A 118,391-nucleotide genomic window follows, 5' to 3' on the forward strand; every position below is an offset into this window, starting at 1 on the left:
CCCATAATGTCCCACAATTGTGCAAATATAAATCAATAAAAATGGGGGAAAATCCATATTAGCCCTCAAAATTATCACAGATAAAAATCAAATTCTGCCAGGCCTGCACATCCATAATAAATAATAACAACAATAATTTAGAACTGAATAGGATTTAGCTCTGCCACAGACTCACTGGGCAAGTGACTTTGCATCTCAGTTCTCCATCTGTCTGAGGGGGGAAGCATGGTCCAGGAGCTACTGCATGGGGCTGGGAGCTAGGACACTTGGGTTCCATTTCTGACTCGCTGTGTGCCACTGGGCAAATCACTTTCCCCACTCTGTGCCTCAGTTTCCCCATAAGGATAATGGCACTGACTCACTTTTGTAAAGTGCTTAGAGATCTCTGGATGAAAGATGCCTATACAATTGATAAATACAACTATTTTATTTACTAGTAAAAGGGTGATGATAATCCCGGTCTGACGAGCCTGCTCTGTTGCTTTGTCTTTGCCAAGTGTGTGGATAGCACAAGGTGAAAGGTTCAGTGTAACAAACTGCTAGTCTCACTGCCCAGGCGAGTGAGCCAACTGCTGGAAAACAGAACAGAAAGTGCCCTCCGTATTGAACAAACTATTCCAAAGCATGTTGACATCCCACATGTGGTGGAACATTGGAAGATACCGTTCAATACCAGCCCTGAAAAACTAAGATAAATGGTGAGCCTGGGAAAGAATTAGGGCTGATAACAAAGGGCTTAATGTGGAAAGCAAACGCTTTCAAAGCTGAGGTCTACGGACTGGATGTAAAGCTGACAATCAGTTCTGAATCAGCACATTACTGCACAATGCCTGGGATTCAGGGCTTCCTTTGGGGCTTTGTACAGAACCACTATCTCAGATTTCTATAGTGACTTTCAATCCAAAGGATCCCAAAGCATTTTTCACACTATAGGGGAATCACTTCACATGCTCCCAAAATGCAGCCAGCCTGGGGTGGAGCACCAATTCAGGACAGCAAAGAGGAACACTGCTTCAGATTTCATCTGCAAGAGGACCGTAGGGAGGCAGAACTCGAATTCAGTCAGGATGCTGGGACTAGTACCCAAGCTTCTGTACCCGAGAGATAAAGTCCCTATAAACATGGTCACATGCTATGTTTCTGGGATATTCCTGCCATTTACATATCCTCCAGGAGCACCTCTGAGATCCCCTGTCTGAGACAAACCCTGTAATCAGATCAGAGGAGACAGCTCTGCTGGGGTCTGTGGACCTTGAAGGCCAGCCCTGTCTGTACTTACTTGCCTAGGATCACAGAGACATTTATTAACACCTGAAGCCAGAGCTTGGGCAGGAAGGGCCATTCAGGACAGCAGTTCCTATGACCTTCTCAGGGACCTAGGCTGAGTCAGCAGAGCTTGTCCTGTTCCTTGGAGTGCCCGCTGCCTCCTATCCCCACATACTCAGTCACTGACCAGGGGGCTTGTGGCGAGGCTGGAATTTGCAGCAAACGCAGCAGGCTAGAGCAGTGAAATTGCATAGGAGGTGGGCAGCAGAGAAGTCCCTATCCTGATGGGGGGCCCCAGTGCAGGAAGGGGAGCCTAGAGCGTCCCTCACCCCAGTGGGGCCCCAGTTGCCCTGCTCACCACAGTCTGCCTTGGCTGTCGCTTAGCTTCCAGCTGCAGCTGGAGGAGTGGCGTCTGAGCTGTGTTGCTGTGGATGATCTAGGAGCTGCCTACCTCAAAGAGGGGAGACTGCTGCAACTGCAGTCAATGGAGGCGCTGGATCCACCAGCCCTTCCCTTTGAAAAAAGGGAGCTAGTGGCAAGCGGTTTCCCACAGGGGGTTCCTGGGTTACGGTTAGGGCTCGGTCCAACAGAGGCTAGATTTGTCACCCTATAAGGCATGCTGCAGAGTCATTGATTTACTCAGGTTTTAGATAAGGGGGTGGGGGAGTGCATGGCCTGAGGAATGTGAGGTGGACAGCTGTCAAGGATTCTGTCATTCTGGGCATTATTTCTAGAGCCCTGCAAATCTGAGCTATCCACAGACCATGTCTGCCGATTGCGGATCGGATGCAGATACAAATTTTGTATCCACAGGGATACTGGTCTAGTTTCTTTGCCAGTTCATTGGGCATCATCTGGATGTTGTACTCCTCTTTTTTTGTATACATGTTAAAGGCCATGAAAGCAGCTGGAACTGCTGTATAGACCCTGAAGTAAATTAAACTGCACTCAGAGGGTAGCCCCCCAATAAATAACACCTAACTCTTACAGAGCACTGTTCACCTGCAGGTTGCAAAGTCGCTTTACAAAGTGGTTCGTGTTGCTGGCCCTTTTTAGACAAGCGCACACAAGGGAAGTGACTTGCCCAAGGTCACTCAGTGGACGAGGGATGATCCATGTCTCCTGAGTTCTGGTCCCGTGTTCTACCCCCTAGGCATCACTGCTGCAAACAGCTGGTGGCTCATGCAGCTCTTGTTTGTTTGCATTCTGGAAGGTGCTTTCCAATAAATCCAGCAGTCTGCAAACTCTGACCTGAGGGGGATGTACTTTGGCCAGATTGTCAAGGAATCTGTCTCTAGTAAAACTAGAGCAGGAGGATGAACAGTGCAGCCAGGAAACAGAGATTCCCCATTTGCTTCAGGAGTTTGTATAATTGCTTTCCTCATTTCTGAGCACAACTATTTGCATTTTTGCTGTCAGGGTTACGGGGCTCCTGTCACACCAACCCCAAATCATGAGATTGGTTTAAAACTTATGAGATAATACATTTTGGATTCGGTGGTACCAGAGCCTGGAGAGGGCACCATTTCAAGCTTTTTTTTGCCACCAAGGGGGCTAGAAACTTACTGAAATAAACTGAAAGCTGAGATTCTCTTGTAATCCAATGACTCTGGGAGCTGGGGCTTTAAGGACAAGACCAAAGATCATGAGACTTGCAATAAAATCACGACAACTGGCGAGCTTGGGGCTCTAAAAGGAAGAACTGAAAGTGCAGAGGACAAAGAGACACAGCAGGTGGAGATGGGGGCCGTGCCCCCTGGAGAGGCCATTTCAATGGCCAAGTTGCTTTGTTGATGATTCCACATTGCATTTCAGCAGGACTTCTCACCAGAGGATCTCAAAGCACCCTTAGACCTCCCTGTTATGAAGTAAGGAAGCAGTATTATCCCTGTGTTACAGATGGGGAACCAGAGACACTGAGCGACTCTCACAAAATCACACAGCAAGTTAGAAGCAGAGGTAGGAATGGCACCCAGGGGTCTTAGCTCCCAGACCCCTGCTTTTGATCACAAGATAGAGTTCCACTTGATTTGTTCCTAGCCTTATAAATTGTGCCTCGTTCCCTTTAGCCAATAACCTGACAGATCGATCATCTCTTACCCTGAAGATCCTTTTGTTATCTGGCATAAGGCAGGAGCCAGTCTCAGACACAGGCCCCTTTCCTGTCTCTGTCTGTACCTCTAGTCGAATTGATTTCTCAGGTGACAAATTTAACTTTTCACATTCCCAAGGTCTGAAAGCTGCTTCTATTTCCTTCCTCCCAGCTGGGGAATATGAGATTGTTGCTCTTCCCTTGTTGTGAGAAGAGCTTCCATGCAAAATAAACTCCCCATCGCCTAGCCAGGGAAGGGGTGAAAGCCCTTAGGTAGAATAAAGGCTTTTTTATGTGTCCCGGGCGCCCCATGGTCAGAGATGAGATGGAATTCCTGCAGGAGTGCCCCAGAACGCAGGGATGGGTCCAGCTGGGCTAAAGGTCGTGTGGCTGCAATGTCAGATCTAGTTCCATCCCCACATTAGTCCAATTCTTCTTCACTGGATCGTGGCCAGGACTCACTTTAAAATTCATTTCGTGGCTGGGGAAGGGTACTGGCTTGGCAGATTTGGAGCCTGATGTCCTCTGTTTATCCACAGAGCAGGGGCAGCAGCAGGGCAGGCTCCTCCCAAATTTATCCCCATCTGTGGTTAGGCAAGGTGATGGTAATAACATCCCACCCCATCTACAGCTTCCACCACCATTCAAGGGAGAAGGGGGTGAGCAAAGGGAACTTACCTGTCTGGAATTCCTCAGGGTAGATTGCACCCTGAGGGGAACAGGCGTTCAATCTGTGGCCTCTTTGCACAGCCTGCCAGCGCTGCTGGGGATTTTAGTGTGTGATGTGGGTTTCAGTCCCCTAGGAAATAGACTGAGAGGCACTAGCTCAGTTCATACAGGAGCCACTGAGCAGCCAGCAGAGGGAAATGACCAGGGGCCTCTCACAGCCCAGGTGGGAAGTGAAATGGCAACCTGGAAAATAACACTGCAGATTCCTTTCTTGATCCCCTGAGCCAGTCAGTCCCCTCTGACCCTGAGGGGGAGGGAGTTACACTGGGTCTCCGCCCCGGTTCATGGCCTTGTGCTATTTAACATTTTTATCAATGACCTGGAAGAAAACATAAAATTATCACTGATCAAGTTTGCAGGTGACACAAAAGTGGAGGAATGGAGAAATAACGATGGGGACGGTCACTGATACTGAGCTATTGGTAAACTGAGCGCAAGCAAACCGTGTGTGTTTTAATACGGCTACATGTAACTGTGTACATCTAGGAACAAAGACTGTAGGCCACATTTGCAGGATGGGGAGCTCTGTCCCGGGAGGCAGGGAGTGGGAAAAAGGTTTGTGGGCTGTAGTGGAAAGACATCTGAACATGAGCTGCCATTGCAACCCTGTGGCCAAAAAAGCTACTGCGATCTGGGATGTATAAAGAGGCAAATCTCTCAGTAGAGAGGGGTTTTATTACCTCAGTATTTGGCACTGGTGGGACTGCTGCTGGAATACTCTAAAAGAACAGGGGGACTTGTGGCACCTTAGAGACTAACCAATTTATTTGAGCATAAGCTTTCGTGAGCTAGAGCTCACTTCATCGGATGCATCACGAAAGCTTATGCTCAAATAAATTAGTTAGTCTCTAAGGTGCCACAAGTCCTCCTTTTCTTTTTGTGGATACAGACTAACACGGCTGCTACTCTGAAACCTGCTGGAATACTGTGTCCAGCTGTAATGCCCTCAATTCAAGAAGGATGTTGATAAATCGGAGACAGTTCAGAGAAGAGACACAAGAATGATTAAAGAGTTAGAAAACCTGCCTTAGGGTGATACACTCAAAGACCTCAATCTAATTAGCTTAATGAAGAGAAGGTAAAGGAGCAACTAGATTATAGTCTGTAAGCATCTACATGGGAAGAAATATTTAATAGTGGGCTCTTCAATCTAGCAGAGAAAGATATAACATGATCCAGTGTCTGGAAGTTGAAGCAAGACAAATTCAGACCGGAGAGAAGATGTAAATTTATAACAGTGAGAGTAATTAACCACTGGAACAACTTACCCAAAGGTCATGGGGGATTCTCCATCACTGGCAATTTGTAAATCAAGATTGGATGTTTTTCTGAAAGATCGGCTCTAGGAATTATTTTGGGAAAGTTTATGGCCTGTGTTATCCGCGGTGGGGGGAGAGGGTTAAACTAGATGATCAAAATGGTCCCCTTCTGGCCTTGGAGGATAGGGCCATCAATGGCTATTAGCCAGGATGGTCAGGGATGCAATCCCATGCTCTGAGTGTCCCTAGCCTCTGTTTGCCAGAAGCTGGGAATGAGCAACAGGGGATGGATCACTTGATGATTCCCTGTTCTGTTCATTCCCTGTGAAGCACCTGGCATTGGCCATTGACAGAAGTCAAGATACTGGGCTAGATGGACCCTTGGTCTGACCCAGTGTGGACATTCTTATGTTCTTAATCTATTGCTCTATTTCCCTGCTAATGGATTTCCAGTGAACTTTTGACAAGTACATTGAGTTATGGTTCTCGGAAGCTGTTGTTTGTATTGTACTGTTGCATAACTATATTGGTTGCACATTTCAGCAGAGGCACAAGGACTCAATCAGCAGCGTCCCTGAATAGTTGCCTAGAAACTCTGTGATTCCTTGGTGAGAAGGGCCAGACAATGTGGCTACTCCCTGAAGGTCCATCTCTGAAAACCCATTGATGGAACCACTGATCCCATTTGCATGTATAAATCTAACAATAAACCACGTGGCTGGACCACTCTTGGGTTGGAATGAGTTGGGTTTATTCATGATTTGATTTCTAGAGATGGCCACAAACATAAGCCCCCCATCCAAATGCTTCTGTGCTTTGGATCCAAACCTGGATCCAGATCTGAATTTTGCAAGTGGCCCCTTTACCTCAAATACAGGCTCAGCCAAAACCCCAGATCTGGAGCATCCCTGACCTTTAGGCTTTTTGAAATCTGTCCCAAGACCTACATTTGGGGGTGTGAGCCTGCCTTTTGCAGGTTTCCATAGGAACACCTTGCCTGACATCTGCTTATTGTGTCATCCACCGGGGATGCGGTCAGAACCTTTATGATGTCATGTTGGAATGTTCGCTTAGTAGTCCCCTCTGCAGGCTGGACAGAGCCTGGAGGGGAACTCAGCCGGGGGGGCTAAGAGATGTTGACTTCTGTTTTGTAGGCGAAATTCAAGGGTGGGCTGCTTCAAGGAGTGAGCAAGAAACAAGCCCCACAAGAACATTCCTTACAGTTAGACCATTTTAAGACCAAGTCCCTCAGTTCCCTCAGAGGCATGGCAGGAAAGCTGGTAAGTACATTGTCTATTACATTCAACCTAAAACAGATACAGAGACTATTAACCAAAAAAACAGCAACCTTTATGGATGTTTGGCTAGAAAATTCTGCATTTTAAACACTGTGGGTCAAATTCCTCCCTAAAGTCAGTGGAGTTACTCCAGATATGAATATGGCTCTTTGTTTTTAAGAGGCAGGTGGAAAGCCAGAATAGTTATTCCCCACAGGGTGCCTGGGATCAAGCAAAGGACAGTCCCATCATCCTTTATTTGCCCATCTTACCAATGTAATATTTAGAGCAAGCTGCACTTTTACAAACACAATTGGAAATGATCCCCGAGCGGACTGGGATGGACACGTTCTCCACTCTGTCCCCAACAGGACTTTAAAGGATGATAAACAGAGATGGGGGAACCTCAAAAAATTGCAAGCTTCTGTATGGAGAAGCAGCCAACCCTAATTTGTCACAAGCTCCTTCCCATAGAAATAAGGTCATTGGCTCCCAAGAACATGGCTTTGTCCTTAAGCTTCCAGTTCTGTCTTGGGACTACCTAGTGACTAGCCTCTCTGACAATATTTCCATCCTTCTGTTTCTGGTCTTGCCTCAGCCCAGGAGATGTAGCCAGAGGTGAAAATGAAAGGTTAACCAAACTGTCTTGGCTCTGGGGAATACTATGGTTTGAGTTTTGGATGAAAGTTCAGGTCAGTTCTTTATTCTAATTGACATGGTTCCCTGTGTCCTTAGCCATAATGGAGCAAATTTAGCCCTTGACTAAGTGGATGCAACCCTGCCAAAGTCAATGGAAATTGCAGCCACTTACATAAGAACATAAGAATGGCCATACTTTACATTGGATCTGAGATGTTTTGTGAAACCCCAAATCTTCCTGGTTGGGATGCAATCCAGCAGTGTCCTCTTTCATTCTGTCTCACACGTCTGGGAAGCATACGGAAAAGTCTTCTCCCAAAGTATCTCCTCCAGGCCTACGTAGCTGATGCTCCTAATTCCTCTCCCTACAGTTCCCTGAAATATTAATAGGTGACTCTGAGGACACTTTCAAGAAACCACCAACTGGAAAAAACACCTTTGGTACCAGAAGAGATGTGAGGTTGACCAGCCCATTAAGTGCAGATGAAGAATCCCATCAGAGTAACAGTCTAACAGACTCTGCAGAGAGAAGAGAGGTACTGGTCCTTTCATAGGAGCCCATAAACATCTCTCCTCCTTTTCATTTAGTCTGGGATCTCTGGGTTGGAATTACTTTACATTGGTGGCCAAAACTCCTTCACTCAATTCAGCTGCAAGGTCCCATGAGATGACTCTGCCCATGGTGCTGGTATCTCACTGGGCCTTGCTGCTCCTTTGCTGAATAGCTTACCTGGAAAAGACATCCTGCAGAATCACTCCCCTGGAGCTGCTGGACCATTCGTGGTATTGGTTCTCTCTGTGTAGAAGGGAAAGTGAGGCAGGGAAAACCCTGGATGACAGGACGGGAGGAGGCAGCTCCAGATTTAAAGCAGGGCGACTCTTACACTGTGTCCTTTGTATGTCAGGAATTTGCTGCTGAATACAAATGGCACAAGGATGGAGATGGTTATGGCCGTAAAGAGAAGCCTGGGATAGAGAACAAATGCAAGCTCCATGAGGAAAGCAGAGCATGCAAGGAGGGTGAAGGAAGCCAGCCACAGCAGATGCCAGTGTATATATCTTTGCTTGATTTTGGATGGGTAGGTGAAGCTGTATCTCTTTATAATGCAGTGTTGGGGAGGGAGAGCTAGGCGGGTGCACGCTCAGATACCTCAGCCAGGGAACAAGGAAAAAAGAATAGCCAACCCATCCCCTGGGGAAGGATTCTCTGGGGAGGTCACCAAAGTGAAGTAGACAGTGGTTGGGGCTACACAGCGGTTCATAGAAATTCTGTTCCCCAGCTCCACTCCCCCTCACCTTGACAACAGGATGGGGAGGAGTAAGAAATATTTCAGAGACACATTTGCTCTTTGCTCCTGTACCGTAGCCCCAGTGCAAGAATCCTCTCTATTCATGGTGGGGTTTGTGTAGCTAATGCAGAGAAAGTCCAGTCATACCACAGATGGGAGGAGCTCTGCCTTGGTGGAGAAGACTAGATGACCTCCTGAGGTCCCTTCCAACCCTGTTATTCTATGGAGAGGGAGTAGCAGGTACACTCCTTTGGGCATTGCTCATGTCAGGGTATTTAGGATAATAAATGTACATATATATAGATTACAAGCGAAGAGCTGAGCATCCACATGGGTTTGGAATTTTCCTCACTGTGACAGGGAGGCCCCACCTTGCCAAACAAAGCTTCCATGGCCAAATTTAAATCAGGGTGGGGGAAGAGAAGGGGTATGTATCTCAGTGAGCCTGAGCTTAGATCTGATTTCAGGGGGAGGCCAAGTGAAACTGGGGACTTAGACTGAGCTTTGTTTTGAGGTTTCTGGTTCCAAAACTCATGGTGAAACTTAAGGGTTGGAAACCACTGAAAGCAAATAAAAGAATGTCAGGTCAATTCCCTACAAACGGGGGTCTCAACCTTTTGCACAGTCCTGCAAGGAAGCTGTTTTGCTGTTATTTGGCAGAACCACGCACCCAGAGACTAATCCCAGCAAGAAGCCCGGACGTCGTCTTATGCTGTTTGTGTCAGGACGCGGTGTGGTGGAGATAGGACATATTTGCAGACTGCTGGGAAGTCAGGGTGCAAATGTTGCACTGCAAAGTCGGAGTGGGATCACTCGGTCTCGGTCTCTGTCGTTATCTACCACCTGGCTGCTGGGCAGGGGATTGTTGGGGCCCCTTTGATCATCTCCATCAGGAAAGACCCCAAGTTGCTTCCACAGCACTGGTTAGTTTGCTCAGTGCTTCATATGCGGCTTACCCTTTGTGCGTACACACACACACACACACACACACACACACACACACACACACACACCCCGATTCACTGACCAGACCAGCAGGAGCTGCCTATCAGGCCCTGGAATTGAGAGCCATGGGCTAGGAGTCATTGCTCTACACATTCTCCTTTCCTTGGATGGTCATGGCAGTTCTCAAATGTGCGGGAATGCAAAATGGGGAAAGGATTGGTCTGCGATTCTTATCCTTCTGCATGTTTCTGTTCCATAGTTGCATGAGATGGGCGAGGAAGAAGAGGAGGAGGAAGGGGAACCACAGCAAGATGTCCCAGGCAACATCACTGCAAACGGATGTTCAGGGCTGGCAACGAAGGAGATTTCTGGTGATGGTGCACACCAGGAGCTTTGGACACCATTCACGAGCAATACAGAGGAGCAGCTGGAGTCCAGAAGGAGTGAGGTACCCTGTTTCTTTTGTGGAGATGCTCAGAGACTCCAGTGAGGAAAGGCAGAGCAACTAGGTAGGGAGGAAGGAAGATGTTGGTTGAAGGCTTCAATACAATCATGTCTGGCAAAAAATCCATCTGAAAAAACAGGCAAGAAAAAAATAGTGTCTATAGGGTTATGCCCCTCCCATGGAGTATATATGGATAAACTAAAGAGAAGGCAAAGGTGATCATAGGGTTAAAGACCTGCCCCCCATGGGGACAGCACTTCCTTAACTCACAGGGGAGTTGCAAGGATAAAATGCATTAATGTTTCTAAGGCACTGCCCTGATCAGATAGATATGAAGGAAGTTCACCTAGTCTACAGGAACTTAACTCTTAATTAGTGAAGGGAGATTATGGTTATAACAATAAACCCCTAACATTTAAATAGCACCTTTTGTCTCAAATGATCCCAAACAGCTCTACAAGCTAATATGCAAGTTACAAACAAGAATCGTTTTGCTTACCACCCCCAGTGCAACCACCTCTGGGCTAAACCAGTTTCACCATCACCTTCCCCATCAGTTTAGGGCAGAAAACAAAGACTGGAGTTACCACTGGTCACAGCAATGGTGAATTTGACCCATGGGCTTTCATGTGGTGGTGTGTGTAGTGGGGGAGAAAATTGGCATGATTGGGCCTAATGAAAAGGAGAAATAAGTGGGGTGCTTAGCCAGTATCTTGTCAAAGGCAGGTGGGGTTTGAGAAGGATGATTATATTGTCTGAGCTGGCTTGTTTCTGCCTTCCAGCTGGGCTCGATTGCACACAGTTTCAAGATACAGGGTAAAACCACCCCTCCATTCTCCAGGCCAGAACACCCTGAGAACAGCCCTGGGGACTCAGAGAGCTACTGCCTCTTAGACGAGGATTCCAACCTGAGCGACTCTGCTGTCTCCACCGGCTACTTCCCCTGCTACAGAACGTATGTCGAGCTCCCACGCTACAAGCCGCCCCGCAGTGCCAGTTCTCAACCGGGCAATGCAGAAGGGAGGGCAGGAAGCAGCTGTGATGCCGGCGTCCAATGCAGCGGGTGCTCCGAGGAGGACCCGAAGGTCTCAGATACAAGAGCCAGTGACGCCACTCAGGGCCCCAGGGATCGAGGTGAAGCATTGACCTGTGAGACCATCCCCAGCAATCCCAATGCACCAAGCAGGGGACCACTGGCTGAAGGCAACAGACACAGAACATCTGGGAAGGAATTAGAAGGTCGAAAGGACGGTGATTCTAGTCAGCAGCATCTAGCATTGGAGAAACGACGGGGATTTGGTCCAGAGGTGAGTGAAAACCTGAAGAAGCCTGAAGAGACCCTCACAAAGGAGGCTGCCTCTGAGCTACTCGTGCAGGGGTGCACACCCTCAGTGTCTGCGGGGAAAGACTCGGGACAGGTGCCAGGGGCAGAGCCTCAGAGCAGATTGTTGCCCAGCAAAGGCAAAGCGCCCACATCATTACACTCTGCAGCCACCACCAAAAAATCCCCCACGAAGAAACAGCAAAAGCAATGCAGAAAGGAGGAGGAGGGCCGGTGTGTAGAGCTCGCCCCACTGCTGGGCCCAGGGGATGCAGTGCCCGGGTGGAAAAGAGGCTCTCAGTTTCCATGTGGGCGCAGCCCAGAGACAGGGCACTGTGAGGTACGTGTGAGGTTGAGAAGCAATGCCAGCTGGCCCTGGACACCGGTTTTGCTCCCAGCTTATGGGACTTAACTTGGTTACGTTTTCAAACACGCACCTTTGTGCTGTCTCCCCTGCCACCCATCCCACAGGGGAGACGCTCCCTGTAAACGTCCACAAAACCACCTCATCATCCTCCTTCAAACTCCTCTGTGCTGTGATGCTTGTGCAAAGCTCGACAACAGCCCAGCAGCTGGTGTGCTGCGACTGCCGGTTATCATGCAGCAGCATCTCCTGATACTCCCCCTTTCTGCCTGGCGTCAGCCACTTATCTCATACTAACCGTGTGAGCTCTCTGGGGCAGGCAGCGTCTTTGTTCCAGTGGTACAGTACCTAACACAATGGGGCTCCAAACCACTGCTGGGACCCGGAAGCGTCCACAATAGAAATAACTACTAATGGTCCCTAGGCCCAGACACCATTTTTGCTTCCAACTTACGATACTCAATCATTCGAGTGCTGGAACATCTGTGCTGTCAGGGGCCAGCCTGCTCTCAAACTGGCCTTAATCTGAACAGGATGGGAGGGTAATGCCCCATGGTTGCACATTCTCCATCCAGAGAGCATGGAAAGAGAGCGCTCTCATGGTTGGAGCAGAGGAAGAGGAGACAGAATTCCTGGGTTCCATCCCAGCTCTGGCAATGACTCCGTGAGTGATTTTAAGGAAAGTACAATCTCTCTGTGCCAATAATACTTCCTGAGTGGTTCTGCAAGGAGTCATTTGTTAAGATATAAGTAATTTAAGATCCTTGGATGGAAGAGGCAATGGAAATGTAAGGTATTATTAACAAATATTAAGCACATCAAGGAATAACACCACTTCGCATTTCTATAGCACTGTTCATGCACAGATTTTGAGTGCTTTAAAAAACACGGAATGAGCCTCCCAGACCATTCTGCAAGGTAGATAAAAGATAGAGGGGTCACACTGCACTTCACTGCCATGTCCCCTGTGGAGCACAGCAGCTGTTGAGCAGTGCTGAACAGTTCTTCTGGGGCAGGAAGTGAAGAAAATAGCACTTCAAACTGAAAAACTACCAGAAGAATTGTGGGAGGCCCAGTTTAGTGACCTGAGTCGGAATGTGGACCAGCATTCTAAGGGATAATACCTTGACTCTTTTTAGAATTGCCATGATCTCATTCATAACCATATGGAATCAAGAGTACAGCTGGGAGGGAAATGGTTTTCCCATCCCCTAAGAATTTTTGTGTTTTCAAAAAAAAAATCTTCCCAGGTTGAACCAAAATCATAATATCAAAATTTTACACAAACAGACCATCCCAAAACACGTCTCACAGGTCAATTAAAATATTTCATTTCAATTTGAACTTTTAAAAGTGTAAATTAAGTAAACTTCCAAAACAAAAAATCATTTTGAAAACTTTTTTTGTTGGATTAGGACTAGGGTGACCAGATAGCAAGTATGAAAAATCAGGACGGGGGGGAGGTAATAGGAGCCTGTATAAGAAAAAGACCCCCAAATTGGGACTGTCCATAGAAAATCGGGACATCTGGTCACCCTAATTAGGACAGGGGTTCTCAAACTTCATTGCAATATGTCCCCCTTCTGACAAAAAACATTACTACACAATCCCTGGAGCGGGGACCCAAGCCAAATCCCAAAGGCTTCAGCCCCACCATCCAGGGCTGAAGCCCTCAGGCTTCGGCTTCATCCCCAGAAAGTCTAATGCCAGCCCTGGTGACCCCATTAAAATGGGGTTGCGACCCACACTTTGAGAACCGCTGGATTGGGAGGTTTTTGTCAAAACCACCCCTTCTCCATAGACAGTTTCAGGCCTTCTAACCTAGTGTTGGGGTACTGTTGCCGAGGGAAGACTCCCTCTTCTCCAAGTACTGACCCAGCCCAAGGCTCCGTAGCTGGTGACATCTGACTCCCTACTAGAAGTGCAAAATCCCTGCCATGCAGCAGGATATTAACATTCTGTAGCCCTAGCCCCCGATAGGTGACATGGACCAGGAAATAAAGATCCCTTCCTTCACTGTACTTCTCTGCTTTCGCACCTTTATTACAGAGGGTCAGAAGAAAACTGATTTTGTGGTAAATAAAATAAAATAAAGCCCCCCAAGAACTCCTCAGTCTGGAAGGGCCCTTGGCAGTGAAATAAGGGGACTATAGTGCTTCTCAATTTCCCAAGAAGCAAGAAAGATTGCAGAGAAACGCAGGAGCATGAAACCTCCCCTGCTGGTGCCTGTGTCCAGCCCAAATCCATTGGAGGCACTAGGCTCCTTTCCAACAGGCACTGCTAGACCATGGCTCCAGCTACGGAATATTGTAATGGTCCCACAAAATCCTGCTGTCAAGACTGACAGCCCTGCCCATGTGCAGGAGACTCCTCCCACCAACTCCTCCCTGTCATTGGTATTTGTAGATTGAAGCATCAGGAAGTGGACAGGAAGGAGGGCATGGGAAGCTATCACCACGCTCTCATCCCACGACCTCTGGCAACAGGGCTGGTGAACAACGATCCACCCCCTCCCGGCTCAGCCTGCGCTCCTTGGTAAGCTGGGTACGAAAGATCTTCAGGAGGTCATCTACGGTGAAGCCACAGGCTGGCAGCAGCCGGGGGACAGAGGAGGCCAGGGGACAAGCAGGCAGTAGGCTGAGATGGTGGATCTCCCGCAGACGGAACCGCATTCACCCCCAATAAAGCACCTCACATCCGTCTTCCAACCAGTAACCAGTCTCTGTGAACTTCAGGAAGAGGAATGCATACTGCCACACACCCAGGGCTGGGTATTTTTAAAAATATATTATTTCTGTAACAGCTTCGGGTTCTCTCTGCTTTGCTTCTTTTTGGGAGGGGCCTGGGTATTCTCTCTCAAAAGCCACCCTGGATCCAGGGCCCTCATGCTCTGCTACATACACTTATTCCCCAGGGAAGCATAATGCCTCATGTTTGGAATCCCCCTACAGCTAACGCAGGGCAGCACAGACCCTGCCTCGCCCTCCTCACCTGGATAGGACCCAGGGACTCAGACCCAAGAAGGAGTAAGGGGAGAAAGATTGTGGCTACACTGCAGAAGAGAGTCATCATACCAACACTTGTCTAAGGCAGGAGGAGAATTCGTATCCATCCCCATCCTTCAGGGCCAATCCATCCTCCCTAATTCCGTGCTGTACTCAGATGCAACTCTGGCCCTTCCAGCCCATCCCAGACCCATTGCTGAAGCAGTATCAAAAGGGCAGGCCAGCATCAGAGAAATACCCCCTCCAGAATGCTCCCAGGCCCCCTTTCATATGCAGAATGTCCAGGTCACCATTGAATTCTGGCCTCTTTGTTAAGCCCAGTCACTGCCTGCCCTATGGAGAGATGATCAAGTGCAGCCTGGCAGGGTTTATTGAACTGAGATTGCAGAGAGAGACAGACAGATGGATGCAGCTTTTGCCAGAAAAGCAACTGAGAAAGAAATGTAGGCAGCTTATTGCAAACACACACTGCACATGGAATTAGTGCCTTTGGGGTTTTCAAAGCTGTCAAGACTTTTGCTGCCTTACAGGCAGACATCACACAGCTACAACAGCGTTTACTTACACATTTGGCATAATCAGTTTAAAATGCCCAAAAGCATTAGTCATCTTCTCCACCCTTTCCCCTTTACAAATTGGCTTGTCTGGGGCTAAGCACCCTTTACGTTTTTCATAATATGAATTTAATCACTCAACAATGAAGCAAATGGCAATAGAACAGAGCGTGGAAGCTAACAGCTGGAGCGGAACCGGCAACCACTGAGACACTAAGAGGATTGAGGATTCACAAAAATGCTTCCTCTTGGCTGGGGAGGGAGGGGGCTATTTAGCATATGTGTAAGAGAGAGGTCAAGAGATTTCAGACTGCCATATTCTTCCACCTCTTTTTCCTCCTAATTCTAGTGTCTTCCCTCTACTGAGAGAGCCATGGCCCGTTGGTCAGAGCAGGTAACTAGAATACAAGAGTCTTGGCTCTGGGAGAGTATGTCGGGTGATCCCAGCAAAGGGCTCAAAATGTGGCTGGCTCTCTGGTGGCACAACACTGGGGCACACCAAGCTATTTTTTCCCGGCCGCCAAAGCTCTCTCACACCTATCATTTGATTGTACACATTTAGAACAGTCCTATCATCTTACATTTATTTCTGGAAACTCAGCGATTATAAACGTGACACACTGGGCCATGACATTTCCAGCCAATACCTTGCATTTGTTTAAAATATTGTATCGGATGGAAATGGATCTAGCCAACACAGTGAGACAATGCACAGCATGCTAGTAACAGCATTGGGATAGGACGGGACATTCACTATGTTGGTGTCATCTCCCCCAAATAGTATTTGGGACGGCTAGCCACCGGGGCACAGAGCAGGGGTCAGGAGGTTGGATAAGGCTGGTTAAAATGGTAGATGCCAAACTACTGCAGGAAGAGATCGACTTTGGATCACAACATGGACACACACATGGGAACAGCCCATACTATAAATAAGTAACACCACAGCAATGGGGGGTGGGGTGGGGTGGGGGTAGGAGAGAAGTAGGTCTTTCCCACGCATCAAGTTGTAGTGAGAGTAGATCATCACAAGTTCTGTGTATCTATAGCCTGTATACACAGACAATGCCATCTCAGCAACAGCTTCGATGCCCCTGTGCAGTACAGCCCACACCACATGCCAGGAATTCTCTTCAGCTGCTCGGGGCCAGTTTTAAGTGCAGATTAATTGATGCCATGTTTGCCTGTAGATGCTGCATAGTGAGATGTTCCAAGCTTCCAGGGCTCTCAGGGGCAGTGGTTTAGGGAGCCAGGCTTCCCTTTTGGCCTGTCCACAGCTCTCGGAGCTCCACTTTACAGCCAAGGTCTCTCAAGGCAGCTTTGGCTATGTCGTCACAATCCTGGTGCACCGTACGAGCCTCCACAATCAAGTTCTCAGCTCCCATCTCCAGGATAGCCTGAGAGAAGTCCCGGTTCCGGGAGACCAGGTTCCGAATCAGCATGCAGGCTTGTTTCTGAGGTGAGAGGGACAGGAGAACGGTTAATGCCTCATGGAGGGAGCATGGGGAGGAACATAATGCCACCCAGAAGGGAATCACGTACAGTAAGGCTGGGCTTAGTCTAGTGCCCCCTTCCTATTTGGGGGATTCCAACGTGCTTTGCACGAGTTGGCTCCTAGTTGGGTAGCAGCCACAAATACAGAAGTGGCAGCCATTTTGCATTCAGGTCACGGATTAAAACCTGCTTCAGTGGGAAAACTGGCCAACTACCCAAGGGTCATCCCTGACTGCTTCCTTCACCACCCCTAGGACCTTTCACTTCCTCTTTGGCAGACTCAAGAGATAGGCACAGGGGTCTGACCACATGGTTAAATCCAGTTTGAACAAATCCTTCCCTTAACACACAGAACCCAAAACATCCCCAAGTGACTTCCTAACTCTAGATCAGCCACCCTCAAACAAGGAACACAGGGCATGAGATGGGGAGCTAGGCCCAGGAGCACCTTTCCACCACAGATGTTAGCCCATTGATTGCCACATGGGCAAGGACATCAGACAAGGAGGGAAACAATCAGCCTTCCACTCTGGTCCCTGAATTCACTGAGTGCTGGGAATACTTTTGGAACGCGAGAACTCATTGCCTGGGGATGTTGTGAAGGACAAAAATATAACTAGGTTTGCTCTAGGTGTCCCCAAACCTCTGACTGCCAGAACTGGGGAGGGGAAGGCAGGTGGATCTCTCCAAATTGTCCTGTTCTGTACACTCCCCCTGAGGCTCTGGGACTGGCCACTGTCAGAGACAGGATACTGGACTGGATGGACCATTGGTGTGACCATTTTTATGAGGGTTTAACAAGCTCTAGAGCAAAAAGGGTTTAAATAAAACATTTTTAAGTGATGTAAAATATTTAGAAAAGCTGCAGAGCAGGTACAGGATTCTACAGGGCTTACGGAATGAAACGGGGGCTGATTTTTCCCTGTGAAAGGGTCTCACTTAGTCTTGGGGGACAGGCAGCCTGCCTTTCCTATGACCAATTTGAGCAGGACTGGCAGACTGGAAGGAATGTAACCCCATCCTCTCCACCCAGCTATTTTTTCCTTAAAAGGTCACAAAGATTCAATAAAGTAGGATATGAAGCGGGAAATGCAAGAGGCCTCCTGATGGGCACAGAACCACCATCCACGGGGCTGGGCGCAGGGCTATATTTATGCAGGCAGGAAGAGGTGTTAGTGACAGGTACGGCTTGAAGAATGCAAACTGCAGAGCAAGATCTTTGGGACTGAACACAATCAAAGGACAATTTCCAGTCCGAATCTGGCATCAAGCAGCTCAGACAGAGAGACGCCTCTGAAAGAACGATAGAACGCTGCTCCACCTGCAACTTCTTCGTTATCTTCACCACACAGCTGCAAACTCCGTACAGATGTTTGCGAAACACAAAGAAACCCAGGGAGGCAGGGAACCCCACGGTACCGAATTAGTGATAATGAGCTCCTGCACAGATACCTGCACAGCCCCTTCTCTTGGATGCACCTTCATGGCCTGAAGAGCCACCAGGGCCCCTCCGCCTTCCACGATGACTTTACAGTTCTCTGGCTTGCGCAAGGCCAGCATGCACAAGGCTGCACAGCCCTGCTCACAGATCTGCAGGACCAAGAGGAAGAAACAACTGCAACCAGAAAAGAGGCAGCACCCCCGCGAAGCCTCCCAACCCCCAATTCATTCCCCCGAGGAGAAAGGAGGCTAGTCTCCCACGGAGCCAGCACACCAACTCCCAGGGCATTTACACAGGGAGTCTGGTGCTGGTGTGAGACGTCAGTTTGATGGGCCTAGAGAACGACAGCCTCTGTTCATCACAGAACAGGTACAGTGTGGCCAGCAGCCAGGCAAACACCCCCTTCTGAAGCCACCTCATGCCAACAGGCGGCCACCTCTGTTGTCCACAGAGACCTCAGCTTTGCCAATACAAGAGGCAACTGGAGAAAGACATGGGAGGGGTTGATGGTAACATTTGCTGGCTGGTAACTAGTCCGGTGTATTCCTTTGACATAGAGGCCACCACACAGACATCAGAAGAATGATTTTCAGTGATGGCTGGATCTGAACTATTGACTAGATGTGTAAAGCTCAGGATCCAGTTTCCAATCCCCTGAGCCATCTGGTCCAGCACAATAAACGTACTAGTACGGTAGAAAGTGGTTAACTGTTTGGATGTCATACAAACACTTGTAATGTACACATTTAACCTGTCTAGAAAACAGGAGCGTTCAAGGGGTTAACGCATGCCTTGCTACACTGTCCATGCTGGGAGCAGAATTCTACTCACTACGACTGCAGCTAGCAGTTCTGCTCCCAGCATCAGCAGGGCATTGTTCCAAGTCAGAAGTAGTTACATGGGTTGCAAGTAACGCTGCCTGGGGTGGAAACACAGGTGAGGGCACCGTTAATGCTGTTATCAGAATGAAATAATGGGCCAAAAATCAGACCTCCAAACCCAGACAGACACAGAACTCCAAAGCACAGTGAGTCCCCAGCACACATACTGGTGTATACCTGAGGGCTGGTAAGATGATGGCTCATAGCCAGCACAATGAGATCTGTTCCTCCAGTGTTGACTATGGCGTCTTTCACGTCATCGTTCCCTGCGATGGCCCACATGACGCTCAGCACCTGCTTCACCAGCTCCTGCACTCAACGACGAAAAGAACAGAGAGAAACAAAACCCACCAGATCCCATGTAAGCCAGGCAAAATGGATCACAGCCTCTCAGTCTGAAAGGCAGCACCCTCCACCTCACTCCCAGCCCTGAGACTCGAACTCAGAACCTCAGGCAGGATCAATGAGGGGTCAAAGACTCTACCTGAATAGCAACATTTTCCTCAGGACTCCCAGCCCCTCACATCCCAGATGGCACTTTCCACTGGCCCCAGGCAGAATGGCCAAGTTGCCCTGTTCAGAGTATCTGGGATTTTCAAAGAAGCCTAAGAGAATTAAATATCCAAACCCATAGAAATTCAGTGGGATTTGGGCACCTAACTCTCTAGAAAAATCAGAGACACTATGTAGAGGATAGCCAACGTTCCAGCTTTCCTGAGAACTAAAAAGGCTCTATTCCTAGATCGGGGAGGCTTTATAGAACAGAGGCGAGAGCAGGGGTGCTGGGTTCTGTTCTTGGCTCTCCCTCCAACTCAGCACATGGAACCTTGGGTTGCATGCCAGAATGTAGAAGGTGGTAAGTGGGCATCAGCAGTGCCATTTGTGTGGTAAGAGCCCACGGACAGAGGTTACCAAAGCCTGATGCTCATTCATGTTTGGAATGTGCACTGAAGATGAAAAGCATCATGTTACGTGCTAGGCAACGTTATCCCCAACCCCCACCCATAAATACCTTCGCTTCCAGGAAAGCATCCCACTCACTGAAGAGGGACAGTACCTGATGGTCAATGCAGTCAGCCAGCAGGGCCACCATGAAATTCAGGCCTCCAAGGTCCACAATCTCTTGACAGAACTCGTTCCGGACGGACAGGCGAGCCAAGGTGGCACAAAGCTCACGGAGAACGCTGGAGTCGTCTGTGAACGCTGCAGGAGGAGGAAGACAAGGGAGAAAAATAAATAGGAGCTGGGAAGGAGGAGTTGGCAGAATCAGTTTCACATGGGTTTTAGAAGAAGGATCAAGCATGAACTGGTAGGTTTCAGTCCAGTTCTTAGTGGGGGAGGAGTCCCTGTTCCAAAACTCACCATCATAACTAACACTGACTGAGACTCAAAAGACGTAGACTATGAATTGAATGAGCCATGGAGCTTGACCTCCCTTTTGACTCACAGGCCTTTTCAGGCCCAGGGAGAGGCACACTGGCAGGATGTCATGTGTGTAATAAATTTACACAGCTATTGCCCAAGTTGTTAACTGCTCTCTAGCCAGGTGACTATTAGCTCTGAAAACTGAAATCCTGACCCTTCAGCTGCCTTTGGAGCAATTATACTCTGCCCTTCTGCAGTACCTTTCAGAGGATTTGAAAGCATTTTAGCAGCAGCAAACTTCAAAACCCTCCTTGGGAGGCGAGCAAGTTATTACCATCATTTTATAAAGGGGTAAACTGAGGCCCAGAGAGATTAAGTAATTTGCTTAAGGTCACACACAGCGAGCTGGCGGTAGATCTGGGAAGAGAATGCAGAGTCCTGGCTCCCAGTCCTCTGTTCTGACCACTAAGCAACCACAAAGAACTAAAAATTAAACCTGCAGTTAAGCAGCATGATTTTGGGGTAGGAGAGCACAGACGGAGTGAGATAAGAACCAGAAGTCGAAGGGTTAATACTACCTTTGGCAGCCTCTATGAGGATCTTTAAACCGTTGTTTTCTGATACAATCATCTTGGCATGATCATGGGCATGGCCAAAGGGCACACGGATGTCATCATCAAATGTCATGATCCTGAGCGCTGACGAGGCCTCCCGGACCACCCCAGCACAGTCGCCATGCCGGACAATGGCACCCGTCAGCAATGGCAGGACGCCACCTTTCACCAGTTCCTGGCGGTTCTGCTCATGTTTCAGACAGGCGTGTCGGATGCACCGGATCCCAGCTAGAGTCATTTCGGCGTCATCTGCGTTCTCCTTCAGCGTTTGCAGCAACAGCTCTTGGCCAGCAGAGTCGAGCAGGTCTGGCTGCCCATCCGTGAGGGCAGACAAAGCATGCAGGGCCTTGAGCATGGCACTTCTGTCTCCTGAGGCCAGCTTGCAGGCAGACAGCACCACAGGACAGGCACCTTTCTGCCCAGCCAAGTAGCGGGCAGCCAGCCGTTCTCTGCATTGCTCACTGAAGTGCACTAGATGCTCACCGACCTCACTGAGTGCAGAGTCAGCGATGGATTTCCTGAGTGAGTCTAATGTCTAAGGAAGGAAAATGGGGGTTAATGTTCTCCCCACCAACTGATTTCCTAGGACGGGGGGGAAAATCTACTGGATCATCACATCTGCATATTAATAATCATTTCTCCCCTTAAATTTAAGCAAATTTGGCATGATGAGAAACACTAGACAGCCTAAGAGATAGGCATTAGTCTTTCAGCACACAATGGGGTAGGGATGTAAAATACTAAATGGTTAACCGGTAAGCATTAGATTTACCAGTTAACCAACCAACCCTAATCGTTAACCCCCAGCCCAGTCCGCTGACCCCAGACCCGGCCCGACCCACCCCAACCCCTCTCCCTTTAATCGTTTAACAGACTAAATGACAATTTTAGTCATTTAAACAGTTAACATTTTTTAACAGATATTTACATCCCTACAAGAGGTCAGAGGTAGCCTAGCACTGTTCTTCCCTCGCAGCATGCCTCACTCCTGAGCTGCAGGGACCAACTCTAGGGACGAAAGGGGAATTTAGTCCCATGGCCCTTTCAGCTCTTGGCCTCTCTGCAGCGTCTGCCTGGAAAGTGCCTCTTCTATTGGTGATTTTTGTAAAGTGGACGAACTTCCCACTAACTCATTTCACACAGGCCAATAAACAGGCACCAGTAAATAAGAACATAAGAGCTGCCATACTGAGTCTGAATATGGTCCATTTTGCCCAGTATCCCGTCTGACAGTGCCCAGTACCAGAGCTTCAAGGGGAGTGTTTAGAACAGGGCAATTATGGAGCAATCCACCGGTTATCCTCTTCTGGCAGTCAGATGCGTAGGATCTCCCCGAGCACGGGGTTGCATCCCTGGCTATTTGGCTAATAGCCATTAATGGACCTATCCTCCATGAATGTAACCAGTTTCTTTTTTGAACCCCATTTATACTTTGGCCACCACAACATCCATGGCAAGGAGTTATATTCACAACAAATTGTGTGTTGTGTGAAAAAGTATTTCCTCTTGTTTGTTTTAAACCTGCCGCCTACTGATTTCGTGGGTGAGCCCTGGTTTTTGTATTGTGAGAAAGGGCAAACAACACTTCTCTGCTCACTTTATTTTTCACACCATTCATGAATTTATAGAGCTCTATCCTCCCCCCAGTCATTTCTTTTCTAAGATAAGTAACCCTAATCTTTTTAGTCTCTCCTCTCTCTCATGGAAACCATTCCCCACCCTTGATCATCTTTGTTGCAATTCTCTGAACCTTTTCCAGTTCCACTATATATTTTTGAGATGGGGAGACAAGAACTAGACACAATATTCAAGATATGGGTGCACCATGGATTTATACGGGGCATGATGATACTTTGTCTTATTTTCTACCCTCTCCTAAGGGTTGCTAACATAATGGTAGCTTTTTTTTTTTTTTTTTTAAACACTGCTGCTGCGCACTGAGTGGAAGTTTTCAGAGAACTATCCATGATGACTCCAAGATCTCTTTCTTGGAAAGCCACAGCTAGTTTAGAACCCATCATTGTATATGTGTAGTTGGGATTATTTTTTCCAAAGTGCATTACTTTGTATTTATCAACATTGAATTTCATCTGCCATTTTGTTGCCCAGTTTTGCAAGATCCCTCGGTAACCCCTCACAATCTGCTTTGGATTGAACTATCTTGAAAAGTCTGCAAACTTTGCCACTTCACAGTTCACTCCTTTTCCGGATCGTTTATGAATATGTTGAACACCACAGACCCCGGAGAGACCCCACTGTTCACCTCCTGGCAAAGTTATACTCACTGCTGACCTAGGGCTAGACTGGAACCAAAGACGAGAGGGGAAAGGCTCCACATCATATTACCAATCCTCAGACTGGCCAGGTATCCCATTGGTGTTACTCATGCCCTTTTCAGAACATCTGTAGAGGGTTCATGTCAGGCTGACCCTTCCTTCAAGAGGGGGCGGCCTGAAAGCTACCCAAGGCACTCCTTGCTCCTGCCAGCCAGGAAATATTATTTTGCGCTTACATAGCACCTTCCACCTGAGGTGCTTCAATAGCTAACCCGACATGTGTAGCCCCATTTGACAAGTGAGAAAGCATGAAGGCACAGTGAGGTCAGCCCTTCCTCGGAGCTCACAGGGAGTCAGTGGCAGAATTGGAAGTGGAAGCCAGAGCTCACGATTCCCAACCCCTTACTCGAACCACTAGATCACACAGCTTGTTGCAAAACTACAATTAATATTTCCTACCTGCAAAATTTCATGTTTTTGCTCTTGGCCATTTTCAGAGGTGGGTTTCCGTGAAGCTTTTACAATAGTACTCAGATCAACACCTAAAAGGCAAGAGAGAAGTAAGGAGGCAGGGGGTACAGGAACCCTGGTGAAAACTGAAGAAGCTTAGGCTGATGTCTTTTTACTAAGAGTTAACTTAAACACAGGCATGGATTATTAGGATGTTTATTACATCCTTTGGAAGGGATACAAAACCAAAGTCTTGGCCATTTTTGATCAGAAAATACCTTTTCTTTTTTAAAAGCAAAGGGCAACTCAGGTTAATTCCAGCTTGGAAAAAGTTCATTCTGCCTCTCTAAATTCCCTCCTGCTGTTTCAGCTCAAGCAGTTTTTCCTACTATGACCACTCCTTAAAAATGGGGTGTTGTAAACAACTTCGCATCCCACCTCAGAAGAGGTTCCATTTTAGAGGCAGGCAACTGACCCTTACATGAAGATTCTCTGAAGAGCTTTGGGATCTTTCAGATTGAAGTGCCATAGGAAAAAGAACAAAATAGTTTAGAGAAGTGCTTCCCTTTATCAGCAGTCAGTTTCCAGAAAGAACTGAGCACATATTTTGGGATTCTTTAACACCTATAACTGGCTTATATGAAAACTAAGTTGGCATTTCTAACACACACCCAAAAGCTCAGCAGACCCTTGATTTTTAATATGTTGAAAGCATTTTAATTACATATCTGTCATATCCTATTGCTTCAGAGTGAGAAGGATTTGCAATACCTTGAGATTCAAATTGCTGGACAGCTTCTTTCACAGCCTCATCTGGATCCATTTCAAATTCTGTGATGTTTTCTTGCACCACATCATCAAATGTTTCCTGTGTGATCCATTTGGATGCCATTTTATTTGGTTATTAAACAGGGACTGAAAGGCTTCTTGACCTGTCATCAGGAAAGCACAGAATTAGAGTTGCTCCAAAACATTATGAAGTTTTTGACGGCGAGAAACAAAAATATTACCCTACTATCTGTCAAAAGGAAAGCATAGAACACAGAATCAGAGAAGTGTAGGACTGGAAGGGATCTCAAAAAGTTATCTAGTTCAGTCCCTGTACTTAAGGCAGGACTAAATAATAACTAGACCATTCCTGACAGGTGTTTGTCTAACCTGTTCTTAAAAACATCCAACAACAGAGATTCCACAACCTCCCTAGGCAATACGTCCCAGTGTTTAACTAACTTGACAATTAGGAAGTTTTTCCTAATGTCCAGCTTAAACCTCCTGTGCTGTGATGAAGATGGCTAAGGGGACTGGGAATAGGATGTAGAGCCCATCACCTATATAGGTCTTCAATTCAAATCTGGCCCAAGTTGGTAATGACCAGAAGGTATTACTATCTGACACCAATTCAGTGGCCGTGGTTGAAGGGAGTTTGAGATTTTCATTCCAGTTCCCAATGGAGTGGCCACAAGGCAAACCATCATATTTGGTGCTAACTGAGGCCCCTTTGTTGGCAGTCTCAACGGAGGCCAAGTTTATTAATTGACCATGGAGACTGAACTCCCATCTCTCTGTTAGAGGGAGCTCTTCATGCTCAAGAGCAAGGCATACTGTCAGAGAGGAGATGGAGAAGCTTAATTTGCTGCTACCTATTCTGCATCTATTGCGGAGAGACACAAAGGACTTCAGTCACCAGTGGTTCTCAATCTGGAGCCTGCCCTAATCTTCCTTCACCAGCCTACCAAACCTGGTATCAACCCAACAATTCATGATTTGTTCTGTGGTTTTTTTTGTTTGTTTGTTTAAAAAGGCCACCATCAACTTGAAAGCTAATTAATTAAAAAATAAAGTACAATTCAGGACTGGGAGCCAGGACTCCCTGCGCTCTATTTCTCACTCAGGTCCTGAAGCCTCACAGCAATCTGTGCGGTTTTACAATCATATAATCCCCATTTTTTCAGACATATTTTCCTTCCTGTTGCTGTGTGAAAGCCTCACAGAAACAACTGGGGAAACTGACTATAACCAAAGAGACTGCGCAGAAAGCACCATTAAAAAGTTCAAGACAGAGAGAAAAGATCTCTCTCTTTTCCTTTATCTCTTTTAGTTACACTGAACTTGGACGTAACACTGATGGATCAGATTCACATGAGTCAATTTTTTTTAAGTTGACACTGTCCATTTTTAAGCATTAAAAAAAAAAAAAAAAAAAGAGGCAAAGAAGATAAGTGACTTGATCAAAGCCAGAAAGGTTCTGTATGCAATACCTCTGATTCAGAACCCAAGAGTGTTTTTTTTTTCTTTTTTTTAAGTAAAGTATTGTGGCAACATTTGTGTAGTTTACCATTCCATAAAATATTTTAATTTGATTCAGACACAGAGTCAGAAACAGAACTTGAGGGGCCCTGGTACTCAGTCCTGTATTTTAGCCATTTCACCATGGCACCAGATCCCAGCAGTTACAACGTTATATATTTTAAACATTTGCAGTGAAACATGTCTGTCCTGTTGATTGTAAGCTCTTTGGAGCAGGCACCAGGTTTTCCTCTATGTTTTGTATAGTTTCCATTACACCGTGGCACTCAGTAGATAAGTTTCAGAGTAACAGCCGTGTTAGTCTGTATTCGCAAAAAGAAAAGGAGTACTTGTGGCACCTTAGAGACTAACCAATTTATTTGAGCATGAGCTTTCGTGAGCTACAGCTCACTTCATCAGATGCATACCATGGAAACTGCAGCAGACTTTATATATACACAGAGAATATGAAACAATACCTCCTCCCACCCCACTGTCCTGCTGGTAATAGCTTATCTAAAGTAATCTTCAGGTTAGGCCATTTCCAGCACAAATCCAGGTTTTCTCACCCTCCACCCCTTATCAGTAGATAAGAGTAATCTCCAAGGAGAAGCTGTGCTTTTATAATTTATTATTTAAAATTCAATTAAAGAAAAAAAAAAAGAGAGAGAGAGAGAGAGAAATTAAAAGCCACAAGCCTTGGAACAAGGGGTCTTTGCTCCTGACTACAGATGCGAAGGTTCCTATGGACTGACGTCACTGCAGCCCTACCTGAACAGAAACTGCTGAGTTTGGGCAGCAGCGATTTTGCCAGGGTGCGCTGGTGAGGCAGCCATGGGAGAAAGAGCGGACCGCACGATGACATGACACAGCACTCCGAGTACCCGCCTGGGCAGATATTGATATCACCAAAAAGCCATAAGGCAGGTGCATCCACCAGGATGCAAAGGATGGTCGTGGAGAACTGGGATAAAGCAGTACTTGCCATTCACCAGGGTGTGTCCCAGGACTGGTATTTTAGGCACTGACAGCAGGAACGCTCCCCTCTTACCCTTAGCTTAAAGATAAGCCTCTGTGCTAGGCTGCAGCTTCCCGACCCGGGTCGCCACCATCCAGCCGGCCCTGGAGCTTGGGGTGGATGGGAAGGGGGTGTTGGCTAAAATGCCACTCGGCTGGTCGGTAACGACGGGCAGCTCGCAGCCTTGCACAGGAGAGGATGCCCCGGGGGGGGGGAGCTTGCACGGAAGCTGGAGAAGCAGGAGGAGAGGAGCCAGGCCCATGGGGAGAGACGAGAAAGAACGGGAGCCAGCCGAGGGGCGCACGGGGGGGCTGGCCAGGGCTGTGCGCAAGGCAAAGGGCGCTGGGCCGGGGCTTGTGTGACACCCCCTGGGGGAGGGGGGGTCCCCCATGGAGGGGGGGGACCACTGGCCTGGGTCCCCTGGTGAAGCCCATCTCAGTCCCTTCCCCCCTCACCTCTGGGCCTCGCTGCTCGCCGTAGCTGGTTCCACCCCAGTCAGCAAAGGAGAGACGCTCTGAGACCGCGGCTACCGGACTGACCCAGCTCGGCCGCCATACGCCGCCCGGCAGCGCCGAGAACCTCACCACGCTCGGCTCGGCTCGGCGCCACGAACCTCAGAGTACGCATGCGCACCACTTCCGCAGGCAGCCAGCTCGCCCCATCCCACGCTGCACAAAAAGAGCACGGAGGATGCGGACCGTGCAGGCGTCCGAAAGGGATATCAGTGCGCCTGCGCCACAAACTCACGCGCGTTCTTTCCACCGTCACAACGGATGGGTATTGCGCACGCGCAGAGCCGTCGGGCGCGTGCCTATTCTCTTCCGTGCTCAGCGGGCGCCTCGCCCTCTCCAGCGCATGCGCGGTGCGCGGCCGTTCCGCCCGGCCCAGCGCCCTGTGGAGAAAAGTCGGAACTTGGCCGAGCGGATCGGAGCGGGTGGATACCTCGCTGCTGCCGGGCTTCGGCGAGCCGCCGTCCGCACCGCCCCGGGGGTGAGAGGCTGCGCGAGCTCTTAGTCCGTCCCGTCACCTCAGCTACCCGTGTTGGGGGGCGTTTCCTGGGGTTTCAAATTTTAAAATTTTAAATAAAAAATAAAATTACCCGCAACCTCCGAAATTCGTGTCAGGGGAGGGGGAGTGACTGCGCATGCGTAGGGAAAGGGTGGCCGGGGGGGGGTGTGAGCAGGGCGCATGCGCGACGGGGGCCTGCGTCAGGTGACTCGCAGAGGCTGCTGGGAGTTGACTGTACCGCACCGAGCGCGAGCGGGAGGCTGGGTGCACCCTGCCTGCCAAAGCGGGGCGAGGTGAGGGTGGGGCTCGCGGTGGAGAGACCTGGGGCTGGGGGAGGGGGGCAGTCCGAGGCGGGATTTAGGAAATCCCCCTTTAGAGATGCGTGACCAGCGCTCCTCCCTCTGCCCCGCGAGAGTGGTGGCTGGAGGCCTCAGCCTGGCCGGCGGCGCTTGGCGGGGACCGGGGCAGCCTCAAGGAGTCGTGGAGTGATCGGTGGGAAGCCACCCAGGGCAGCTTTGGAGGCACTTATCACTTTCCTCCAGGCTAGCAGTTTAGTCTGTATTTAATTCCCTTCCTGTGTTGGGGCCTCACGCTCTGATAGGCCAGTGGGGATATTTTTGTGCCCAAGGGGAAGAGAAACACACACTGTTCTTATGAAAATGCTGCCCAGCCACTCCCACAATGGAACATGCCACTCTTCTGTGGCACTGTAAATGCATCTGGCTTAACCCTGCCTTTACAAGAGGCAGCTCGCTCTCCCTTGTACAAAGAAAGTCCATTTGCAAGCTGTGAATGTATTTCCGTCAGAGATTGAGCATTTTTCTTGCTACAGAGTAAAAATGGCCTCAAGACGAATTACGCGGGAGACTTTTGATGCTGTGGTGCAAGATAAAGTTAAAAGGTATCGGATGGACCGAAATGATGCTATAGAAGAGACAATCCATCATTTTAAAGGTAAGGCCCAAATCAACTCGCAGTTTGCCTCACCTGTGGATTATGACACTTGCTGTACAGATCATAATTTTTTTATATCTTTAAATTTTCTACTATAAATTTGCATTAATATAGCTTTTCCCTGTGTTTTTTTGTGTAAGGGCAAAGAGGCGTGGCTGACATGCTTTATAGTGATAGACCCAAGGAGCTCAGTCTGTTGACCTTAACAAAGAAAGATAAGGGGTGACTTGATTACAGTTTGAGTATCTACACAGGGAACAAATATTTAGTAATGTGATCCTCAGTGTAACAGAGAGAGGTCTAACATGGTCTAATGGCTGGAAGTTGAAATGAGATCAATTCAGACTAGAAATAAATACATTTTTAACAGTGCGAATAATTAACCATTGGAACAACTTACCCGCATCGTGGTGGATTCTCCATCACTGACATGTTTTTAAATCAAGATTGGATGTTTTTCTAAAAGATATGGTCTAGGAATTATTTTGGGGAATGTCTTAGGCCCTGTGTTATATAGGAGATCAGATTAGATGATCACAGTAGTCTGTCCTGTCCTTGAAATTTATGAATCTATGAATCAGACATTTTAAGTAATTATTTCTCATGCGAAAACCCAGACTTTTTTTCAACGTTTATTGCTTTTCTGTTACAAGGTGGAAAGTACAAGAAAGGAGAGAAATATTTCAGAGAATTGGACTTGGGCTCTAATTCGAGGGGATGTTTAGGAGTGCTGGTTGCTCAGATTTCTAAATGTGCTTGACCTCCTAGTACATTAACACATTTTATGTTGTACTCATTTCTTCTTTTAAACTATTCCTTGCAGCTCATTCAAGATCGGTTTCAAGACCCAGGTATGAAGACAGTTTTCATGATGATGGAAGATATTCACATGATGGTCCCTCCTCTCATGACGATTGGAGAGGAGATGCTAGAGAGGACTATCCAGGGCCTTCTTATAGATCTAGTAGCCCTCTCATAAGGAAAGATAACTACTACCATGATCACTATGGCCGCCCTGGCTCTCGGGACCGGGACTATGGCCGCCCTGGCTCTCGGGACCGGGACTATGGCCGCCCTGGCTCTCGGGACCGGGACTATGGCCGCCCTGGCTCTCGGGACCGGGACTATGGCCGCCCTGGCTCTCGGGACCGGGACTATGGCCGCCCTCACCCTCGGGAATCCTCTAGATTGCATGACACTGACTTTGGCTCTTCTGAGCTCTTGGGTGATTTTAGGTCACCAGGACTTGTGGAAGAGGAGTATGGGAACATAGAGAGTCAGGATTATGACCTGGAATACGGACTTCAATCTGAGAGCGAGTTCAGACCGCCAGTACGCAGAGGCAACATGAGTAGAGGAAGGATTCTGCGAGGAAAACATATTACAAGAGGCCTGATTAAAAATAAAGTATTTAAAGGAGATATCAAAACTCCTCTAAAGAAATGGAACACCAAAAAAACACTACCAGTGACTAATCAGAAGTCAACTCTGCAACCTGATCAGATGTCAGAAACTACAGAACAAGCTAACCAGAGGTCTGCAATTGCCCAGCGCCTTAATCAGAAGCTAATCCTACGACCTAATCAGAGATCAACTTTGACAACGCAAAGGCCTGTCATCCGAATTCGTAAGTCTGAGCATGTTCTCAGACATCTTAATTTTGATCTTGTGGACAAGTCTGACATATTCTCAACCTTTGGAATAGAAATAATAAAATGGGCTGGATTTCACACAATAAAAAATGATGCAGAATTTCAACAACTGTTTGGGGCTCTCTTCGAGCTGGAGACAGAAACATGTGCAAAAATGCTTGCTTCATTCAAATGCTCACTAAAGCCAGAACACAGAGATTATTGTTTCTTTACCATCAAAAATTTACAACATGCTGCTTTGAAGACTCCCAAAGTAGACAATGAGTTCTTAAATATGTTGTTGGACAAGGGTGCCATGAAGACTAAGAACTGCTTCTTTGAAATAATAAAGCCTTTTGATAAGTACATGATGAGACTCCAAGATCGTCTTCTAAAGAGTGTCACACCTCTTCTTATGGCCTGTAATGCCTATGAATTAAGCATCAAGACAAGTGGTTTCAGTAATTCTGGAGAAATGGCAGGTGCTTTTGAGACCACCATTTCTCTGTGTCGTAAGTCCTTGGCACTTCTGGGCCAAACCTTTGCATTAGCTTCTGCTTTCAGGCAAGAGAAAATACTTGAAGCTGTTGGTCTTCAGGAAATGGCTCCAGCACCAACATCATTCCCAAATTTTGATGATTCAACATTATTTGGAAGAGAGTACATAGAGAACTTGAAAGCTTGGCTTGAGAAAAGTGGTTATCCAATTCAGATGAAAAAAATAGAACCTGAGTCCACAATACAGCTTAAAAAAACTGCTCCTGATACAAGACCTAAAATGAAGAGTAAGTAAAATGCCATAAAATATCTTTCTAATACATATTTGAGATTTTTTCCATATAATCATAGAATTTAGAGATGAAAAGGCCTACTAGACCATGTAGTCAATCCCTCTCCAGTGCAAGACTATTCTCTATAATACACTCATTGGTGCCTTGAGTGACAAATAACTTGCATTTCACATTTTCATAGTAGTATTCAAATATAACTAGTCTTCACAACACCCTTTTGATGAAGTAATTTTCACTTTGTATATGAGTTAATTTGCCCAGACTATGTAGGTGGTCAGCGACAGATCCGTGATTAGATTTTGCAGGGTCATGGCTCCAGCCTCATCTCAGTCCCTTAATCCACACTGCTTCTCATAATGACACTGTTTCAGACCTAAGAGATACATCCTCAAAGTTTTTCCTCATTTGTTTTTAGCCTTAATTTTCCCTTAATGTATTCTCATTAATTCTACTTGCATCTTTTTTGCTAATATTTTAAAAGACAGGAAAATGTAACTAAAACGACAGATATTGAGAGGCAGACAGAGGTAAATATAGTAGCTGAAGCTACTTTTGCCTTTTTTTTTTTTTTGACTTAAGTTTCAAGTTGGACCAGATACCTCTAAATAAAATGAGACCTCACACCAATCCCTGCAGTATCCCAGTAGACGCTTCTCACCAATTTATTACACTGCTGTTTGTCATGACCCTTTGTTTATGGTTATTCAGAGAGCCCTGCCCGGATACAAAATTTGTATCTGCATCCAATCCGCAATATGCAAAAATGGTTCATGGATATAAAGCAGATAGACGCAGATTTGCAGGGCTCTAGTTATTCAGCCAAATATCAGTTCATGTGACACTTCCTATCCAAGCAAACTTGAAATAATTTTGAGTGAGATTCTGAGATGTTTTCTATCAAATGATGTTCTAAAATTTGATTATATTGCAAACAATAGCTTTCCTGTTAAGATAATTTTATCTTATTAGTTCTGAAAGATTTGTTCTTTACAATGCCAGTTGCTGTTGATTCCATCATCATGGATGTGTGATGACTCTTTCCTCAGTATTTCCTCCATTATTTGACTGAGAATTGACACTAGACTTAACACTAGTAATTGTCATGCTATAAAACTAGTATAATTAATATGATCCCAGCATGTATCTCCCAACCCTACATTTTTTAATTATTACATGATCACTTCCCCCTTTTATTATGCTGATTACACCTAAAATGTCAGTCTACTGAGAATGGGCCTGTAGTATGTTAAGAATACCTGGCTTACTCCTGGAATATTGCTGTAAACCTGGTTGGACATCTTTACATGCTATTGACAAGAATAATACAATGACCATGCTTCTTTGTTGTTACAGTTCCACAGCGAGCTGATCGGAGAGTTGTAGAGACGATTGAAAAGCTAGTGAACAGTATTGTTACAGGTACTTTGTCAGCAAAAGAGAGAACTGCTCAGAAGAGCTGCCCTGAATATTGGTAGGTATTTTGGTGAAATTAGTTCTAAATATACAGTAGAACCTCAGAGGATGGAGGTTGCTTGTAACTCTGAAATGTTCAGAGCACCTCAGGAATGGAGGTTGCTTGTAACTCTGAAATGTTCACAATTCTGAACAAAACATTGTGGTGGTTTTTTCAAAAGTTTACAACTCAACATTGACTTAATACAGCTTTGAAACTTTACTATGCAGAAGAAAACTTTACTATGCTTTCTCCCCCCGCCATTTTTTTTAGTAGTTTACATTTAACACGGTATTGTGCTGTATTTGGTGGTTGTTTTTTCTTTGTCCCTGTTGCTTCCTGATTGTGTACTTCCAGTTCCAAATGAGGTGTGTGGTTGACTGGTCAGTTTGTAACTCTGGTGTTCTTAACTCTGAGGTTCTACTGTAGCATAATACTACTTTGCCCTGTTTAGTGTCTGATCCTACTCCATTGAAGTCAGTGGCAACTTTGCCATTGATTTCAATGGATTTAAAATCAAGCCCATAGTGGATATTTCATCTGAATAGCTAAAAACACTTTATAAGTGCTAATTAAGCTTTTTAACATACTTGGAAAGTAAGTGATATCTGCCCAGAAGTCCTAATTCTTAGTCACCTGCCTTGTCTAGTAGACTAGACTCCTTTTGACCTGTCAGTCCACATGCAGGAGGGCAAAAACAATTTGACTAGAAAGCCATAAGACATTTAGGTATAATTAATGCATGTTTGTATGAATTATGTATTTAGTCCCATACTCAGTGTTTGAAAACAGAACTTGAGACACATAATTGCATAAGCATGGTATAGTCTTAATTTTTTTCAGTGATTTGGGTGTGAAATTTAAGTTGCAACTTGCATTAAACTGAAATTGAAAAGTTTTGTAATGCTCTGTTAAAGCTTGTTGGTCCAGGTTAAAATGCTATTATATGAAGTTGATTTAATTTCAGTAATTTAACATGAATATTCTTTTTATAGATGAAGAGGGCTGAGGACCTGATCCAGCATTGACCTCAATGTGAGCAGATCCTTGTGCCCCCATGACTCCAGACAGGCATAGGGATGTGCTTGCAGGGAGCTCGCTGCAGGGTTAGGGTCTAAATTACAGAAGGTTAGAAAAGACCTGAATTTAAATCCTGGTTTATGTTTCATATGAGCAAAAATGAGCTTGAATCACTTCAATCCAGTCAGTTTGTCCAGATCTTTACCAATACCATTTTATTTTAAAGCAACACTGTCTAGTTGAAGGTTGTTTGAGAATTGGCTTCTGTAGTCACAAATTACAGCTAGAGAAAATTTGTCTATACTTTTCCAGTTTGTTCACTTTGCAGTTTGGACAGCACTTTGGTGCTGAGTCTAGAAGTTTCTTAAAACACGTGACTTTAACTTTAAGCATGTGAATAGCCCTAATGTCAATGGGACTACTCATGCGTAAGTACTTTCCTAAATCCAGGAAGTATAGTTTGTGTATAGTTAATTAACTGTTGCTTCTGTACAGGCACTCAGTTTCTTTTCTTGCTGAAAATACCTTTTATAAACATTGAGTGAAGTAGAAGAAAACTTTTTTTTTAATCCAATATGTACTCCTTAAAGAGCATTCTTTCTGAAAATGGAATTATTTTAAATTATTCAACTTCAAAATAATTAATAAATCAAGTTGATAGCGTCACTTTGAATGAGCCCTACAGTATAGCTGTTTCATTACAGGCAACTTGAGCTCTATCTTAAAGCAATCTGTGATTTTGGAGCTTGACACAACTTATCTTTGCTTACTGCTTAGGAATGGAACTACTGCTTATCTGAGGAAAACCCATACCTGCATGTTGTTTTTACCGGGATAGGGCATCCTATATACTATCAACTACCATGACGTTCTTGAAATATTGAAGGTTGCTTTCAGTATATGTTTTCCTTACACATGCTGCATTTATTTTTTGTTTCTAATGTAGGTTCTTGTCTGAGGAGGATAGTCTAGAATACAAATATTACAGACTGAAGTTATCAGAGATGCAAAGATTAACATCATCTACAAAGGAGGGAGGCAGAGAGGGGAAAACACCAGAAGAATCTGCAACAGAATCAGTGAGGGCGATGTTGTATGCGAGGAAAGTAGCAAGTATCAAGAAAAGGCTCTTTAAAAGAAAAAGACTTGGAATTTTTACACAACATGGAGTTAGAGGCAGGAAAGTGAGAAAATCAACCATAGGAACACAGACTGTGCTTTCAGCTGGTACGATGCTGAAACGTCAAGACAAGCTCACCCAAGGTTCAGTTCAGTCAAAACCTTCCATATCAGAAATCAGCATGTCTGAGAAGAACTCTTCATTGGACACAGCTGGATCCTCACAGCATGCCACCAGTCCAGAAGTTTCTCTGTCGCTGGAAGAAGTGGCAGACACTGAGGATTTATCGGCATCAACTGGACATTCCCAGTCACTGTTGTCTCAATTTCCTGATGGTAGGTGAAGATCTGAAATTAGATCATTAATGCTCAGTAGTATGAGCAAGGCATTAGTTCAGATGTCAGTAAAATGTTCTACTTAGTATCATTATTTACCATGTCATAGTGTCTTGAGATTTCAGTTACTTTAGATCCCATTGTTCTAGGCACTATACAAACATACTGTTTTCTCACTTGCAGTGGATGCTAAAACAATGGAAACTGCTGAGAAGCTGGCCAAGTTTGTTGCTCAGGTTGGACCAGAAATTGAGCAGTTCAGCATAGATAACAGTGCAGATAACCCAGATCTTTGGTGAGTAACCTATATATCCATTTGTGTAAATGGTCTAATAAGAGAAATTACAACACCAAGCTATTAATGTAGAATTACTATTTAACATATAGATCTGTCTTTTGGCAGCATTAAATTACATAGATCTTTGTTTAATATCACTGTCTTTTGGTCCTTAAAGAAGTTATCAATTGTAATGTTTAAATATTTTTAGGAATGTAGGATTTGGATTTGTTTTACCAAGTCAAATTATTTGTCCATCTTGTTGAACTCAGTGGTTCTCAAACGAAGGTACTCCAGGGGGTCCGCGGGTCATGTCCAGGGCTGCCAGCCCCGCTGATCAACTCCTCTTCTTCCCTCCCAGCGCCTCCTGCACATGGCTGAATAGCTGTTCCGTGGCATGCAGGAGGCACTAGGAGGGCGGGGGAGGAGCCGGCACAGAGTGCGCTTTTGGGGTGGGGGCGGAAAGAGGTGGGGAAGATGAGGGGGAGGGGTGGATTGGGGGCTAGGGCTGAGCAGGAGTCCAGCAGCCCCGGGGAAAATTAGAAGCCAGCTTGGGGGGTCCATGAAAAATTTTAAATCAAAATGGGGGTCCTCGGGTTGCTAAAGTTTGAGAACTGCTGGTTTAACTTATTGACCACTAATGGAGACAATATCTGAAGCTTGAGAGGAGGCCAATATCTCTCCAGAATGCACAGTTGTTGTGATATATGGGAGATGTAATTTTTTTTACATCCACAGCCAGTCATTTTGCACCCCAAAGCAATTCTTTGAGGGTGTCAGCAAATGTGGACAAGTGATCTAGTGGGTACAGTGTACTTGGACTTTCAGAAAGCGTTTGACAAGGACCCTCATCAAAGGCTCTTAAGCAAAGTAGTCAGTCAACGGATAAGAGGGAAGTTCCTCTCATGGATCAGTAACTGTCTAAAGGGTAGGAAACAAAGGGTAGGAATAAATGGTCGGCTTTCCCAGTGGAGAAAGGTAAATAGTGGGGTCCCCCAAAGATCTGTACTTGGGCTTGTGCTGTTCAACATATTCATAAATGTTCTGGAAAAAGGAGTAAACTGTGAGGTGACAGTGTTTGCAGATGATACAAAATTAATTAAGATAGTTAAGTCCAAAGCTGACTGTGAAGAGTTACAAAGGGATCTCACAAAACTGGGTGACTGGGCAACAAAATGGCAGATGAAATTCAATGTTGATAAATGCAAAGTAATACACATTGGAAAACATTATCCCAACTATACAGACAAAGTGATTGGGTCTAAATTCGCTATTAGCACTCAAAAAGTGATACTGGAGTACTTGTGGATGGTTATCTGAAAACATCTGCTCAATGTGCAGTGGCAGTCCAAAAAGCTAACAGAATGGTAGGAACCATTAGGAAAGGGATTGATGATAAGATAATAAATATCATAATGCCACCATAGAAATCCATGGCACGCCCACACCTTGAATACTGTTTGCAGCTGTGGTCAACCCATCTCAAAAAAGATAACATTAGAATTGGAAAAGACACAAAGAAGGACAACAAAAATGATTAGGATATGGAAAAGCTTCCATAGGAGGAGAGATTAGAAAGAGTGGGACTGTTCAGCTTGGAAAAGAGATGACCAAGGGGGGATAGAACAGAGGTCTATAAGATCATGAATGATGTGAAGAAAGTGAATAAGGAAGTGTTTACCCTTTCACGTAACACAAGAACCGGTGGGGGTCACCCAATGAAATTAATAGCCAATACGTTTAAAACAAACATAAGGAAGTACTTCTTCATACAATGCACAGTCAACCTGTGGAACTCATTACTGTGGGGGGGAAAAAAAAAAAGTTCATGAGGTTAGGTCCATCAATGGCTATTAGCCAAGATGGTTAGAGACGCAGCTCCATGCTTTGGGTCCCTAAACCTCAGACTGCCAGAAGCTGAGACTAAAGAAAAGGGGATGGATTGCTTGATAAATTGCCCTGTTCTGTTCATTTCCTCTGAAGCATCTGGCACGGGAAGACAGGATACTGGGCTAGATGGACCATTGGTCTGACCAACAATGACCATTCTTATGTTCTGAACTCTTTTTAGGACTTTAAACACAATGGGATAAATCTTCTGATGGTGTAAGTTGGCACGGCTCTACTGCTTTCTGTGGGGTTGTGCCACTTTGGGCCAAATCTTTTGTTGGTGTAACGTCATTTGTGTTTGTCTAGTTGGACCAAGAGACATTTTTTTACATGTGATTGGGAGTTCCTATAGCATTTCATAAAAGTACAAAAGTACCAGTGTAATGACTACATCTAATCTTTTTTACTAAATCAATTTTTAATGTCTAATTTTATGGTAACTCATAGGAATTTTCTTTGTTGTTGAATTTAAGTGCTTTTCAATGCAATTTGTTTTCCAGGTTTCTACAAGACCAAAACAGTTCTGCTTTCAAATTTTATCGAATGAAAGTCTACGAATTGTGCCCATCCATCAACTTTAGTGCTGTTTCGGAAATAGCTGCACCTGGGGAAAGTGATAAACCTGAAGAAAGAAATTTGGATAATTTAGAAGAGGAGGAGGAGGAAGAGGAGGAGGAAGACAATGAGGAGGAAGAGGAAGAAACTGAACTTGAAGAGAATATCTCCCAAACCTTGGAAGAAGTGGAAATGGAGCATGCAGAGGAGGGGGAAGCAGGTGGCTCTGAGGAGATCGCATCCAAAGAGATGCGGTCCAAAACAGGAGATGAAACTTCAACAGGCGAAATGCAGCCAAGCTCAGCTTCCGATAGTACTACACCAAATTTGTCAGCACAGGTGCCAGCTTCTGCTCCTGGTATCCCTTTTCCTCGCAAAAGAATCAGCAGCAAATCTCTGAAAGTTGGCATGATTCCTGCATCTAAGAGGGTCTGCCTCATAGAGGAACCAAAAGGTAAGTATCATTTCAGGGATGTTTTCTGGCCCTCGGCAAGAGTCCCTGAATTCCTATATATTTGTGGTTCTTGGTTTAATAAATTGAACTAAAAAAATACGGACTTCAGATGTCTATTCACTAGTAGCCATTGGCACATCCCAGTGGACAGTCATTGCATTCTGGTGCAATAGTAAAACTTGCTTCTAACTTGTGTGTGTTGTAAGGTTGACTCAACAATGCTTGTATACAGTGAGCATATGTGGATATTGCATACCCACACTCCTTTCTGCTGTTGATTAAACAAAGTGAGAAAAAGGTGGGTTGGTGGGGGATTTCCATCACTTGTTTCTAGTTTTGAGCAATGTCTCAAATCTGGCAATGAACATATTTAGAAAGTCAGACTAATACTTTCATGTTGTAAAAAGTTCATAACAGTAAATCGGGAAGTATTTTGGTTTGATATTTGTATCTCAAAAGTTAAGTGGAATTTGTGAAGTAATTTGACAGTGTGGCCATGTTATCTCTTTTGTGTTCTAAAAGAATAAATTCTAACAGTTGAGTGATACTTATGCTGAAAACTGACTGCTGTACATGTTCACTAACTACTTTCATGAGTGTCTTTACCACACATAAATAAAAATGGTCGATGAATAGATGACTCCATATGTGCTGTGGGAACAAGACACAATGAACTGATTTATGTGCCAGTCTTGACTTGGCTTTCCACCAAAACATTTTCAAAGTCAGTGGAGCTGAACAGATATGAAGTCCTTGCAGAATTTGATCCTTGGACTATAGTACTTTTTGGGGAGATTGTCAAAGGTACAAAGAGCAGTTAGGTGCCTGATTCCCTTTGACAGTGAATGGGAGTTTAGTGCCTAGGTCCCACTTGTGCCTTTGAAAATCTTTGTTTTTTGTGCACTCTAACCTTAATATCCTTGGTAATAGTATTAGATTAAGACATTAAATGGGAGTCATGTATATGAATATGTATTTTGCTATTTCCATATTAAAATTGGTCATCTTTGTGATTGACTTTTGTCTTTGCTTTAATTCCCAGTTCATGAACCTGTCAGAATTGCTTATGACAGACCCCGAGGCCGCCCAGTTACAAAGAAGAAGAAGGTGAGGAAACTGAGAGTGAAATTACACACTGTCTTGTGAAAATAGTTCTTTTGCAGTTTCTGTAAATGTCTGCCATTGATTTCATGGCAATCCGAACCTTAGGCCTGGATCCTGCAAGGAACAGGGCACTGTTTGAGAGTAGCGAACTTCCCCCCACTCCCAGGGCAGACAGTGGAAGGTGACAAAGCTCAACACCCCCACAGGTTAGGGCCCTTATTGAAGAATTAAATCATTTGTTAATCTGGTAGCTTTCTCTTACCTCTTCAGAATAATTTTGTAAGGCTGATATAAATGTGTTCCAATGGAGTTTTTGTAATAGTGACTGGGTTAATGTTTCAAATTTTTCATCCTGCTTTTGTTATCAGAAAACATGGCTATTAAAAAAGAAAATAGTATGCTCTAACGCTTTCCTATTTTTGATAGTGTAATTAAACAAACCCATGACACACAATAAAAGTAGCTTGTCAGGTACAATTTACTCTGTAAATTGGCTACACAAACGATTACTCTTCAGCAGACATTTTCCATCCCAATGGAGAAACCTGTCAATTAAACATATACTTTTTAAATCTGTTTCTGTACATTCAGGAACTTGGACACACTCAATTTGCAGAAGGTTTCTGGTGAAGAGATCAAATCGGTGGCTGCTTTTTTGTATCAAAAACTCTCCCCCTGCTTTCTCTCTCTGCAGAAACCAAAAGACTTAGACTTTTTACACAAGAAATTAACAGTTAAGAATGTGGGTTTCCAGATGCTTCAGAAGATGGGCTGGCAAGAAGGACGTGGTCTTGGTTCACAAGGAAAAGGAATCAAAGAGCCTGTGAAAGTGTATGTAATGGGAACAAACTGCAAAAATATTAGACATATTTGGAAAATACTATGCTTCTAGTAGCAATTGTGGGTCCCTGTCCTGTCCTGAGGGGATCGGTCCTGTGTATTATTCCCACTCTTGGTCTGCTCCTTAGGCTGATCAGAGTTGAGACTGGAGGCCTCATGTCTCTACTAATCAGATTGGGTGGAAGTTGGTGTTCTAAGGGGAGGCTGTTTCCTGCCATCTGAATGGACATTGCTGAAGGCTGGGAGGAAATGCTTCCTGAGGCGCTGTATTTACACCACCTAAACTCTGGAGAGCACCCTGCTGTGTGTGGAAGCCTTGTAATAACATAGGGGTGCCCTGCTCCGTTAGAAGGAAAACAAATAGGTTTTACCTTGCAAGCTGTCTGCATGCAGAATTCCAGTTGGTGCCTGGATATTGCAGTGATGTGTCCATTGTAACATATAAGTAGAGTTCACAGGAGTTCCACACACAGTGCTTATGTGTTAAGGTAATACACCGTCTCCACTGTAAACATAAGATTCTTTCCACTGCATCCTGCAAAGAGGTAAGTGCATCTCCTAGAAGGTAAGCATACTTTTCTCTTAAAATAATAATGTATGCATTTCACAATCTTTTCTAAGTTTTAAGGATGTCTTCTCCAATGTCCTCTTCCAACCCAGATAGTAGGTTATAGTTCTTCCAAGCTGCAGATAGAAACAAAGAGCACAAAAGAACTTGTGATTTCACTCCACCAACTATATGGGAAAAACTCTGGCTGGCTGAATATTTTGTTGGTTTACTCTTTATTTTCTTAGGTAAATTTTTTCCCATCTTTCTCTTCAACATAATTAGTTAATGTAGTTGGGTGTCTTTTAGCCAAGTGTGTGTTTCTTTGTACTTCTGGGACACCCTGTGGTTAGGTGGCCTACCACCTTAGTCTCCCACCTCCTTCCTTCAGAAGGGAATGCCCTATGGGAAAGTACCCCATCTGGTCTATAGCTTTCTACTCTCTACCAAGATATTGGATCCTTAGCTCCCAGAACTTCTCATCCCAACAGACTTGGAGAAGCCAAGAGCACATGCAGCCCCTTGGTTTCCTCAGCACGCAATTAATAGTTGAGTGTTAAAGCCTGTTTGGTCAATCCAGCTGTGAACCTACCAGGTTCTGAAGAAGGTTTAGATCCTCTCTAAAGGGAAGTGTTTTAGGTATGAAAATATGCTGTTGGTTTTTGTTTTTTCAACTAAAGTTAGCTGCTCTGTCACTTATGGAAAGGCACTTGCCCATAGCAGACAAGTGAGAACTGTTTGTGTACGTACTCCTTGTACACAGCTCTCAGGAAAATTGTGTTGTCGTTTTTGGTCTAATGTACAGAGGGAGTTGCAGCTATGTCTTTAGATAACTCCAAAGCACTGCATTCTTTAATGGTCTCCAGTGCTCTTTCCTTTCTCTCCGGAGGCATGTCTCAGGCCCAAATCTGAGATTATCTTAATGTGAGTGAGGCTGTCCTGTGCAATTTACCTTTTTGTGTATCACTGTAGTGACCTTAATTGCTGTCTGGTGCAGCTTTTCATCTGTTCAAGGTGATCCATGGCCCTCTCTTTGGAAATGCTGCATGCTTTAGAAACCATCAACTCTTCTGTGGACAAGTACTAGTTGAGATGTGGTTAGAAGGCCCACAGTTTGGGTAATTTTGTCTCATCAAAGAGAAATGGACAGAAGTAATATGGGTGAGGGTTTAGAGACAGTCCAATGTAACGTTAGCGTAGCCTTTGATCGCTGTGTTACAGCAACAAGAGCATTTGCCTCCAGGATTGATGCACACAGACATGTCAATCTTCTTGTATGTGGAGATGGAACAGAACCTTGAGGCCTGCCTGTGATAGGGAAAAGATAATGGCTAGTCTTTGAAATGTTGAGAATAACATCCCCTTTCTCCTCTTGGGTTTCTCTTCCTTCTTCCATAGCAGAGATAAGAGATGGGGAACATGATGCCCCCTGCTGGAGCCAGTAGTTACAGAAAGTTCAGTTTTGGGAAGCCCCTAGTGGACTTGTGTTCCTATCTCCATTTCAGAGAAGTGATTTGTCACAGCTGTGGAACTGGCCAATCCTGAGATTGAACTAAGGGAAGGAAAATCTGAAGGTAGTATGGCTTCAGATGATCACTCTTATAACCAGTCTAATCTTGAACTTCTCTGATCAGTCACTTTCCCGGAAAGTTATCCCAGAAGGGGGACTCTACTTCTTATCATATCTACAATAAAGTCTTCCTGGTTCACAAATCCATTATTACCTAAGCACCAATGGTTGGCACTGTACAAGACAGAAAATGAAGACAGTCCCTGCCCTGAAGTACTGACAACCTAAAAGATGAAACCGAAGGAATGCATTGGGAGGTCCAGAGGAATGATTAAGCTATGACATGTTACCGACACATTGATTTGTTCCCTATTTTGGGTATCACAGAAATATCTTTGGGAAGATTTTTAATGCAGTGGGAGTGGTGACTTGGTGAACTAGGATGGGAATGGCATATTTCTGTGGGGCATGTGGAGAAAGGCACATTTTGGACAGTGGCCTATCCTACCAGGAAGCCACAGAATTGTTAGGTGGTTTTATGCTCTTCCTACAGAGTTTTTAACTTGATCTTGCAGCTCCCAAGGCAGATTCTAATACTGAGGAATTGCAAGGAAAAAACATTTTCCTGGGACTTGGTTGCAGCCACAGAAATCCCTGCGGACTGCAAAGGCTCAATCTTCTGTTAAGATTGTGCAAATATTCCAAGGCTATATGATCATCTACTTGGCTTATGTGGCCACGGCTATATAGTTACAAAAATCAGATAATGAGGATGGTTTCTTTCTTGATGCCACTTATGGTGTCTGAGTTTCCACTTAGGGCACAGCAAGCCCAGTTATAGCTCACCAGACCCTGTGGTTGTGTTCACGGCTGATAACTTGCCCTCTAATTGTTTTTTCTCCAACATAAAGGCAGGGGGCTTTGTTCCCAAGAGATCTGTGGTTTCTGTGCCATTTTGAACTTCAAAAACAATGATACTTTGGGGTGCCATCATTTTGAATAGGGACCATGTGTGTCACGAACCAGGTGATCAACCCAGAGGAGTTTATGTGAAATTGATCTAGATAACTACCTATATTTCCATTTACTCAGCAATATCACATGGCCTTGGCTTTTTTCTGTTTCTGTCTGCGGGGAGGAAAAGCTATACATAGTTGGCCTGGCATATTAAGGGACACAGAGGAAACTGAATTGGATCCTTACTCTGTAACTGTCTCCCTTTGAAACTATTGTTATTTTACATCTTTTCTGCACTTTGTCAAATAATGTGTTTGAATCAAATTGTGCTAATTATCCATTTTACTCCCTAGGGGTACTACCTCTGCAGGGGAGGGCTTGGGTGCTGCAGGGGAAGAAAATAAAGAAGATACATTTGATGTTTTCCGTCAAAGAATGATACAAATGTACAGGCAGAAAAGAGCAAGTAAATAGGTATGTGCAATGGACAAGTCTGGTTTTTGAATTCCTGCAAACATTAAAATACTGCAGTTAAAAAGCCTTCCTTTGAACAGAAGTGAAAATGTTACTGTGTTTCCACAAATGCATCTGGGTTTTTATTATTTCATGAAAATCCAGAACTACTTTGGACTGCTGAATTACCCAACATCTTACTTTCTAGGTTTGACGCAAGAGACTCGTTTGCTAGAAAACGTGGACATGCAAAAGCTGCTGTGTGAAAGGTTTTCGGCATGCTGCCAGTATGAAGAACACTTTGTGCTGTGGCAGTGAACTTGAATACTAATGTACCAAAAACATTTTCCAAGATTAAAGTTAGCCTTGTACTTAGATGTGCAAGCTGACAACTTGGATGTCATCTTCTGAGGAAGAAACAACTGATTTGCTCTCAGACGTGCCTGTTTACCTTTCTCTTTGGCCAAGAATGCCTACTATGTGACAAGATGGTTTGCTCCAAACAATGTAAGCAGCACAAAAAATATAAGCTGGAAAACCAATCTGCTCCTTTCTCAGGCTGAGAAGATTTTCAAATTCAGATCTCTTTGAGAGACGGTTTTCCTCAGTACCAGATGTTGCTTTATTTTACTAAGCTTTTTTTGAATGGCTGCATCTTTTGAACTGCTGGTATGATCTGGACAAAGCAGTTCTTGATATTTTTTTCCATTCATAGAACAATTTAAGAACAAAACCTTTTAAAATAAGCATGCAGGCATGTAGGAATCCATGCCTACCTTTGTAGGACTAACATAATGAATCCATATAAGAACACCCAACTGTACTGCCTAACAAAAATTTCAGCTGCTCATATTTTCACTGTAACAAGCAAGCAGTACCAATTTCAAGTGTACTTGTTTTTATGTGAATTTGCAGGTCTTGCTCAATAAAATCTTGTATAGTTTCTTCCTCTCAAAGAAATAAATCTGCGAACAAGGTGTAACTTGGGTTCTGCAGAAGATTGGAACTATGTTTTAAAATAGTATTGGAAGTCAAATATAGAAGATCTGGAAGCCGAAGATCTGTTTTGTAATCAGAGCATCACTTTAGGGAGTCAGCTTATTTCTAATTCTATTGAATATTGCTCTTCAGAAGTTCTTTGACTGCAAGACTCCAGGAAAATGAAACAAAACCTGAAATTGTTAAAGAACTTTGTATTCCATTGTTCTCTCTTTAATTAAATCAAAGATGAGTCTCCAGTAGTATACTCTGTGCTTCAATAACAAAAAAAATGCATTCTTGGTGAAGCAGTTCCGAAGAAATGATGGCAAACTTAGCAGTAGTATTGGAGACAAATGTTCAAGGTCTAGTTGATCATTTCGTCTTTCACCAGGTTTGCATGTCAGTAAAGAATCCATGATTGGATTGCTTGAAGTGACAATTTAATAATATCAGTTGCACTTTTTAGCCTGCTTCTTTTTCTCCATCGTTACACTTCTAAAAATAGTTGAGCCTTCACTTTTTTTATGTGACAATGGCAGATTACTTCCTCTTGAAAGAGAATTTGTCTTGATCTGATGTATGTTTGGCTTACTCAGAGCGTGCAGGCTTGTTAATGATTTCATCTGGCACCATGCTGCTTGTAATGCAGACAGCTTACGGTACAGTCAATACAAGTACGTTACAGTAAAGCAGCAGTGTCTGGCATTCCTAAAGGATGAATATGCAAGAAAACTTGATCTCTAGTTATCAACTCACATGTGCCTATTGGGCAGAGAACAGTCATCTCCTCCTTATAAAAATAAATAAACTTGCCAATTGAAATGGAGGGAGTATCTTAATTTTCATTCTTTAGCACCAAAACCTTTCCATTCCTGTAAAATCAGTTTACTTAGTTTATGAAAGCAAGATTTCTCTTTCCTGTGTGTGTGTGTGTGTGTGTGTGTGTGTGTGTGTAAGCAATAAGCTACGATATCATGCCACAGTGTAACTTTTCGGGTCACTCAATTTTAATAGCTTGAAAGCACATGGCTGCTAAAAACAGTAAATAGCAGATATAGAAATGATTTTCATGTTGGTACAGTTAAATTTTTCCATGAACGTCATGCTTCTCCACCTCTACATTACAAGAAGTTAGAGCATTCAGGACCATAAATACAAATGTATTTTCTCAAAGCTTGCCTGATTCATCATACTTTATTCAAGATATTTGGTGATACTACAAAGATTTATCCCATAGGCTTTGCTTGGAAATGTTTAGAAGCATAAACAGCACAATCATGTTGGAGAAAGGCTGCCTTTAAGTTCAGCTGGTACAATATTTGGCAGTATTACACTTACCTGATAGGTCCCTATTTGGAGATGTTTTCCACTGCACTTTTTCCCTTTCCCATGCTTAATTGGACATTGTTTTGAATGCAAAAACGGAGTCTTTTTTTTCGTCTTTTTTTTTTTTTAAAGAGGAGTTCCACCATTCATGGTCTGTTGTAGAATGATGCTCTGGAACCAATAGTGTTGGACCCAGAATTATTTCTCATACCCACTAATATGGGTTTAACTTTCCTTTTAGTTTCATTGATGAAGCTGCCATTGTTGCTGTTTTACAATTATTTTATTTTGTTTTATTTTCCCACATGCTTCCAGTTCACCTCTTCTTTCACATTTACATTTTGGAAGAAAATCTCTTGACTACATGCTGTGCTATTTGCAGAAAAAGACACAAATCAGTGTGTGGCTTCACACTATGTTGGGATGGATTTTCTCAGCCCCCTCGACCCTGATCACCATTCTGAGCTGTTCTGGTTTAAACAGATTGGGCACAGTACCTTTTGGGGTACATTTGCTGAACACCTACTTATCCAGTCTGGAAAAATTCAGTATCCAGATTGGAAAATGGTACATTTTCTGCTGATTTCAACTCAATTTAGAGCAATTTCCTTGAGTATTATGCACTCTTGAAAATGAATGTGAACAGTAGTTCCTAAGGGAATCTCAATCTGCTGCCCTGGATAACTGTAGTATGGTCAGTCTTTCTTGTGCCAAACTTTAATTTTGGACAAGATATCAGCAGAGCAGCGCTGGTGCTAAGATTCCAGTGTTGCTCTCAAGTGGGTTTCTGTGAACCACTTTTATCTTGTTTTACCAAGAGATGACCTTACTCTCCTTTTGCAGAAGGAATTCCCCTCCCCCCTTTATTTTAACCTGCTTTTGCAGGCAGCTCTGATTTGAAAATTTAAATACAGGTACATATGTGAAACATTGTGCAGATACATTGCCTTGTTTACTAGTTTCTTTTCTGTTATTTTAGTTTCCAGGCTCTCTTCCATGAAGACTACAAGCATCAGTGAACATTTTAACTAACTTCAGTGGTGTGTCTGCTGTCTTTTGGTTGTTTTTACTGTTTGATGATCTTGTAGAGCAATTTGCTAGTTTTTGTTCTGTGCAAATTGGCAGTAGTGCTAAGCTAGTAATAAATGCTTATATTATTGGATAACTGAAGTTTCTTTTTAGTACAAATAAATATGTTAGCATTGTTAATCTTTTTAAAATCTGCAATAAATGTAGAGGTAAACAGTTTCCTTCTGGTTTCAATGATGTTTTGCTTGTGGTGTAGGAAATATGACCACTTCTTTGGCACTGATACATGAAATTGGGATTATATAGTGTTATATAACTACGAAATCATCCATTTACAGGGTTGCTTTTTGGATTATTTCAGAGCTACTTGATTTTCCTAGGGTTCCAGTGCATTAAACAAGGCACCATGGTGTTACCTCTGTCTTGAATGCCAATACCAGTTTGTACCAGCCAGAATGTGAGAGTTACGTTCCAGGCTCCTACATCCCAGGAGCCAAACCTTATCTCTATGATTATCACTGGTACATTGAGCTGTTTCAAACAACAAGCAAAAATAGCTTTATATATAAAAAAAAAATAAAATCTGACCATTGGGAGGGAAGGGGGGAGCCACAGCAAAGTGAAACATTTTATCAGTAACAGTTGCTGTACACGAGTCATTAGAGAAGTAAAGCCTATTCAGTGTTTGTTAATTTGGGAAAGAAATATAAACCCAGTATAAGAGCTGTCCCTTGCTTCTGTACTGACAGCACCTGGTAGCTGCATGGAGGTGAGGAGTACTAAGTGTAGATTCAGGGAAGGGGAGATTCCTCATTTGTTTGCTTGAAAAGTGCCCTGATGGAGCAGACGAATCTCCTGTGCAAATAATGCACTGTTATTTGAAACAGATGTGTTGGACTAATACAACTGTTCTTATTCTGTTGCTTGCATATCTTAAGTGGTATGTAATACCAATAATATTTTTTCTTCCTGTTTATAAAATTTACAAAAATCTATAGCTTCTTTAATATATAAACATTTAAAAATGCAGAAATATTAAGCTTCTTAAATACAGCACACTGTTTTTATTTGTATTGATGTTCTGTTCTGCTCTGGCTAAAGTTAGTTGTAGTTCATTTTGCCCAAAATAAGTCTGGACCCTTTCTAAATATAATAAACTTTGATGCATAAAAATACATTCTTAGATATAAGATGAAAATTATTTTAAAATGCATGCATGAAGATTCTGTACTATCCTCCTCATTCACCATATCTCGTGGCTGTGGCTGGTGAGTCACAGCCAGATTGCAGGGTTAAGCAATAGTCCACTTTAAATGAGAATACATTTAAGGACAACATAAAGAGATTACTTTTGAAATAAATAGCTTTTGTGAACCTTGTTTGGGTAAACTGCCAAATGAGGGCAGGTGTGGAAAATGTTTGCATTCGCTTTGGGCAGTAAAGTCGTTGCTGTTTAAAAAGCATTGACATCTAATGTGTTCTGTTAAGCTTTGTGCCAGAAGAATGTATTTAAAAGATTGCAGTTTTGCCCTTGAACTACTGCATGAGCAGAAGCCTTAACTCTGAAGGGCTGATAGCTAAGGGAAGCATTATCCAGCTACTATCTCTTCGAGTATTAATAAAAAGATGCATGCAAATCATTTGTCACTTTGCCTACATGTCCTAGTTTTAAAAACACCAGCACAGACAAAAGTGGCAAAGAGTCCTGTGGTACCTTATAGACTAACAGATGTATTGAAGCATAAGCTTTCATGGGTGAGTACCTACCTCGTCGGATGCATGAAGTGGAAATTTCCAGAGGCAGGTTTAAACATGCAAGCAGACAGAAGCTTAGGGTGGAAACATCTTAGACAGTTGGAATCATCTAGCATTCCCCATTTAAAGGAATTGTAGGACCTGTTATTTCAGCAAATAAAATCATTTTTCAATATATAGCATTAGGAACATAATCTATGTTAAAAATGTTCTGACTTTTATCAAGGCTACATAGTCAAATCACAGTATAATCAGTGGAAAACAGGAGCCACCTGCTATGATGTTAAGTCTGATCAAAAGCTAGGTTATTTACATAGCTTTTTCCTCCTTACTGGTAATGCATGGTCAACTCAAACTTGCAAAATCCCCTCCCCCCCCCCATATCAAATACAGATTGCACCTGTGTTCTGTCCCGTTCTGCCACATATTAGGTCTGGCTGACCAGGAGTATCTAAATGCATAACCTATGCACAAACCATTTATATGTATTTCTGTAATCTACAAAAATGTGAATGGGGTAAATATCAAGGAAGAGAAACTATTTCAGGTGTATAACCTGAGATGGGATAAAACTGAAAAGGAAATGTGCTAAATACTAGGGAAAACTTTTTCCACTTGGTCTACTTTACTTGAATAATATCTTGCAAGAAGTGAGTGGGAAAATACCATCCCCTAAAGCACTTAACTGGAAGAGCCAAAACACTAGAAAATGTAGTGCAGGGGAGAAAAAAGCCTACATTATTAAGTCAGTGGAGTGGATGACTAATAGGTCTCTTATCTGTAATTGATTTTCCTAGGGTTCTAATACAGCACATTTTTAGGGAAACTTTGGTAAATACAGGTTTCAGAGTAGCAGCCGTGTTAGTCTGTATCTGCAAAAAGAAAAGGAGGACTTGTGGCACCTTAGAGACCAACAAATTTATTTGGGCATAAGCTTTCGTGAGCTACAGCTCACATAAGTGCAATGGTGTTAGTTTCTCCTGAGGGACTCCTGAGTTACTCTGTTATATTTCAAGTGGGAGAAAATGTACACTTTTAGTTGACTGAACCTTTGAAGGTATTTGGATTTATCACTGGAAGAGGAGCGCTGTGTAGCTCAAAAGCTTGTCTCTCTCAGAAGTTGGTCCAAATACAAGATACTACCTCATCTACCTTGTCTCTCTTGTAGCCGGGGGCCAGCATAGGTACAACCACACTGCAAACAGCTATTAAAGTAGGTTTTCCATCCAGTGGTTCTTCTGAGATGAAGTTGGAATGGATAAAAGTTTATTTCATCACATTTGTATTTTAGTTGCTTTCCATGAGTACTAAAAAATATTGTACAAAGCATGTTGACAGTCTAATTTGCTGTCCCATTTTTGTTTGTTTGTTTCTTAGTATAATTCCCCTGTGCTTTTCTAGTTTTCTTTCCTACAGAATGGGTACAGCAACTGGGCATGAAGGAGGAAAAAAGGGTATTTTAAAGAATTATGAAAAAAAATTCACACTCCCTCAAGCAAAGCTCCACTTAGTTAAATGTAAAAAGAAAAGGAGGACTTGTGGCACCTTAGAGACTAACCAATTTATTTGAGCATAAGCTTTTGTGAGCTACAGCTCACTTCATCGGATGCATTCAGTGGAAAACACAGTGGGGAGATTTATATACATAGAGAACATGAAACAGTGGGTGTAGCATGTTACCTACTTCCCCTCCCTACGGTGCTTTAGCACTGATCAATTTGATAGTGTCACCAATTTAAAAGTGCTGACTAAAAGCAAAAATTGTAGCTGAAACACTTTTGAAACCCGCAGGTGCCCTAAATGTGGGAGTTGCAGCCAGCAAGCCCAAAAAAAAAAAAAAAGTGAATCTGAAATGTTAACCTCATTTTTGATGCTCCTTGGGGTTAATTTTGCAAATATTCCTCCTTGCCCTTAGGGCAACTTGTTTGCTGGGACGCTGTAACTCATGAAGTGATTCAAGTTCTTGGAAAGAAAAGGAGTATTTGTGGGACCTTAGAGACTAACCAATTTAGCTGTACTCCGCCGCCGGGGGGGTTTGTTAGGGTTAAGGACAATGGTAGGAGGCGGGTCGGAGCGAGACGGAGGAACCTTCAGGCTTCTCCCCCGGCACGTGTTGGGAACTAGTACTGCCGCGGGTGCCTTGATCTTGCTTTTGACGGAGGCGACCGATTCGGCTGCCGGGGAAATGGCTTCCCCGCTGCCGGCGGAGCTTGCCCCGGCCGGAGCGCGGTGGGCGAGCCCGGAGAGCCCGCAGCTGCCGGTTCGGGCAAGGCGGGAGGGGGCTGGTGCGGAGGTCCTGCGGGGAGGGGGGTGCAATCAGGGGGCTGGGCTAGGGCGACCGGGGCGGGGCGGGGGCCGGTGTCGAGGGGGGGAAGGGCGGCGCGGGAATCTGGGGCGCGTGGGGCCAACCGTCTCCTGGCGGGTAATGCGGCAGTTGGGGGGGGGGGGGCGCGAGGTGTTGCTCCAGCGCTGGAGTGAGGTGAAGTGGGGGGGGGGCTAGATGGGGGGGGCTCCCTGAGGGCTGGAAGGGGATGGGGGGAGGCCCTGAGGCAGAGGAGCTGATGGGGGGGGGTCCTGGGGTTTCCTGTAGGGAGGGGAGGGGTGGGGTGGGGTGGGGTGTGGAGGCTCTGGGAGGTTTGAGGCGGGGGTATTGGGGTCCTGGGGAGGGGGTCTAGCGGGCTCCATTGGGTCCAGCTTTGCTGTGTATTTGCTAGTCACTGAGGCGCTGTTACCATCTACCAGCCGCCCCCGCCCCCCCCCCCCCCCCCCAGAGCCATAGAAGGGGGTTGGATTCGGGGAGCTGGTCGATGGGGAAGGCCCCCCACACACACCGGGCAGTGTCCTGGTTGCCAGAAGGCAAGGCCAGAGCTGAGCTCCCCCGGCGTGCCCTGGCCTTTGTTGGAGGTGCCCCCATCCTGGTGTCATTCCCACAGCCCAGAGACCCGTTCGGGGGCAGCATGGTGCCTGGTGAAGGAGTAAATGGGTGGGAGAAGGAACTGGAGGCTGGGATCATTTGTTATAACTTCAACTGAGTAACTGAGACCTTGTGGGCTTCACACAACACAGGTTTTTGAGCTCTGTCCAGTGATGCCCTCCTACCAGGGATGGCGTTAGGGGGTAGAAAGTGGGGAAATTGCCTGGGGCCCCATGCTGCTAAGGGCCCTGTGAAGCTAAGTTAGATGAACAGGCTTTGGTTTGAGCCCTGGGCGGCGGGGCTTGGGCTTGGACTCCTTTGTTTCTGGCCTGGGCGCCAGCAATCTAATGTCGGCCCTGCTTCCCAGCTACCCACACACCTTTCCCTTCACTTTGGTACAACTGCAAAAAGAACATATTTCAGATCCTTTCTCTCCCAAAAGGAGACCATGGATTCAGATAGTCTACCACTGTGGAACAAAGACCTGAAACACAGCCGAGGCAGAAACACACAAAAGCAAAAATCATCTAATGAAAGCTGCACACAGCATTATTACATTAGCTCTGTTGTGCCTACTTATTGCAGGATGCAGTAGATCTGATCAAAACAGTCATACCTACAGACAAAGGTTGACTAGTGTCAGGTAGGAATGGCTACTGATATACAAGGTAGCTGTAAAATACAAACAAAAAGACTTGTAAGAGTGCAGAATACATTTTTGTTATGAAAGCTAAGGTAATCAGTTGATCTTTGCTTAATCAGTTGAAGGTAATCAATCAAGGTAATCAGTTGAATTGATCTTAAACTGCTTTTAATTTTAGGGTATGTCTATTGGATGTTAGTGGAAAAGTTTATTTCCAAATAAAACAATTTAAAGGGCTATTTTGATTTGCACAAGCTTCATAAAATGTTAAAAGCTATAGATATCTACATCTGAGACCTCCTAACAAGACATTTTCAAGCACCATGCAGAAAATGCTGACTGTAAATATTCAAATTTCAAGGAATTAAAACTGGATAGATTATATTCTAACTGGATTTCTGAAAATGAGTGGTACCACTGCTGTCCTCTGTCTCTATCTTGTTTATGGATTAATGCAACAGATGGAAGCCTCTATCCTGAGCTGCATTCCCAGAAAAACAGTAACATACCAAAGTAAGTGTGATAAAACTCTTGTGTTAAAGATACATGCTGCAGAGTAGTAGGGTTCCCTCTGTGTGGTAGGTGTGTAAGAATTGCCAGCTAGACTGACTGAAACAATTACTTTATTTTCAGTTAGCTTTTGACCAGGATACTAGTATTATGAACTCCAATCTCTTGAATGTTATGATTTCCTATCTTTAATCCCCACAAGAGGTTTTCACATTTTAGGCTTCATGTGTCATCTGAAAGATGGTACTTTCAGGTTTCAGTGTAGCAGCCATGTTAGTCTGTATTCGCACAAATACATGGTACTTTCAATAACACAGTTTCACCTAACACCAAGTTGAGGCATTGATTTTCAGCAAAGGCTCAGAGAAAAGAATGCCATCAACTGCATAACCAACACATCTTTTGTCATCCCTTAGTATTTCCCCATCCAAGTACTGACACATCCCAAATCTACTTAACTTGTGAGATCTAATAAGTAGAAGAGTTTTGCTTTTCATGCAAAGAACCCTTTGTGATAATTTTGAAGACAACACAGTTTTCAACACCATTGGTCACTCTTTCTCCCAGATTCTTGTATGCATGTTCTGCTGTGATTTACCCTAACATTGAATCTAGTGGCTGGAGACTTTGGTGTCCAGTTAATAATGATTTTGTGTTGGTTATTTTTCTGTATAACAGTGGGAATAAAATATCCGTATATAACTGAAAATTATTTAAAACACGATCCTGGAAAATGTGAATAAAATATAAGCCTTTGTCCCACTGCTATCCCTTTTTCAGTCTGATATTTTTGTTTCATGGCAATGGTATTTTAGTCGCAAATAATTTTTAAAATTACTTTATAACTTGTATGTTTTTAGATGGAAATATAAAAACTTTTATGAAACCAGGATTATCCAATTTTTCCACACTCTTGGTGAGTGAAGAAACTGATACCTTATTTGTCGGAGCTAGAGATGCTATATTTGCACTTGACTTGAATGACATCTCAAGAGAAATAGCCAGTGTAAGCTGAACAACTATTTATCCCTTCTTTTTAAAAAACCTGTCTCGCTTAAGGTTATATTTTTTCTGAAATAATTTAATTTTCAGATCTTTAAAGACAACAAAGCAATGTCTTGCAACTGCTAGTATGAGATAGATGTTCAGTCCTATGATCTGGAGAATTACAACTCTCTGTGAAGTTTTTCCGGTAGGAATATTGGTCACTGTACTAATGAGGTTACAAATTCAGTGTAGTGCTTGGTGATGATAATGGACCTTTCAGATCTGGGAAAATGTAGACCAAAGGCCAAATCCTTACTCCTGTGACTGGCCCTTCTGCGAGTAGAGAGTTGAAAGCAGTAGGACTACTTAGGATTATTCACTTGAGTAAGAGTTTGCCGGATTGGGATCAATGTGTTTAATGCATATGAGCCCATGTTGTAATGACAATAAAAGTAAGGCCCGTTTTGTTTGTTTAGCTTCTCAGTGCTGCAAAGTGGTGAGCATCACTGAGTTGATTCAGAAATGAGATTGATCAGAACCTCAGTTGATTTACTCTCGTCCTTGCAGGATCAGGACCCAAGTCATTTTAGTTAGTGATAAAGCTATGGGTTATAAAACCTCAGGGGTGCTGTTAGCAACACAGTAACTACCACTTAAAATCTCTTGGCTCTCTGACTGTAGTTTGCATCTCAATCCACCAATGCCCTCATGTGGAACAATGACCTAAATGACATGATACGGTTATTATTTTTGTTGAAATATTTTCATAAATCCAAGGCAAATAGATACCTCTTTTCAAGGTGGTAATATGCATCAGTCATTGCCTGCATATCTCTTTGTAATTCCTGTTTTTGAAACTGAAGACACAACTGTGCCATGAAGCATTCAAATCTATAAAGTCTGCAGCCACTCAGAGTTAGCTCTACTGGATAGCATTGTATTATTTTTTTCTGTTGTACAGCTCTGTATCATACTGATTTGTGCCTTTAGACTGTAATAGTTTAATTTTTAAGATGCTGCATACCCACAACTCTCACTGACTTCAAATGAAGTGGGTTTAATGATTCTTTTAGGTTCCTCTCTCATGAAACCTGTTTTGTGATATGGCATTTTTTTATGTAAATAATTTACAAGAATAGACGTGAAAGAACACCAAGATATTATGAGACATATATATTTAATCCGATGTGAAAGACATGCCTTCTGAGGAGGAAGTTGCATATTCTGTGGGGTTTCTGTACAAACTGGGGCCCTCATCTTGTAAGCTGTTCCACGTGGGTGAATTCTACATGCCTCTGCAAAACCCCAATGAAAGTGAGGCATTTGCTCAAGCACAGCAATTTACAGGATTTGGGTGTGGCTGAGCATGTTGCAGAGTCTATAGGGGAAACTGCCTGTGCTTTGTGACATTCGCTACAATATTCTAATGATGTAATTGGATGTAATTCGTTTATAAAGTGTGCTTTTAACATCTTGTGTCCCATGTGACAACCCAAAGACCTTCAGTAAAGACCAAATCCAGGAACTCCTTGCCCAATCAGAAAGCCCCTGCTTACATGGGGTCTGTGTTCTCCTGAGGGCACTTACCCCTGGGGTAACCCCTAAATCTAGCCCCATCTCCTCATTCAGTGGCACCATACCAGCCCCACTGCTAGGGGAACCTCCATGGAGGTGGCAGCTGGACTTGCTCCTTAAAGCAAAACCAAAATGTAGATTTATTTTGGTTTTGATTTTACATTAAGAATTTTTGACCAAAAATCACAGTGTGCTAAATATGGGATATATTTTGGGTTCCAGGAGGACTGGTTCGCAACAAGGGATAGACAATTGGAATGCGTTCGCAGAGGAAAGGACAAAGTAGGTAAAGTGTTTGTTTTCACTACCTACTTATTAAATAAGTTACCCTGTTGAGTAGCTTTTTAAAAACAAGAAGCAAGTATATAGGAATCTGGTTCTGAAACTTCTATTCTTTTACAGTGACTGCACTTCTGATACACCCGACTCTGCATGCACTCTGTCTTGCATTTATTTTCAGACTGTTGTCTCTTTGGCAATACCCTCTATCTGTATAGTGCTATGCATATTTAAGCCCTGATTCTGGAAAGCACTTTTACATGTGGACAGTAACACTGAAATCAGTTGGGACAATGAAATCAAGTGGGATGTTCTTAACGTGCTTTTCTGGGTCTGGGCTTTGCACAACTATATACATGATTAGTAATTTCTGTAAATTTCTGTAAACCTACTTTTAAGATCTGATATTGAAAATTATTGAGTATTAAAATTTGTGTTACTCTTTAATTTATCTGTTGAGCTTGAGTCCAGTGTATTTGGACACATTCTATGTGTTTTAAGGTCTTGTTTGCTTTTTGTGAAGGCACCTGGAAGCCTTCATGCAGTCGCTGCTATGGTATGAAAATTTACTATTATTTTTTCTGTTTCAGGTAGATTGCCGAAACTACATCCTCCTCCTTCATAAGATAAATGACACTAACTTATATGTTTGTGGAACCAATGCATTTTACCCAGCTTGTGATTACATGGTAAGCATTTTATATACTTAAATACACCCTTACTGCATGTGCATATAATTGTTTGAATAGTATGGTAGATCTTTAAGCACCTTTCCAAGTAATGTTCCTATGGAAAATTAGTATTCATTATTTTATTGTAATTATTTTCAATTTAAAAAATTAATTATTTTTAATGTATGATTGGTCATACTGAAACAAATTTAGCAGCAACATTAAGTGCTTGCGTTATGACTTCTGTATTTTTCATCTTTTGCTAGAAAGTTTTATTTCTGGAAACAGTAATTGTCGTTTCTTATTTTGTTGCCTTATCTCTGTGCATGTATTTCTGAATGCTTTTCATGTTTACTTACTGTATGTATATTTCACTATTCTTAGTTCTTTCCTTTGTTCATCTAATCTAGTTTTTCTTTGAACAAATTTTGTTTAAAAATAAAAGTTAAAACAGGATTACATTTCAGTTGAGTGCCAGGAACACCAATCAGGCTATATAAATAATAATTAATAAATGCTGACAGTAGGCTGCAAATCAGATGAATGCTATATTTTCACCAAATGCACATATAAGAGCCTAGCTTTATATTTGAAGTTACTTTCTCACATAGCAGGCAACTTATAAAGACTGAGAGCTTCGCTGAGGTGGCACTTGTACCAGATTTTAGAGAATTTGCAGTGTTACTCCCAGTAGAAGAGCATGCATTGTAAAAAGAAATACATTTTCCAAACCAAAATGTATTTACTTGGTTTCTTATCCTCCACATAATCTCAGCAGATTTAAACTCCGACTCTGGGCAGGGTGTTTCAACAGTGGCCAATTAATTGAAAGAGGAGTTTTCATAGTAGTTAATTAAAAACAAAGAAGCCCAGAAAAAATAGACTGGATACATTTCTATTTGTACAAATACTCAAATTTCCATATTCGCTCCATGATTATTCTCTTTTAAAATAAATTGTTAATCATTTTATTTTATCAGATGTGATTCTTGCTTTCAGCTTGATAGAATGATTGTTTACAACAGGTCATCAACAGCACAGATATTCATCTGCAAGGGAAAGCCGAAGAAAGCAGAGGAAGATGTCCTTTTGAACCTACTCTGAAGTATGCTTCTCTGTTAGTTGGTATGTTTTGGGAATTCCGTGTAAGACTAAATCATTTTTCACAGCTAATCACAACTGTCAACTACTATGATCCTAATTTGATGTCTGTGCATGTTCATGAAGTGTTAACCTCTGATCTGTTGTTTAAAAGTTGGAAGAGAACACAGATTAAACTATTATATGAAAAACTAAATGGAGCTGTTTTTAGTGCATTGCTATATGTATCTCCTTTTTGGCCTCTGCTGGCTCATTGATAGGGACTTTTTCAGAAAGATTAATTGCTAATGATTTTCTTAGTATGACTCTTGCATCCATATCTGATATCCTTGAATCTAGCTGCTTACTCTTGAATTTCTTAGGTTTCAGATGTTTGAAGGTCATACAGGCACTGGGCAATCTTTCAGAAAGCCACATGGAAAAGATTTTCTTCCTTGTGCAAAAACTACCCTTGAATGAATGAATGAATGAATGAATTCAATGTCTCTTAGCAACATTTGAGATTACCAGAGTGGTCGTCTGGGTCACTTCTCTGAGAGTCCACCTAGCAATTGTTGACTTTCAAACATTCATTGTCTGTTTTGTCCTTTGCCTATTAAACCATGTTCTTAAAGTATTCATATATTTATCCTTTGATCTTACTGGAACTTTAAATTCATGTTGCATCCTCTCCATGTCACCCATTTTGGACCTATGCACAAATTCAGAGTGAAATCTGTTTTTAACAGACTGCTCAAGGGACTGACATAAAGTTGCTTAAAAAGAGGTGACCTTCAAATAATGATAAAACAGATTTATACTTGATAGGTTTTGGGGATATTTGGCTGTTTCTTAAGAAAACAAGCTGCCTAACAGGACTGATGTCTGGTGTACATAGTTGTCTATGATTCATTCTAAATGGTGATGAGGATAAATATAGAGCTCACACAGCAATGTTCTTCACATTTTCCTGTTAACTCTTCTTAAGGTCCACTCTAGGGGCCTACAGATACTCTGAACAATATCAATGTATAAAAGTTTCACATTTAGAGATTTTCAGTTACAAGCCACATGTAACTTCCAGCTAGTTGAGCCTTGATTCATTTTAGACAAATGTCTACAAAGCCATCAAAATACCTTTCTGCCCCAACATCTTACGCTCTTACAGACCTAATTCTGCATGGTGCTGCTTGGACTCAACTCCTAATCAATTCTGTAGGAACTGAGGGTGTTCAGCACCTTGCAAGACCAGCAGCCTAGACTTTTCAGCAGGTAAAATCATAGCTATACCTGCTCCTCAGGTTACTTTTGCTATAAACATTTGCATGTGATAAATACATATAACTTATGACCATTCCTTTGCATTGTAAAAAAAAGTATTTTTTGTACCTTTATTTCTTTAAACTCTTCACAGATAGTGCATTTTATTCAGCCACTTCAAACAACTTCTTGGGCACTGAACCTATTATACTTCGCAGTTTGAGAAACCATCTAAGGACAGAGTTTAAAGCATCTTGGCTAAATGGTAAGATGTTTTTATACCTATTTTAGCCCCTGCAGGGAAAATATTCCATCTTGCTTGATTTTTTTAACTCAAAATTAAGAACTGCACCCATGTTTCTTCCCAGTGCAGAGTTCTGAAAGTCTAATGTGGGATACTCCCCCTCGCCATATATAAACAGTGACATGTAATTTAAATCTTTGTTTTTAAATGCAGCTGCCATTTTTAAGATGCCTGCTGAAAAGTGACATAGTTTATGACTCTGGAAGCATGGGAGCCAAATGTTAGATCATAATTATTTTCAGTCTTTCTCAATACTGGTATAAAATTCAGTTGAATTTTATTTTATTATGAAACTTTTTAATATGTTAACACCTGTAACATTTGTTGGTTACTGAATAAGTATCACAATAAAGCAGAGGCTGGTTTAGGATCTCATCCCAGTTCTGTCAGTATTGTAACTAACAACCCTCTTTGATAAGCACAGGCAGCAGTAGATTTAGCAAAACAGATTGTGTGTGTGTGTGTGTATTTCAGATAAAATTTATATCTTATACACAGTAACAAGTGCTTCACACTGTGAACAGTGTGCCAAGCAAAAACTGGTTGGTGCAGCTTTTTTCTAACCACCTTCCATGGCATGCTAGACTCCACTAATTAATATAGGAGAGGCAAACAAAATGCAAATAGACAAGCATCAGTAATGGATTTCAATATTTCTCTAGTCCTGTTATTAGTAAACACCATAGATCTTAAGGCATCTTTGTAGGAATTGCTACAGTTTATTATATCAACTTTTATTCAGGTCCTAAACTTAAAGACAAATAAATTGCTAAAAAAGTCAGATGTTGACTTTGAATTTCATAGTTTCTTCAGTATTAAGTCTGTCACTCCCATCTTTAACTCACTTCATCTTGCATGTCTGTATTGCAGGGTCTGTAAACACAAAACCTATTCTAGGCATGCTCGCTTTTGTGGAGTGTTGCTTTTTTACTTCTTTAGGCCCCTTTATTGTCCATAAAATGGTTCCTCTCTCCATGCAAACCTTATTCTGCATAAAATTGGAAGGGAGATAGATGAGCATTAAACTTGTCCATAAATCTTTACTTTATGAAATGTAAAAGGTTCTCATTTAGCATTGGTGGTAGTAAATTTCATCTCCTGCAAAAGGTTTATCTAGGCATCTGTGTACTTCTGTCTGTCTGAAATTAATATTTATTGATTTTGCTATGTCCAGAAAAAGCAAGCTCCTAAATTGAGGACTAAAGATAAAAGTGATCTTATAATTAAGGACTATGGTGAAGAGGCAATTAGTAGTCCATTTTCATTTATGTAAACATATTTTTTAACCCTTTCATAGATTTTTTTTTTAAAATTGTGTACTAACTCATAAGCTCTTTCCAGTCCTTTCCTTTCCCACTGTTCTAAGAAAACATTATTTTACTACAGTTTTTTAAAAAAAAATAACTTTTGATATGTATGGTATTTCATTGCCTTTTGTTCTCTACATTAGAAAAAAACTGTTGCATTATGTGTGTTTATTTATTCCAGAGCCCAGCTTTGTCTATATGGATATGGTGCAGGAAAGTGAATCTAATCCAGATGGAGATGATGATAAAATTTATGTGTTCTTCACTGAAACAGCTGTTGAATTTGAATTCTATGACAAACTCCTGGTGTCAAGAATTGCTCGTGTCTGCAAAGTTAGTATTTGTATTATAGTAATTTTGTTTAAAGTATGTAAGTAGTTTAGATAGAGCTTCATGGCAGAATGAGCAAACATGGTTCCATCTGCATTGTCCATCTTTCCAATTAAAATTCTACTGCCAGGCTTCTAAAATTGAACTTACTTCTTCCTCCTTCCAGACTCTTCAAACCTCCCTATAACATTCAAATCTTTTGGCTTTGAAAATTCAGATTTGCATAGGAAGTCAGAACAAGCCCTTGTGTGACAGTGCTACCAAGTCTGTTTATGTGAGTGAAATCAGCCTGCTCTATAAACTCTAAAGTGATGACACTTTTTCCCTTCATACAGGGTGATCTTGGTGGAAAACGCATATTGCAGAAAAGATGGACATCATTTTTAAAATCCAGACTTACCTGTTCCGTTCCAGAATCAAATTTCCAGTTTAATATTGTTCAGGATGTCTTTTTACTTAAGAGAGCAGACTGGCGGGAAAGCATGTTTTATGGGATTTTTACTCAACAATGGTAAGATACAAGAAATGCATCTATTACTAACATTTTGAAGTAGTTTTTCAAAGCAGAGGTTGGGTTTGTGTATCTGAATTGTTTTCAGATATTTTGTAAACCTAAATGTAAAAGCTTTCTGGTACATGAATTGCTGCTGCATTAGATTCAGCCCCTAAGCAAAGCTTTTCTATTGTGGTTCATTCTATAAGAAAGTTCTTCTTGGAGTGCTTGTCTATATATATATTCCACTCTTAGTGCCCCCATGCACTCCAGGTCAGTGTCTTTTGGCCAGCAGTGTCTGTTGGAGTTGTGCATGGGCTATGCCTGTCTTCATACTCACATAGTGAGAGCATAAAGGTCAGAGCAGGCCAACCGCCATTCAGTTCCTTCTCATTACCCATGGCGGGGAAAGAGAGCTCCCCAGTGTCCATGTCTTGATGCATTGCTTTTTCCTAATCTTTACTTAATTGTCTATATAGTTGCCTGTTGGAAAACTTTGGGTAGTTTAGGGAGTTTTTATCTGCCTTATTTGCTGTTTCATTTCCTCATTTTCTTGGTACTGTGGCTTGGAGATGTCCCATTCTGAGTCATTCGATTTTAAGTATTGCCTCTCATAAAAGGCAGCAATTCCAACATGGAGGAAGCATCAAGATCTGATGCTTCTTTTGGTAGAGCTGTACTGCAATCTTTGTCCAAGTAGACTTCAAGCATCTGCCTCTTTATATCAGGTCACTGTTCCAGAGTCACCAAGAGTGGAATATATATGGACAAGCACTCAGAGAAGATAGAAAAGTTACTTACCTTTACAGTAACTGGAGTTTTTAAAGATGTGGTGTCCCCATATATACTCTACAATCTGCCCTCCTTCCCTGCTATTGGGGAGTGCTATAACACCTGGATTCTGCTATGGCGATGGAAATGAATGGCAGTTGGGTCCGTTCCACTCTTTATGTCTTCCCCATGTATGGCTCCAACAGACACTTGTGGCCAAAAGGCTCCGGTCTTGAGCACATGGGGCATGTGCACACCGAGAGTGGAATATACATGGACAACACATCTCAAAGAACTCCAGTTACGGTAAAGGTAAATAACATTTTTGCCTGTCGCTTTGAGGTGCATTGTTTAGTTATTTGCATCATAGAAGCTAAAACTGTTTGTTTATGTTTTTCATCTCCATCCCCTATCAAGTCAAACTGCATTTGGAAATTGATTTAATTGAAGATATAATCTTCTCTCTTTCTTTTTGTTTTTATTATATGAGGAAATTATATTATAATAATTAATATAATAATAAACAGATTATGAAAGTACCTGAAGGTTACTATTATCACCAGAATCAACAATAAATTCAAATCCATCCTCTGTTGTAGAGCTTCTAAACTTTTTGTCTCTTGTTACAACCAAGTTTATGTGAATTTGGATTAGTTGTGAACCCTTCATATAGACTGTGAACTCTTTGGGGTAGGCGTTGTCTTTCACTGTGTGTTTGTACAGTGCATAGCACAGTGTGACCCTGATTTTGGTTGAGCCTTCTAGAGTAGACAATACTGTAATACTAATACTAAAGTAAATAATTACAAATAATGTAGCTATTTAGCCAGTCCTAGTTATTTATATCCTAGGTTTATATCTATCGCTTCCAGCTGGTGAAGTAGCCATTCCAGGGTCTATATGTTCACTGCCTTCCTTCCAATGGTAACTTGTCTCTAATGAATGCAGATTAATCTCAGAATTCAGAATTGAGCTCTCACTTTAGTGTTAATGGCCTGATTGCAGCCATTTGTCAGGGACTCAGAGTAAGAATTAATCATTTATTGCACATATTTAAATGGAACAGACTTGTTTAGTTTGATCTGACTGAGCCAACACTGCCATTTGCTGAAGCTAGGTGTTTTCAACCTCTGGGCTAAAGCTTTTAGTTGAAGACTAGCCAAGAGCTTTGCCAGTCCAGACACTTGAGTTATGCTTTTTCCGTCAGGCTGGTGGAAAAATTAAAACTAACTAAACTTAAATTGACATTGCTTATCACTTAGGTAGAGCAAAACCCTGACTTCTTCCTTTGTTGTTTCATCTACCAAATGAAACAGCTGTCCTTCCAAGATTCAGGATAAGCAGTACCCTCATGAGAGGAAACCACTGCAAGTTGAAGTACTCTTCTTCCAAATGCAGCATCTGTCAAAGCCCACTTGTCTAATCTAGTACTTTCTGAAAATAAAAACAGGACTCCAAGCTATGCTTTTACTGCTGATGAATTTGATCTTACTCTGTGTGTGTGTGTGTTCTATAATATAATATAATTAATTAATTAATAAAGGGACGCAGACAAAATGTACCAGCAGCAGAACTATGCATATCAGAGGGTACCACTGGCAAAATAATCATGAAAAGGTAGCTTTGGTGGTTTGTAAAGGCATCAAAACCCTGAGATTTATATCCAGATCAGTGGAAGTTGCATTACTTTGCCGCTGTATCAGTTTATGCCTACTGTATAATTTACACCACCATTCACATCACCACAGATTTTGGCCCATAATGTGCATAAGTGGGATTCTGCAAGGGCTCATATTAAATTTCATACTCTGATTGTGGAAACAGTCACTTCTCACTTGAAATCCATGATGCTGAAGACTCTCTCTATTTACCTAGTCTGTTTTCTCAAGGGTTAGTATAGCTATGAGCATCTTCTGCATAGGTTAGAGAGGGGGCCACATTCTGCTTTCAGTTACATCCGTGTAAATCCAGAGTAACTCAAGTAACTGGAGTCTCTCTGGATTTACACCAGTATTACTGAGTCAAGAACCTGACCCAAAGCCCCCAATTCACTTGTAATCCATTTAACCTTTCAGACTTAATTTCAGATTTAAGACTGGATGCAAAGGGGAAAGACATACTTTCTAACAGGACGAAATAATGGGGTTTGGGAAGGAGAGAATTATATATAAAAAGTGGAGAGCAGAAAGTGAGAAACTGACTAACCACGATGCTTAGACCTGTCTGCTTGCTGTCACCTGATTTATCTTTGAAGTGTAAAGAACTAGTCTTAAGATGTACATCCCCTAGGCTGTTTTTATTTATTTGGAGAATATTACTTGATTTTTAACAAAATACATATTTTTAATATAATCCCTTACACAGTGTCTTTTTTTCCTAAGCCTTTCTCAGTAAATCACAAGAACAGTGATTGACACTATTTATGGATATATATTCACTAACCCTAAAGAGCAAATAGCAACATGCACTATGAAAAGCAAGTTGTTTTTACAGCCTTCCCTTCTGTAAGGGCAAAATAACTCACTCACATTTTCTCTTCCTTCTTTTTCACCTTCAAGGGGAAGGTTGGATATTTCTGCAGTTTGTGCATTCAGTATGAAAACTGTTCAAGAAGTCTTCGCCAAAGGAAACTATAAAGGACCAGTGACTGTGGAACATTCCCATGTTAAATGGATGGTGTTCAGGGGAGAAGTGCCACTCCCACGTCCCGGTGCTGTAAATACTCATTTATTCTCTTCTAAAGAAAACGTTCTCTTTATTTTCTTTTTTGCTAGAGAATTACTAGTCCAAATTTTGCCAGTGTAGATGCAGTTCTATGGCCAGCACAGAGACATCTTTCCCCCATCCCAGGTCAGGTCTGTGTGTGTGTGTGGAGGCCCCCTGAGAAGGCACTCCTCCTACTCAACTCCACCACAAGGTTTAGGTGGTGCGACTATCCTTATACAGGTCTTCAGCACCCAGGTGAATTCCATTCATAGTGAATGATGGATTCCCATTGTGGAAGTTGTGTAGAAATAGCTAAAAGTTTAGTACACAGTAACAGTTGTCTGTAAATTGGTGGAATATAAAAATGGTTGTAATCATGTTTGTTGTACATTGTTTCTAGTGCATTGATAATTTTGCCCGGAGTATTGGATACAACACTTCTCTTGATTTGCCTGATAAAATTCTGCAGTTTGTTAGAGACCACCCTTTAATGGATAATGCTGTAAATCCAGTTGGTGATAGGCCAGTGCTACTGAAAAGAGGTTCAAATTATACCAGGATTGTAGTAGACAGACTCACTGGCCTAGATAAAAAAACATATGATGTTCTGTTTATAGGAACAGGTAAGTGGTTTTATTTTAGAGGGGGGGAAAGATTTATTACGGAGGCATTTGTTTTAGAATTTTTTTCTGAGCCTTCAAAAAGTAAAACGATCTACTGACTCCTAATAAGAAAAGGAGTACTTGTGGCACCTCAGAGACTAACCAATTTATTTGAGCATGAGCTTTCGTGAGCTACAGCTCACTTCATCAGATGCATACCGTGGAAGTTTCCACGGTATGCATCTGATGAAGTGAGCTGTAGCTCACGAAAGCTCATGCTCAAATAAATTGGTTAGTCTCTAAGGTGCCACAAGTACTCCTTTTCTTTTTGCGAATACAGACTAACACGGCTGTTACTCTGAAACCTGACTCCTAATAATGCACCAAAAATCCTTCGTCTTAATTTACCACTTTGTAATGTATCAGACAGCAACCAGGCAGGGGGTTTTATATAATGGACCTGCAGTTTCCTTTTTCCTCCAAGTTATGTTTCTAGCTGAACTGCTTTATTTCCCTAGTGTAAGATACTGTGTATTGTATGAGGACAAATTTAATCCTATGGGCCCTCTTTCAGCAAACCTCTTAATGCTTGAATCAGTGGCATTTGAGTGGAGCTTTGCTGAATTGAAGCCATTGTGTTTGCAGTTAGATAAATGTAAATTTTGAGTGTAGACCAGGCCTTAGTGTAATGTTCAATGAATGGTGTTTTATTGCCTGTTTCTTTCCTTTTTAAAGCTTGTGTAGATATAGTTCATAACCTATCTTATCATTAGCTTTATTCAGAATAATAATTTTCTTTGTAACCTCACTGTTCGTTTTGTTTTGGTCAGGAAGTCTGCAATGATAGCTATTTTCTACTTAAACACTTTTCAATTGTAATATAGAATAAAGTAGCACTTAAAAATATATCAAGGCTTTCAAAAAAATTGTCATGGAAATGTCCCATGCAGGCTTTCCCAAGCAAAATGGGCCTTACCTGGGACACAAGTGGTACACAGAACTTGCTAGCTCTCTGCACATGGGTGAATCTCTCATAGAGTGAAGGGACTTCTGGTCAAGGCTATTACCAAAAGCCATGAATACCTTGAAGGAAAGGTTAAGATTTTTGTATAAGTGGTTGGGGTGCAGAAGCTGACTTTCCAGTTTGGAATTTCCAGCCCAGTTCCTAGGTAAAGTGTGTGTTTGTTTTGTTGGACATTGAGGATCTGTTTGGAAATCTTCCATATCAGAAGAGCCTCAATGTGGGGAAATCTTCCAAAATCAGGAACTGCTCCGTTTCTTAAAAAATTATTACTTACTTACTTACCAGAAAGCGAATGGGGAAAATATTGCTGTTGAACATTAAGGAAATTTCCTGTCCTCAAGATTTGTTTTCTAAATCTCTAGAAAAGGCTGATGAATTTTAAAACTGAAGTGAAAATGCTGTTATGCTATGTTTGAACATGTTTCTCTTTAAAAATACATTTCATTTTATGCAGATAATGGATATTTGCATAAGGCTCTCAACTGTGACGGGGAAATGTTCATTATGGAAGAGATACAGCTGTTTCAATCCCCAGAGCCTGTACAATCTCTCAAACTGTCTTCCAGAAAGGTAGATCCTCTGTCTCTGCATATGCAAAGGGATTGGTGTAATGGTATGCTTCAGGCCTTCCTCTTTTTACACTGTACATCTGGATTTTCAATGTTATGTGTATACTACATACTCTTCTCTAGCATCACACTGATTAATAATAAAAGCATATGTGAGATTTTGTCTGTGGAAGTAGATTCTTTTGCATTCTAATATAACTGAAACAAACTTTCAAACACACATTTGGCAATTTATATCACTTTTAGTCAAAAGCAATTCCCAAAGTTTTCATAAAGACTGTAATCTCTTCAGGCCAGGAATCTTGTCTTTTCGTTTGTTCTGCAAAGCACTATGTATATTCACATGCTCTTTTATTAGTAATCTATTATTTCAAAGTATATAGTTGATTTATTGTCAAATCACAGAAGTTGCTGTCCGCATGCCATAAAGTTTAAAAACTCTCACAGTACTATAAAATAACAGCTCAATACTGCATTTCTAGGGCCTGCTGTATGTAGGGTCTCCATCCCAAGTGGTACAACTCCCTGTTTCAGTATGCAGCCGATATAAACACTGCTTGGATTGTGTTTTGGCAAGGGATCCTTACTGTGCATGGTCTGAGTCTTTTGAGAAGTGTGTTCTCGTGGCTAATCAAACAGGAGCCTTGAAGTAAGTCCAAAGATATTGCTTGAGGTCCATACCGGAGATGATATTTATCTTGCTTTTTAAATTCAGTTCTACAAGTCAGTAAAATGTAACAAAACCAGGATGCATTCTATAGCTAATGTCCTGAAAGTTTGAACATTTTTTACATGCCTTCATGGTGTATTTCTTTTATTCATCTCTCTCTTCCTCCAGGGATTTAATTCAGAGTGTTAAAAATGGTGATGCTTCCAGATGTCCTAAAGTAGGTAAGTGAACGTTTATCTTTAACAAAATATTGTTGAAATATAGTACAAAATTAAAATAATTCTAGCATGTGGGTCATATATCTGTGGTCATTGAAATGCCTGAATTTTAGCTAAATTAAAATACAACAGGGGTAAAAACTATATTGATTTTTGACAAGAAAATGCTGAGCTGATTTGGCTTGTTCTTAAAGGTTTTGAACTTGGGGTCAGGATATTCTAGTTCAGACTGAAACCACTAATCTCATGAGAAGCAGAAAATGTGAGCCATGACTTTTGAGGCTGTTGGTATGTTTCTTCCCATACTACAGAAGTCACGTGGAACATAAGAAGTCCTGTTAACTCTGTCACTGTGACTGACATTTGGTATTTCTCTGCAGAAATACAACTCAAATAGTCAACTATTTAAAAAAAACCTGCTGGTTCAGAGAGAGACATTTTAAAATATGAATTTGTGATTAATTTTTAAAACATTTTTAATTTTTAAATGTTTGCAGGATTAGGGACTTTAATCTTAAACTGCACTGAAAACTAAGAGTCAGCTATTGCAGATTATAGGTCATGAGTGTAATGTGGTAAAGTCGAAAGCATTTGTATCCTCAAAGCCGTGTCCAAGCAATATCTAATCCTCACAACTGCTCTGTGACGATAGAATAGCAAGTGTGCAAATTGGGTGTAGAAATTGAGGCACAGAAAGGTGAAGAGATTTACTCAAAGCTACATACTGTGTTAGTCTGTGGCAAAGTGAGAATTTAAACTCAAGTTCCTGAATTCCAGCCCATATTCAGACTGTTAGATATCACTGGGAATAAGGCCAGCCAGAATCAATCTGTGCTATCATGCCCTTTTAGCAGATGGGAGGAGACAGTTAAATCTGTCGATTTCTCTAGTTTATTAACACACCTTAAAACACTCACGGTCCTTTGAGTCATGTTCCTTAATTAATCGTGATGTTTCTTTGAACATATATTTGGCCAGGCAGGTTAAACTAAGGCTTCATTGTTTTTAATTAAACCACCCTTCACAATTTCAGGAAATAATGTCAGAAATTGTCCCGTTATTATTGGCAACAGTGTTCATCTTAAATGTGCACCCATGTCCAACCTGGCTAGGATGGTGTGGAAGTTCAATGGGAGCAGTCTTCAGGCAGAAGATTCTAAATACCTGCTTTATGATGGAGGAATAGTCATATTTAATGTGACCGTGGCTGATGCTGGATTTTATGACTGCCATTCTGTAGAGAGAGCTAATGGGAAAGAATTCCCTATTACTGTGGCTAGCTACGTTCTGTATACCCAAAAGGACAGCGTTTTCATTATTACTAAGAATTACACCACAAATCAACCAAATGCAGACACAACTCTGAAGGTTAAATCTTTGGTATCATCTTCCTTGCTGACTGACCCAGCAAAACAAAAATCCCTGGAAGACCAAAAAGAGAAGCTTATTTTAAAACTCTTCGGAGCTGGATTTGCACTCCTTTTTTCTTCCTTGCTGGTTTGGAACTTTTGCAAAGGCCATCTGTCTGTGCCTTGGAAGAGCAGAGAAAGAAGCTCAAAAACAGCAAATGCAGATTGTTTGCCAGGTCCAACATTGGCTACAGAGGGGTCGGGTGCTGTGAGGAAAAGTTCAGCCACGCGAACGAACACCTCCACTGTTAATGAATCAGTACCGCTTGTGAGCTCTCCCTCAGAAGAGGAATGCAGCGCTAATGTACAACACAACACAAGTCTCACAAAGAGGTCTGGGACTTGCAGCTCACAAAGCTGTTTGGTTGAGGATGAGACAATGTTTCCTATTGAGGAATGTGGAATGTAAAGTTTTAGTAGGAATCACAAGCCCAAATCTAGTGAGCCAAGCAGTCTAAACATAAATTCATTTCCAGTTGCTGCTTTTCAAAAAGATAGTTACATCAGTTTTTGTTATTTTTTTTAATATGTGTTGCAAGAATAAACATTTGTTAAAAGTTGGTATTGAGCTCCTTTTTTGTAACACTGTGTGTTGCTGCACCATTATAGACATTAAAACTTCAAAAAGAAAAGGAGGACTTGTGGCACCTTAGAGACTAACAAATTTATTTGAGCATAAGCTTTCGTAAACTACAGCTCCCTTCATCGGAGCTGTTAATAATCTTTAGCATTTAAATAGTGCTTTTCACCTTCAGAGGGTGTCTATTTACTCTACGAATACCACCTTATTAAGTCTTCCAGTGTCCCTGTGAAGTAGGTATTATCCCCATTGTACGAATGAGATTAAAGGACATGCTCATGGACACAGATGGAATCAGTGTCAGATCTGTGGATTAGAGATTATAAATTCCTAGCTAATCCTGTGCTCACACCACTGACCACAAAGCCTCCGTCTCTCTCTTCTTAGGTCTTTAAATCTTCAAGGCATTGTACACACATTAACTTAAGTTCCTAATGTATTTTAATTACCTTCTTTCAAGATATCTCTCCCTGTCATAAACAGCCTCATGCCCCAGTTCATGTACTGCATAGCTGATGCAAATATATTACCTCAGAGCATGGCCAAAATCCAGGTTACCATAACCCTGTTTGTTAAATATCTTTGAATACCCTATATATTCGCCTGAAATAGTCTCCATCTCCTTCTTTGGAGAGCAGCCTAGGTTCTCCAGTATTAAAATCCCCAAACAAAGAGCTGTTCTGCCTCTCTCCATGTGTAGTGCCAGAGGCATGCAGAGAATGAGTGGATTCCACTGCTTCCTTCTCTCCTCTCCCAAACACGTACAGTTTGCTTTCTCCAGTTCCCAAGTAGCCTTAGAAGCAGAAGTTTCCAGGCCTGCTTTGAACCTGACTCTCCTGGGCAGGAGCACTTTCCTGCCACCCCACCACGCTTGCTTTAAAAAGATAATTGAAAAAGATGCTCAGAAACCAGGATGATTGCAGTATAATGACCAATAGAGAAAAGACCAAATCAGTTGTTGTTTAATGGTTTCTTCACACTGTTGGTTAAAGTGTTTTTACACTAAAATAGAGTGCCAATCTCTCCTTTTGAATGCATCTTTTATTCCTTAAAAACGTTTGTTTTACAACAAGAGCCTCTTGTATACTGTTATATGCAAATGTCAGACAAATTGTGGCCTGCTGTTGAAACATACTAAACACCCAGCAATGCTCATGTTCCCAGATCTCTATATTTGGCAGTTTTGCAGATGCTAATTAATAACCATTTGCACTTTTCATGGAAAGAGCTAAAGGTGGGAATAGCCATCAGCCTTTCTAGCAGGATCAAGTAATGGGGTTGGAGAGTGAGGAGAAGAAGATTTTACATTAAAAATGTACAGCTGAAAATGAAAAGGCTGAAGAGCTGCTGCGAAACCATAATGCTAAGGCCTCTCTGACTGCAATCACCTGTTGTATCAATGAAATGCAAAGAGATAGTTCTAAGGTGTGTATCTTGGCCAGTGAATGTGATTTGAAAGGGATTATACTGCCATTAAGAATATTCTTTAGGCAATGATCTGTTGTGTGCTCTAGTCTGTGTTCTGAACCACTGTTCAAAGAGCTGTAGGAAGATTAATGGTGCAAACGTGACAATAGCTGTGTAACTAATGACATGGGGGGGATCACAATATCTCATTTCTTTTCTCTTCTGGAGGGCAGGAGACAATAACTGTCCTCCCTCAGAGGGAGAAGGGACAAATGGAACAAAAACCCTGTTAAAGGACATCCTCATAAGGTTACTAACACCTGATTTTAGTGCAATTCCTGCTGATCTAATTACCCTAATTTTAACATGTAAAATAATTAGCTTCTAAGAATATTCTAGCCATAGATAACCCACTGTTAGCAGGTCAATATGAAAGATATTGTGTGTCCTACTTTCAGCAGAGTCTTCAGTGTGGTTTATTTTAGTCCCTTTGTCATTGGTGGCCAGGTTGTGCGTATGAAGGACAGAGAAAATGGAGCAGAAGGAGTAAGGACCTAATTCATCTCTGTCCTAGCATTGAACTTGGCTCTGGGCCTGGGAGAGGAGGCAGTCCTGGAGCTGCAGGTTTGTCTGCCAGCTCAAGTTAGAGAAGCATCAGAGGCTGTTTTCACCTGTTGCCGTGGCCTTTCTGACTATGTCCCAGTGTCCACTTGAGAAATTTCAAAATGTTCCCATCATTTCTAACACTTGTTTAGCTCCACCGGTGTCAATGCTAGGACCTCTGGAATAGATGGGTCATTGGCTGCCGCTGCTGCATCATCTCACCTTTCTCAGTAAAGGTCTAGCCGGAGCTGCCATGATGGTTAAAACACTGGCATTAGGGGTTCCCAGCACTGTTAACGCTGCTGACACAGGATGAGGATTTTAGATCTATTTCCCTTCTGTGTATACTGTGAAACACATGTGGAGGGGATACCCCAATAGACAGAGGATGGGGAGGAGCAGCAGGACTGTTGCAGCATCTAAAGGTCTGAGTCAGGCACCAGGCCCTGTAACGCTAGGCACTCTACACTAATATAACAAGAAGTCAAGTGCCCCAAAGAGCTTACAGTCTTAGCTAGGGGAAACCTCATGTTTGTCATTTTTATAGAAGCTCCATCTGAAAACTGCTAAAAGAATGGATGCTACCTCTGCAATTCCTTGAACATGGGCATACCTTAACTTTGTAGTGCAAGCCTGTAGTGCCCAGAAGTTAATAGGGCATGGAAAAGTTAATGTGCAGAACTGGCTGGAATTAATGCCAAACTCTCTTGGGGAAATTCCTTATTAATGCAGGTGACCTAATAAATCAGAGGCAAAAAATGAGACTGGACTCCTCCAGTAGCCACACAATTGAACACCACTGGCAGTCCGTTCAGGCGAGGCCGGGCATTAGACTAGTGGGGGTTGAGGCAGAGGGGCAGTGCTGTTTGTGGCAGGCCTGTGACTAGTACCGCTATAAATCAAGACGGAAGCACATTGGCAGAGCTGTGTTCGTGGGGATGGGGAGAAGCCCTGGCATATGGTCCTGTTGCAGGCCCAAGTGCATTGCTAGGAATGTGAACGTGAGCACTTGCACAACTGTTGCCTGCTCTAGTGAGTGCATGTGCTCACACTCTCAGACCCAGGTGCAAATGTAGCTGCCAGCATTTAATGTGCAAAAGTATCTGAAACAGACCATTGATTTCCCCCCCCCCCCCACCTCAAATGTAGCTGATACTGTTCAAGGCGAGATGTGATTTATTTATTTATTTTTGGTCCCTATGACAGAAAGACGGTGCGGTTTGCAGCAGGGGCCTGTTTGTACTGCAGGCCGAATGCTTCCTATGAGTGCCCTCCAGTCTCTACACGTACAGCATTGCAGCGGCGCACCCCGGGTGGTGAAGACACTCTGTGGGGACGGGAGAGAGCTCTGCCATCGGCATCAAATAACCAGCTCCGCGAGCGGCAGGAGCGATGGTGGTGGAGCGCTGTGCACGCTAGCGCTTACGTTGGTGTAATTTATGTCACTCGGGGCGGGGGAGGGGTTGGAATGCTCACACCCCTGAGCGACGCACGTTTTGCTGACATAAGTGGGAGTGAAGACTTAGCTACGTGTTCTTTATCAATAACTTGGAGACAAATATTTAGGGCCTGATCTTGTGTTGCTCCGCTCTGTGTCTCATCATTTGCAGCTGAGCAAAGGGAATGTAAAATGCTGCTCTTCTAATCTGGTAGCACTTTGCATTCTGCACTGGCACAAATGATTGCACAAGGTGCAGGTCATCCAACTATGTAGGGCTAAGTTCATCCCTGGTGTAATGCTGGGGAAGTCAGTGGACTTTCAGCTGGGAAGGGTCTGGCCCATTGTGTTTGAACAGCACCCAGCACAATGGGGCTCCAGTTCTGATTGGGAACTTGAGTATTATCATAATAAGTATATATACTGCAACTGCTAAGCTACCAGCTATATGCATGAAGATATATTTTCTTTAATATTGTCTAATCTATTTCCATCCCTAGATCCTAGTGCTTCTGTTTGTGTGTCTGTCCCCATCTCTAGATTCTGGTGTGTTTATCCATCCAACCTTCCCTTTATTCATACATCTTCTCTAGGGGCCTCATTCTCCACTGCTTCAAACCTAGTTCAGCTATTTTCACCTGTGCAAAGTGGATGTAAAATGTGAGCAGATCAAAAATGTTAGTGTTTCACACTCGCTCTGCACAGCTATAGATAAAGGCGCAAGGAACAGGGCAATAGAGGGATCAGGCTCTGTCTTTCTGAAAGGTTCTGGCTAGATTTAGATAAAAGATGTGGGGTTTGGTTTTTTAAATGTTAACCAACATGTTTTAAAACAGGGGTCAGCAACGTGTTCGTGGTAAAAATTTTGAGGTCTGTGGTAATTTTTCAAAAAAATTGAATGACTGAATGACATAACCCCCCACCAATGTCCGTCACTACGTCTGGTAATTTTGTCAGGTGTCCATCGCACAACATGATGGTGCCAACCCCTGTTTTAAAATGTTAGTGTAGAAAGGGTAAATTGCATTTTAACATGGACTAGCTGATCAAGCAGCTTTGATCCTAATCTAGACAGACCCAGAGCCTTTATATATTAGATGACAGCATAAGAAAGTCCAGGAATGGAGGAGGTAGGAAGTGGGGTTGGGACATCTTTGCGCGGGGTGGTATCTAGCAGCTTGGTGTTGCAGTGGATGCAGAGTGCGGCTGTGCCCAGCAGATGGTGCCTCTGAGCCAGATGGAACCCATTGGAAATAAAGTGAGGAGAAAGAAAAGAGAAATGTGACCGAGATGGGGCAGTTGGCAGAGGAAGGAAGCTGATAAAAAAAAATGAGAGAGAGAACAAAGAAATCGCGACCAAGAGGAACAAACTGTGGAGGCAGCTTTACTTTTTGGGCTGTGGAAAAAACTTCCAGGGCATCTCAATCACTGGAATAACAGGGAGCAGTCTGCATTGTTGCAAAGGGCTTGCAAAAGGAGCAAATAATCTTGTGGCTGCTGCCCATACTGAATGGGAAAAGGGATCCTGTGAGCAAGAGCGAGGAGAAACTGCCTGCCGGAGACTGCAACATTTCTGTAGCAAAGTGTGCTCCAAAGTTCTCTCCAGGATCCTCTGGGCTGCAGCTCTTGGTGGGGAGAACCCCCAACCGGGAAGGTTGCCCTAGCTCTCCCCCCTTGCCCCTCCCACGCATGCTTTGGGATTATAGGTCATTTTTGAACAAACAACAAAACTAGCGGATTTCAGAGTGAAATTCCGGAGGAAATTTAAAGAGCATCCGGATCCGGAGAAAAAGAGAGAGAGAAAGAGGAAGGAAAATATAAATAAAAACGTGGAGTGAATCTAAGGCAATCAAAGAAGGGACGAGGAGAAAGAAACTGACACTGACGTGGAGATGGGGTGAGATTAGCAGTTTGGTTATTATTCGCGTGTTGTTTATTGCATTAATAATTGAAAGAACCTGATGTGGTTTTGATGTAGCAGAGTTGAAGGGATCAGGATTTCCAGTTGCAGTAAAGAAATTCAAGTTTAAATATAAAAAAGTCCCCTAACCTTTAGGGGTTCAGGAAGTAGATAGTTGCAGAGATTTGTAATTTACTTTGTGACCCAAGGTGTGGGTGAAAGGCTCCAGTGGGATTCATATCTTGTGTAAAATTCAGAATGACCCTTTGGGGTGAAGTAAAGCACCTCCTGCCTTTGGAGCCCTTCCCAGAAGTTAGAGATTTCTAATTTTATTTTCTGTTGTGACCTTGGTGTTCAGTAAAATGGACTCTCCTTACATTTGTAAATGGGTAAATGATTTGCCTGAAAATCTCTGGTCATAACCCCTACATTCTTTCAGGGGTGAAATATACTCTAAGTGGCTACCAGGCATTGGCATGGAAATGGGAGTTTAGCCTGGTATTTGGTTTATGCACTGTGTCATTTTAAGGATCTGACATGCTGCTGTGAGTAAGTTTCTTGTGTAATGAACACTTCTGGGCCACTTAGAAGCATGCTGGGGCTGGAGGAAGCCCCTGCCTGCTCAATCTCTCCAAGCCTTTCAGTTTGACATTAGAGGAGAAATAAGTAACATTTTAATGGCTTGTGTTTCTTTTGCTGAGTTTTTGATTTCCCTCTTGGGCAGCCTGGGTAAAAAGATTGAACAGGGTGAAACAGATTCAGGTGGCAGAAGGGACACAGACATGAATTCTGATCTCAGAGTCTCAGTGTGAATCTAGAGTAAATCCATTTAAGTCAGTGGGGTTTACACTGGGCCAACTTAGATCAGAAACTGTCCCCTGCTTTCCTGTACCATCTCTGCAATCCATACTGTGACTCCAAAACCCCCAGCCTTGGAATTGCCAGGAAGGGTGTAGCAGGTGGATAGGTTAGGACTGGCATCTTATTTTCCAGGACCATGGGATGAATCCTTCTTCTTGGAACTGTCAGGGCTACACCCAATGACTGTACAATTTCGTTAGAAGGTTGTCACTTCTCATGCAAAATGTTGGGACTGTGGTCACTGTGACAGTGTTCTTAGATTTCGCTCTAATGATAGTGTCAAGGCAGCAACATTATAGTTAACGTGGAGATGACATTTCCACCCAACCCCCATCTTCAGTCACAGAGAATTTCTGAGCGGAAAGGTCTTTGTGTTGTGCATAGATTACATGGAAAGATTGAATAGCCAGCAGCAGGTTTAGTCCCCTGGATTCCCAAAAGATTAGGAAAGTGTTACCTTTGAAATGATTTTCCACCAGTTGGTTTTAGTTGATTTATATTTTAAGCAAGGAGTCGGTCCTTACCCCCCATTGACGCTTGTCAGGTTTCCCTGTAACCCTTGTTCCAGTAATATCCATGGTGTAGCTTTCATGGATAATTCATTCCTGAACTCTACCATATCCCTGGTGTACTGTAGGTTTTAAAGCATTGCCTTTTTACCTTTAAATAGCTAGTTGTAAATGTCACTTGGGTCACAAGGGAAGTGAATTCAGTTACCTCCTAGCTGAGCCCATACTGGGCATTTGTCCACATTTCAAACTAGCACAGGACAGGCTAAGACAAGGCCTAACGCTGGCTGCTGGTCATGCTTCAGGAGCACTGGCAGAGCTGTTTAGGAGCAATACTGGGAAAAGAGCAGGTTAGAACTAAGGTATATTGACAGAGCTGTTCAGGCTTCCCTGTGTGTGACCCCTGCTGTGCAGTGAAGACAGCACAGATGGGTGTTCACAGACGATAGGGACTGGAGATGCATTAGCAATACTATATGGGAAGCCCAGGACTAGTCCAGTTGGGGGGCTGCAGGTCAGGGCTGAGGTGTATCAGCTGAGCTGTGTGGGGATGGCGTGTCAGCAGCACCTATGCCTGGTACTAGCTGCTGTGATGAGACTCGTTTCTGGAATACGTGAAGAATTACTTAGCTACGCTTAGGACCCATACCAGTGGAGGGAGTGGATTGCTGTGCATATAAGCCCGTTGGTTTGTGTGTGGCAAAGGAGGAGCCAAGAGACCTTAGAAACAGTGGGAGATGGCACAGTTACCACTCTGGGGTGGCTAAGTACACTGGGCACCCAGTAACAGAGGGTCATCACTGCTCAGGACGCTCCCCCGGTGGAGATAGGTTTCTGGTAGAAGAAATGCTTAACAATGTGCTGGGCCTTTGAGTGCCCCTGGTCCCCTTCCCCTGTGCCTGAACTTGCATGCTTGGCATTGTGTTCATCAGGCTAATCCGACTGGAGCATATTCAGCCAGGATTCCTCAGGCTACTTTTATCTACAAACAGGCTGGTAGGGAGCCACTTTTCATTCTTCATACGGAGCTTTCCTGGTTAATTCCACAGAGGGAGAAGCAGCCTGCAGTGATTCCACAGTGGGAGCTTCTTGGGAGGGACAGGCTGCACCGCTCCATTCACCCACAGGGATGTGGGGCTGCAAGTCCTGCCTCTCTGCACCCCATCCAGACACTCAACTCACCCTTGTGTTCCCACAAAGCAGTGGTGTGCAGTATGGAACGGAAGGAAACTGCAGCTAAGAGGGCTTGTGAGCCTGAAGGGAAGAGGCAGTATCTCTAGCGGTTAAAGTCAGGGGCTGAAAGTCAGGACTCCTGGATTGTATTCTCAGATCAGGAAGGACATGTGATCTAGTGGCTAGGGCAGTCAGGCCCTTAGAGGCAGCTACCTGAGCCCTGGGGAGAAGGAGCACCTTGCGTTATCAGTCTTTGTCCTTTTCACTCACCCGCATGGCTAACCCAGGAGTAGCTTTGATGGGCTCTGGAGGGGAGCCACATCCAGCTCTTCCTGTCTAGAAGGATGGGTTGCTCTTGGGAGGAACGGAGTGGGGGAAAGGTGCAGGGGATCCTGTAGGCTCTCCCCTACTCCGCCCCAAGCAATGTCACAATAAAGTCAGCAGGGTTTCAGACTACATTGGGGAGAAAAGTCAAGGCACAGAAAAGGGCACGTTGCAGGAGGGAGAGAAGGAACGGAGGAATCAGTCCACATGCTCCCCCCAGCCTCACCTCACACTGCAGTTCTGAGATCCAGGGCTCAGTCTGTCTGACACACACCAGAATCCCCTCCTCCCCCAGGAAAAAACTTCATATGGAACCAGGGGCGGCTCTACCAATTTTGCCTCCCCAAGCAGTCGCCACCAAATTGCCACCTCCGCAACAGCACCAGAGTTACTGCCGAATTGCTGCCACTCCTGGAAGAGCGGCGGGGCCTCTCACCGAATTGCCGCCACGGGACCCAGACTGCCACCCCATTCTGAATGCCACCTCAAGCACCTGCTTGGAAAGCCGGTGCCTGGAGCCAGCCCTGTATGGAACAGTCCTGCTGTCTGTGGCCCGCAAAGTGCAGAAGGTCAGACTAGATGATCATGATGGTACCCTCTGACTTTAGAGTCTATGAATCTTTCCCCTCACTGAGACCTCTGGTTCTGAGAGCTAACAGAGGGGAGAGCAGTGCTTAATTTGCACCAGCAGGCCTCGCCAGGACTGAGCCGCAGCGTCTCTAGGCCTGGCAGTTCATAGCCCGGCACCTCTGGGCTTGCTGTATCCATTATGAATGTAAAAAAATTGCTTGAGTCCCAACACCTCTTTCATGACAAATTAAGCCCTGGGTGAGGGCCCTGTCCCTGCTGCATCCAGCACAATCTCTTAGCTGACTCAGCATGACAGTGGGCTGAACTCCAGAATGGAGCCAGGTGACGGTCCCTCTCACACTCGCTTTCTCTTCCCTGGCCCCTTCTGCTCCCCTAGGAGTTGCTCCATCCAGGAAACAGAGCCAGGGCTGTGGGAGGGAAAGGACGGTTAGAATATGAAATGAGAATGTGAGTAATCAATGGGAATGGCTTTAAAACGGAATCCCATAGAACAGGGACGACGCCCATCCAAAAGGGGAGGAGACGGGGTGTCTAAACCCCCGCGTCTCATCCACCTTAGATCTGCTCCTGATGTCCACCTGGACGCGCCAGTGAGTGCAGAACATACCGACACCTTCTGCAGGCTGGCGCAAACAAACGTCTGCAAAGGTCTGAGGCCCAACTTGGGAGCCCCGTCTCTCTCTTACCTTACCACAACAGCTGGGAAACCTTTGGTTCTCTCTGAACCTGAGTTTAATCACTCCATGACTTTCTCATCTGGGGGCCTTTGCCTTTGGGCTTGCTCACTTTGGCAGCCAGCAGAGCCCAGGTCTAGCAACCTGCAGGGCACGATGCAAAGACATGTTTCTTGCAGCGACCCTACTCTCTGTGCTGTGAAAATACCCAGCAGCCCAGGTGGAACATACTCTAGAAATCAGCAGCAGGAGTCACAACCCCACAGTCCTTCCCTGGCCCGGGGACTGCTGCACAAGTATGGTTTATCTGGGCAGATAATTCTGCTGATCTGATCCTTTTGGGCCTGCCGCAAAGTGTGTTGTGCTTTGGATGGCTCGAGGCCCATGTGCTGCTCAGGTCTGGGCTGAATGTTACACCATCAGCATCTAACAGAAAGGAGAAGCCACCCTGCCTTGGCAGGTAATTCAACAGCCCAGCAGCGTGGATTCCTCAAACAGGCCTCACCTGGGCAGTGCGGGCAAGCTTCTCGCATGCACCATCCCATCTATTGGCATGCCACAGCAAGAGGGGCAGCTCGTTCTCCTTGGCCCATCCCCCACATCTCTGCTGCTGCTAGCCAATGAGGGGGCCGGTTACTGGGTGCATATGGGGACCTCCCTTTTCAGTGGGAACTGAAATTTCACACCAGCAGTTTCCAACTGCTGCCCTAGTGGTAAAATGACTGATTCTGAATTCCACAGGCTAGCCAGTGCCCCTGGCACTGGAGTGCCACCGAGCAGAAATCTCACTCTGAGACCTACCAGAGCAAATCTTCCTCTTAAAAATCATAGCTAACAATCATATCTGGGGCAGAATCACCCCTCCCCAGGCACATACTTCAGAACTTATAACAGGGGACACTAAGCATCAGCTTCTCTTGAAGGAGCAGCCTTGTTAAGGACCATCACCAGTGCAAAGATTAAAACAAATGTCTGGTCTCCACTCATTCAGTGCAGGGGGCTGGGCGGGTGAACAGGACATGATAAGCAATTCAATGAACCAAGCATGCATGCCACAGGCTGACGGGCAGGATTGCTGGGCTAGGTTTGATGATGGCCAAGAACGAAGGAACCTCTAAGGGGAAAACTTCCTCTGGAGTGTGCAACAGCCCTGAAAAGGACAGGGAGAAAGATGGAAGGGAGTGAAATAGCAAGGAGAAAGCTTGAGCCAAAGGCAGCTTTGTAGTAGACAGGAGAAACCGCTCTCTGCACCCTCCTCTTGTTCCCACCCACCAAAGAAACCCGTTGGATGCAATAGAGGATCTAAAGCAACCAATAAGAACCTGCCTCCCTATCTCCACCCCACCCCATGAGCCTTGGCAGGAGGCTGCATTTTAACACATGCCCTCAGTTAGGAATCCACAGCTGCGGGAGGAGTTGAAGAGAGATCTTGGAAATGTCAGGCAGGAATTTCCCAGATAGCTGCTGTCTGCACTGCAGTGGATTGCACTCCTGAGAGAGCCGAGCAGTGACTGAAGAAACATCCTTTCCCCGCGGGTTCAGGACCCTGCTAGGCAGCCGGGATTGTGTCCAAAAAGAGAGAACAGAGAGGGTGACCAGTGAGAAGCACTGGAGATGCTCCAGCACTGTAAAAACTCAGCTCCAGAGATAAATGCTACTGAACGGGCTTTTGAAATTCTACCTCTTTATCTGATCTGGTTTATTCCTGACTATGGGAAAACACTTCTTTTGTAGGATTTTGCACCATCATCGTCTTGGGAAGAGGGGCTAGCAAATGTTGTTAGTGCTTAGAAGGGGAGTAAATTTTAATCCCAGCTCTGCCACTGACTCCTGTGTCCTGGGGCAAGTCCCTGTTCCTCAGTTTCCACACCTGTAAGACAGCTGTGCAGCTCTAATAAAGAGGATTAATGAGTGACCACTGTGAGCTGCTCTGATTAAAGGCATCCATAGCCTTTGGTTCCTTGCTGCATGCTGGAAGTGGGGCTAGGCGTGTGTGTATGTGTGAATGCTTACTCAAACAATCCCTTGGGACGGGGAAGATGAATGATGGGATCTGAATCAGGAAAGGGCTCAAGAGCTGAGCTCCCCGCTGGCAGTGCCAGGCTTCTCGCTTACAGCATGAATGTTGCCTTGTTGTAGCCTGCCAGGCCTGCATCTGTGATGCGTGTGTTTTGTATAGATCCGTACCAGTGGGTGTATTACAGGCACATTCATGCTGACTTTCCTGGGGCAGGCTCAGGAGGGTCATATGTCTGATGTTTCTCTGTGGGTGTGCACAGGGGGCGGGGTAGAGGGAGGAGGAAAGGAAATGGGGGGCCCCTGGAGATAGGGATTTGAGTATGCATACACTGCTTAAACCACATGGGGTCTGACTGGGATTTGATTTGATCCCTCTGCTCATCAGGTTCATCCTATCGATTTCCAGTGCTGTCTCCTAAGGAGGAGCAGCTGCAGCCTCCTTTGTGGGGCCCTCACTTGGAGATGGGTTCTCTCCTTCTCCAGCCTGTGGGGGTGTTTCAGTTGCATTCTCTGAATGGACTGGGTCAGGGCTATTTAAAAAGATACCCGTTCCGAATGGGCCTGTAGGAGAAGCTGCCAAAGGAGACAGGGGTGCGTAGTCCTGGATGGACTAGACACCCAGCTCTCACCCATGGCTTAGTCATGCCAGTCTATTAGAGGATAGAGGGGTGGGCATTGGCTTTTAACCCTCTCCAGGTTTTGCCTTCTTCAGTAAATGCAGCACTGGTGAAAGTGCTGGATTGGGAGTCCTAGAAATGTGCTGGAAATGGCCTAACCTGAAGATTACTTTAGATAAGCTATTACCAGCAGGACAGTGGGGTGGGAGGAGGTATTGTTTCATATTCTCTGTGTATATATAAAGTCTGCTGCAGTTTCCACGGTATGCATCTGATGAAGTGAGCTGTAGCTCACGAAAGCTCATGCTCAAATAAATTGGTTAGTCTCTAAGGTGCCACAAGTACTCCTTTTCTTTTTTCTAGAAATCTATGTTGTCTCCTTGTCCCTGGGATGGCAGACATCTGGGCATGCCTCCCTAACTATACCCTGTGTCCTGACATGGAAGGGCTCACCTCTAGGGGCTGGAGGGAATTCAGTCTCTTGGGCCCATTCAGTTCTTAGTTCCTCTGTTGAGACCACCAGCAAAGGTGACACACCAATGATTAGCTACGCTGGCGTTTGTGATGTGGGCCCCAATCTGTCAGGAAATGAACTCGGACACTGAGGTGATGGCAGGCATATAAGAACCTAGCTAGAAATGAGGCCAGCAGACAGTTACACATAAACTGCCTTTTGGTGGGACAACCAAGCTAGGCTGAGGTTCAAATCAGTGACTGACTCTGGGAATGGGCCACAGGGGATGGATCACTTGATGACTACCTGTTCTGTTCATTCCCTCTGGGGCACCTGGCACTGGCCACTGTCGGAAGACAGGACACTGGACTAAATGGACCTTTGGTCTGACCCAGTAGGGCCAGTCTTATGTTCTTCTGACTCAGGTGAATGGGTCCATATCTCCTTGCCAAATTGCCAGTCTTCTCCAAATACCTGATAGTCAATCTCAGCGAGTGGAGTTTTCCTCCTGGAGGCCTCTCCCTCCAAATAAGATCTCATTGCAAGAGGCGAAAACAACACAGCCTTAAGACAGCACTGTGATGCTGTAATTCTTGTATCATGTGCCTTGATTCCATGGTGATGGGCACACTAGAAATCACTAGGTTAACTAGACCGGGGTAGGTAACCTATGGCATGCGTGCTGAAGGCAGCACTCGGGTTGATTTTCAGGGGCACTCACACTGCCCGGTCCTGGCCACTGGTCTGGGGGGCTCTGTATTTTAATCTAATTTTAAATGAAGCTTCTTAAATGTTTTAAAAACCTTATTTACTTTACATACAACAATAGTTTAGTTATATATTATAGACTTATAGAAAGAGACCTTCTAAAAACATTAAAATGTATTACTGGCACGCAAAACCTTAAATTAGAGTTAATAAATGAAGACTCGGCACACCACTTCTGAAAGGTTGCTGACCCCTGAACCACCTCTTTGTTCCCTTTGAAACTGCCGAGTTCTGCCCAGGAGGGTGGCTGGTTGGATTCCCTGCTGCCAGGATGGTAGAACACATTCATCAGACAGCAAGTCATCTTAATCTAATGGTGGGACATTTAATAAGTAAGCTCTACCCTTCCCCCTCAGGCTGGGACCAAAACCAGCGCAAAGGGGCCTGGATCCTTTCCAGTTGCCATCATCAGGCACTCACTGATCGTGTCTCAGTCTGAGCCAGATCTTTGTCTTTTCACTTTGCTTCTCTCTTCTTAACGATCAGCAAGGGGTCAGCCCTGTGGGGGGATGCTTGTGACTTTATTTACACATGCCCTTTTCTGCAGGCACACTGAAAGGAACTGTTAGCATTTACTGATGGGGTGGGGGGGGAGAAAACCTGGATTTGTGTTGGAAATGGCCCACCTTGATTATCATAGACATTGTAAGGAGAGTGGTCACTTTAGATAAGCTATTACCAGCAGGAGAGTGGGGTGGGAGGAGGTATTGTTTCATGCTTTATGTGTATATAATAAGATCTTCTAAACTTTCCACAGTATGCATCCGATGAAGTGAGCTGTAGCTCACGAAAGCTTATGCTCAAATTAATTGGTTAGTCTCTAAGGTGCCACAAGTCCTCCTTTTCTTTTTACTGATGTGTGTGACATCCAGGTATATCCATGTAAAATGGGGGTGGGGGACCAGGCAACCTGACCATTCCAATCCAAGGCGCTTTTGAGGCTATTTTAAAATGGTTTGTGGTGCGTGTGGAAAGGAGAGTCCGATGGCATTGGCCAGAGGAAAGCAGAGTGCAGACAGGTGCTGGGCAGTCATGCCCCACAGCCCTAAACTGCAGCCCCCGCCCTACAGCTATTCCAGTTCTGGGTTCTCAGGCATAGCCCTGCCAGTGCCTCTCATTCCTGACCCACAGACCCCACTTTGCTAATCCTGTCTGGGCTTCTCCTGAGCAGATATTGTCAGCTGTGCTGAATTGTGCCAGGCCGTGTGGTGGTACTTAGTTGCAGAAAAAATTACAGGAAGGGTTAGGTGGAGACCATGTAAGTCACTGTTGCGTGGCCTGTGGAGGGTTTGCCCTCAGGTCCTGGGTGGTCACTGGCTGTTTCACCAAGTCCTCCCCAAAGCTGGTGTCTCTCATTGGCATGTTTTCGGTTCCTATTCCTCTTTTGTCTTCTCTCCCTTTCAGTTTCCAGTAGAGCCTGTTTCCTTCCTCTCTTTCTTTCTGTCATTTGTTTCTCCCTGCTTCGTTCTGTCGCTCAGATCCTGGGAAGGCTTTTGTTTCTCAGCTCTTGCTGTGATCTTGTCAAACAAAAAAGCAAAACCCGAGAGGCAGGTCTTATCCACCAGCCGGACTCCTCCACAATGAATTTCTGTACCCTCTTATTTGCTGGGGTGAAGAGAAGGCCCCCTCCCCCAACAACTCCAGCACCAGGAGAGGGGCCTGCGGCCCAGGAAGTGCTGCTGATGAGAGAGACGTAATAACCAAGTGTAGTATCTGTTCAAAGCATTTCTGTAATTCTCCTACAGTGAGCATGAAGCTCTCCATAGCCTTGGGGCTCTGCACTATATGGGAGCATGAACTATAGAGAACTAGAAGAGCTGGAGGCAACTGGGTGAGCTTTGAAATCAAAGTCCAAGCAGCTGCTTCCCAGAGCACTGTTCATATGCCAGAGAAGCATCATGACTCATTCATAGCTTGGGTACTTAGGGGTAGGAAGCGGCATCCTGGCCCATTAAACTGGCTCCCCCATTCCAGGAAGCAGGCTCCTATTAACAGGGGTGGAGGAAAGTTTGAGTGCTGGAGAGGGGGAAGATTCCAAATATTACCACTGTCGTGCAGTGTGCAAGTTAGTTTTGTTTTCTAGTGGGAGAAGGATGGTGAGGTGTCCCTGATATCCCAGCATGCAATGCATGCAACCCTTTCCCCTTCATTAGCACTTTCCAGCTGATGGCCTGAAGGTGCATGAGTGACTGGAGCCTCCCTAGGAGATAGGACAGTGTTTTTAACTCCATTTTGTAGATGGGGAAACTGAGGCACACAAAGGGTAGGGACTGGACCCACGGCCACACAGTCAGAAATAGAACTGAGGAGCCCTGGCATACATAACTGCTTTAACCGCCACATCCCAAATGGACATGCAAGTGTAAGGCTGCTGTTCCCAGCTTCAATGAGAGGAGCAGGGTGGTAAGACAGCTTCCTGGATTCTGTATGTTTGGCTTCCTCAGCCCCTCGGAAGCTGCCTTGATGCAGGAATTGCCTCCCTTGCAGCAGGTAAATATGCATCGAGGTGCAGCCCCTGCTATGCTGCAGGAGCAGCCAATTTGTCACCTGTTCAAATGGGGAACATCGGAGGTGATTGGTATCTGTCTGGTTTGGGGAGTCGGTGAGGCTTGGACCTGTGTTGCCTGGAGGGACAGACAACTTTCCTTGTTAGTACGAAGTCTGGTAGCTCCAACCTTCAGGAAAGACCTTAGGGCATCAGCTGGCACATGAGTGGAGCTCAGACAACAGCCATGAGCAGGAAGTTCCAGACTGTCCCTCCACAGCATGGCACCCGGGCAGCACCTATTCCAGTGCAGAGTATCAGGAGTGGAGCAGTGTACTGGGTGAGGAGGCTGCCTGGGGTAGCTGTGCAAAGAAAAGGTGTGAAATGGCCAGCACACTGGAACTGGTCCATTCTGTTATTTACATGGCGTTCCCCTGCCGTTTTCTTCCCCTTTCCTTGGGATCTGCAGGGGGCAAAGTAGTGCTGCCCTGTGCGGTTATTGTCTCACAATTACACCATCAGCAGCCAGTCTGACTGTCCCTTGAGTCTTGCCCATCTTGGAGCAATCAATACAAAGATTTTGGTGGTTTTCAGTCATTAAAAGCCAGCAGTAATTGACCCCTCCCCCTCCGCCCCCCCGGGGCAGCCTCAGTAGCAAGCCCGAGGACTGAACACCCCAGGGAAATGGGCTCCCCTTTGACCTGTAGAGGGGTCCCCCCAGGGTGGTGATTCACGGGCTGGCTCCTTTGCTGTCTGTGCCAAGTGCTGCAGATGATAACCCGGCAGGTGACATGGGGTGGTTTGCTCTTGCTTCTAATTGACAAAAATTAGCAACAATAAACATCTCCCATGCATCCGATGAAGTGAGCTGTAGCTCACGAAAGCTTATGCTCAAATAAATTGGTTAGTCTCTAAGGTGCCACAAGTCCTCCTGTTCTTTTTGCGAATACAGACTAACACGGCTGTTACTCTGAAATCTCCCATGTTCCATCCCATCTGAAAAGCTGCAGAAAGCGATGACACAGGTTCCTCACAGCCCTGGGGCCTGCTGACTTGAGCTCTGCCCTGAAGAGGGCCATGATGTCAGTTGCACCCTAGGTGGCGGGGGAGGCGAATGTAGCCAGTTCTAGTTCACCGCCACCCAGCTACTGCAGCGTTCTCTCTCTGGGGAAGCAATCACTGTGCAGGGACAGCTGGTGTGCATCTGAGCCTGATCTAAAGCCCACTGAAGTCAGTGGGAGAGTTTCCATTTGGATCGCAGCCTCACTGACCGGACCGGCTCTAGGCACCAGTAAAGCAAGCACGTTCTTCGGGCAGCACAATTCCAGGGGCGGTATTCCGGCCACCCTTTTTTTGTTTCTTTGGGCAGTTGCATTCTCGGAGCTTGGGGCAGCAAACACCTAGAGCTGGCCCTGCTCACTGAGGGTGTGAGGAGGGGAAGGGTACCTCGTGTCAGTCAGTACCATTAAAAGTGACCAAACACCATTTCAGAGCCGGTGAAATTACGGACACACTTGTGGAACCAATCCAAACTTTTCACTCCAGTTTGTCCCAGGCATTTATTGCTAGAGGATGTGAAACCACAATAAACAGGGAAGAGTCTCTGGAGCCAGAGCACTTTGCTACATAAAAATAGCATAGTGCTAAAGCCAGGGCAGCCCCTGTGCTCCTGCTTCCGGCACAGGGGTGGTTATTCTGAGTTATGTGGCGTCCCCTGTGAGCCGGACCGCATGTCTGGTGACGAGAAATCATTACAAATTACAGACTTGGAGAGACTGGGACCAAGTGAGCCTCCTAAATGCTGCCCGACTATGGGTGCTCTGTGCTGTGTGTGACAAATAATGGCTGACTTTTCCATTGCCAGGAAATGAATCACTGAGGAGACCAAACCAAGATCTAGGAAGCTGCTGGAAGACTGATGCATACTAACTTCACTATCTAATAGTCTGTCCAGCCGTTACTAACCAATGTCAACAACTAGGTAACAAACTGCCTTTATCTCTGTCTGCCCCTTGCCCTGGGGTCTGGGATCAATGGATAGGAGTGTTAGTTTCCCACCCGCTGGAAATTGTGCCTCAAAGAGGTAAGGTAGGACTTAGGCTCGCCACCCCCACACATGAGCTGTGTATAAGATGCAGCATGTGTTAAGAGGAGACCAGGGACTTGGAGGCTCATTAGGAAAATACATCCGGGGCGGGCTGGGCGAACTGACCAGAGGGAAATCCCAAAGCTCCCTTTAGAAGGAGCAGGCTGGGATCCCAGGGTCAGCATCATGTGCGGCTGTGCATGTGATCTGAGTCCAGGGTTGGGCAATGAGAAAAGAGCCGCAACTGGGGAGTACAGCGTACAGCCTCTCAAGCCTCGGCGACAGTAGTGGGCTTGGCCCTTTCTGGATGGAAGGGTAGGTTGGCTCACTGCAACAGGGAGGCCTCGAGTGAGGGCAGGAAAGTAATTTTCTGGGTTACAGGGGTCATATCTGGGCCGCACCAGCTGTTTTCATGCCTTGGAGTCTAGGATGTATCAGCTCGAATTCAAGTTCACCCGCTCAGCTCCTGTCTGCAATGGCCAGTGCCTGAGGTTTTAAAGGAATTCCAAAAAAGACCTCGAGCCCTAATGCACCTGGCCTATTGTGTCACAGAGACAAGTGCCTTCCTGCCGTGCTCAAGTCATGTCCTGAAGCCTGAGAGCTGGGTTTAGCTTGTATATTACTGGTCATAAAATCCAGCCCCGGCTTGTGGCTCACCAGCCTTCTGCAGCAGCTGATTCCATGCTCTGGCTGTGGTAAAGTGTTTCCTTTCATTCATTCTTACGTGACCTGCCTTTAATCCCATGATGTGACCTTTGCTGCAGGGTGCGCGTCCCGCGCATAAGCCTTGGGAGGAAGAGACATGCTGAAGGGGAGACATTTTCTGTGCTCAAATCCCCAACCCAGTCTCCACCCCACACTCTGTTCAGGAGCACCAAGTCCCAGACCCAACAGGAAGGAGAGTTGGTGCAGCAGCAGGGACTCACCACGAACTAGCTGCTATGGTGCTAGGTGTACTACATTCAAATCAGGCTCCAAATAATGTGCCCCCCCCCCCCCCCAGCTTAGCGTAACTCCCCCCGCAGATTACACTGCAGGGGCCCCAGCATGCGAGAGCCTGGGGTCCTATGCCTGCATATGTGACACACTGACGCTGAGGCCTGCCCTGTGTTATTGCGGACGTGACATCTGATCTTGTGACTAGCTGGAGAGTGGGGAGAGGCCAGGGGTGGCAGGGCAGAGCCCTAGTAAACTTAGCTGGGGTGGGCTCTGCAGTGTACGTGCTGCTGGCTGCCATGGCTGACGGAAGGGGTGGAGGAGGTGGCAAAAAGGGCTACAGGGCCTTTAGTTTTCTTCTCACTGGCATCAGCTAAGAGCATCAGGGAATGTCTCTGTCTCAGGCCCTCTTCCTCTGGAGAAGTACAAAGAATCCCAAAGAGGGAGAAGCCTGGAGTGGGAGCCCGTAGGAATAAAGGGTGACCGGGGTGAGTGGGGGATGCTAGAGCCTTTCCAAGCCTGGGGGTGAAGAGTCGCCTCTCCTTCGGCTGAGCCACACTTGGCTGGAGGGTGCTCATTCATGGTGTGCTCCCCAGAGGTGCTGGCTCAGCGGGAGCTGGGGGTGCTCAGCACCTCGTGTCCCTGGAGAGGAGAGAACTAGCAGAAATGCTGTGTGCTTTGCAGAGTGCGATGCAGATGCCAGGAAGCCGGCTCGCTTCCCAGACTGCGCTCAGCACCCCCGGCTGCCTTAACAGTTCTGTTCGTTCTGTTCCAGGGAGCAGCCGATCTTCAGCACTCGGGCCCACGTTTTTCAGATCGACCCGGCCACGAAGCGGAACTGGATCCCTGCCAGCAAACACGCCCTGACTGTCTCTTACTTCTACGATGCCACGCGCAATGTGTACCGGATCATCAGCGTGGGCGGCACCAAGGTGAGGGCCCCACGCAGCTTGTCAGCAAGCATCTCTCGGGCTGTGATCGCTGAGTGCTTCCTGCTTCCCTCAGACACCATGCTGGGCAGCCCTCAGAATGGAGTGCTCCAGCATCTCCACAACTGGGCATGGAAAGTGTTACAGCCAGTTTCTTCACGCTGATGTAGTTAATATCCAAGGTGAATTTAGTGCTGGTGGAAAGACAGCGCTGAGACTGATAGCCCTATGCACAGAGCATGCCCAGCACAGGGACTCACTTCCTCCCACCGGTGAGCCTGGCCTTGTGGCTGGGGGGACCCCTCTTGGCCTCTGAGGGCTGCTCTGGTCCTTCTGACCCTTTTGGCCTCTCTGATGATGCCAGTTGTGGGGCAGGTTTTGTGGCATGCCCTAGACACAGGATCCATTCATGTCACATGGCCTGTCCGACTGGAAAGACTTTTGCTCACTGGTGACTTGGGCTGGTGTCCTAGAGGTAAAAGGCTCCTGTATAGCACCATGATGGGTGAATGATAAATGTGAGGGAATTCCCAGAGCCATCCCGCGCTGTAGAGCTTTGGAGAATACAGTCCATCTTGCAGAGTACAGCAATTCCACTTTGACTGAGAGTCCCCATTCCTTCCCCCCACAGGCCATCATCAACAGCACCATCACCCCCAACATGACCTTCACAAAAACCTCCCAGAAGTTTGGACAATGGGCGGACAGCCGAGCCAACACAGTATACGGGCTGGGCTTTGCCTCGGAGCAGCACCTCTCCCAGGTAACGTTGCAGGGCCTGATGGCAGGCTGACCCACCCAAGCAATGGGTGGGAGCTGGGGGGAATCGCTACATAATCTAATCCACTAGGAATGCCAAAGGAAGTATCCAATCAGGTGTCCATGCTCTGAGGAGGAAGGGTCTGGGAACAGAATCAGGTACAGTCTGATCTGGTGGGGTGTGGAGCCGGGAAGCCCTAAAATGTTCTGAGAGACAGAATGAATGTCAGAGTCACATTTTCACATGTGCCGGAAGTGACATTTTAAAAAGTGACATAGGCTGCTAGAACCCAGATCCTCACAGGTATTTAAGCTCCTAACTTTCACTGATTTCAGTACCCTTGAGGACCTGCCTGAGTGTGTAAGAGTCTGTCTACACTGCAGTCAGAGGGGCAACTGCAGCACGTGTAGACACACCTGAGCTAGCTTTGATCTGTCTAGCTCAAGTGACAATAGTAGTGACTCCTGTATAGCCCTTCTCAGGCCCCGGTCTGTATTCATGCAACTTGGCCATAGAGGCTGGAACTAGGGGTGTGGTGGGTGCTGCATCATCCCCTGGCTTGAAGTGGTTCCCATCATATACAGGGTTTACAGTTTGGGTCCATGGCTCTCAGCACCCCCACTATACACATTGTTTCAGCACCCCTGAGCTTGGCCATTCCGCTGGGCGCTGGCAGGATCAAAGCACACTCAGAAATGTCTACAGATTGCACTTAGCCACTTCTGACAACTTTACTGAACACATATGTACGGCATGGGCACCCTCACAGCAAGGACTCAACTCCACACACCCCAGCCCAGCAGGCACTGAGCTCAGTGGAAAAGCCAATGTGGACTCTGGGTCCTGGTCTGGGATGGGGTGGGGCCGTTCTCTGGACATTACCGCTAGGTTGGGGAGGAAGCAAAAAACATGCCAGATCCCTGGAAAGAGGCAGAGAGAGGGAGAAATAGCGACAGGAAGAGGGAAGTAAACCCTAACGAAAGTTCTCGCTTTTCGGACGTTTCTGTAAGACAGTAGAGTGACCCTCTCCCCATCTTCCCCCTGCCCCTCCTAGTTTGCAGAGAAGTTCCAGGAGGTGAAAGAAGCAGCCCGTTTGGCAAGGGAAAAATCGCAGGATAAAACAGAGCTGACCAATCCTGCCCTGAACATTACGTCTCACCAGGTAACTTTGGCAGCTGGGGTGGGGCTGCTAGGGAAAATGGTCACCACCCCATTGTCCTCTGGCAACAGGGGCAGAGCCCATCACTTTCCACAGAGCGCTAGCCACCATCAGGAAGGGCCCTGAATGCAAATCCCCATGGGAGGCATCGGGCACTGAGCCAACCGGCCTTCGCAGTTCCAATCCCTGTCACTTACATCTACAAAAGCATCTAGAAAAGGACTCCTGCGTCTGCAGAGAATGGCCCGTGCAGGGCTCCCCTGGGTGCATTTCATTAAGGTAGTGCTGATGGAGTGGAGTAGTCGATCTAATCGCCTTTTATGATGAGATTACTGGTTCTGTGGATGAAGGGAAAGCAGTGGATGTATTGTTTCTTGACTTTAGCAAAGCTTTTGACACGGTCTCCCACAGTATTCTTGTCAGCAAGTTAAGGAAGTATGGGCTGGATGAATGCACTATAAGGTGGGTAGAAAGCTGGCTAGATTGTCGGGCTCAACAGGTAGTGATCAATGGCTCCATGTCTAGTTGGCAGCCGGTATCAAGTGGAGTGCCCCAAGGGTCAGTCCTGGGGCCGGTTTTGTTCAATATCTTCATAAATGATCTGGAGGATGGTGTGGATTGCACTCTCAGCAAATTTGCGGATGATACTAAACTGGGAGGAGTGGTAGATACGCTGGAGGGGAGGGATAGGATACAGAAGGACCTAGACAAATTGGAGGATTGGGCCAAAAGAAATCTGATGAGGTTCAATAAGGATAAGTGCAGGGTCCTGCACTTAGGATGGAAGAATCCAATGCACCGCTACAGACTAGGGACCGAATGGCTAGGCAGCAGTTCTGCGGAAAAGGACCTAGGGGTGACAGTGGACGAGAAGCTGGATATGAGTCAGCAGTGTGCCCTTGTTGCCAAGAAGGCCAATGGCATTTTGGGATGTATAAGTAGGGGCATAGCGAGCAGATCGAGGGACGTGATCGTTCCCCTCTATTCGACATTGGTGAGGCCTCATCTGGAGGACTGTGTCCAGTTTTGGGCCCCACACTACAAGAAGGATGTGGATAAATTGGAGAGAGTCCAGCGAAGGGCAACAAAAATGATTAGGGGTCTAGAACACATGACTTATGAGGAGAGGCTGAGGGAGCTGGGATTGTTTAGTCTGCAGAAGAGAAGAATGAGGGGGGATTTGATAGCTGCTTTCAACTACCTGAAAGGGGGTTCCAAAGAGGATGGCTCTAGACTGTTCTCAATGGTAGCAGATGACAGAACGAGGAGTAATGGTCTCAAGTTGCAGTGGGGAGGTTTAGATTGGATATTAGGAAAAACTTTTTCACTAAGAGGGTGGTGAAACACTGGAATGCGTTACCTAGGGAGCTGGTAGAATCTCCTTCCTTAGAGGTTTTTAAGGTCAGGCTTGACAAAGCCCTGGCTGGGATGATTTAACTGGGAATTGGTCCTGCTTCGAGCAGGGGGTTGGACTAGATGACCTTCAGGGGTCCCTTCCAACCCTGATATTCTATGATTCTATGATAGCCAGCCCTCCACTTTTCTCTCCCCTGGAGACCAAGCCGCATCCCAGGTCTCCCTGGCACCATGTTGAAAGCTTGACCTGTCTCCCTAAACCAGCCTCCAGTGCCTGCTGGACGGAGGAGAGAAGTCGGGCCGTGGTGCATTCTACCCCTCTTCTAGCCACGGCAGCTCTTCAGGAGCTGTGCACCCTGAAGGTGCATCCCAGAGGTGGCTGTGCATTTCCCTGATCTCCTGGCAACAGGAGGGGAGCTGGGGGATGAGGACACTGCGTTCTCTGGGCTGAGCACAGATGGAGCAGCAGCAGAGGAGGAGGAGGCAGTGCGAACAGCACCTTGGCCTGCAGGAAAAGGAGGAGGAGGAGGAAGCTCTGCGGAGACTGGAAATGCCATACATGATGGAGGAAAGGGAGAACTCTCTCCAACGAGGCTCCCATTCTCTCTCCCTAAGGGGTGGGAAATGGGGAAGGGAATAGAGAGCAGAGTGGGGGCAGCAGAGCCAGCGCCCACCGAAGCGATGGGTCATCGTGTGAGAGCTCCAGGGGCCAGTCTGGGATCTGTCAGTCATGGGGAGGGCTCTGCTCTGCACACCAGGTAGAATGTGCCTGTGTGTACTGGGGACAGAACACTTCCAGCACCTCGGTGCAGGCTCACAGTGCAGGGCTTAAAGCAGCTGCTGGTTCAGAACAGCTCAGTGTAGCTGCAGCTCAGGAGAGGGTGTCAGCGACTCTCGTTCCCTGCTGCCTATTCAACTCAGCAGCACTAAAACAGGACCAAGGCAACCTGACCACATTGGCTACTGCTCTGAAGGGAGGGTGGGTGCAGGGGGCACTGGGCAGGGGGCATGTGGGATGAGGTATCGGCCCTTTATGCTTCCTTCTCATCTCTCCCCCTCTTCTGTGCGTGGGAGGGAGGAGGCAGAGGCAGTGGGCAGCCTTCCCCGCCAGCCTCGTTCAGAGCACCAGGTCAGGGCCACCATTGTTACAGCACACAACTCGCTGACAGCCTTGTCTGCTGCCTCCGTGTGCTCATACCACGCACAAGGCCATGATACCAGTGTCTGGGTGGGGGAAGTTGTGTCAACTGGCTAGGTGCATTGTGGGCAAGGTCACCTTCCTCTGCACCATCCAAGATTGACTGCTGCTGGAGGAGGACTGGAAGGATGGAGCAGGCAGGTGGGGAGAATTATCTCCCCTGCCGCACCCGCACCCCCCCAGCCACAGAAAGGTGGGCTGCTCCTTCCTCTGCAACGCTTTGCATGTCTAATTCCCAGCTCTGCCTTTGTAGTGCTTTGCTTCATCGCCTGAGATCCGGGCACCCAGCCCTTCCATCCATGGAGCTATACATGGCTCTCCCCGGCTCTGCTCCTTTGGGGAGTGCAGCTGGCTCTTTGGAATTTGAACCCCCACCTCTTGCTGCAGGGCGCACGTCGCCCCCTACATGTCACTCAGCCTCCAGTGCTTAGTAAAACCTGCTCTGGAGACAACACGGGGCCTCATTCCCCTCTCACGCCAGCCTCAACCGGGGCTGCCCCATCTACTTCAGAGATGCTAGATCAATGTAAAGCTGGGGGGAGTGAGGGGAGAATCAGGCTGCCCTCCTACTCTGTCCCGTCTGGCACTGGCAGGCACTCAGCAGGCCTGGGCCTGGGAGCGTGCTGGGCGCTGCAGTCTCTGAGATAGAATGCCCTGTCAGCTGAGCTAATGCTGCTCTGGAAATGGTACATTTCCATGGCAGGCGACTGATACTCCAGCTCCCATGTGAGGGATTAATATCCCACCTCCTGCAGCATCACATGCTCGCCGCCGGGGCGACCACTCGCAGCACAATCTTTGGGTTTGCACCCCTTGTCAGGGCGTAGCCTCACCTGGGGCAGCTGCTGCATTACAGCGAGCCCGGTAAGGCAGGAGAGATCTAGGGAGAGAGCCGTCTACACACACAGCCCATAACCCTACTGCCTGTCTGTATACACACACCCGCCCCATCGCTAGGCCGTATGCACACACTTGCATTGCCCCTCCCATGCCCCCCCAACCTGCAGGCATCTGCACACACACCCTTTCCATACTTCTCACTGTGTGCCTGAACACACATGCACCATCCCATACACCTTGCTGCTTGCCTGTACAGACACATGCTCCCTGGCCACTGCCAGCCAGGACACACACGCTGTCCTGCACACCCCTCCACTGGCCTGCACATACACACCCTTCCATACAGTCCATCGTTGGCCTGTACACACGCACCCTGTCCTGCATGCTGCTGCCAGCCTGTACAAACACCCTCAGATGCCCTCTTGCTGCCTGCTGTTTTTGGGTCTTCACACGTAAATAACTGATTGATCCGGCCTCCCTGGTTCCCTGTGTTTCCCGGCAGCTCCAGCGTCCTTAAGCTTCAGACTTTCAGAGCTGTGGATCTCAGTTTGCAGCAGCCCTCCTGTTAGGGGCCATTTACCCGTCCATCATGTCCTGCTTCCACAGACCCAAGGTGTCTCGAGTTGGGCGTCCCACAGTGCGAGGCCCCTAAAAGCAGGGGGCAGTTTTGAAAATGTCCCTAGGTGCTGAGCACCCTCAGCTCCCATTCACTCTATTGGAAACCAGACTCTTCCCCTTCCCCTGCCTCAGTTTCCCCATCTGTAAAATGGGGGTGATAGATAAGTGGGCAGGCAGGCAGGGGTGTGTGTTTATAAAGCACTTTGGGATCGTGACATTCCTAGTCACCCTTCTTGGTCAGCGCCTTTCTCTTCAGGCCTCTCCACACACAGGGCCCTGTCTTGCTCATTTACAGGCATCAGCAGATTCCTAGGTCAGGTGGTTGTCCTTACCCTGGAAAGTCACTGAGATCAGGTGTCTGGGTGTTTGTGGGCTGCCTATAAACCCTGGAGGACTCCACTGGTCCCAGGACTGGAAGGAGAAGTCTCAGCCAATCCCAGACTGGGTGGGCTTTGATGTCTAGCACTCAAGCTGTCTTTTTATAGATCAGTTTGTAATTTCTGTGCCTACTTTCTTCCCTGCTGTCAGCAGACGTGCAAGGAGCTGGGGGCTCTCAGGTGGCTGCGGGGTATAGAATCTGCTTGTGCCGCCTGCATATACATTCCTGCTCTGTGGTGTCCATTCTCCCCAGATAACAATCTGGAAGGATCTTTTGATAAATCCTATTGATATTCTGTCCTGATGCAAGCAGGGAGCGACAGTGCCATGGAGCAGGGAGTGCACTCTGGGGCAGGGACTGCATCTCCCTTGCGTTCGGAAAGCGTCTAACGCCTGGCGGGTACTACTACAGTATAAGTGGCTCCTGCCTTCTCCATCTCTGGCCGTCAGGGGCTCCCTTCTTGTCCAAGCTCACCGCTCACCTGCTAACCCAAGGAGCAGAAACTAGTCTGGGCAGCTGAACTCAGGCGTCCTACCCAGCAGGCCAGTCACTAGCCATGGGCCCCTGCAGGATCCACAATCTCCATCTCCCTGACAGGTTTATAGGTTACTATGTCTTGGAGCCACCCGGGGAACAAGGCAGATGGCAGAGGGGTGGGGCAGCAGGGCCTGAACCCCTGAAGCCACAAGTTTGGGGCCAAAGAATTTACCACCTTAAAAAAAATGCACATAAAGAGCGAGGAACGGCTGGTGAACTCATCATGGAGCAGCTGGGCTCTGAGTCCACCAGCTCAGAGATTTTTGTGCTAGGACTCCTGCCAGAGGCACAAGGCGTCACTGCGGGCTGGGGCAATGAATACAGGAGCCACTAACCAGTGTGGAGAGGGGCTTATTAATATGAAAACAAACTTGTGCCTCTGTCATCCATCCATCTATTCATCCATCCCCCCCTCCATCCATCTATCCATCCCTCTATCCCTCCATCTGTCTATCGCTCCCTCCATCCATCTGTCTATCCCTCCCTCTCACCCTCTATCTATCCATCCATCCCTCTATTCCTCCATCTATCGTTCCCTCCATCTATCGCTCTATCTATCCATCCCTCTATCTATCCATCCCTCTATCCTTCCAACCATTTATCTATCTCTCCCTCTATCTATCCATCCCTCCATCCATCTGTCCATTTCTCCCTTGGACCTAGTTTGTGTGTCTGTCTGGCCAAATATTTTGCCCATCCTTTGGTGCCTTGGGCATCAGTGCTGGTGTCAATCAAACAAAGAGACCAGGTGGGAAGGAAGCACACACCCCTCTCCAGTCCTATTCCAGCCCCTTCAGCATCCGTCTCTGGAGATTCCCACACCTTAACCTCCACAGTCTAAAGCCCGGCAGCCTTTGGCAGCCTTCCTGGAGCTGAGATGGGGATCTCTCCGTTCAGCGTCTGTTGATGTCATGTCTAGGCAGGCCACAGGGGTTGCTGCTTGTGATATGAGATGCTCCATCCCCCCCCCTCCCCCCAGGAGCTGAACGGAACCTGGGGTCACCTCACAGCAGTGCAGAGCACTGACCTACAGGGCCCCACACCTGAGCTCTTCTAATGAGTCAGCCTATGTAAGACGCTGGGTGACCACATGTCCAGAGATCTGCCTGACGCATGGTAACCCCCCTGCAGGTGCTGCCCAGCACCGTCATCAGCTCCAATGGCCCGGGAGACGATAAGCTGTTCCGGAGCCAGAGCGCCGACGTCGAGATAACAACGGAGAAGGAGCGGCTGAAGAAGATGCTCTCCGAAGGGTGAGGCAAGGGCCTAGCTGGGGCTTTCAGGTCCCAGCCCAGCTGCTCAGGGCACTCTCAGGTCCAGTCCCCAGCAGGGAAGGGGGATCCCAGCATTTCCCATCCAGGGAGGAATTAACTCTTCCTGTCTCCCTGGTCCCCGGCTAACACTGTTGCTCCCACAGACTCAGGGTTCAACCCCGGGACCCCCACCATCTCAAGCCTAGTGCTCAGGGCAGGACCCTTTTCTGTTCTCCTTCTGGCTGCATGCTGCCCCTAAAAACCCACTGCTGCCTTACATGAGGACATAAGAACTGCCATGCTGGGACAGACCCATGGTCCATCTAGCCCAGTATCCTGTCTTCTGACAGGTTTCAGAGTAGCAGCCGTGTTAGTCTGTATTCGCAAAAAGAACAGGAGTACTTGTGGCACCTTAGAGACTAACAAATTAATTTGAGCATAAGCTTTTGAGAGCTACAGCTCACTTCATTGGTTTGTTAGTCTCTAAGGTGCCACAAGTCTTCCTTTTCTTTTTGTCTTCTGACAGTGGCTGGTGCCAGGTGCTTCAGAGGGAATGGACAGAACAGGGCGATTATCGGGTGATCCATCCCCTGTCGTCCAGTCCCAGCTTCTGGCAGTCGGAGCCCCCATCCATACATCCCTCCCCATTCCCCCACCAGGGGATCGCTGCAGCTCAGGGCTGAAGCATTTTGGCCAAGCAGCTTGTACACACAGTGGAGACGAAGGGAGGGCTCTGCCCCAGGTCCTTGGTCTGAGGTGTCCGGTGTTCACACCTGTCTACCTGGCTCAGGGCTGGGCTGGTGGTAATTCTCCTGGGGATTCCAGGCAGATCCTGTCCCTTTCTCTTTTGAAGTCTTTGGGCTGGATTCTGCCCTGGGACTGCCTGGCGTGGGGGTGGGAAATGACAATGTTTGCATGTTAGGAGGTGTTTGAAGCTAAGTGTCATTTGACCCCCACAAAAGCCTCTGGGGTTTAGTTTGGTTCCATTTAGTCACTTTACTGCAACACAAACTCAGAGCCAGAGCAGCTGGGTGGGTTCCAAGCCCCAGGCTGCAAAGCCCCTTCCTGGCAGCTCAGCCTCCTTGCCGTGGCTGCTAATCTGGCAGGGGGACATCCCCAGCTCCAGCGCCATGCAAGCATGTTGCTCCCGGGCAGCTGAGGCATCCTGTCAGCTGCTCCTCTGCTATGGCGGGAGCCATGTGGATGGTCGCTCATCCCCTGCCCCCCTCCCGATTCCCAAAGCCAAACATGGCAATGGCAGGAAACAGACACAGGCTCCGGCCTGGCACAAGTGTCTAGATTCAGGAAGTGAGTTCGAGACCAGGTTGAAAGCAGCCTGGGCGGCCGTAGCAGCCCCATCCCTTCTGCCCTCTGGGAGCATGTGGTCACCACTGACCCGTGGATCAGGGAGAAGACCTGGGGGTCCTGTAGGTCAAAGCCCTGCCATAGAGATTAAAGACAAGACTCTCCATCTACGGGTCGTTTAACCCAGCCCTGGCTGGCGAGGGAGGCTTCTCCCCAGCCACATTCAATGGCATGTCCCAGGCGGAATGTCAAGGGGGAGGACAGTTAGGCAGGGCAGCAGTTTGCCCAGGAGGAGGCCACGTCCCTGTCGCCAGCAGACCTGCGCTTCTGACGGGAGCTTGCAGTGTTTGTCTTGTGTTGGAACTCACCATTGCTCAGCGCCGAAGCCATGCTTTCCAGGACGGCCTCCTTGGTGTTCTGAAGGACACCAAGGCTAGGCTAGAGCAGCCCCTGGATGGGCAGGGTCACGGTGGCCTGAGGTCCCATCCCGCGGGATTGGTTCTGATTAGGGCATGTCTGTGTTGGGCATTGGCTCTTCAGAAAGCTGCCCAATGGGGGAAGGGAGGCCTCTCTGCTGAAACACTCCCGGGGGAGGAGAGACCTCTCTCCCTGCCTCTCACTCCCGGCTTGTGGTTCCCTGCCCCCTCCTGCAGCTCGGTGCCCGAGGTTCAGTGGGAAGCTGAATTCTTCACCCTCCAGGACAACAACAACAAGCTGGTGGCTGCCCTTCAGGAAGCCAACGCCAGCGTGGAGCAGTGGAAGAAGCAGCTGGCCGCGTACCAGGAGGAGACAGAGACGCTGCAGCTGCGGGTGAGCACAAGGAATGGGGCAAGGCGGCACCCTGGTCTCAAATCTGCTTGTGGGCCACATGCTTTGGGTGTCAGTGGGAGATCGGCTGCAGATGAAGGGTTCTACCTGGGCGTCAGCGGGTTACGGCTGTTGCTATAATGGATCAGATCACTGGGCCATTTAGCCTGCTGTCCTGCCTCCTGTTTGCTGGTGATAGGTGAGGGCTCCAGAGAGTTAGATCCCCAAACTTCAGTCCCCTTCCTAAGAGCCCAGCAGGATGGGACCTCGCATCAGACTGGGGGGTCAGTGAGGACAGCAGCTTCAACAGCTGTTACTGAGCATACTCAGTACAAGCCAAGCAGTGACTCCGAGGGGACATGTGACCCCACATGCCCCCCCGCCCCACGTTGGCTCTGGACAGCATTTATTAAGGAGCCAAAGATAATGCTGCTGAGTGACAGCAGGTCCTGCTCCCCTGCCCTCCCTTCCTGCAGGATGGCTGGTACAGCAGGGTGGGGGTGGGGAGGATAGCACGTGGGAGTGTTTCTCTCTCACTCCTGTTGCCTGAGGTTCCCCAGCTGCCACCCGTGATGAGTGAGGGCTGTGCTCCCGGTCACATTCACCTCCTGCCCCTGAGCCATGCACCTGGGCAGCTGTCTGGCCTGGCAACAGATGGGGTGAAAGACACTCACACTGCTAAAATTAGCTCAGAGCAGAACAGCAGGGGCGTTGATCCCGACAAACAGGCCCTTGTATCCAGCCTTTGGTGAAACAATAGGGTCTGTTGACCTAACTAGTGGGGGAGAGATCCCGCATCAGCTGTGCCTGCGTCAGGGCGGAGGAGTGACAGTCGCACGGCAAGGCTTGCTGGGGAGAGGAGTTTTGGGAAGGCAGCTGCGGGAGTCTTTGCAGGATTTGGTTGGGAAGGGACTACAGAGCCCTTGCAAAGGGGTTGTGGAGTCTTTTTGCCTCTAGGCCAGTTTGGGTTACATGCAGGTCTGAAGGAAGCAGCCGTTGTTCCCAGGCAACGTAGGGCTGTTCAGTAGTCCCATTAGGTGATGCGTTGGTGGTTTCCAGCCCAATACCCAGTGAGCATCCCAAAGAGAGTCTCAAGGCCTGATGCTAATTCTCAGCAGAAACACCAAGGACTGAATAAGCCACAAAGAATGAACTTCCCTCTCGCCCCTAGAGGACGCCCTGCGAGGCGTGGCTGGGACACGTGGCAGAGGTGTGCGCACGTGGGTGGTGGGAGAGGGAAGTTTGCGTCGCCTGCCACAGCTGCTGTGGGGATTAACCAAGGGCCTCAGAACCAAGGGCCGCCGATCCCGCCCCCATCCCCCGATTGTTCAATGTTCTGCCATCCAAAGGGATGGTCGTAGGTCTAATGAGACTGGCTGACCCCATAAACGGGAACTTGAAAGAACTGGGGAAAATATCAAGAGTCAAGAGTGTCCAGAGAGTTGCCCATTAATAAACCAGAGCATCTGCTGACTCACTGCAAGGCGCTCCCATCATGGGGTCAGGGGTGGCCTCCAGGGGCCCAGAGCTCTGAGGATCATGACGGCAGTGATCCTGGGAATCTGGCAGCTTATGATCACCAGCATCAAGCTAAGCCTGCTGCAGGTCCAGCCTAGCCCATGTCGCCTGGTGTATCCCACCACCGCACACCCCTCTACTGGAGCTCCCCTGTTGGAACCACACCAGCCGAGCTCAGTGCCGACAAGGTCGAGGGTTTTCATCCTAGGTGCGGGTCCTGGTATGAACTTTTCAAAGCGAATCCTCTGCCGGTTAATTATTAAAGCTTCTGTGCAGCATTTTTCAGAAGCGGAGAGCGCCTGGGCCAAGCCCTGCCCCTCGTTAAGACTGGTGTAAATCTGTGGTAACTCCAGTGACTGCAGCTGAGCCTCTGGCTCCACAGAGGCGGGACTGAGAGCAGAACCTGTCCCTCTGCGCACATTGCAGGGCCGTGCGACTGATGTCAGCTGGCCCAGCTTTGCTGGAAGTGTGAGCCTGCAGGGGAAGGGGGAACGGGGCTATAGATAGAGCGTGGTTCTGACGTTTGTTGGAGCTTGTGATCTGCACTGATGGGAGGGAGGGAATCTTTGTTCAGGGTCAGCCCGGCGGGAGCCACTGGACAAGATCTTGCTTCTGTGCAAAGTGAGACTGAGGATTCCAGCCACTAGGCAGGGGCTGAAGGGCCACCAGAAAGGCCCTGTGTCTCTGAGTCTGGGGGAGGGGAAAGTCTGGGAAGGGGGGGAGCGGTACCTGGTTGGACTTGGAGTTTGGAGGGGGAGCAGAGGGACCCTTGGGGGAAGAGGAGAGGAGAGATTCTGGTGGAAGAAGAGAGGGGTACTTGTGAGGAAGGGGAACCTCCGGGGAAGAGGCAATGAGTATCTGGGGGGGGAGGGCCTTGGGGGGAGATGTACTTGGCAGGAGGGGAGGAGATCATGGCTGAGTTTTGCCTGGTTAGGGACTGTCACGTGCTCCTGACCCTTGGGTCCCTGGTGCCATTTGCTAACGTCCCAGCACAGACAGAGCAGCAAGAGAATCTTCCATGCCCAGCGCAGCTCTCCAAGGAGCGTGGGGTGCGGGCGGCTAGACATGGCTGCTGCCCCATGTTCCCTGCTGCGCGGCTATAGTGTTGGGGGCTCGTGGAAGCCTTTGGTCTGTAGAAGCTAAATACCAAGGTGACAGGCACTCCGAAATCCCATAGAGAGGTGGGGGCCAGCTCTGGAGAAGGGCTGGTAGCAGCGATAGCGAGTGAAGGGCCAGCCCATGGAAAACTGAAGCCTCAGATACCTTGTTCCTGGTGGGCGCTGGGGTGGAGTTTCCCAGCTTTACCAGCCCATGTTTACACACTGAGTGGAGAGGGACAGTGGGAAAGATCCTTCCCCTTTAAATATCCCCCCAGTCTGGCCAGGAGGGCTTTAGGACAGCGGTGCCAGATCCTCCAAGGAGCAGAGTCTGCAATTGTGGGGTGGGCATGTCCTAGTTAGAAGCCACGAGGTTCCCTCTCTTTGTGGCTGCTGGGGTCCGGCGGCTTCTGGGCAGGAATAATCACCTTGTTCATCACCTGGAAGGTTTGTCTCAACCTGCCTCAGTGCGCAAGCCCCTGCCCAGCCCCTTAGCTGCATCCCCAGGCCTGTGCACCCAGCTGCGGCAGGCACGCAGCACCGTGACCCAATTCCCTCCTCCCTGCATATCTGTGTAGGTGGCTGAACTGGAGCTGCAGAGAGCCCACGATTCCTCCAGTGAGGGTAGCAAGGAGGAGCTGAACCAGACGCTGGAGGAGCTGGAGCTGCTGATCAAGGCTAAAGACGAGGTAACAGCAGTGGAGCAGATGAGAGCACAGAGCAGCGGCTGAATGACCGCAGTGCCCCAAGGGAGTGAATCTTGGCCTGTCGTTGCCACACCCCACAATGCTACCCTCTATCTCTCCCCTCCTCCCTGGCCTGTGGGACACCCCTGGTCCGCTCCTGCCGCTCTCAGAGCGAGTTCTGTCCCGGGCCCAGGGAGAAGAGCATGGAGTCCTGTGTTCGTGCTCAGATAATGACCCCCAGATGGGTGAGTGAGAACTCTGTTCTGTGGCACTGGGCCAGATCTTACTGGGCCAGCCGCAGCCTCCATAACGTTGGACGGTTTCCTGCCCTTTAGCAAACCCCTGCCGTTTCCCCCACTCCCTGTTGACTTTGTGCCCATCACTCTACCTCTCTCCAGCGAACGTAGCAGCTGTTGGGGCTACACTTCGCTGGTTAGTCTGGGGAGCAGATGTCTGTCGGGGCCCTGGGGCCCCAAGATGCTTCCTGAAGCATGTTCTGCTTCCTCTGTGCAGAGTGGTGCGAAAAGCCCCTGCGTGAGGGAGGACAGTTTCCCAAGGAGAAGAGGGTCACAGGTCAGCACTGGAGGGGCCCCGTGTGGCCTCCTGGCCTGCTCACAAAAGAGGATTGAGGCTAAATAGGTGTGAAGCCTGAGAGTCCCCATGTGAAGGCTCCTGGTCCCAGGCCAGGGCATCAGACAGCCCCTGCCTCACCCCTCCCATGACAGCCTCTGGTGTAGCTGGTTCAGCTGCAGATGGCACAGCTGCCCCACATGCCCGCCCCTCTCCTCAGCAGCTATGTTTAACCTCTGGCCTAGTTATTGCTTCTTGCTTTCACAGCATGTACATTAATGATTGAAAGCAGAGCTTTAATTACAGGGGCTGGGGGAAGGGAGATGTGGAGAGAGTCTCTGGGCTTTGTTCATTTGCACCTTCTTCCCTAGCTGTGCCAAGCGGGTGGGTGGGAGCGCCGGGGGATGCTCCTGGCAAGGGGTGGGGGTGGGAGTTTGTTCTGCAGATTGTTCAGTGTGTGTCTGGAGCGAGAGCTCCGTCTGCCCCCGTCACCTGCCGAGAAGAAAGGGGAAAAGGCCGTGGTGTGAGGGGTACACGGGGAGGCCCTGCCCCTGGAGTCAAGCCGAGCCAGGAGTCTAAGATGCAGTGGGAGCAGGAGGAGGTGGTGTGCAAGCAGAGGGCATGCGGAGGGGTTAATCTGCTCTTTGTTTTGTTAAGACCTAAGGCTCCTGGGCTAGTGGGGGCCGGAGGAAAGGGTGGGCAATAGGCAGGCAGGATCAGGAGGGGGCGGCACAGACAAGGCCTGGGTGTGAGCACTGGAGCAGGACACTGTGGGTGCATCTACATCTCCAACCCTGGGAGACAGACTCACCCTAACAGGACTTGGTTGGGTGGCAGCTCATGCTCCTAGCCAGGCCCCAGGCTTGAGGGCCCAAGCTCCAGCCCCAGCTGCACGATCCGCACTGGGATTTCTAGTGGGCCAGTTCTGTTCCCATTGCTGCAGTGTAGACGTGCCCTGTGGGGGTGGTCAGACAAGCAGCATGGGCTAAGCCAGGAGGGCTGGGGGTGGAGGGCCTGGAGCCAGGGAACCTGGCTTTGGCCATAGTCAGGGGAGGGTTGAGGGGGCTGCGTACCTGTATCCCCTGTGGTGGGGTGTTAGCACAACGTGGCATCGGTCTCCTGGCTTGGCATGGCCTATGACCGCGGAGGCTGCATCAGAAGCGATGGCTCAGGGAGCACGGGGCTGGCCCAGGCAGTGATTATTTTCCTTTCTGTGATTCAGGAAATTCAGCAGCTGAAGAGCCAGAAGAGCAGCCAGTGGGAGACGGAGGGGGAGCGCGAGGAAATGCTGCAGAAGCTGCAGGTGACAGAGGGGAGGTTGGCTGGGGAGATCCCGTCTAGAATGGCGGGTCTGGGGACAGCACTCTACTGTCTTGACTGATCCATCGTGATGCACCATTAAAGACCGGGAGACGGCCGACACCACTGTCCAAGCTACACCCCTCTCCCCTGTGCCTGAGAGGGTGCAGGTCTGGGGTTCTCACTCTGCTTCCAGCCGAACTAGGCTGGGCCCCCCCTTTCCTCTTTCTGCAGAGCTGCTGACAGGGGAATGATTTCCCCAGCCGTGGTCAGCAAGGGGACCCCATCCTGTGTGTTCCTGGGGTGCTGCTGGGCAACAGGATTGGGATGTACTTCCTTCTCCCCTCCCTCCCACGCCCCACAGAATGGCAGTCACACCCAGCACATGCACACACCCAGCGTGAACTGAGAAGATAACGAACCCTCTCTGCATATCACACTTCCCCCAGAGCCTGATGCGTCCTGCTGGACATGCAGCTGGGGCGGGGCGGTGCCTTGTAACCCTCCATCCCCAGGCAGCCCTCACTGGCTGGGCCCCATTTTGGGCAGAGGATGCTCCCAGCCTGCGGGAAGGGGAGCTGGAGAGTCTCTTGCCAGCTGACCCCCTCGGGGGTGGAGCTCTGACTCCAGCGGGTTCACAGGGGAGGGCAGGCAAAGAGGGATGCAAGCTGCTCTGTACCCCTAGGCAGAAAGCAGATGGCAGCTCTCTCAATCCATCTATCCAGGCTCCGAGAGGGCTGCCTGCTTCTGCCCGTCAGGGACCACTGGGGCCTGGGACTCTGATACAGGCTCTGCTCACAACACAGGACTCTGGTTTTATGAGGCAAAGAATATATTCAAGCATCGTCCTGCACAGTGACCGGGTGCTGGGTGTGGGGTGGAGACAGACCGACGTGCTCTTATCCTAGGCCTGCAGCTCCAAGCCTGGACAGAGGCCAGGAGAAGAGAGTTTCTGCTGGGCCTGTGGACAGCTCTGGCATTGCATCTCCAGACGCTGGTCCAATTAGATGGCTGACGTGTGGAAGACCTGAGCTCCCAGACTCCTGCCACGTGCAGTGTGCAGCAGGGTGATGCTCAGACCACACAGGCCAGGGGGGTCAAGCCCAGGTACCAAGAGGTGAACTCCAGCCAGAGCTGCTGGGGCAAGTTCAGCAATGGGATCAATAAAGGAATGTGTTTTCCGTGCACGTGTGAGAAGGGCCGTGGCAGGGGATTGTCCACATGGGTATGTGATGAGTAGGGGTGAGGACATGGGCATCTGTGCTGGCGTAGGGGATAACCTCTCTGTGTGTGTCAGTGGAAGGGCACAGGTGTAGAGAACAGGCAGGGTGTGTGTGCGCACTGGTGTTCAGGTGCAGGGGTAGCTGCTGTGTGTGTGTGTTGGCTGGGGGGGGTGCAGTTAAGGTGGAGGGGTAGCTGCCGTGTGTGTGTTGCTGGAGGGGGGTGCGGTTAAGGTGGAGGGGTAGCTGCTTCATTGTCCTTTTATTTACTGAGTCTTTGCATCCCTGGCCAGGAGCTGGAGGGACGTAACGCGGAGCTGGAGCGACGTTTGCATGTGGCTGAGCAAACCCTGGCCGAGCAGCTGGCCGAGAGGGAGAAGATGCAGGGCGAAGTCACCAAGGTGGGCGAGCTAATGGATGTGAAGATATTTGAGCTCAGCGAGCTCCGGCAGGGACTTGCCAAGCTGGTGGAAAGCAACTGAGCAGCCTGGCCACAGAGACACCTTCCGGGAGGGGCAGAGCCCAGCTGGGGCCAGTCGCAAACTGCAGCAGGGCCGTGGAATTGTGACCTGGGCGGCGTCCAGCCACAAACCAACAGCCCCCTGCAACTGTGTGTGGAGACTGGCCAGAGCTGCCTCCTGTGCATTGAGGGCAGACGTGGTGCCAGTGGGCAGCTGAACTGTGGGGGGTTTCCACCCAAGGAGCGTCCATGAGTCATGTCCAGACCTCTCTGGATCCTGCCCGGCGGCGTGGTCCAGAGGTGACAGGGTCTCCCCATGCTGCTCAATGACATTACTCTCCTAGCCTCACTCACTAACGCATTTCCCCGACATCTTTACAGAAGGAAACACTCCTATTCTAGAGACAGGGGTCACCTGCCTGCCCATTTTTCAGTAGTTTTATAGGGAACCGCTTGCTTCTTGTGAACCAAACTGCCTGGCTTCTCCTTCCAGGCCCCAGGAGGCGATGGCCCATCACACCACGGGCGGTAGCTGCTCCTTCTCCCCCTTCCCAACCGTACTCATGTCCCATCTTTTTAATAGACTCTGATCACTTTTTATTCACTGTCAGGGGCTTCCAGGACCCCCATGGGCAGGAACAGCTCCTGCCTGGCCCCATTCCTCTGTGGCTGCCCAGTCATACCCTCCAGAGGGGAATAAGTTGCAGGATTTCAAGATGTTTTTTATTTTAAGGCAGTGGGTTTTCGTACTTTCCAAAGCTGCTTTAAGCTGGGAGAAGCAGGCAGTGCTGGGGAGATTAGGGTTTGAGAAACAGGATAGCTTGGGGGGGCGGGGGGCATCTGTCCAGGCTCCAAGGGCTGTCACTCACCTGAGTTAAACGCAGGAAGTCCCAGGTGCTCTTGTTGCCTCTTGGGAAGCGTGGTCCAGGGATATAGCAGCCACACGAGCCACATGGCCTCTGGAGGGTGCAGGCCCCCATGCTATGCTCCACCTTGAGCTGCACAGCTGGATGCAGCTAGGACGCTGGCTGTTTGGAGCACATTGGGCCTGGGTTCCCTAGAGGCTGCGGGACATTTGTGGGTCCTTATGGATGTTGCCAAATGATGTAAATCCAACAAGGCCTGTAGGAGGAGGGTCTGTTACACCCCTCCACCCCCAGGCCCTGTGGAGCCCACTAGTTGCGTAGTAGCATGTTTAGCCTGTGTCTAATGAGGAAGCAGCGTGTGTAGACGTAGCCGGTTACGCAGAGGGTCCAGGGCCGGGTCTGTTTTTTATTTTTCTCCTTGCTGCCATAGGTGTAGTGTAGACAGACGTAATAATTGGAGAATGTTTCCATGGGCTTGTAGAGATGCTGCAGAATCTGCCTAAAACTCCAGCAACCCCAGCAGCCAAATCCTGCCTTCTGCCCACAGGGTCAGATCCTCTGTCTGCGTGTACCTGGGTGAAAAGTATAACTCAGGTGGGGCTGAGCCGCCTCTCGCTCACGCCCCCAGCACGAGAAGAGGTTTCAGTGTGAAGCTGATGTGAAGGGAAGTGATAGCTCTGATTTCAGTGGATCTGCCATTGCACCTAACTGCCTCAGGGCTCCCTTGAACCCCAGCCCCTGCTTACCCCTGTGTAACTGAGACAGGCATTTGGCCTGTTGCTTTCCGTAAGGGCAGGAGCAGGTGCCAGGAAGATCCTGAAGTAGGTGTCTAGGTTAGGCTGGCCCCCTCCCTCTCTTTCAAAGCTTAGGAGTTGTGGGGAAATGTAGATTTCTGAACCTGCGCAGCCAGGAGAATTTTTTTGCATGAGCTGCTCCCACGCCTGTGTGGGGGCTAGAGCTAGCTGTAACGTGTGCCGCCCGCAGGGTGTTCACTGTGTGTGTGGGGGGAGACAAGAATGGCCGGGGGTACATGCAGCGCTGGGTTCCGGGTCCGGAGGCAACCGTGGCCCCCTTGGAAAATAAGAGATCAGCCGCAGGAAAGGTGCATTCACTCTGGTTCCGCTAGCGGCACTGGGTTAAGGAGGCATCTCCCCTTCATGTTGTCAGCCGCTCACCCACCCCCGGGTCCTGTCTGTGTCTCACACCACATGCAAACTACCAGGAGAAGGGGCATGTTAAAGGGACTAGGTCTGACTTCCCACCACTATGTCCTCCATGTCTCCCCACCCAGCCTCTCACTACTGCGTAGCCGGTGGCAAGATTGGAGTTTCCCAGCAATCGGGGCGGGCTGAACCGGCTTGAGCAACATCCCAGGCTGAATCAGCTCCCTCAAGCTGAAAGACGGGGAGGTGCCAAGCGGAGCAGGACTGATTCTGAGTGGGAATGGAGCTGACACAAGCCACAGCACGGCGCTCAGCTGAGACTGCGGCTCTGCCCGGTTCCCACCTGCCTTGCTCACCTGTGTGCTTGCTAGCCCAGACTTGTTGCTGGCAGCAGCACTGTCATTAGCCAGGGTTTGTAATGACCCTTTACATCTCGCAAGCACAGCCCCAGTCGCTCCCGGTGTAACGCCCTCAGCCCCCCAGCAGAGGCTAATTTGGCTCATTGACTGACTGAAGTCGGGAGTGTGGCAAGGGCTCCAGTCACGCAGTGATGTTACAAAAACACCGCCAGGAGCCATGTGCATGGCAAACCCTGAGCTCCAGCCTGCACTTGGCTTAGCTTTCCCCTCCAAGCATGGCGCAGGAGTCATTTGTCTCAGGCTCTCACTCCAGCCAGGACCTGATTGGCTCCGGCCTGCTTCCCTTGGCCGCAGCCGCTGCTGCTTTCCTTCCTTCTGTCCTGTAGAGACGCAGCACCATGCACTGAGTCACCACGCCTCCGCAGCCAGCTGTGTCACGGGGAGCCAGGACACCGAAGAGCTGGGCATGGTGAGTCATGGCCAAGGAGCTGGCCCAAGGCAGGAAGGGGCAGGCTCTGCCCTGCCTGCCTGTGAGGGGACGGGAGAATAGGGCCCTAGAACTTGTTAGCGTGCTGATTTAAAACCATGCGATGTTAAGGCTGGGCCCTGAACCAACCAAATCTATTCTGGGGGCCGAGTCCCCATTGTACTACCATACCCCCGCAAGAGCCTGAGGCTCTCAGACACCAAGGCTCCAGTTTAAACGAGGCAGGTTAACAGAAAACCCCTCATGCTCCATGTGAGGAGCATAGGGTGCGTCCTTGACTGCCAGGAGCTGATGGGGCACAGCCCCTAGTCATGACCCAGCAGCAAGATGATGATCCCATGAAAGGCAGGCCACCAACATGCAAACATGCATGGTTTGATTGAATGCTGCCCCTCCGGGGCTGACAAGGCAGAGGGCAATGGGGCAGGGCATGGCGCCCCCTCCTGGGGTTAGCCAGCTCATCTCCATCTGATCTCATTGAGTGGGCAGTGCCTGGCCCTGGTTTGGAGGCCTGAGCAGAGTCGGAGGTATCTCACTGCCTGGCGAAGGCACCTCTTCTGGTGCGGCATTGCCCAAGAGCGGCTGGCTACACCCAGGGTCCCAGCACAAGTCCCTGCCAAGCCTGGCTCAGCCCCACGCGTGCCGCAGCAGCCACGCTGCCGTGGGCGAGGCCCCGGGCTGGCATGTGATGCTGAAACAGCCCCAGCCCCACCTGCCTTCCAAGACCTCTCCGCTGCTCGTGCCCCGTCCAGCGATCCAATCCAGGACGTAGCACCGCTGCATGGGAGCAACCGGGGCTCCCGCCGCACGGCCCAGACCAGGGCAAGGGGCTGGGGCTCGTTGGAGTGGGGTGTTCCCTCGGGGCTGGTGGGGAGCAGAAAGCCCGGAGCTGCAGCTGTTAGAAAGAGCTCAGTGGGTTTCCACACGACCAGCGTACATTTTGGCCATGACATCACGACCCACTTCCTCACCTGCTCCTGGGAACACCCCTGCCTCGCAGACCCAGCCTGCAAGCTGCAAGCCCCCTGTGGGACAGACCTGTCAGCATCCAGGTGGGGCAGGCCTGGGACCGCACTGCCCCCAGAGAAATGAGCAACCCCAGGGTGCCAGTTCTCCCTTGCTGTGACACTTGTGAGGATGGTGCCATCACCCCAGGCGTGAGCATGGCCCAGTCACACACGCCCCATGAACCGATTTACTTCCTCTCAACCTAATTCTCTAGCCGTGGACGCCTCTGGCTGAGTTGCCCAACTGCCTCCTCACTAGGGCACGTCCGCAGCCTGTGCTCCTACCCTTGTCTGCCTGGGGGCCAGCAGGGTTTTGGGGGGCGGCGGGGGGGGCATGCGGCGCACTGTACAGTCGACCTTGGCCAGCCTGTGCTAGGACACTCTGCCCTCCAGTTGTTCAGGACCCAGCGAGAGCGCAAGCCAGTTTCCGTTACGCTCTCATTTCCCCACGGGTGCTATTTGCAATTGCCAGAGTAATCTGGAAGAGCAGCTTTTCAATCTGCTCTGCCCTGTCGCCCCTGTTCATTAAAAGCCTTTTACCGAGGCGGTGCAGGGCCAGCACGGGCTGGATGACTCTGGAGCGCCCCTCCCTTTGCAATCCTCGGCTCTTCCAAACCAACAAACCCCATTTATCACCAGCTAGTTCCAGAAAGGCCCTAAATCCAGAGGAGGCAGCCGCATGGCAGCTGGGTGCAGCAAAGCACAGCGTGGCTCCACCCCACTCAAATGAAGCACTGACTCCGGGATCTGTTAAGACAGCCCACTCCTAACACCAACCCACACTTCCCAGGCCCGGGAAGCGCTCCCATTTCAGCACCCACGAGAAACCCGAGGGGGTTCCCCCAGACTTCCGTCTCCATCACTTTAAAATCACTTCCTTATGCAAACAGCAGCCGGTGAACTGCAACGCGGCCGCTTTTATTGTTGCTTCTCTCGCCCACTGGCAATTATTGTCAAGCAGCCCAATAACAGGGGCTTTGCTGCTGGCAGGAGGAGTTCTGCTGACTGCAGATAACTCAGTACGTTTGATGCATCTGCCGGCAAATGGGCTTCTTAATTATTTAGGAGGCAATGCATGTAAAGCACAGCCTGAGCAATGATTGGGGTGGGGGGGCTGTTTGTATGTGAGATTAGCCTGGGAAAAACAATCTTCAGGGTCTTCACACCTAAAGATCAGGGCTGGGCTTCCCCCAGGTAATTCACTGAGCAGCTCCCACTGAATGTGGGGGGGTTTGGATACCAGACTCCCACAAAGTCCCAGTCTTGGGCAGCTGCCTGTTTTTCAGATCTCCCACTAGGTTCTGAGGTGCTAGGTTTGGAGCCCTTCCCTCCCCGCCCCCATCCCAACTCACCCGCCTGCAAGAGTTCTGAGTGAAACGGTTACATTTGTGGAACAAAGAGCCGCTGTGTGATTCGTCTTTCTGAGACACGGTTGTGCAGCCGCAAAGGGCAGTGGAGGGGAGAGCAGCCGCTTCAAGAGGTCAGACGCGCCCAGACGAGCGGTTGGCAGGTGGTTTGCTAATGCCCCACATTCTGAATTCTCTTTCACAGTCTGACCTTACCCTCATTTTAAGATGTGTTCAGAGGAAGGCCACAGTCCCCCAAGGCTCCTCCAGCCCCTTGCACAAGCATCTCACGACTAGCAGGTTGCTGGGTCAGATGTGCTGCAGTTGGGAGTCTTGGTCGCTGCCCTGAAGCGATGCACAGTGCGAGTCTCTCATGCCCGTCTGTTTGGGTGCAGGAATCAATACAGAGAAGCCTTCTGGCCTGTGTGATACAGGAGGTCAGACTAGGTGATTGAACTGGTCCCTTCTGGCCTCAGAATCTACACCTGGCCTAGCCCGAGGGACATCCAGTTTGTCACTCTGGGGGACAGCAAGCAGGAACCCTCAGCAAAAGGACATTCCCCCACTGGAGCACATCCTACAGCAATGTCAATGCAGCGTGCCCACGGTGCACACACAGCCTGGGCACTTCAGTCTGGCACTGCAGCTGGCCACAGCTCAGAATAGCGGACACGACTCCTAACCACTCCGCCACTGACTCATTCTGCAACCGTGGGCGAGTCATTTAATCCTCTCTAGGCTTCACTTTCCCAAGCTGTACAAAGGGGCTAATCGTCCCCCGGGGCACTGTGGCATGCTTGGTGATCCGCGAGGGATATGGCTCTGGCCGGGCACAAGTGTCAGAACACCTCACCCATGAATGTGATTTACCAGAAGGAACAAAAGGTTTATGTTCCCAGCAATGCCCTGCACCTGTGACCAGGCAATGACCCAGCCTAGCAACCCCATTGCATAGGCCCTTGTGGCACAAATCCTTTAGCAACTCCATGTTGGGCCTGCGTTAGTGTGACCATGGGATGCTCCGATTGAATCCTGGAATCAGGTGAGGGGGCCCAGCTGGGATTAACCTGCCAAGGGAGCTGCAGCTGGGTGACTAATTAAACAGCATCACTGATGGTGACCCAGCCCCCTCCCCCGTCAGGGCTGGAGGGATCAGCTGCTCTGCCTCTGAGGACGTGGGTTATTTTTAGTTTTGGAGCTGGTCTGTTTACACTTCACAGCTAGGGGGAAAGTTCCCAGTTTAAAGCCTCCGCCCTCCCCCTCCCCCTCCCTCCCCAGGAGGACAATGGGCTGAGAGGAGGCAGTTAAATGTGCATATTGGAAAATGTTCAGATACACACAATAAAAGCAGAGCCTCCGGCGAGGTTTGCCATCCCCTTTCCCGCAGTAATTTGTGATTATTACTCCTGTTCTTCTCTGGCACACGCCGGCTGTTTCTGCTCGCGGGACATGGCAAGACCGTGAGCTGTGGGGACAATTAGTCACGCAAGTCCTGCTCTTCTCCTCTGCCCATGGCCAGCTCCTTGCACCCCCTACTGGGAACAGCAGGCTCCAGTTCTCACAAGAGCCCCCCCTTGCAATGGGAGTATGAGCAGCAGCAGCTGGAACAGGAGAGCTGATGTTAACAGCCCAGCAGGCTGCTCACACAGCAGCACGAGACAGCCCCCCGGGAAACACCGATGGGTACCGGTGTGATCCGCTGCTCCCCCCAGGCCGATCTCCTGCAGAGGCCTGAGTAGCCTGGTGCTGGATCTGTTCCCCCCGCCATGTGCACCCTGCTCGGATGTCACTAATGTTTGCAGCCATGGAAAGTTATGATCAAGAACAGGCATGGCCTGCTTCTATCCCCGCCACCTCCATCCGCAGCCTCGTCTTTAGCTCTGCTAGGCCATCAGCACCCAGGGGACACACCCCCTCTGCTGGGTGGCTGCCCAGCCAGGCTCGCACTAGCCATCATTGCCCATCAGAGCAGCTCTCGAGCCCTGCAGGACCTGCCAGGACAGACGGGGAGCTAAAGCAGAGGCACACCGGGGGAGGCTCATCCCTTTTGCAAGGGCTGGAGCCTGCACGCCTCGTCCCGGCAAGACTCTGTGCTCCAGAGGAAGCAACAAGGCTGCACTATCAGGCCACATCACCAGCTGCTCACGGCAGGAATAATCTAAGTGCTGGGAGCCGTACAGGTGAGAGAGGCCGAGCCCTGCCTAGTAAGAACTGGGCTGCTTCTGTCAGTCAAGCTAACTGCCTTTCACTTCCCAGCAGGCAAAGAAGATGCAACAAAGGCAGGAGGTGGGAGAAACACTGCTTCTCTCCAGTACTGATTACTCGCACCGGGGCCACCCTGCTGGCAGATATTAACGGCTTGGCCTCAGTGTGAGGCTGTGGGTGGATGGAGGCAGGGGCTGCTGCTCTGTTCTCATGCAGTGGCAGGCCTGCAAATGGATTGTTTAATGCTGCTGGATGCGGGTGACGGTGGGGAGCAGGTCCGTCAGACTAAGGCCTCAGTACTGGGATTTAAGGGTGGACGTTAGCCCAGCAAAAAGGGCTGTTGCAGAGATTGGGGAGGTTACGGCGGAGGAGTGCGTTCGGGCTGGCAGCATGCAACAGTCACCTCCACCAGAGAGGGCCAAATGCTCTTCGTCTGGCCAAGTCCCACTCCCTTTCTGGCAGCAGATGGGACACAGAAGGTCAATGGCTTCATCTCAGCCCTGCAGCCAGCCTCCTGCAGAGAATCCAGGTGCTCCTTCAACCCAAGAAGAGATCAGCTGCCCACTTGTCCAAGGCCTTCCCTCTGCCAATGGTAACAGGCTGCTCAAAGAGCCGGCCTCAGCCGTGGTGTTGGGACGAGAGGGAGCACGGGCACAGGTGGAAGGATGGGCCTGAGAGTGGACCCGTAGGCTCTATTCAGTGGTGAGCTGGAGCCACTTCGCACCGGTTCACTAGAACCGGTTGTTAAATTTAGAAGCCCTTTTAGAACCGGTTGTCCCGCGAGGGCGACAACCGCGGCCTGGTCAGCAGCAGTCACTAGGTGGCAGCTCTGGTGTTCTCCGGCCGCGCCCTGCAGCTGGCTCTGGCCAGCCCTGGTGCAAAGGGCCCCTTGGCTGGGCCCCGGCAGGTGAAGCTGGGCGGAGGGGGGCTGCCCTGGGTGCAGTGGGGGGCAGATGGGGCTGAGGCAGCAGCACGGTTGCCCCCGCGTCCAGTGCTGCCCGCGATGTGCTCTGGAGTTAGATTCAGCGTGGATCGTCTGGCCTCCTTTCTGTTCCCTTCTCTGCTGCGGGTTGGATGGGCTTCTGCTCCCCCCCGGCAGCAGTGACCCCTGTAGCACCCTGCCAGGCAGGCTTGGCTCTGTCTGCTGAGGGCAGTTCCTCCCCCACCTCCCCCCTTGGGGCGTCTCTGCTCCAATCTCCCTGCTGCACCTTCAACCCTCTGGCCTCCTGTCTGGGATGAACGGGCCGGCTGGGCCCCGGCTCTGGCCCCCTTACAGCAACTTGGTCTTCACTGTGCCCAACACATCTGGCCTCTTCACATCCCATCCCCCCCCTCCAGCCCCGCTGTCACCCCTGTCCATTAAACAGCCCCCCCCAGGCACCAGACCAGAGCCTACAGAGGAGTCATAGGGTGGGTGTGTTTGCCTGGGGGGGGGGAGGGGGGTCTTTCTTTTGTGCTGCAATTCTTCCCTGCTTAAATCCTCCCTCATGCCTGCTGCATTAGCAGCTGCCTCTCCTGTGGACTCGTCCCTGTTGCCTCTGGGAGGGAGAGTGACTGTGAAGGAAGCAGGTGGTCGGGACCCTGCTCCCCCCTTACCGTGTGTAAATCGAAGCCGAGGCTCAATTCCTTCCATGCGGGCAGGGGGGCCCTGTGGCAGGTCACCCCCATCCCTTCCGCTATCTGCAGGCCGAGGCGAAAGGCTTCATGCATCAGCACTGGGTCGGGGGGGAGCTCTGGAGCGAAATCCAGGCGGTCGCAGAGAAGGTTGGTTTGTTCCAGTTCAGGGAGCCCGCGTCCCTCTGCCCATCAGTCGCCTTCCAGCTGTGAATGGCCAAGCTCGCTCCGTCCAGCCGCCCACTCCCTTGATGTAGCGGTTGGAGCAGGTGCCGTAGTGGTGCCCCGTGCGGCGGGCGCTGTGTGCGTCTTGCCCCACGGCGCTGAAGGCCAGGCAGAGGCAGGGACTCGCCCACAGGGTCACAGCAGGTCGGTGGCCGAGCCCGGGGAATAGAACCAGTGATGAGCTGCCAAAATCTTAACAACCAGTTCCCTCCTCATCCCCACGAGGGGTTCATGGCCCACCCCTGCCCCCCGGGGACTCCTGCCCCATCCAACCCCCTCCCCTGTCCCCTGACTGCCCCCAGAACTGGGCAGGAGGGTCTCGTGGGCCACCGTAGTGGGTGCCCGCCCCGCCCCGCCCCGCCCCGCCCCTAAGAGCCAGAGGCACCTGCCGGGGGGCGAGGTGGGGAGTCCCGGCGGTGCCTACCTGGGGCAACTCCCAGGAAGCATCCGGCAGGTCCCTCTGGCTCCTAGGGGCGGGGGGGCGTAGCTGGGGGGAGCAGGGGGAGCGGCCGCTCCCCCACTGATCACATCAAAAGTGACGCCTTAGGCGCCGACTCCCTGGGTGCTCCGGGGCTGGAGCCCCCACGGGGAAAATTTGGTGGGTGCAGAGTCCCCACCGGCAGCTCTGCTCTGCTTCCTCCCCTGAACGCGCAGCCCCCCCCCCCCCCACCTTCCCGCGAATCAGCTGTTCGCACGGGAAGCAGGTGGCGGCTTCCCGCTCAGGCCCAGGGAGGCGGAGGGGAGCTGGGGCGGGGAGCGGTTCCCCTGCCCTCCCCCCCCGGGGTTACCTGCTGCGGTGCGGGCGGCCCTCCTCACGCCCCCCCACCCTCCCCCGCCTCAGCTCCACCTCCCTGGGCCTGAGCGTGAAGCCACCGCCTGCTTCTCAGCCCTGCCCGGCTTCCCGCACGAATGGCTGATTCGCGGGGGGGGGGTGCGGGGTGCGGAGACGCAGAGCGGGGCGGCGCGTTCGGGGGAGGAGACGGAGGTGAGGTGAGGTGAGCTGGGGGCGGAGAGCTGCCGGTGGGGGTTCTGCACCCACCAAATTTTCCCCAGAGAAGGGACCCAGTAGGAGCCAAGAGTCACACTCAGGGGTTCTCTCGCAGAGCTTGGCTTGTGCAGTGCAAACAGCACCTGACCCCACCACTGCAGCTGGCCCTGCGGGAACGGGCAGGCCGCATGCCAGCACGCAGAGCGGCGATCCACGCGAAAGCACCGGCCCTGGGTGCCAGACTGCAGCACCGGGCATGGGAGCAGCAGGAGCTCAGGGGCCAGCCCTGCGCAAAGCCGGCAAAACCCCGCCGGGTGCAGGACAGAGAGCAAGGCTGCCCCAAGCCGAACCCGACAGCGCTGGCGGGTAACACAGAAGCTGTGCGTTACTGCCCTCCGGCCAGCCGGGCTGGGTGGATCCTAGGGCCCAGAGCCAGGAATCACACACATGCCCACAGGACTGGGGGCTCTTCGGCTGGCCCCCACGGGGAACTGGGAGCTGAAGACGAGCTGGGGCAGGAACACACAGGTCCAGGGCTTCGCCCCGAGCGTTTCACTAGAGCGCTCCTGCCTCCCGGCGCTGCTCCCGCAGCGAGAGGCTGGAGTCCGCTGGCTGGCACCCGCAGGATGCGGCTCACTCAGGATGGACCAGGGCCACCGGCTCACCTGGATCCAACCACTGGCCACCAAGCCCTGTCCCCTGCTTCCTCCCTCACCCTTCTTCCCCATCCTGCAGACATGGCCAGGCCCAGGGGGCTCCATTTTAACCCACTGGGGGCCCCAGGGCCACATGCGAACCCCTCACCCGACCAGCACTGGCAGCCGGGAGCAGAGGGGGAGGGGGAAGGGAAGAGGGCCTGCTCCATGCCCAGAAAAGGGCCTCAGAGAACCGCTCCAGGCTCGCCCAGCCTCAGGGACTGACACCAGGCCAGACACACCCAGCGTGGCCGTGGTAAGGCAGGAGATTTCTGCAGAGGCGGTGCAGGCTGCGTGTCACCCGGTGTCTGTGGGGAGCACCCCCAGCGCACGCTGCTCCGCACGAGCCACGCCCCCCTTTGCCTGCCTGCTCCAGAGGTTTGAAATGCTGAACCGGGTTCAGTCTCCATAGCAACCAAACCAGGGAAGCCCTCCAAGAGGTGGGGGCGCAGAGCTGGGGTTGAGAGAGTGAAAAGAATTGAGTGTGCAAAGCACGTGGGAGACGCGCGGCAGCCTGGACTGGAGCCGGAGAGGGAGAGAAACGGGGGTGAGGGGGGCGAGAAGGGCACTGGAAAGTCATCCCAAGCTGGCCCAGATCTGTGATGCGGCCACTCCCCCACCTGGGGATTCGGGGCGCTCTCAGTCACAGCACCGTCAGTGTGTTCAGTGCCCGGAGGAAGGAGGGTCTCGTGACTAAGGCA

At 47.5% G+C, this 118,391-nt stretch overlaps 4 protein-coding genes across 14 annotated transcripts; 3 read left to right on the forward strand and 1 right to left on the reverse strand.

Moving 5' to 3' along the window:
* Positions 1-14,978: 14,978 nt before the first annotated feature.
* ARMC6 (armadillo repeat containing 6) lies at positions 14,979-28,161 on the reverse strand. 4 transcript variants are annotated; one of them, XM_077841812.1, is made up of 8 exons: positions 28,107-28,161; positions 24,475-24,635; positions 23,713-23,795; positions 20,942-21,512; positions 20,056-20,201; positions 19,176-19,307; positions 18,129-18,266; positions 14,979-16,636 (listed from the first exon to the last, which is right to left on the reverse strand). In XM_077841812.1, the coding sequence occupies exons 2-8, from the start codon at positions 24,593-24,595 to the stop codon at positions 16,424-16,426; spliced, it is 1,404 nt and encodes a 467-aa protein (XP_077697938.1). In that variant the 5' UTR covers positions 24,596-24,635; positions 28,107-28,161; the 3' UTR covers positions 14,979-16,423. The 4 variants fall into 4 exon arrangements, with proteins under 4 accessions (XP_077697938.1, XP_077697937.1, XP_077697936.1 ...); XM_077841811.1 differs by lacking the exon at positions 28,107-28,161 and adding an exon at positions 27,950-28,086; XM_077841810.1 differs by lacking the exon at positions 28,107-28,161 and adding an exon at positions 27,463-27,673.
* On the forward strand, positions 27,867-48,419 carry SUGP2 (SURP and G-patch domain containing 2). 3 transcript variants are annotated; one of them, XM_077841802.1, is made up of 11 exons: positions 28,213-28,308; positions 28,848-28,969; positions 29,793-31,385; positions 32,745-32,862; positions 34,811-35,319; positions 35,503-35,614; positions 37,987-38,495; positions 39,538-39,602; positions 40,294-40,430; positions 43,807-43,927; positions 44,115-48,419. In XM_077841802.1, exons 2-10 carry the CDS (start codon positions 28,855-28,857, stop codon positions 43,925-43,927), a joined length of 3,279 nt encoding a protein of 1,092 aa, XP_077697928.1. In that variant the 5' UTR covers positions 28,213-28,308; positions 28,848-28,854; the 3' UTR covers positions 44,115-48,419. The 3 variants fall into 3 exon arrangements, with proteins under 3 accessions (XP_077697930.1, XP_077697928.1, XP_077697929.1); XM_077841803.1 differs by having other exon boundaries at positions 47,193-48,419; XM_077841804.1 differs by lacking the exon at positions 28,213-28,308 and adding an exon at positions 27,867-27,997 and having other exon boundaries at positions 43,807-48,419.
* A 3,373-nt stretch (positions 48,420-51,792) lies between these two features.
* LOC144280082 (semaphorin-4E-like) lies at positions 51,793-69,879 on the forward strand. 4 transcript variants are annotated; one of them, XM_077841805.1, is made up of 14 exons: positions 51,794-53,067; positions 53,925-54,070; positions 55,849-55,908; positions 56,496-56,594; positions 57,602-57,701; positions 59,071-59,181; positions 60,709-60,860; positions 61,193-61,368; positions 64,680-64,836; positions 65,228-65,450; positions 66,908-67,023; positions 67,505-67,671; positions 67,861-67,913; positions 68,944-69,879. In XM_077841805.1, the coding sequence occupies exons 1-14, from the start codon at positions 52,959-52,961 to the stop codon at positions 69,726-69,728; spliced, it is 2,454 nt and encodes an 817-aa protein (XP_077697931.1). In that variant the 5' UTR covers positions 51,794-52,958; the 3' UTR covers positions 69,729-69,879. The 4 variants fall into 4 exon arrangements, with proteins under 4 accessions (XP_077697933.1, XP_077697931.1, XP_077697932.1 ...); XM_077841806.1 differs by lacking the exon at positions 65,228-65,450 and having other exon boundaries at positions 64,680-64,831; XM_077841808.1 differs by having other exon boundaries at positions 51,797-54,070; positions 55,849-55,912.
* A 4,727-nt stretch (positions 69,880-74,606) lies between these two features.
* HOMER3 (homer scaffold protein 3) lies at positions 74,607-107,335 on the forward strand. 3 transcript variants are annotated; one of them, XM_077842014.1, is made up of 10 exons: positions 74,607-75,244; positions 87,587-87,703; positions 89,520-89,676; positions 90,305-90,436; positions 91,488-91,595; positions 97,652-97,773; positions 99,732-99,888; positions 103,079-103,189; positions 104,979-105,059; positions 106,569-107,335. In XM_077842014.1, the coding sequence occupies exons 2-10, from the start codon at positions 87,690-87,692 to the stop codon at positions 106,755-106,757; spliced, it is 1,071 nt and encodes a 356-aa protein (XP_077698140.1). In that variant the 5' UTR covers positions 74,607-75,244; positions 87,587-87,689; the 3' UTR covers positions 106,758-107,335. The 3 variants fall into 3 exon arrangements, with proteins under 3 accessions (XP_077698140.1, XP_077698142.1, XP_077698141.1); XM_077842015.1 differs by lacking the exon at positions 74,607-75,244 and adding an exon at positions 88,237-88,503 and having other exon boundaries at positions 87,586-87,703; XM_077842016.1 differs by lacking the exon at positions 87,587-87,703.
* Positions 107,336-118,391: the final 11,056 nt, after the last annotated feature.

Source organism: Eretmochelys imbricata, chromosome 25, assembly GCF_965152235.1.
Source record: "Eretmochelys imbricata isolate rEreImb1 chromosome 25, rEreImb1.hap1, whole genome shotgun sequence".
Classification (NCBI taxonomy): Eukaryota; Metazoa; Chordata; order Testudines; family Cheloniidae; genus Eretmochelys; species Eretmochelys imbricata.

Coding starts and splice junctions, on each gene's coding strand:
- HOMER3 (XM_077842014.1), top strand. Junction 90,437..91,487: donor CGGAGCAGCACCTCTCCCAG/GTAACGTTGCAG, acceptor TGCCCCTCCTAG/TTTGCAGAGAAGTTCCAGGA. Junction 99,889..103,078: donor CAGAGACGCTGCAGCTGCGG/GTGAGCACAAGG, acceptor ATATCTGTGTAG/GTGGCTGAACTGGAGCTGCA.
- ARMC6 (XM_077841812.1), bottom strand. CDS start 24,595: ATGGCATCCAAATGGATCACACAGGAAACATTTGATGATGTGGTGCAA. Junction 23,796..24,474: donor CCAGCAATTTGAATCTCAAG/GTATTGCAAATC, acceptor CTTGCCTTTTAG/GTGTTGATCTGAGTACTATT. Junction 21,513..23,712: donor AAAAACATGAAATTTTGCAG/GTAGGAAATATT, acceptor TTCCTTCCTTAG/ACATTAGACTCACTCAGGAA.
- LOC144280082 (XM_077841805.1), top strand. CDS start 52,959: ATGAGTGGTACCACTGCTGTCCTCTGTCTCTATCTTGTTTATGGATTA. Junction 54,071..55,848: donor TCTCAAGAGAAATAGCCAGT/GTAAGCTGAACA, acceptor TTTGGGTTCCAG/GAGGACTGGTTCGCAACAAG. Junction 56,595..57,601: donor ACCCAGCTTGTGATTACATG/GTAAGCATTTTA, acceptor TGTTTACAACAG/GTCATCAACAGCACAGATAT.
- SUGP2 (XM_077841804.1), top strand. CDS start 28,855: ATGGCCTCAAGACGAATTACGCGGGAGACTTTTGATGCTGTGGTGCAA. Junction 31,386..32,744: donor TACAAGACCTAAAATGAAGA/GTAAGTAAAATG, acceptor TTGTTGTTACAG/TTCCACAGCGAGCTGATCGG. Junction 38,496..39,537: donor CCTCATAGAGGAACCAAAAG/GTAAGTATCATT, acceptor TTTAATTCCCAG/TTCATGAACCTGTCAGAATT.